Source organism: Anabrus simplex, chromosome 4 (genome assembly GCF_040414725.1).
Source record: "Anabrus simplex isolate iqAnaSimp1 chromosome 4, ASM4041472v1, whole genome shotgun sequence".
NCBI lineage: Eukaryota > Metazoa > Arthropoda > Insecta > Orthoptera > Tettigoniidae > Anabrus > Anabrus simplex.
Genome location: NC_090268.1, coordinates 408,362,775 through 408,506,953, shown reverse-complemented (window position 1 = coordinate 408,506,953; position 144,179 = coordinate 408,362,775). Strand labels below are relative to the sequence as shown.

The 144,179-nt window shown below is 42.2% G+C and overlaps 1 protein-coding gene across 4 annotated transcripts; it reads right to left on the bottom strand.

Annotated features, from left to right (window-relative positions):
- Positions 1-33,056: 33,056 nt before the first annotated feature.
- Positions 33,057-108,502, bottom strand: LOC136872779 (uncharacterized). Of its 4 annotated transcripts, XM_068227533.1 has the most exons (7): positions 91,956-91,972; positions 91,564-91,686; positions 82,052-82,190; positions 73,243-73,402; positions 61,474-61,554; positions 61,134-61,361; positions 33,057-33,281 (listed from the first exon to the last, which is right to left on the bottom strand). In XM_068227533.1, exons 3-7 carry the CDS (start codon positions 82,181-82,183, stop codon positions 33,127-33,129), a joined length of 756 nt encoding a protein of 251 aa, XP_068083634.1. In that variant the 5' UTR covers positions 82,184-82,190; positions 91,564-91,686; positions 91,956-91,972; the 3' UTR covers positions 33,057-33,126. The 4 variants fall into 4 exon arrangements, with proteins under 4 accessions (XP_068083634.1, XP_068083635.1, XP_067002720.2 ...); XM_068227534.1 differs by lacking the exons at positions 91,564-91,686; positions 91,956-91,972 and adding an exon at positions 108,480-108,502; XM_067146619.2 differs by lacking the exons at positions 91,564-91,686; positions 91,956-91,972 and adding an exon at positions 91,039-91,063.
- Between the last annotated feature and the right edge of the window lie 35,677 nt (positions 108,503-144,179).

Here is a 144,179-nt window from a genome sequence, read left to right as displayed (position 1 = left end):
CTAACAATTTCAACAGGGACACTGACTATCAATTAAGTAATACCTGGTTGTCAGCCATTAAGGATTTACGTAGGTAGGTCCCTTCTCTGTCCCTTCACTATTGTTATTTTGTCCCGGTGTTTTCCAAATTTGTACGTTCCTCATTGCCAGATGTTCCATTCCAGGCTTGTGTCAATGGCATACACCTGTCAATGCCCTATGTTACGTACACAGGTTATTTGACCCTCTTCGACTGATTCTGATGGTTCGGTCAGCTTCCGCTTCGACCGCTAGCGCTGTGCCACGTCCGGGGAGCTATCTGGTGACGAATTATCGTGCCATCTCCACTTCTATTATAACATCTAAATTTCAAAATGTCATCGTTTTACAAGCCTTTCTCGTGGACAGTCGAGATTTTCTTCTAATGATGCAGAGCACAGTTCTCTGCGAAGCGTAAACATTTTACCTTACTTTCTTGAAACGGCGTAAGCGCAAAAGCCTATACAGTATCGATTCTAATAATTTTCACGCCTCTGTAAGATAGCGACACAGTCAATAAATATTTACAACTGCTGGAAGACTCTATATACATTCAACAATCCTAGAATAAAAGGAAAAGCGAGGACTCTACTACCATTTGTAGTAAGGCCGATGACCAATAGTTAGGTACAAAACATATATTTGGATAAATGCCCTTCAATGTCTCTGTGTATCAAAACAAATTGCCGGCTATTACTATCAACACATGGCATATCACTTTTATGCTGTACCACTGTTTTACTGATAACACTTGGTTTTAGAGACACGTTCGTTTTCACAATCACACGGTGTTAGTCTACGCCTTGAAACCAGGCCATAGGTTGAAGAAAGGTGAGATAAGATTTGAATACCGAGATAATTACCTTAGCACAAGAGTTGTATGAGTATTAACAAGCAAGCAGCATTGCTCCTTTCTTCCATAATCAAATGTACATGTTAATTGTCCGCCGTAAATTGTACATTGGACCGCGTCCTTCCGAAGTTTTAGCATACTCCTCCTCCTCACCACTTCTCGATATCCAAGTTCTGCCGACTCGCCAGTTCAATCATGAGCGAGAGATATCCAGTGCCATGGTTACATTGGTAACACGTGTCTACGACTCGACTCCGCCCCAAGTCTGACGTGTGGGTATCCATGTGTCAGGTTGGACTCTCCGCATGACTCATAAAGTTCCCCTTGTTGTTATTCCAAATCTGGAAATAGCTGTGTGTTTCAAACTTCCCTACAAAGCAAATAACTTACCTAATAATGAGACCTTCCAGCTTCAAATGTTCTTGACTTATTACACCAGTATAATAATAATAATAATAATAATAATAATAATAATAATAATAATAATAATAATAATAATAATAATTGTACCGGGAGGTACACCTCAACGCCCCGCATTCGAAATTAGCGCCTAAATGAACTCCTCTATTGGTAAAACAGTGAAACTGGAACTACACCAACTTAGAATTTTACTCAGAAGATGTCACCACAGAAATATGATGTAATTTTGTTACTGTGCAGTTTCCTAAACTGAGTGAATTTCTCCTTGTTTTGTTCGCCCTTCATCAAGACGTTTGCACATTTCTCCACAGATGGCACTACCAAGGAACTATGAAAATGCACCCTGGTGCAAAGTACAAGAACTTATAATTTAAAGAAGTTTTGTATTTCTAGGTTGTTGTATATGATTGATGCTCATTTATTTTTGGGTTGGCAATATTTCCTTTTTATTTCCGCCAGTTTTGAATCTAGCCAATCAATAATTTCTGTAATTAATTTTCCACCTATCATAGGCTTCTTCTTCGATTCCGAGTGTAACTTTGAAATTGACCAATAAAATTTAGAGGGTGTGGCTGGTTTAGTCGTGAAAGATCTCGAACCATCCCTGAGGGTTTATAAACTGCGACTTTTCACGTCTCTTGGCAATTGATTGTCATTTTACTGAGTGTGTCTGTGTCAAAGCGGGAGGCGGGTGGCCTCTTTCATCAGTCAGCAGAACATCTACAAGGTAATGGCCACATAACTTCTTTCTTTCTTGCTACCTCCGCAGTTTAACCCGAGGGAAAGGTCCGAATCTTTAACTATGTAACCTAACTTTCTAAAATGTAACTTTTCCTTTTGCTAATGTAAAATCTTCGAAAATCTTTAACTTTAAATCAATCGGGGATAGAGAGTGAATTACCCTCTCGAGCTCCCCTTCGTCTCGGTTTGAGGTGACTACGTTTCTCCCTCCTCCTCTGCGAACCATGTGACCTTGCCGCGGTGGGGAGGCTTGCGTGTCCCAATGATGCAGATAGCCGAGCCGCAGGTGCAACCATATCGGATGGGTATCTGTTGAGAGACCAGACTAACGAATGGTTCATCGAAAGGGGGGTAGCAGCCTTTCGGTTGTTGCAAGGGCGGCAGTCTAGATGATTGACTGATACGGCCTTGTAATAATACTCAACATGGCTTAGCTGTGTTGATACTGCTACACGGCTGAAAGCAACGGGAAACTACAGCCGTAACCACCTCCCGAGGACATGCAGCTCTCTCTGTATGAAAGATGTACTGATGATGGCTTCCTCCCGGGTAAAATATTCCGGAGGTAAACTAGTCCCCCATTCGGATCTCCGGGTGGGGACTACACGAGAGGGGGCGATCATCAGGAAGATGGATACTGACATTCTGCGAGTCGGAGCGTGGAATGTTAGGAGTTTGAATCGTTGTGGTAGGTTAGAGAATCTGAAAAGGGAGATGGATAGGCTAAAGTTAGATGTAGTTGGTATAAGTGAAGTACGTTGGCAGGAAGAACAGGATTTTTGGTCAGGCGACTACCGAATTATCAACACGAAATCAAACAGGGGTAATGCAGGAGTTGGTTTAATAATGAATAAGAAAATAGGGCAGCGGATAAGCTACTACGACCAGCATAGTGAAAGAATTATTGTCGCCAAGATAGACACCAAACCAATGCCCACCACAATAGTGCAGGTCTATATGCCTACTAGTTCAGCGGATGATGAAGAAATTGAAAGAATATATGAGGAGATAGAAGATTTAATACAATATGTCAAAGGTGACGAGAATCTAATTGTGATGGGAGACTGGAACGCAGTGGTAGGCCAAGGAAGAGAAGGTAGCACAGTAGGAGAATTTGGATTGGGACAAAGGAACGAAAGAGGAAGTCGGCTGGTTGAATTCTGCACTGACCATAATTTAGTCCTCGCCAATACTTGGTTCAAACACCACAAACGACGGCTGTATACGTGGACGAGACCTGGAGACACTGGAAGGTATCAAATAGACTTCATTATGATTAGGCAGAGATTCAGAAACCAGGTGTTGGATTGCAAAACTTTCCCAGGAGCAGACGTGGACTCTGACCACAACTTGTTGGTCATGAAATGCCATCTGAAGTTGAAGAAATTGAAGAAAGGAAAGAATGCAAAAAGATGGGATCTAGACAAGTTGAAAGAAAAGAGTGTGATGGATCGTTTCAAGGAACATGTTGCACAAGGACTAAATGAAAAGGCTGAAAGAAACACAGTAGAGGAAGAGTGGAGAGTCATGAAAAATGAAGTCAGTAGGGCTGCTGAAGAAATGTTAGGAAGGAAGAAAAGATCAACTAAGAATCAGTGGATAACTCAGGAGATACTAGACCTGATTGATGAACGACGAAAATACAAGAATGCTAGAAATGAAGAGGGCAGAAAAGAATACAGGCGATTAAAGAATCAAGTGGATAGAAAGTGCAAGGTAGCTAAGGAAGAATGGCTGAAGGAGAAGTGCAAGGATGTCGAAGGCTGTATGGTCCTGGGAAAGGTAGATGCTGCATACAGGAAAATCAAGGAAACCTTTGGAGAAAGGAAATCTAGGTGCATGAATATTAAGAGCTCAGATGGAAAGCCACTTCTAGGGAAAGAAGACAAAGCAGAAAGATGGCAGGAGCATATCCAACAGTTGTATCAAGGTAACGATGTAGATAATTTCGTTCTGGAACATGAAGAGGCTGTTGATGCTGATGAAATGGGAGACCCAATTTTGAGGTCAGAGTTTGACAGAGCTGTGAGTGACCTAAATAGGAACAAGGCACCTGGAATTGATGATATTCCCTCTGAATTACTGACTGCCTTAGGAGAAACCAGCATGGTAAGGTTATTTCATTTAGTGTGCAAGATGTATGAGACAGGAGAAGTCCCATCCGATTTTCGGCAGAATGTTGTTATACCTATTCCCAAGAAAGCCGGTGCTGACAGGTGTGAAAACTACCGCACTATTAGTTTAGTATCTCATGCCTGCAAAATTTTAACACGTATTATTTACAGAAGAATGGAAAAACAAGTTGAAGCTGAGTTGGGGGAAGATCAATTTGGCTTCAGAAGAAATGTAGGAACACGTGAAGCAATCCTGACTTTACGTCTGATCTTAGAGGATCGAATCAAGAAGGACAAGCCCACGTATATGGCATTCGTAGATCTAGAAAAGGCATTCGATAATGTTGATTGGACCAGGCTATTTATGATTCTGAAGATGATAGGGATCAGATACCGAGAACGAAGAATTATCTACAACCTGTATAAAAATCAGTCTGCAGTGATAAGAATCGAGGGCTTTGAAAAAGAAGCAGCAATCCAGAAAGGAGTGAGGCAAGGCTGCAATTTGTCCCCTCTCCTTTTCAATGTTTACATAGAACAGGCAGTAAAGGAAATCAAAGAGAAATTTGGAAATGGAATCACAGTCCAAGGAGAGGAAATCAAAACCTTGAGATTTGCCGATGATATTGTTATTTTATCTAAGACTGCAGAAGATCTCGAGAAGTTGCTGAATGGTATGGATGAAGTCTTAGGTAAGGAGTACAAGATGAAAATAAATAAGTCCAAAACAAAAGTAATGGAGTGCAGTCGAACGAAGGCAGGTGATATAGGAAATATTAGATTAGGAAACGAAGTCTTAAAGGAAGTAGATGAATATTGTTACTTGGGTAGTAAAATAACCAACGATGGCAGAAGTAAGGAGGACATAAAATGCAGACTAGCACAAGCAAGGAAGAGCTTTCTTAAGAAAAGAAATTTGCTCACTTCAAACATTGATATCGGAATTAGAAAGATGTTTTTGAAGACTTTTGTATGGAGCGTGGCATTGTATGGAAGTGAAACATGGACGATAACTAGCTCAGAAAGAAAGAGAATAGAAGCTTTTGAAATGTGGTGTTATAGAAGAATGCTGAAGGTGAGATGGATAGATCGAATCACGAATGAAGAGATACTGAATCGAATTGGTGAGAGGAGATCGATTTGGCTAAATTTGACGAGAAGAAGAGATAGAATGATAGGACACATCTTAAGACACCCAGGACTTGTTCAGTTGGTTTTTGAAGGAAGTGTAGGTGGCAAGAACGGTAGGGGTAGACCAAGGTATGAATATGACAAACAGATTAGAGCAGATGTAGGATGCAATAGTTACGTAGAAATGAAAAGGTTAGCACAGGATAGGGTGGCATGGAGGGCTGCATCAAACCAGTCTATGGACTGATGACTCAAACACACCACGTTTCTCCCTAACTGTTTTTCCTACTGTAATGTGTGAATGTAATTTCTATACGAGTCACCTCAGTAGTTTGGGAATAGCCCCTGTTCCATCGGTCTAGAGCCCCTTAGGTATTTTGGTGTTCACATCTAAGAGTGCAAGTACACGCCTCCATTCATTTTGTGTTTCGGGCCAGTTACTTAACCTGTTCTTTTCCGCAAAGGCTCTATAGGTTGTGTACAAGATACCCCTGTTTCAAATTGTAAGTTGTACCTTGAAAGGCCAGAGATTGTGAGTTGATTTTGCCTTGAGTAGGCTTAGGAAACTGAGAGCCTGTTAGCTCTTTTTCCAAAATTTTGAACCGGTTACTGCTCTATTAGACTCAGGGCGGGTTTGTTCCATTATTTCGGCTGAATGGTATTCTAAATTAAAGAATGTTTGTAAGTATCCGGACTATTTTTCATCTTTTGTTCAATGCGTTTCGGCTAACTCCTCTCCCTTAGAAATTTTAGATTTCATGCTGTAATGGAGTTTGAATAACTACTCGTCTTGGTACTATGTTGTCTCTATTACATTCATGCTTTCACATCATTTGTCTGCATCTCCGCGTGTTGAATATCATAACTGTATGGGCGTTTCATTAAATTGCTGATGGTGAGCCATCTAGTGGTGGATTTAGTACTAACAATTCGAAGTGAGTAGTTGGTGCTGCTATCTGGCCGCCAAGAAGATAAGCTTGCTTGGCCGTGAACCGTGGCTCTAACAATCAACGTGAACAGTTGTTCCGTTTCTTGGCTTTTTAACTGGAAGACGCGTTGTGCTAATCTCTGCTGGTTGTGCCTTAAAGATACAAATTATCTTACAAGAAGGGGAGATGGTGTGGATATTTGATCCCGGCTGATGGATTCTCCATCTGGCATAAGTGCCGAAGATGCGGTTTGTTTTTTTGAAAAGATTTTATTTCTCGTAAACACCGACCTCGTAAGTAGCTTCATTGGATGTCATGACTGTTTTAACTGAGGAACTAATCCTGTTATTTTATGGTGTTAAGACGCTGAGTACTTAAGTCTACGATATGTGAGAATTTCTAAAGGTGATGTTCGGATCATTTGTGGGCTAAAGAAAAAAATTTTAGAGTAGAAAACAGGTCATTGTCGTTAACTTGTAATGTGAAAATATTTGGGGTTTCAATTTAATTTAAGAAGATAATTATATGTTAATTTTGCTTCTGCATTCAGTTATATTAGGTTTCGTGCACGAAAGGAATAATTATGTTCAAGGAGCTCCGACAAGATGGTGTACGAATTAATTGTATAACCTTAAAAGCCTGGTTTTATTTCATTTCTTGTTTTAAAACATAATCAAATATTTATTATTTAAAATATTTTCAAGCCATTTCGGGCTGTTAAAAAGAAAACTAGTGCTTTAAATGAAAGCTGATCTAATGACTTACTCGGTACATCGTGTTCTCATTTGATTATGGCGGTTGTCCTGTGTAACACAGCTGTGTAATAGAATGCAAACGCAATGGGGGGCGTTGCTGTGTTGAATCTGACATTTGAGAATCTGCTTATTATTGTAGTTTTGACGTTCATCTGTATTGAAAATATTTGCGTACATTGGATCATTTCTGCTGTATTTGACTTACTCCTTCGATTTTAGTTATCGTCTCTGGGGAATATTGGATTATTTTATCCTACTTCTGTATTTTATTTCATGTTCGTGAATTATTTCTTCGATTTTCTGATATTGTGTGTTTGGTTGGTCCTTACTGTTTTCACGCAACCTCCGAAAACCGAGATAGTCTATTAGATACGTTTTCATTCTCCTTTCTGTAATGGTGGATTTAATTATTTAATTTTCAATTGAACCTCGTTCATTTATTATTCTAAAGAGGTCTTATGTTTTCATTCAATAATTATTGATGTAAGGATTTTACTTTCTACTGGGTTATTCTTTTAATTGATCAGAATAGAATTCAGTATTTATCGTATTATTAAATCTTTTTTTAAAAAAATTAATTTTGAGGCAGGTAAATTATAAATGTTTTGGTATTATTAAAGTTGTCTTAAATGGATCAAGGAATTGTTATTTCAGTCAATTAGTTAAGCTTATTTTAAGTTGATTCGCTTGGCCTCTTGTGTCCAGTGCTTCCTCAATCAGCGACGGCCTTTTGGTTGTGATAACTGTAAGTATTTCCTTATTTTGCTTATTTATCCCTGGTCGTGCTAACACTCTTGACCTTAACTTACGTTGTGAGAATCTTTGCCAAAATTCGGATTTATAAATTCACCTGGAAAATGAAATTGTCTGTGGCCAAACAGTTGCCTTGCCCCATAATATTAGGAGCAGACTTCATGTATCACACCGGTCTAGTGCTCGACATTCAGAGCAAGTCGTGCACTTTTAAATTTGCTAATAACTGTAAAATTCCTTTGCTTAAGTGTAATTCTGTGTCATGTTCAGCTGTTTCGCCTACCCAGGATGAGATGTTGTTAGACCTTAGACATCTACCTGACGAGCAGCCTGATAGTATTCGTAAATTGTGTCAATCGTTTCCTGATGTGTTTTCTGATACTCTTGGTGTTACTGACCTATTTGAATACAAGATTGAGGTTACGGATTCGATCCCCGTTAGGTTTCCACCTTATAAGCTATCTCCACCTAAACTGAAGGCTCTTAAAGAGATCATCGACCAGATGTTAAAGGACGGTATTTTTCTACCTTCTAAGTCGGCATATTTATCGCCCATTTTTCTGGTGCCGAAACGCCAAGGCGGCTTCAGGCCTGTGATTGACTATAGGGCGTTAAATCGGAAGGTGGTGTTACAATCTTTGCCTCTTCCTGACCTTCACTCTTGTTTTTCATGGTTTCGGAAAGCTAAGTTCTTCACCATCTTAGACATTAATCAGGCGTACAACCAGATCCCTCTATACGAAGAATCGAAACACGGATTGGAACTTGTATGAGTACAGCGGCGTGCCTTTCGGTCTTCCCACGCGGGCAGCCGTGCTCACTAGACTGCTAGATAGGGTCTTCTCCGACTTCAAGTCTAAATACTTGTAACATTAATTTAATGATGTCGTCGTATTTTCTGAGACCTTTGAAGAACACCTAGATCATCTAAAGGAAGTACTCAATCGCCTTCGTAAGGCTGGGTTGACTGTCAAGTTATCCAAGGTAGCGTTTGCTAAACCTTCCATGTCATTCCTAGGGCATATTGTGTCGCCCGATGGTGTTTCTATAGATCTTTCCAGAACACAGGCCATCCGTGATTTCAAACCTCCTAAGGACGTCAAAGGTATTGCCAGGTTCATAGGCATGGTTAATTTCTTCTGGAAATTTATTCCTAACTTTGCTAACAGAGCGGCGAACTTAAACTTACTTTGTAGGAAAGGCGTCAAATTTGAGTGAGGACCATCTCAATAAGCCGCTTTTGAAGTTCTGAAATTAGCTCTTTGCAACGCCCCCGTCCTCGCTATGCTTGATTTTTCCAAGAAAATCATCGTTCAAACTGACGTCTCGTCATCGGCGGTGGCTGCTGTGCTGCTTTAGGATACTGAGCTCGGAAGGCGACCCACCGTCTGTGCATCTAGGACCCTATCGGCACAAGAGGCCAAATATTCCATCTATGAACTTGAAGGTTTGGCTGTTTTATTTGCATTAGAGAAGTTCCGCCTCTATCTGGAACACGTCAAGTTCGACCTAGAAACTGATAATCAAGTTTTAAGTTGGGTCTTAGCTAGGCCGCGTCGTACAGGTCGTATAGCCCGATTGGCCATCAGGATTTCTGCCTTCCAGTTTGATGTTAGGCACATCAGAGGATCCGAAAATGTTGTTGCGGATGGACTAAGCCGCATATTTTCTCAGGATGTGGAGACCACCGAACAGGAAGATAGATCTTCTCTTCCCGCGCCCATGCCTTCTTGTGTAAATGCCATTCTAACTGATGCCCCCATGTTGTTTCGGGACATCGAAAAATATCAACGTGAAGATTCCGTGCTGGCCCCTATAATTGAAACCTTTCCTCTGGGGAACATGTCGTCCCTTATGTCCTGAGGAACGGGGTTTTGTGTTGCCCGTCGAGACATGACCAAAAGATGAAAATTGTAGTTCCAGCTGTTCTTGTTCCTATTATCATGCGACCCCACTAGGGGAGCATTTAGGCATATTCAAAACTCGAGAAAAGATCCGAGAGATGTTCATTTGGAAAGGTATGGACGGTGAAATTCGAGAATTGGTAAAAGCTTGTAAATGTTGTTTGCATAGTAAACCCACCTTGTCCACTAAGCTTGGCCTATTATCATCTCACCAAGCGTCGCGCCCCATGGAGCGCCTCTATATAGACTAAGTCGGACCCTTCCCCCAATCAAAGGGGAACGCCAACCAATTCATTCTAGTGTGTGTAAATGGTTTCACTAGGTTTTTCTGGATATTTCTGTCTAAGCTGGCTACCGCTCAGTCCACCATTTCTTGTTTAAATAGCAGATTTGCTTCTTTTGTTCCTTGTCAATATATAGTTTCTGATAATTCTAAAGCATTTACATCCAACCTCTTCCGTAAATTCTGTTTTGATCTGTCTATATCACATGTAACTACTTCGGTGTATTATCCTCAACCATCTCTGGCTGAGCGGGTCAATCGTAATCTTAGCTCGGCTCTCATCGCATTTCATCATGAAGATCATTCCAGGTGGGATACTTCCCTGCATTGGTTGGCCTTTGCTTTAAATTCGGCGGTTCATGAGTCTCACGAGTTCACTCCTGCTTCTTCGATGTTTAAATTTGTTCCTAACACGCCACTCTCTAACCTTTGGTCAGCAGAGACAATAGATCCCGATAATATTAGAGATCTATGGAAGAAGGCTAAGGCAAATCTTAAGGTGTCCCTTGAAAAAGTTAGGGAAAGATATTGTAATGGTTATAGCGTCCGCCATGCCAACCGGCAGTGGGCCCGGCCCGGCACCGTATAGGCCCACCCCTTACGCTTCAGCTGCGCCAATCACAAGCAGCGCTAAGTGCTAGGCCAGCCCCACTCGCTTCCGCTCGCGGTCCCGTAGCAGAGGAGTATGGAAATGACTCCACGATTAATCTGGAGTGTTCCATCTCGAGATGTTTCTGGATCCATCCAGCATCCGGACGATTCTAGAAGGGCAGCTCAGGTATATAAGAGAGGAACGACCTGCCTGGAGTTAGTGAGAGTTAGACGGAGTTGTGTGAGGAGTGAGCGCAGTCAGTGATAGCCTGGGCTGAGGTGTCAGCCTGATGGAGTATCTGCCTGTTGGAGCCGAGGACTCGTTCCTGTTTCGTTGACGTCGTGCGTGAGTATCTTTTGGGGCCAGCTGCTGGAGAAGAACCTTGGGTGTTCTGGAGTAGCGCGAAGGGAACACTGGGTGCCGACGTGTGAAGCCTTGTTGAGTTCGACGGATTGAGTGAACAGCGGAAACTATCCCGACCTGCGAGACTGACGTGTAGGCTGTGAACCGTGACAGTGCTAACGAGTGTGACTGAGTGGCTGAGAGAATGTATTGTAAATAATAGATGATTCTGTGCCTGTGTGTGTTTGCAATTGTAGATGGGACATGAGAAACTAAGAGAGAGAGAGAGCGAACCGTGTAAGTGTGTAACCGTGTGCTTGTGTAAGTTGTGGCTCGGCTATCGTCTGTGTGTGTGTAAATCTGTAATTGTAGTGCTTAGTTAATAAATATTAGAATAGGACGCTACCAGGTTCTGTACACATTTATTCATTTATTTACCCAGCCAACACGTCACAATATGTTCGTGGACGGAGGCCCACCAATTTAAAAGTCGGAGATCAAGTCATGGTTAGAAACTTTATCCCGCGGGCAAGCTTGCCCCCATATTTTATGGGCCGTGCATTATATTGGATTTTCTGACTCCCGTTACATTATTAGTGAGCAATCCAGCCACTGAGAGGATCTTTAGAGTGCACCTCTCTCAAGTGAAATCTATACGACTAAGTACTTTTTTCCATTAAAATATTAGCAGGAGTTTGAGGGTTATATTTTTTAAAATTATTATTCGAGGCCATCTGCCCCGATCATGTTATTAACTTTTGTATATGATCTGTATGTACGATATTCCCCTCTGGTTTTCCTGCTGCCAATTCCTTAGTGGCCATTACCAAGCCCCCGTCTCCTGCATCTCCGCACTATTGGCACTAAAGCACTTTCCACGCCGCCCAACCCTCTGCATCACCAATAAGGATCGTACTCTCATATCTCAAGCAACAACACTTCTCTGTCTCCTAGATCTTACTGTTTCAGTGCCCCCCTCAGCCGTTTGCCGCCGTACTGCAACACCTGGGGAGGAAAACAGAGGTGGGGTATGGGCCCACTCCACTCCCGTGAAGACTCCCTGTGAACGGCGCGCCGGAGTCCATCTCCCGGCAAAGGCTGAAGTGCGGTTACCCTACCGCCAACTCTTCTGGGGACTGTACATATACTTCTAATCTGCGGCGACCTTCACCACGACTACCCCTCTCATAGTACCGGAGGAGGTGTATCTCAGAGTACATGGGGGGTCCGCAGCGACCTTTACTGGACATCGGTAGCGGCGGCAGGTCTTGCCGTCAAATCTATCAACATGTATTTCATATTCTACAACAACTAGGACACTCTAAAGCTGGAGTTAAACTAGTTTCTACCTATCAACTTCAAAAAAGAAAGAAAGAAATTTTTTTCTCCCTTCCACTGAAAATGTTTTCTCAAAATTATTCTGTGTCATCCCAAGGAAGGACATTTTTGGGGGGAGGTCTGTACCGGGACGTACACCTCTACGCTGCGCATTAAAATTAGCTCCTAACTGAACTCCTCTATTGGTAAAACAGTGAAACTGAAACTACACCAACTTAGAACTTTACTCAGAAGATGTCACCACAGAAATCTGATGTAATTTTGTTATTGTGCAGATTCCTAAACTGAGTGAATTTCTCCTTGTTTTGTTCGCCCTTCATCAAGACGTTTGCACATTTCTCCACAGATGGCACTACCAAGGAACTATGAAAATGCACCCTGGTGCAAAGTGCAAGAAATAATTTAAAGAAGTTTTATATTTGTAGGTTATTGTAAATGATTGATGCTCATTTATTTTTGGGTTGCAATATTTCCTATTTTCCGCCAGTTTTGAATCTAGCCAATAATATTTTCTGTAATTAATTTTCAACCTATCATAGGCTTCTTCTTCGATCCTGAGTGTAACTGAAATTGACCAATAAAATTGAGAGGGTGTGGCTGGTTTAGTCGTAAAAGATCTTGAACCTTCCCTGAGGTTTATAAACTGAGGCTTTTCACGTCTCTTGGCCAATTGATCGTCATTTTACTGAGTGTGTGTGTCAAAGCGGGAGGCGGGCGGCCTCTTTCATCGGTCAGCAGAACATGTATAAGGTAATGGCCACATAACTTCTTTCTTTCTTGCTACCTCCGCAGTTTAACCCGAGGGAAAGGTCATCTCGGTTTGAGGTGACTACGTTTTTCTCTAACTGTTTTTCCTACCGTAATGTGTGAATGTAATTTCTATACGAGTCACCTCGGTAGATTGGGAATAGCCCCTGTTTCATCGGCCTAGAGCCCCTTAGGTATTTTGGTGTTCACATCTAGGAGTGCAAGTACACGCCTCCATTCATTTTGTGTTTCGGGCCAGTTACTTAACCTGTTCTTTTCCGCAAAGGCCCTATAGGTTGGGTACAAGATACCCCTGTTTCAAATTGTAAGTTGTACCTTGAAAGGCCAGAGATTGTGAGTTGATTTTGCCTTGAGTATGCTTGAGAAACTGAGAGCCTGTTAGCTCTTTTCCAAAATTATGTAATTGTAAAGAGTGCCTCTGGAAGGCTAGATATTCGATTTTGGGAGCAAGTGTTCTATGAATTAGAGGATTTCTGCCCTTAACCAAATAATTCTTCTTCCATTTGTAATATTGTAAAACTAGGTGCTTAAAGCCCAGAGTGTTAAAGTTCTGAATCTTGGATTTTCCTAATCTGGTTTCGAGTTTGGCATTGTACCTGATTGTAATTTTTATCTTGTGGAAATTTATTAAGTTTATGTCTTTATAATGAAAAAATATAATCTTTGTTAAAGTTTTAATTCAATTCTTGACATTGTAGTTAGACCCATTCACCCCGGCACCGTCGTTTCACTTCTGCGTTCAACGCATATACCGGAACAATAATAATTGTACTGGCAGGTACACCTCAACTCCGCTGATTCAAAATAAGCGCCTTAATAAACTCCTCTATCGATCGAAAGGTGAACTGATACTACATGAACTTGGAACTTTAATCAGAAGATGTCACTACTGAAATATTAAGTAGGTAACTGCGTTGTTATGAAGTTTTCTAAACGGATTGAATTTCTCCTTATTTTGTTTTGCTATACATCAAGAAGTTTGGATATTTTCCCACAGATGTCACTACCAAAAAACTATCATCATGCGCTCTGGTGTAAGGTGGAAGAACTTATAACTTAAAGAAGTTTCGTATTTCTGGGTTGTCCATAACTGACTTTATCTTCATTTATTTTTGGGTTGGCAATACTTCTTTTTCTCTCTGCCAGTTTTGAATCTGGCCAATCATAAAATTTTGTAATTAATTTCCAACCAATCCCGCATTTCTTGTTCACTTTGAATTAACCAATAAAAATTGAGAGGGTGTGTTTAATAATATGTATTTTTATTCTTCTTTAATATTGTGTTTTGCAGGTATGTTATAATTGTATTGAACTTGTGTGTCCGATAGACTGGAAAGTTCTTATGTTACATTTGCTGAATAGGGTAGAGATTTCAGCTCATAGCCTGGTCTTATTTACACCTCGATAATGTCATTGATGGATAAGAGAATCAAAATGTGAATAACATAGACACTATTTCAGGTAAGAGTTTTTAGTAAGAGGGTGAATGTGCATAGTTCGTAAAGTATGTTGCAAATTAGCGAATCGTTTGTCCGAGGGAGGAGCTAGAAGTAGAGCGCGATGTTTGTGGGGTAGCTTCTTTGCCCCAAGGTTTATACCATGTGCCATACAAAGCTTCAGGCAGTATACATGCGTTTTACGTACAGTCCAAGCAATTCTAAGCACATAGCTGCACCGCAGCTGTAAACATTACTTTACTGCGGTTTCGGGACGTATTCTGCATCGTATTATGTACAAGCATTTCTCAGCACATCGCTGCACTGTAGCTGTAAACATCACGTTATTGCGATTTCGGAACGAAATATATGAGCTTATTATGTACAAGTACATCTATGTACATCACTGCACTACAACTGTACATATAACTTCATTGCGGTTTCTGGCCGTATTATGTATGCATATTATGTACAAGCACTTCTAAGCACAATATTGCACTGCAGCTGTACACATCTCCTCACTGCTGTTTCGGGCCGTATTATGTACAAGCACTTGTATGCACATCACTGCAATGCAGATGGATACATCACTTTACTGCTGTTACAGTGACAACAATGCCATCCTGGGTTAGAGTCCCGGTGGGATCGGCTTTTTTCCTCTGTGGCAGACATCTGCTGCACATGGAACAGAGGGTGGCGCTGGCTACTTTAACAACATTCTCCACTGTAGATCAAAGTTAATGGTAGGACAAGTTTCCCCCCACGCGTACTGACAGGGAATCGAGGCATGTTTGCAGAGGTGTGAATTCACTTAAGTATCTCGTCTCAAAAAGTTAACTGTTACCAATGTACGGCATATTATGAAACACGATAATAATACATCTCATATTGTCGTTACATCTTAATGTGGAAGGTTTCTGAAATACTCAGCTGCTTGGAAACTGCATTGGTCTTTCAAGCCCTAAAGGTCTTTGTACTTCTCAGAAAACACTGACAAATAGATCTGCAAGTGAGAAAGTAAAGGGTAATAATTTTTCCTAGAGATTTATATAATGAAATGAAATATCGTAAATAACAAAAGTTGTATACAAAAATAGTATCTTACCTGTATACAATGTTTCAGGTTTGACACTTGTAACTGTTCGCTTTCCTCAGCTTCACACTTGAGGAGACGAAAGTTAATACCTGGGGACACATGAATATAAACTATATGTGGCTTGCCAGCAAATTGCCACGCAAATAGAATCAATTATCATTCCATGGTTTCCCATTTCTCTATGTAATGTTTGGGCGCCAGCGTTACAGTCTTAAACAAAACTGTAAAGCAAAATTTATATTTATTAGCATAGAGACTTATACTTGAATCACAGGGGTAGGATTTTAAACAACCATTAAGTATCGCTTGAGAAAGAAAATTAACGCAATATAAAATAAAATGAATTTATTATACAAAAATGAGATGAATCGGAAAAGTTCCTTGTAGCTTGGAGAGATTTAGAATTTACGTTACGGAAATTAACTGTTGCTTGCTTTATCTATTTGAGGCTCACCAATTACAGCTTCCGGTGAGGTCATCTATATTCCGTGGTTACTCGTTCCCCTCTTCTCGTTGTAGAATTGGCTCCATGGACTTCCTTCCTTCCTTCTGTGATGTGGTTTGGGCTATCTGCAATAGCACTCCCTAATTGCCTAGTCTTTAAATTAGACATTGGCCCTATACCTGCGAAAATTGATCATCGTTGATCGTAGAAGGAGAAAATTAAGAGATATGAATGTTTCCATGTTATCAGAAATCTCAATCCAACTTAGCTTATTCTACTGATACAATACAGCCTTGTACCAAATTCCGTAAACTTGAACTAAACATAGTTCTTCGTCCAGAATAATTACTGAATATTTCACAAGCCGTAAGCTTGTTTCGTCTCACCCTGATCCGACAACATCACAGCAGGTAAGTACTGTGTCGAAGCGACAACACACTGTACCAAAAATAACTATGTCTCGAAGCGACCACTCACTGTCTCAAAGATCAATAAAGTAGTTGTGATTCTGGTAGTGTGTGTGAGTCGAGGGTTACTCCGCGCTAGATAATATATCTCTGGGCTCTTCCCGCTCTTGGTAACAACTCAATCCAAATCTCTATTTTGAAGCATCCGATTCGTAGATCGCATTATCATCTCCCTCTCTTCATTCTTCACAAGTAACCAGTAGGCGTGGCGATGATGTAGTCCCCTGGCTAGCCTCGCAAGCGGGTCCCTATGTGATACCTTTGCTCATGAGTTAAACCCGTGAGTCATCCAACTTCCCCGCTTCCAGAATAACATTTCCGTGTACACAAGTATGAGATGGAATGACACAAACTCTGTCTCAACATTAACCATATTTAAAGTACATAATGAATTCCTATCCTACATAATATAATAATTTAAATAATAAATAATGTTATAATACAGTATATACAATATGATTCCAAAAGCCTTATTTACACATGATTGAAGTTAAAGTAATATCTCATTATGAATAATTGCCGATGGCGGATAAACTTCATATAGAGTGATATCGCGTAAAATGATTGTACACTAAATTAAATGTAGCTGGAGAAGCCTGGACGGTTACACCCTCTTCTAGCTCCGGTCTCTGAACCCTCTTACTTTTGGGCTGTAGTACTGCTGCTTCTCGCCATCGACCATTGCAAGTTGTTCTGTAGCGAACCAAAGTACTGTGGTGCTGTAGTACTTCATATTCCTTCACAGGTCTGGTTGGAAATGGCAATTTATTTTTGTACAACCAATTTAAATGACGTATACATCTTTTGATCATTTCTTGAGTTACTTCTTCTACATGAAAAGGAGAAGGTTTCTTGCGAGAATTCCTAAATACATTCATCCAGTCTTCTAGAATTTCTGCTGTAGAGTTCTGATTCGCCAAACCCGTATTAATATCACATACCAAGTATGAGTGACTTCATACTGGAAAGGTAATCTTGATGGACTTGAATCTTTCCTCAGTATGCACCAAGTGGTGGAGAGTTCTAAATATAGTAACAGTTTTGTTTTGTCCTCCATATGAGTCACAAAACACTTCCAGTACTGAAACATTTTGGTCCAAATAAGTATAAATAAAATGATGGTAAAACGAAGACACTTCATCACTCCCCTTTTTACCTATAGTCTCGGAATACAAATACAAAACACTCTCACCAGTGGGCAAAACATGGACATTGAAACCATTTGGTAATATGCATCATTGGATGTTATGTTTGGACAAGAGAATCTCTTACAAAAGTCAATACAGATTGCTTCCTTACTTCCGCTCCGTCGGCTACTTCTCTTGGTGGAACTTTTTCTGTCGTATAATGGCTCTGCTCTTCCAAGATATACTTCATGATCTATATCAATACTGCGAAGGTATTTCTGTAATTGTAGCTTACTTTTTCATCATTTCCCTCTTCTGCAATTTGTATTTCCAGGTTCTTCTTTTGTGCTACATGTTTGTCACATGAGCTGCAGGTATCACTTCTCGGATATCCGAAGGAAATGTTGAAATCGCGTTTGATAATTGTGCGATATGTTTCGTAACTAATATTACGTTCATTTGTGAAGGCTTCCTTAAACATGTGAAATATTTTAGAAATATTTAGCTCATGTGGCAAGTATACTTTTCTGGAATCATTTAGGCTGTAGTGACTACCACGGCCTTTAAAAAAATTTATATGGTTATGAACAGAACTTAGTGTTTCGTCATTTATTTTATGAGGTGGATTATGATGTTTACCTCTTCCATCTTCAGAAGGGAGGCCTGTACTTTTTTGCTAGTTGCTTTACGTCGCACCGACACAGATGGGTCTTATGGCGATGATGGGATTGGAAAGGTCTAGGAGTTGGAAGGAAGCGGCCGTGGCCTTAATTAAGGTACAGCCTGGTGTGAAAATGGGAAAGCACGGAAAACCAACTTTAGGGTTGCCGACAGTGGGATTCGAACCCACTATATCCCGGATGCAAGCTCACAGCCACGGCCCCTAACCGCACGGCCAACTCGCCCGGTGACCTGTACTTTTCATCGCAAATAAAATATAATCGACTTTATCTCTACTTGTGCCATGTATCGATATGAAAGCAGCTTTGCACACTTGCACTTCCATTGGACTTCCATCACGTACAAAATGTATCCGGTAACAATAAGTTGCATCTCTAAACCTTGCTTCATCCTCATTTTTGGCCCTTCTGCGTTTCACTGGCAGTATAGAAATAAAACCTGTCAAATATAATCTAGAGGACCCGTGCTGATCGACAGCAATCGTTTTAAATGGGTCAGATAACTTGTCTTGATGTGCTTGCCCTAGTCATATTGTTTACCCTGCCCCGTACAAGAGTTTTATGAACAATGAATTAGAGGTTCATTATGGTATGCCGCAGTTCGTAGTCAAAATTCATCCAATTTGACGTCCTCATGCCGCCTGTTTGGTAAAAATCTATCCATATATTCACTTATAATCGCTATATAATCGCAGTTCTTCTAAATAGAACTGTTATCTTGTGAGCTCATAGGTCAGTCTCGAAGGAGCGTTTTTTGCCGGGCAGAGAACATGTTTAAGATACATGGGCTTAACTACTTCAAGTGTACTTAAATTATCCTTCGATAGGTGTTCCCAGATAATGTCTAAGGCGTATGTCATGATGGGGTCTGTTTGTACGTAGACCGATTTATCTCAGCAGCTGGAAGCTGGGAAAGGTTAGAGAATCAAAGAGTATCTAGCAGGGAATAGTATTGTTCCGTGATTAGAGGAAGTGTATACTCTCTGGCTTGATAGGTAGTAATCAAACATGGCTGCTGGACATGACATTACTGAGGATGAAAATCACATATATCAGAATACTAATGAAAGGTTAGTCGCCTAGCAACCTTTTAAGTACCAGAATGTATTGCGGTTTAGGGGAAGCCTTCGCCTGTAATTATGGGAGTGTTCACTTAATGATTTGATTTTATGATTACTCAAAGTTGACTGAACTTAGAGATCTATCAATGTCTTATGATTCACCAGCAGGTAATTCCGGAGAGAATGCAACAAAAATGAAGCAAACTGTTTTTAGTATACGGTACTCTTTTAATATATAGATTGAGTTCGTCATTGCTGTTCATTCCATTCATGTTTTTCATGATAATATTACTACCATTTTCAGCAAACGTTCCAAGACACTTCCTTCGGCACTTACACGACACACTTTGCTCTCGACTTTGTAGATTTAACTGCCATGTCTTGATCTCTTCCTTGAAGTAGACACAGTTGGAATGTTATTCATTTCTTCATCGGAAGATTGATCGTTGAACATAGTGACGAAACAACACCAAATAATGTATACCAGGTCACTACAATACTTCTGGTCACTGGAAACACAAGCCCCACAACATAAAAGCATCAGATAACAAAAACAAAATGGCGGGTTACTGACTCAGGCCTGCTGTCAGCGACACTGTCGGGCGTAAAGGAAACATATGAGTGGAGTTAACAAGTTCTTCCCCTGTTCAGGAGGCGTTTAACAGGTTTATTCCCTATATAGGTATCTTTATTTGTTCAATATCTCCGGTCTTATAATGTTGGTTTCTTCGACAGTCTGTCATGTAGAACTGAATGTGAGCAACATTCATGAACTAAATACGAAAAATCAGAAAAATGGAGTTGTCAAGTTATTCCCCTGGGCCCTTCATGCGCAATGTGTAAGATACAATTCGAAGTATCACTCAGCAGCAGTACATTCATTACTTCACTGCGGCTTCAGGACATATTCTGCTTGCGTCATTTGTAAGCATATGCGTAATCTATATATATAAAGTAGCTTGTCCTGACTGACTGACTGATTCACCATCGCCGAGCCAAAACTACTTGACATAAAGAAATTAAATTTTGGAGATATATTCATATTACGATGTAGGTGCTCGCTAAGAGAGGATTTTTGGATATTCCGTCGCTAAGGGGGTGAAAAGGGGGGTGAAATTTTAAAATGAGTGTGTCTATATCTCCAGACTTTAGAAGTTTACAGATGTGCAAATTGGTATTTAGAATCTTCTTTAAAAATAAGGAAACACGTATTTTTTTGTTTTGAGACAATCCCAATAGGAGGGGTGAAAAAGGGTGAAAAAGGGGCTGAATGCCTTTAATCAGGATACCGGTACTTATATCTCAGAAACTGAAGATATTACAGACCTCAAAATTGGTACTTTTGATCGCTTTCAAAAATAAAGAAACACGTATTTTTTGTTTTTGGAAAATCGAATTAATGCGAGGGTGAAAAGGGGGGTGAATTTTTAAAATGAGTGCATCTGTATCTCAAAAGTTTTTAAGTTTAGAGATGTAAAAATTGGTATTTAGAATCTTCATTAAAAATAAAGGAACACGCATTTTTTTGTTTTCGGAAAAACCCAACAGGAGGGGTGAAAAGGGGTGAAAATGGGTGGAATGCCTTTAAAGGGAATACTTATATCTTAGAAACTGAAGATATTACAGACCTGAAAATTGGTGTTTGGGATCTCCTTTAAAAATAAGGAAACGCGTATTTTTTGTTTTTAGAAAATCCAATTAATGGTGGGGGGTAAAAGGGGGTGATTTTTTAATATGAGTGTATCTATACCTCAAAACTTTTAAAGTTTATAGATGTAAAAATTGGTATTTAGAATGTCCTTTAAAAATAAAGAAACACGTATTTTTTTGTTTTCGGAAAATCCTAATACGAAGGGTGGAAAAGGGTGAAAAACAGGTTGAATGCCTCTAATGTCGCTACTTATATTTCAGAACCTGAAAATATTACAGACCTGAAAACTGGTATTTGGGATCTACTTTAAAAATAAAGAAACAGGTATTTTTTCGTTTTGGGAAAATCCAAATAATGGGGGTGAAAAGGGGGACGAAGTTTTAAAAATGAGTGTATCTATATCTCAAAACTTTTAAAGTTTATAGATGTAAAATTTGGTATTTAGAATCTCCTTTAAAAATAATAAAACACGTATTTTTTGTTTTCGAAAAATCCTAATAGGAAGGGTGGAAAAGGGTGAAAAAGAGGTTGAATGCCTTTAATGAGGCTACTTATATTTCAGAACCTGAAGATATTACAGACCTGAAAATTGGTATTTGGGATCTACATTAAAAATAAAGAAACAGGTATTTTTTCGTTTTTGGAAAATCCAAATTATGGGGGGTGAAAAGGGGGGTGAATATTTAAAATGAGTGTGTCTACATCTTAAAACTTTAAACGTTTACAAATTGATGTTTAGAATCTCCCTTAAAAATCAAGGAACACGTATTTCTTTGTTTTCTCTAAATCCCAACAGGAGGGGTGTAAAAGGGTGAATAATGGGTTGAATGGTGGTGGTGGTGATTTTTGTTTTAAGAGGAAGTACAACGAGGTAATCATCCTCTCTGAACATATTAGTGGAAAATAAATTTAAAATATAAAACAAAATTATTTATTCAACAAAGGATTTTGGCAACGCAGTACAAATTAAAACAAAACATAATTATAAAACTAGGCCTAAAGGATTACTAACGTATCAAAAGGGAACGTACGTTCCCTGAGTAACAGTACACTTGTAATTTGCATACCTTTGATAAGTCCACTGTCGCACATAAAGCGGATGACGAGATCAGCAGTAGTCGCGTCATCGGCTAGTATGCGTTCGAGTGTTTCCTGCAGGCCGAGGCTCCGTCTTAGGCCAGAGAGATCGGCGCACTCTGTGAGGATGTGGGCCACGGTGAATTCGGCACCACAAGAACACACTGGGGGGTCTTCCCTCTTTAGGAGATAAGAGTGCGTGGATCGTAAATGACCTATCCTCAGCCTGCACAGTACTATGGCCTCTCTCCGTGAAGGTCGGAAAGAGGACCGCCACACGGTAGTTGTCTTCTTAATTGCTCTCAGCTTGTTGGGAGTTCGGATATCTAGCCACTCCGATTCCCAGAACGCCAAGATGGTTCGACGTAGCTGAGAACAAATATCCTTAGCAGGTACATAGAGGGGTCTTGGAGGTAAAAGTGCAGCTTCCTTTGCTGCTTCATCCGCAAGTTCGTTTCCCGCAATCCCAACGTGGCTTGGAAGCCACGCGAAAGTAATTCTGGTGCTAGCATCGCTTAACCTGGCTAGAAGGTCATGTATCTGCTGCACCAGTGGGTGTTGCGAGAAACAGGTTTCAATAGACTGCAGAGAGCTTAACGAATCGGTACACAACAGAAAGTGGCTTCCTTCGTCACGCAGTGCAAACTGCAGAGCCTCTAAGATGGCGTAAAGCTCTGCAGTATACACGCTACATACTTTAGGGAGCGAGATCTTCGTACTCATATCATCAATGACAAAAGAGCAACCAACATTATCTCCGATTTTAGAACCATCCGTGAAGATAAATCTCGCGGCCGGATATTGGTGAACAAAGTCCTGGAAATACCTCCGATGAACGGAGGAATCCGTGTTCACCTTGGGTCCACGGAGCAGATCTAGACGTATATCCGGTCGCGGAACCAACCACGGAGGTACCTCGCTAAGAGTTCGTTCAAGACAACCACCGATATCAATATTCAAATCATGACACAAGCTATCAATCCGACACCCAACCGGCCGTGTGTCATTCGGCCGGTCTTGGCACCGCTGGTGGTATTGGGTGCGATAGATGCATTGATAGCTTGGATGTAGCGGCATTTCACGAATTTTGGCAGCGTACGTTAGGAGTAACTGCTGCCTCCTTATCCGTAAAGGTGGAACTCCCGCTTCAGCGAGCAGGCTGGGAATGGGGCCAGTACGGAAAGCACCCGTTGCCAGCCTTACTCCACTATGGTGAATACTGTCTAAAAGGCTCAGCGTAGATTTTGATGCTGAGCCATAAGCCGCACTTCCATAGTCAATCCGGGAGAGGAGCGTAGCCGTGTAAAATCGTAGCAGTACCGCACGGTCAGCCCCCCACGAAGTGCCGCTGAGAAACTTAAGCATGTTAAGTCTCTTCATGCAGGCAACCTTTAACTGACGGATGTGGGGCTGCCACGTAAGTCTCCTATCAAAATGGAGACCCAGGAATTTGCAGCTGTCAACCACTGGTAAGACACTGTTTCGCAAGCGGAGCTCTGGTTCGGGATGCACAGGCCGACGTCGACAGAAGTGTACAACTGAGGTTTTCGCTGCTGAAAATCGAAAACCATGTCGCAGGGCCCATCTGTCGACTCTGTTAATAGCTTGCTGTAGCTGTCTCTCTGCAAACGCCACCCTTCCGGAGCTGTAATGTAGAGCTAAGTCGTCTACATACAGCGATGGAACGACTGCGGGCCCAGCAGCGGCAACTATGCCGTTGATGGCGATTGCGAACAGCGTGACACTCAGTACCGATCCCTGAGGTACTCCATTTTCCTGAACGTAATATTGAGAAAATGCATTCCCTACTCGGACTCGAAAGAGACGGAGGGACATGAAGTTCTCAATAAACGTTGGCAAATTTCCCCGAAATCCCCACTGGTGTAGAGTGGAGAGAATCCCATATCGCCAGGTAGTATCGTAAGCTTTTTCCAGGTCAAAAAACACGGCGACTAGGTGTTCCTTCCGGAGAAAGGCCTCCTGAATGGCGCTCTCCAGTCTGACCAGATGATCAGTGGCAGACCGATGAGAGCGAAAACCACACTGGTAGTTAGACAAGAGGCCTTCCCTTTCCATGGCCCACACAAGACGCCGGTTAACCATCCTTTCAAATAGCTTACAGAGGCCATTTGTAAGGCATATTGGCCTATAACTATCCAGAAGTTTTGGATCTTTACCTGGCTTGGGAATTGGTATTACAATTCCCTCACGCCATTGAGATGGAAACACTCCCTCACTCCATATTCTGTTGAATAGGGTGAGGATATCCTTGAGACATCTGTCACTCAAATGCTTAAGCATTTGATTATGGATTTTGTCCGGTCCAGGAGCCGTATCTCTGCATAGCGCAAGTGCACTTCGCAACTCCCACTCCGTGAAGGGCACATTGTAGGGATGCGAAGCACTAGAGGCAAAAGAGAGATGGTGGGCCTCTGCTTCGCGCTTAATTGGAAGAAATGCAGGGTCGTATCTCCTAGAGCTGGACGTATCTACGAAATGTGACGCGATGTGGTCTGCAATGACTGAAGGAATCGTAACTATATCTCCATTAATGGAGATTCCGGGTACTGAGGGCACATTCTGTATTCCGACAATACGGCGGAGTTTTGTCCACACTTGTGATGACGGAGTATGTGCCGTGATGGATGACACATACTTTTCCCACGTAGCTTTCTTACTTTCTCGAATCAAAAAACGGGCCTTCGCGCGCAGACGCTTAAATGCGATATGATTGGCCATTGTAGGATTCCGACGATAATGCTTAAAAGCCCGTCGGCGATCACGTATGGCTGCTGCAATTTCGTCCGTCCACCATGGGACCTGTTTCCGGCGACGAATACCGGACGAGGAAGGAATTGTTTCCTCTGCAGCAGCCAAAATTCCAGTAGTAATGGAAGAGACGTGGTCGTCAACAGACTCCAGCATATCATCAGCCATCACTGCGCGTTTTGTAAATTCTGGCCAATTTGCCCGCCGAAGTAACCAGCGCTTGGGTACTTCGGACTGTCTTTGATTCAAGAGAGACAGAATTATCGGGAAGTGGTCACTATCACAGAGGTCGTCGTGAACTTGCCACCGTAGCAGGGGAACTAGCGCACGGCTACACAAAGTGACATCCAGGTGTGAGAATGTGCCATGCGCGCTACTGAAATGTGTCGGTTCCCCTGTATTGAGCACACAAAGATCAAATAGGTTGATCATTCGCTCGAGCTTCCTCCCCCTAGAACAGGAAGACGGAGAACCCCATAGTGTGTTACGGGCGTTCACATCCCCCAGCATGAGGAAAGGAGGAGGCAACTGAGCGATCAAATCTTGTAGTGCATGCATATCAAGGTTATAATCCGGTGGAAAGTACACGTTGCAAACCGTTGTCATTACTGGCAACGGAGTGCGAACTGCAACTGCATCTAGCTGAGTACGGAGCGGTACTTCTTCGCTGAAGATGTCGGAGCGAACTAGGGTACAAACGCCCCCAGTTGCCGCGCCATCCACAGCTACTCTGTCTTTGGAATAAAGACGATATCCTCTCATAGTCGTGTCGTGTCCAGGTCTCAAACGAGATTCCTGTAGACAGACTATGGAGGCCGCATAGACGGATATCAGTTGACGTAACTCAGCTAGGCGACAGTGGTAACTACTGCAGTTCCACTGCAATAGTGCCATTGTGTGGATTGGTAGTCGAAATTAGGACAATTGCTTGCCCTTCTTTTTGTCAACTACTTGCCATTCTCCGCCGTTGTTGTCAGTATTGTCGTCACCATCCACGACAGTGAGTGGTTCAGTCTCCATTGTCTCCTCAGAAGAAGGAGGCGCGGTGACTGTACCCTCCGCGGACGGTGATCTCATTGATCGGGGACAGTGGGCCTTTTTCTTGGGAGAACTAGGTTCTCTAGAAAGAGATCGAACAAGAGGACGTCGGGGCCTCTCGCTCTTACCCACCGTTTTCGAACACTTCGGAGGAGGACTGGCAGATGACTTGCCAGGCTTTTTTGGAGATCCTGGGATCCCCAGTCTCGTTGGAGAAGGTTTCTTCTCCAAACGTGTAGGGGAGCATTTAGGCTTCCCTTTCTCCTCCTTTTTCGGGCCAGTTGAAGGATGGCTGGAAGGTGATTTTCCAGCCTTTGTTGGGGAAGTCTTTTCCCCCGCCCTTGTGGGGGAGGACTTCCCAGCCGAATGTGTCTGGGAAGAATTTTTCCCGGACGTCTTCGGCAATGACGTACTTGCTGTCTGTTTAACCTGTGGTTTGATGTTTACTTGTTGATTACTGGATGTTTGCAGAGTTGATGGTGGGACAGAGGGTACAAAACTTACGGGATTTATGCGTACACTAGAAGCCTTCTCTGCAAAGGAGACGGAGAATTCCGGAGGAGCCATTGATTTATACTTCTTCCGTGCCTCTGTATAAGAAAGTTTATCCAGAGTCTTAATCTCCTGGATCTTTTTCTCCTTTTTAAATGTAGGGCATTCCTTGGATCGAGGGGCGTGCTCGCCAGTGCAATTAACACACACTGGTGGTGGTGTGCAGTCCGCACCGGCATGCGCCGCTTTTCCACATGCCCCGCATATTGCTGATCCCTGGCAGCGTGGTGAGGTGTGGCCAAAACGCTGGCAGTTGTAGCACCTCATAGGAGAAGGAAAATATGGTCGAACAGTGAGTGTATACATGGATACCTTAATACGTTCGGGCAGTTTCTCGAGATCGAATGTTAAGATGAAAGCCCCCGTGTCGTAGAGGTTATCACCGACACGCCTCTTAAGACGTTTAACGTCGGATACACCTCTACGAGCAAGGCTCCGGATAAGGTCATCATCGGAGGCCTTAATCAAGTCCCTATGAAAGATAACTCCTTTGCAGGAGTTAAGGGACTTGTGGCTCTCAATCTTAACTGGCACTGATCCAAACATTGTGGCTTCCAATAACTTTTTACTCTGTACGGGCGTACTGGTCTTAATGAGTACGCTACCATCCCGCAATTTCCTCATTTCATCTACTTCACCAACAAGACCTTCCACAGCATTGCTTATCAGGAACGGGTTCTCTTAAAGAAAGCTCTGTCCATCGACTCTGGTCGCAACCAGAAATCGTGGCAGACGCTCTTCAGAATCTTCCTTATTACACAGGTCAACACGATTGAAACGTTTACGTTTCCTAACTGAACAATTAAAGGACGCAGTTTTAAGGCCTGCAGCCTTCGAAGAAGAATCACAACCAAACTCAAAAACCATCCATGTCCCACGAGTACCCGGGATATAAAAGGTCGACCTTCGGCAGAGCCCTGACGTACCGAAGGCAAGGCTATATACTCCAGAGGGCGCCCGGTATCTGGAGGTGGGTCGCTAGGAACTACTCTCCCAGTAGCCATGCATCACCTCGCCACGACCCGAAACTTGTGATTGGGGTGGGCCGCTAAGAACTACTCTCCCAGTAGCCATTCATCACCTCGCCACGACCCGAAACTTGCGATTGGGGGAGGATAAAACCTCCATACTAACCTATTTTACCTATTCTAATTTTTCTTATGGTTTATTCTACCCGAGGCAGAGAGGCTGGCTAGAGAGGAAGAGGAATGAAATTTAAGAAGGTGAGGACAGAAGGGTAGAAATAGTTATGAAATTTAAAGAGCACAGACACCTCTCAAGCAACTCGGGGGACACCTTGTTAGTCTGGCCCTACACCGAGGCCTATCCAGCATGGGTAACCCTGAGCTGGCACAGCCCTCGGGATCAACAAGCACACAAGCCCCCACACCGACTTCAAGGTCATGGTGTCCCTAGAGGGGGTAATGGGTTGAATGCCTTTAATGAGGATACATATATCACAGAAACTGAAGAGATTACAGAACTGAAAATTTGTAAATGGGATCTCCTTTAAAAATAAAGAAACACGTATGTTTTTGCTTTTGGAAAGTTCAATGGCGGTTAAACAGGAGTGACAAATTATGGTGAATTTTTTGAAAGACTATATCTACAGAATATCTGATAAATGTAAATGTTACAGACGTAAAAATTGGGTATTTGGAATCTCCTGTAAGTGTAAAGAAACATAGGTGATTTGTTTTTGGAAACTCCACTTAAGGGGAACTAAAAAGGGGTGAAATTTTAAAATGAGAATTTCTATAGTATATCTAGTATATAGTATATAGTATATAGTATATCTATACTTAACATCTTACAGAAGTGATGAATGGTATTTTTATCTCTATTAAAAATAAAGAAACGTGTATTTTTAGTTTTCGGAAACACCACTTGGGTGGGGGTGTGGGTTAAAAGTGACTGAAAATGGTGATGAATTCTTTTAATTAGGCTACTGATATCTCAACAATGAAGATGTTACACACGTGAAATTTGATTTTTGGAATCTTCTTTAAAAGTAAACAAACACGTATTCTCGGAAAATCCAATAAATGGGGTTTGGGGGTTAAAGGATTGAAAAAATTAATTGACTTAATTGTATGAGAATACATACATCTAATAAAAACTAAAGTTGTTACACACGTGAAAATTGGTATTTTGATCTTTTTTAAAAACAAAGAAAAGCGCGTTTTGGGAGGGAAACAATTTTGGGCGGGGGGGGGGGGGCGGGAGTGAAATGGAGTTGAATTCCTTTCATGAGGACACATAAATCAAAAACTGAAGAGGTTAGAGTGGTGATAATTGGTATTTAGAAGATCCTTTACGATTAAAGGAACAAGTCTTTTTTGCCTTAATATCACTTTATGAGGGGGGGGCGAGTGTGAAAGGAAGTTTAAAAAAAGTTAATTATTTTAAAGGGGATACTTATATCTCAAAACTGAAGGTAATAGACGTGAACATTGGTGTTTGGAATCTCCTTTAAACATAAAGAAACACACCTTTTAATATTTTGGAGGGTGGGGGTAAATAAACTTAACGGCGGTGGGGTGTAAAAGATGGTGAGACCAATTGATTTTACTTATCATAATGTACTTATAAGTAGCCTCCTTTGCTCAGGCGGCAGCGCGCCGGCCTCTCACAGCTGGGTTCCGTGTTTCAAATCACTCCATGTGACATTCGTGCTGGACAAAACGCAGGCGGGACAGGTTTTTCTCCGGATACTCCGGCTTTCCCTGTCATCATTCATTCCAGCAACACTGTCCAATATTTCATTTCATTTGTCACTCATCGATCATTGCCCCAGAGGAGTGCTTCGGCAGCCGGCACAATTCCCATTGTCGCCGCTAGATGGGGCTTTATTCATTCCATTCCTGACCCTGTCGAATGACTAGAAACAGGCTGTAGATTGTCGATGTACTTATTCTGATCATAAACCGATCATTTTTAATCCTTCCTGGGTTCGTTTTCAACAGCCATATTTTCCTTCGGAGTACGTTCTTAGATTATAGTAGATTCTCCTGGCATATAAATAAAAATGTAAACACATTTGAAATAAACGATAGGAATGAGATTGCCCGTCATATTTTTTACCTCTATAATAAGGTCAATAATGCACGGAAGTATGTCATTCGTATCGCCAGAAATCCCGCACACTTACCTACGCGCGACAATGGCGCTGGTCACATTGTCAACAATGATAATGGCAGCAGATGTAATTTACAGCCAAGTAGCGGTCTTGCATCCTGCTGTGGGGTTCCAGAACTTCTATTATAAAATAATAATAATAATAATAATAATAATAATAATAATAATAATAATAATCTGGAGCGTCGTCAAATATGCGGACGGCACTGGAAACGGTGTCTGGACGGGTAATGACTAAGAATGCAGTCCGGCCGCGGGTTCAGTACCGCCAAGGCACCCAAGACGACACCACGCCTAATCTCCTGAGGGATTTGATCCATATTAAAAATGCTTATAGGGAAAGGTGGCGAAGATTTAGGGACCCAACTGACCGGGTGGAATACCTGGACCTAGCCCGGGAAGTACGAAATCGATTGCTGGAAAGAAAGATTGAAAAATGGGAGGAAACTTGCCGTAATCTATTAGAAAACGAGTCAGATCGCGAATATTGGCGGATTCTCGCAGTAAACAAGTGAGATCGCGAATTTCGGCGGATTATATATCTAAAACAATAAGCATTTAATTATAAATTTCAGTATAATACCGTAGCGAAGCACGGGCATCTTGCTAGTATCTAATACACAATTATAAGCATGTCACTACACTGCAGCTGTACACACCACTTCACTGAAACTTCTGGTAGAATGCATGCGTAAGTTGTTGGAAATCGTTCTACGTACGAGAAGTGAACGTTTTCAGTCGGGAATATATTGTGATTTATGACAACAAAGCCCTAAGTAGCAGATCATTAAATACCACCTGAGCTACAAACATCTCATTTTTTAAGTTCATGTTTTAAATAGGACATTATTTCGACGTCATATATATTCAGGGGCCCTACGAATAACCAGCAGGAAACATATTTGTAGTGTCTAGTCCTGTTTACTTCCCTGGGAATAAAACTATTAATTTAAAGGACAGGATTTCGGAATTTGAGCGACTGAAAGACGTTTACACTGAGAATGGAAAAACTGTTTTCTTTATTGACCAATAATACGTTTTGGAAAGGCTAACACTGCAACATAGAAAAAAAATAAATAAAAATGTAAACAGACTCTGGGATGGCTTTAAAGAAATTGTTGAGGAATGGTACAGCAGGTTTGTACCTTTAAGGGTGGTAAGGAATAATAGGGAAATAAAGAGACTAAGAAGGAGGTGCAGACTGGAAAGAAATAGATTTAGAAATGGCTGTGGAAGTAAGGAGAAATTGGAGGAACTTACTAGAAAATTGAATCTAGCAAAGAAGGCAGCTAAGGATAACATGATGGCAAGCATAATTGGCAGTCATACAAATTTTAGTGAAAAATGGGCGGGTATGTATAGGTATTTTAAGGCAGAAACATGTTCAAAGAAGGACATTCCAGGAATAATTAATGAACAGGAGAAGTGTGTATGTGAGGATCTTCAAAAGGCAGAAGTATTTCAGTCAGCAGTATGTAAATATTGTTGGTTACAAGGATAATGTCGAGATAGAGGAGGAGACTAAGGCCAAAGAAGTAATAACATTTACATACGATAAAAATGACATTTACAATAAAATACAAAATTTGAAAACTAGAAAAGCGGCTGGAATTGATCAGATTTCTGGGGATATACTAAATACAATGGGTTGGGGTATAGTACCATATCTGAAGTACTTATTTGATTATTGTTTGGTCGGAGGAGCTATACCAGATGAATGGAGAGTTGCTATTGTAGCCCCTGTGTATAAAGGAAAGGGTGATAGACATAAAGCTGAAAATTACAGCCCAGTAAGTTTGACATGCATTGTATGTAAGCTTTGGGAAGGCATTCTTTCTGATTATATTAGACATGTTTGTGAAATTAATAACTGGTTCGATAGAAGGCAGTTCGGTTTTAGGAAAGGTTATTCCACTGAAGCTCAACTTGTAGGATTCCAGCAAGATATAGCAGATATCTTGGATTCTGGAGGTCAAATGGACTGTATCGCGATTGACCTGTCTAAGGCATTTGATAGGGTGGATCATGGGAGACTACTGGCATAAATGAGTGCAATTGGACTAGACAAAATAGTGACCGAATTGGTTGCTATATTTCTAGAAAATAGATCTCAGAGAATTAGAGTAGGTGAAGCTTTATCTGACCCTGTAATAATTAAGAGGGGAATTCCTCAAGGCAGTATTATCGGACGTTTATGTATTCTTATATATATAAATGATATATGTAAAGGATTATTGTTTATTGTCTGGGTGATTTCTGGGTGATTTCCGACAAAAGAGTAGCGTTACAAAAATGTTGCAATGTTTGGGTTGGGAAGAATTGAGAGAATGAAGAAGAGCTGCTCGACTAAGTGGTATGTTCCGAGCTGTCAGCGGAGAGATGGCGTGGAATGACATTAGTAGACCAGTAAGTTTGAATGGCGTTTATAAAAGTAGGAAAGATCACAATATGAAGATAAAGTTGGAATTCAAGAGGACAAACTGAGGCAAATATTCATTTATAGGAAGGGGAGTTAGGGACTGGAATAACTTACCAAGGGAAATGTTCAATAAATTTCCAATTTCTTTGAAATCATTTAGGAAAAGGCTAGAAAAGCAACAGATAGGGAATCTGCCACCTGGGCGGATGCCCTAAATGCAGATCAGTATTGATTGATATTGATTGATATTGATTGATTGATAGTGGAATCGGAGGTAAGGCTTTTTGCGGATGATGTTATTCTCTATAGAGTGATAAATAAGTTACAAGACTGTGAGCAACTGCAGCGTGACCTCGAAATGTTGTGAGATGGACAGCAGGCAATGGTATGTTGATAAACGGGGTTAAAAGTCAGGTTGTGAGTTTCTCAAATAGGAAAAGTCCTCTCAGTTTTAATTACTGCGTTCATGGGGTGAAAGTTCCTTTTGGGGATCATTGTAAGTGTCTAGGTGTTAATATAAGGAAAGATCTTCATTGGGGTAATCACATAAATGGGATTGTAAATAAAGGGTATAGATCTCTGCACATGGTCATGAGGGTGTTTAGGGGTTGTAGTAAGGATGTAAAGTAGAGGGCATATGAGTCTCTGGTATGACCCCAACTAGAATATGGTTCCAGTGTATGGGACCCTTACCAGAATTACCTGATAAAAGTACTGGTAAAAATCCAAAGAAAAGCAGCTCGATTTGTTCTGGGTGATTTCCGACAAAAGAGTAGCGTTATAAAAATGTTGCGAAGTTTGTGTTGGGAAGAATTGAGAGAAAGAAGAAGAGCTGCTCGACTAAGTGGTATGTTCCGAGCTGTCAGCGGAAAGATGGCTTGGAATGACATTAGTAGACGAATAAGTTTGAGTGGCGTTTATAAAAGTAGGAAAGATCACAATATGAAGATAAAGTTGGAATTCAAGAGGACAAACTGGGGCAAATATTCATTTATAGGAAGGGGAGTTAGGGCTTGGAATAACTTACCAAGGGAGACGTTCAATAAATTTCCAATTTCCTTGAAATCATTTAGGAAAAGGCTAGGAAAGCAACAGATAGGGAATCTGCCACCTGGGCGACTGCCCTAAATGCAGATCAGCATTCATTCATTGTTGTAAAATTTATTGAGTATAGTTTCTTCATTATAAGTTTTACGTTGCAGTAATGTCATTGGTTGATGAGTGCCGTATTATATCGCCTGTTCACAGATGATCTTATCCTCATCGGAACACATGTAGTTAGAGGTCCCTCTGCGGGAAGATGAATTCAGCAATACACAATCACCTTCGTCCGTTGGATAGGCGGGGATCCAGCCGAAAAAGTCAGACGTGTTCATCAGCTGACCTGTGAATGAAATTACATTCTCATATCAACTCTGTTAGGCTATCAATTCCATAATTAGGGGTGGTTTACTTTCTTACTTTCTTTCTTAATCTGTTTACCCTCCAAGGTTGGTTTTTGCCTGGGACTCAGCAGGGAATCCAACCTCTACCGCCTTAAGGGCAGTGTCCTGGAGCGTGAGACTTTGGGTCGGGGAGACAAAATGGGGAGGAGGACCAGTATCTCGCCCAGGTGCTCTCACCTGCTATGCTGAACAGGTGTCTTGCGGAGGGGTGGGGGTAGATTGGAAGGGATAGGCGAGGAAGAGGAAAGGAAGCGGCCGTGGCCTTAAGTTAGGTGCCATCCCGGAATTTGCCCAGAGAAGAGGGAAACCACGGAAAACCACTTCGAGGATGGCTGAGGTGGGAATCGAACCCACCTCTACTCAGTTGACCTCCCGAAGCTGAGTGGACCCCGTTCCAGCCCTCGCACCATTTTTCAAATTTCGTAGGGGTGGTGTACATTGGAGAAATGGAAGGTGTGTGTGAAAAACTTAATACAACACCTCCGCAAATCTAACAGCAAAAGCCATTCTAAATTATTATTATTGTACCGGGAGGTACACCTCTACGCCGCACATTTAAATCTTGCGCCTAATAGAACTCCTCTACCGGAGGAACAGTGAAATTGAAACTGGACCAACCTATAAATTTACTCAGAAGATGTCACTACAAAAATGTCCGACTCGTTGGCTGAACGGTCAGCGTACTGGCCTTCGGTTCAGTGGGTCCCGGGTTCGATTCCCGGCCTGGTCGGGGATTTTAACCTTAATTGGCTAATTCCAATGGCACGGGGGTTGGGTGTATGTGGTGTTTTCATCATCATTTCATCCTCATCATGAAGCGCAGGTCGCCTACGGGAGTCAAATAGAAAGACCTGCATCTGGCGAGCCGAAACCGTCCTGGGATACCCCGGCACTAAAAGCCATACGACATTTCATTACTACAGAAATAATGAAATTTTGTTATTTTGAAGATTCATGTACTGTATGAAATCCTACGTGTTTTGTTTACCATTTATCAAGAAGTTGGGACTTCCTTCAACAGAGGTTACTGCTAAAAAAATATGATCATGCACCCTGGTGCGAAATTAAAGAACTTTGATTTGAAGAAGTTTTGAATTCCTAAGTTCCTTTTTTTACTAAATTATGGTCATTCATTCTTGGGTTGGCAATATTGATATTTTCTTTCCGCCTGTTTTGAATTTAGCCAATCATGAATGTCTGTAATTAATTTTCCTCCTATCACATGCTTCTTCCTCGATTCGGAGTGTCACTTTTGATGTTAACTTATCAAGTGAGAGGGTATGGATGGTTTATTCATGAAAGGTCTCGAACTTTCGTCGAAGATGTGTAAACTGCGGATTTTCACGTCTCTTGGCCATTTTAATCGTCATCTAACTTAGTGTGTGTATCAAGCGGGAGGCGGGAGGCGCCTCTTTCATCAGGTAGCAGTTCTTCAGCAAGGTAATGGCCAATTAACATCTTTATTTCTTGTTAGCTCGGCAGTTTAACCCGAGGGAGAGGTCCGAAACCTTAACTATGTAACCTACTTTTCTGTAAATGTAACTTCTGCCGGCTTTTGTAATAACTTCACGAAACTTTAACTGTAAATCGGGGATAGAGAGTGATGTACCCTCTCGAGCTCCCCTTCATATTGGTTTGAGGTGACTACGTTTTGTAACTGGTTTTCTTCCCTTCCGTAATGTCTTAAATTTTCTTTCGTATACGAGTCACCTCCATAGTTTGGGAATAGCCCCTGTTTCATCGGTCTAGTGCCCCTTAGGATTTTAGAATGAATATTTGGGAGTGCAAGTACACGCCTCCATTCAATTTGTGTTTCGGGCCATTTACTTAACCTGTTCTTTTCCGCTACGGCCCAATAGGTTGGGTACTAGATACCCCTGTTTCAAATTTGTAAGTTGTGCCTTGATGGCAAGTGATTGTAATTTTCTGATATCACCTTGAACAGACTTGGAAAACGGACACCACGTTAGCTCCTTTTCAAGGGTTTTAAAAGTGCCTCTAGGAGGCTTGATATTGTAAAGTACAGAGCTAGTGCACCATTGTATTAGGGGATTTCTGCCCTTGTAAAATTGTGCTCTTTTGTAAATTTGAGCCGAGTGCTCAAGAATTGTGAAGCGAGGGACTGGAAGCCCTGATTACTAAAGAGTCACTACATTTTGGATTTTCTTGCTTTGTCTAAACTTCGTCATGGTACCTGATATATCATTGTTATCTCACTAAGTGAGAATTTGTTAACTTGTTGCTTTTTGAAAATATAACCTTCCACTTCAGTTTAATTTCTTTCTTGACATAGTAGTTAGAACCATTCACCCCGGCACCTTCTTTCACCTCTGCTGGTCCACGGGTAGCCCCGTAACAAATATTATTATTATTATTATTATTATTATTATTATTATTATTATTATTATTATATCCGGCTCCATGGCTAAGTGGTTAGCGTGCTGGCTTTTGGTCACAGGGATCCCGGGTTCGATTCCTGACAGGTTCGGGATTTTTAACCACAATTGGTTAATTCTCCTGGCACGGGAAGTGGGTGTATGTGCAGTCTTCATTATCAATTCATTCTCGTCACAACGCGCAGGTCGCCTACGGGAGTCAAATCAAAAGACCTACACCAGGCCTCTCCGGAGGCCAAACGTCTTTCATTTCGTTTAATTATTATTATTATTATTATTATTATTATTATTATTATTATTATTATTATTATTATTGTTGTTGTTGTTGTACCGGCAGGTACACCTCATCTCCGTGTATTTAAATGAAGCGCCTTGAAGAACGCTATCTATCATTTAAAGATTAAAACACCTTGTACAAGAAGTTGGGGCGTTGATCAAAAGATGTCACTACTAAATGATAGTGTAATATGTTTTTTTTTTAAGTTTCCTAAACTGACTGGATTTCTTTGTTTTGTTGTGGTGTATCACTGGTTGCAAAAACCATTTGAAGAAATTTGTTCTTTTCTGCATAGATGTCTCTATTAAAGAACTGAGGTCATGCAATCTGGTGCAAAGTGAAATAACCAAAAATTTAAAGAAGTTTTGTGTTTATAGGTTTCTGAACTAAATTGACTTTCTTTATTTTTGAAACTTCAAGGTTTACAACACATCCTTCTCATCCCGCCAGCTTTGGAGTCTGGCCTATCACAAATTTTCTGTTTTTATTTTTCACCCAATCATAGGTTTCTTGTCATTTTTGTCTATCCAATAAAATAAGAGAGTGTGTCCGGATTTAGTCCAGAGCCTTCTCGAAGCTTCCTCTCGGTTACAAAAGCTGTCGCTTTTTCGAGTTAACTTGTCTTACTGATCGTCGCTTTATTGAGCGTGTGTGCTAAGACAGGAGGCGGGGGCCTCACTCGTCGGCAAGCAGAACATCAGCTAAGGTAATGGCCAGCATTTTCTAACTCAGTAGTTATTTCCGCAAGCCAATCCGAGGGGAAGGTTCCCTATATTTAGTAATGTAACCGTAAATTTTCTAAAATGTAACCTTTCTTCCTTCTAATGTAAAAGTTCAAGTAAGTCGAGGACTTAAACTGTAAATCGGGGATAGAAAGTGTGCGTTACCCTCTTGAATACCCCTTCAATTAATCTTGAGATGACTGCGATTTTGTAACTGGTCTTCTCTTGTAAATTAACTTGTCCATCTAGTCACCTCAGTAGTTTGGGATTAGCCTCTGCATCATCAGGCCACAAGCCCAAATAGGGTTTTAAACTTGGTTTTCAAGGAGTGCAAGTGTATGCCTCCATACATGTTTGAGTTTGGGCCAGTAATTTTACCTGTTCTTTTTCACGAAGGCCCAGTAGGATGGGTACGAGATACCCTTGTGTAAACCAAAAGGTAATTAATATGATATTGTGAAATATAGGTTGTGCTTAGAGAAGCCTGAAGGTGTAATTTTATTGAGTAGAGGCGTTCTTTTCCGTCTTGTAATAGTTAATGGTTGCCTTGAGAAGGCCGTAAGAGTTCGGAAGCGCTGTCTCCTTAGTAGACGTTGCAGAGCATGTAAGCCCTTTTCTGGTAATGTAATAGATATTTGTGTAATATCGAGTAGTGCCTTTGGAAGGCCGTACATTGTAACCGTTGGAGCAAAGTGCTCTTGAAAATTGGGTTTTGGGAGATATCTCTCCTTGCCTATCTAACTAAACGCAACATTAGCGATGCTGCGACCTTCGAAAATTACGAGCTTGAAGCTCAAGATTGTGAATTACCAATTCTTTATTTTTCTGTTTTGTACCAAAATTGCTCTGTACCTGAAATCTTGTTCTTTCACCTAAATTTAAGATCTGAAAAGAAATATAACCTTTATTTTAAAATTTTAAAATCATCTTTGTATAATGTAGATAGACCCATTCAAGCCCACACCTTCTTTCACCTCTGTGATCCACGGAAACTCGGTAACAAGAGGTAGCAGAGCGTGGTTGAATGGATCTAGATAAAGCCCCTTTTGTCGGCTAAACATAGAATTCGCTCTGAACTCTAAGAACTCTCTCGGTTGATGGAAAATTTCCTAATTTTTTAATTTTTCTGTCAACTTGTCTGGTCCTCGCGAAGTCCTCGCTCCCGGGTACTTGCGCAAGGAGGAATTGGTTTACGAGCTTTTAATTAGAAAAGTCCGATCCGGACGCACGGTTGTTGCAGATATTGCCAAACTTAAAGAGTCGTTAGAACTTTCTATTTGCATCCCAGTATTTGGGGAGAAAGAAATTGATGAGGCTCTATCCACCATCACTGACAATACCACCGAACTAAGCGTCTGCAGTTAGTGTTTTGAAGTGAGTGATCCATCTGCCAACCGACTTAAAAGAGTCCAGGCTAGGCTGTTTCATTTCTACAATAAGGCTAGGGACCTATTGTCTCTAAAATTAAAGGATAATCATGCTAAAGAGGCTAGCAATTTGGTTGAACATCTGCCTGATATGTCTAATAAATTTAGTCAATTGTTGACCGGGTCCGCTGCTCCTAAGGCCCAAATTCCCTTGGTAAATCTATTTACGGAAGACGATCCTAGTAAATCTATTGAGAGTAGGAAATCCGTTACCACTCAACAAACATCGGCTTCGTAGGAAACTGAGTCTGGTCATCCAAGAAAACTTCCACCTTTCTTTTTGACTAATGCCGTGCTTGAGCCTTCTCAACCTCCTATGCCGTCACCTATTATGACACCCGGTTTCAGTAGTTTGCCTCACACATTGGCTATGTTGCTTAAGGGCATATCCAAGTTTTCAATAAATTCAACCAATGAGGTCATTGCTTTCTTAAGGTTTTTAGTAGAATTTCAAGACCATGCTTTAGTGTTTGCTCTCTCTCATTCCAAAATACTTCAAATTATGTATCCTTATTCTGTAGGCGTACTTTCGGACAAAGTAGTTAAAGCAATAGCCGATCGATTTCTATAGAAGACTTCCACGCCCACCTCCTGGCAAACTTTATTCCGGCTAGAGCCATGTCATCGTTAATCCAAAAATTCTATTTTAGAGTACAGCGGTTGGATGAAAACCTCTCTGACTTTATTCAAGATATTAAGTTTTACACCAGGGTATTCGCTTTTTATTTCTCCGAAGATAAAATTGTGCAAACGAGTGTCGAAGGTGTCTCTCCGCCCTATAGGTCGTACCTACGTTCTGCATCTCGACCTCAAACCTTCTCTGAATTAGAGCCAATGGCGATGCCAGCCAAAGGAGTAAGGTACACCGACACCTTAAGAGTTGCTAAGGAGTCCACTCCGTCTTCTAACAGTTCTCGGCCACCACCTCGCCGAACTTTACCGACTCGCAAGTGTTATGCATGTAGATCAAAGGAACATCTTCGAAACAAATTCCCCGTGATAAAAACGAGCAGAAATAGGAACGGAGCTGGTCCCTCTCAAGGTTGCTTTAAATGTAGCCCCTTTGCTCACCTTGCTAAGAATTGCACTAATCTTAACAGCATACCATCTTGCTCAACTTCTGGTGCTACCTCCGCTAACCCTGATAACAGGAAATGACTAGTATCATCGGCTGAGCCAGAACGTTCTCCTTCCCGAGGCTCAGACCCCGTTCAACCAAGTAAAAGTTATGTTAAGAGTGAAATTTCTTCTGATCTATCATTTGAAGGCCACCGAGAATGCCTCAAAATTGCGGCAGAGACCACTGGATTCGTACCATTTCTGAAAATTGAAGTAAATAACGAACCAGTCACGGCTCTATTAGAATCTGAAAGTGTGAGCCCCATTATTTCTGAGGAATTGTTTTCTAAATTAAAAACCTCTTGTAAATTTTCAGACTATTGTCCATCTTCTGTTAAATATATTTCGAATAACTCATCTCCATTAGCAATTATATGCTTCATTTGGCCTAAATTTCTTATTTCAAAATTTACCTGGAAAGAGAAAGTTGTTTGTCGCTAAACAATTGTCTTGCCCTGTAATACTGCGGGGCCGATTTTATGTCTAATACTGGTTTGTGTTCGACGTTCAGAGCAAGTTGTGCACCTTCAAATTTGCTAGTAACTGTAATTCGCTATCGTGTTCATCTCTTTCGCCTACCCAGGGTGAGATGTTGTTAGATATTAGTCATCTACCTAAGGAACAGGCTGAAAGTATTAGAAGGTTGTGTCAGACCTTTCCTGATGTATTCTCAGATTATTATTTAGCTTATGGCTAGTACATAACTCTACATACAAATATTCAAAAATATAACAAACAATATAACACCTTAAACAATAAACCAATATCTAAAACAGTTCATAAACTTAAATCCAAGCTGCCCAACCATTGTACAACCCCGTCAGAAGCACACACAAACTCCTTCAGCTGACCGGAGTATGACCTCCTAGGACATTCGGTGACAATATGACGGATGTTCTGTTTCTTCTCACCACAGTCGCACTCAGGGGAGGAGCGCAGACCCCACGTATGCAACAATGATCCACATCGTCCATGATTGGTACGGACTCTGTTGAGAAGAACCTAAGTTCTTCTGGGGAGATTAAGACCAGGTGGTGGGTGTTGGCGACTAAAGAGTGTCTGCCATTCATCTGGAGCTGAGTTGGGTCCACTCCAATTGCCATTCATCAGAACCGTTAAAGTTCCTATTGATGACTTCCCTTGCAGTCTGAATGGGCGGAGATCTTGACTTCAGACGTCCATACCTAACAACCATGTCTTCATGAATGGGAAGACTTGGGTTCATTGTTATCTTCCTGAACTCGCGAATTAGGTTATTTTGTCTTCGAATCCTTGGAGGTGTTATGTGACTCAAGAATGGCAACCATAAAAAAGGAGTAGATCTGACTGCGCCGCTGACAATGCGCATCGTCTGATTCAGAACAACATCAATGTTATAATCAATGTTCTTAACATAAGGGCTATTCAGCCAAACAGAAGAACAATACTCAGCTGTAGAGTATACCAGTCCCAGTGCTGACGACCTAAGAGTGGATGCTGATGCTCCCCATGTAGAACCTGCAAGTTTCTGAACGATATTGTTCCTGGTCTTCAGTTTAGCAGCGGTATTCATTAAATGTTTCCTGAAGGATAGTGTCCGATCAAGAGTTACTCCGAGGTACTTGGGGTTAGAATTGTGTGGTAGGGGAGAGTTGTCGAGGGAAACATTCAAAGTAATGTTTGCCTGCCTGTTATTAAGGTGAAGGAGACAGGTTTCCGTTTTGCTGGTGCTAGGTATCAAACACCACTTATCAAAGTACTCGCTCAAAATGACAAGGTCTCTGTTCAGAATTGCTTCTATTTCATTCACATTGGATTGCTGAGTAACTATTGCTAGGTCATCCGCGTAAGCGAATTGGCGTGATGTAGTACGGGGTATACCGGCAATGTACATATTAAACAGCAATGAAGAGAGCACAGATCCTTGAGGGAGACCTTTGTTGAGCTTTTTAACTTTACTATGTTTGTTATCCATAACTATCTGGATCAATCTATCTGATAGCATGTTGTTCATGAGTTGTGACATTACTCGGTATCCAACAAGTTTAAAAAACGTATACACAACTCCCTCTCTCCAAACCGTATCATAAGCGGCTGTAAGGTCTATGAACACTGCACCACTCTTCAGTCGTTTTTCAAAACCTGCTTCAATGTGGGTTGTTAACGCAAGAACTTGGTCTTCACAACTACGGTTAGGTATAAAACCGGCTTGTTCTGGGAGCGATCGTAAAATTAGAGGGCTTATTCTATTGTAATTCTCAGAGAACTTGGCGTTACTGACCTTATTGAATATAAGATTGAGTTGACTGATTCTATTCCATTTATGTTTCCGCCTTATAGGCTGTCCCCACCTAAAACGAAGGCTCTTAAGGAAACCATCGATCAGATGTTAAAGGATGGTATCATTCGACCTTCTAAGTCGGCGTATTCATCGCCCATTTTTCTTGTGCCGAAACCTCAAGGTGGCTTCAGGCCTGTGATTGATTACAGGGCTTTGAACCGTAAGGTGGTGTTACAATCTGTGTCCCTTCTTGATCTTCACTCTTCTTTTTCATGGTTTCGAAAGGGCAAGTTCTTTACATCCTTGATCTTAATCAGCCATATAATCGGATACCTCTAGCAGAAAAATCGAAACATCTAACAGCTTTCGTCACGGATTGGAACTTGTACGAATACAACCGTCAGCCTTTCGTGGTCTCCACGGGTACAGCTGTTCTTACTAGACTGCTAGATAGGGTCTTCTCGGACATCATATTCGAATATCTGTATCACTACATCGATGATGTCGTCGGAAGTCCCCAATCGCCTTCGGAAGGCTGGGTTGACTGTCATTATCTGAGGTGGCTCCTGCTAAGCCTTCTATGTCGTTCTTAGGGCATATTGTTTCCCCAGATGGTATTTCCATTGACCATTCCAGAACACAGACTATCCGTGATTTCAAACCTCCTGAGGACATCAAAGGCATTTCCAGGTTCATAGGCATGGTGAACTTCATCAGAAAGTTTATTCCTAACTTCGCTAATAGGGCGGCGCCCCTGAACTTACAGCGTAGGAAAGGCTTCAAATTTGAATGAGTGCCGTCGCAGCAAGCCACTTTTGAAGACGTGAAAATAGCTCTTTGTAACGCCCTGGTAATAGCCATGCCAAATTTCTTTAAGGAGTTCATAGACCAAACAGATACCTCTTCATCTGCTGTCACCGCTGTCCTTCTTCAGAAAACCGAATTCGGAAGACGGTCCAATGCCTATGCTTCTAGGACCTTATCGGCTCAAGAAGCCAAATATTCTATCTATGAACTTAAGGTTTGGCAGTATTGTTTGCCCTAAAGAAGTTCCTCCTTTATCTGGAACATGTCAAATTTGAACTAGAGACCGACAACCAAGCCTTAAGTTGTGTCTTAGCTTGGCCTCGTCGTACTAGACGGATCGCCCGCTGGGCTATCAGGATCATGGCGTTCCAGTTTGATGTGCGAAACATTAGAGGATCAGAAAATGTAACTGCTGATGGACTAAGCAGCATGTTTTCAAATGAGGTTGAAACCAGCGAACAGGAATGTAGTTCTTCTCTTCTCATGCCCATACCTTCGGGTATCAATGCTATTCTGACTGATTCCCCTATGTTATTTCGTGATTTGAGAAATATCACTGTGAAGATCCAGTGCTGGCTCCCATTATGAAAAAACCCTCTCTTCTGGGGAACACGTTGTCCCTTATGTATTGAGGAACGGGGTTTTGTGTTGCCCTTCGAGGCACGATCAGAAGATGAAAATAGTGGTCCCAGCTGTGCTTGTGCCCATGATCTTCAAATAGTATCATGAGACACCATTAGGCGGCATTTATGCATTTTCAAAACTCGAGAAAGATCAGGGAAATGTTTATTTGGAAGGGTATGGACGGTGAAATTGGAGAAATGGTAAAAGCTTGTAAACCTTGCTTGCTTAGTAAGCCCACCATTTCCACTAAGCTAGGGCTATTGTCATCACATTAAGCATCTCACCCCATGGAGCGTCTATATATTGTACCGGTTACGACCTGTACAAAAGTATTTTTTGAGCATAAGTTACGTTTATTTACCACGCGTAATGTTGCGAGCGCGCCTGGTTTGTTTACCAGCAGCGAGGACCAGCTAGCGAGTGTATGACGACTGTGAGCTGTGACGTAGCCACAGGGGCTAGCTAGACCGCCCGCTCGTCTCAACAAGTGTTACCAGCCTTGACTGGTATTTTATGGATTCCACGTCACTTGTTCTAGAGAGTTCGATGGAGAAAATTTTGAAATTTCTATAATAATGAAGCTAGCGAATCGAGCGATATGTCATCTTGTTTGGGATCACCTAAACGTCCCAATGCTCGAGTTTCAAGCAAATCCATCTAGGGATTCGGGAGGTATTCAATCAAACCGTATTATGACGTAGACATCCCGAATTGAATAAAAGGAGGACCTACTGTAGCCTATTCACACAGTCTCAGCTGAGTAGTCAGCGGGGACACTCTTGCTGCTACTATCATCGTGGAACTCTGTCATTATACAAGTGTGGGAAGACGATTCTTCCAAGTACTATAAAGTGGACTCATAAGACTTCGAGTGTTGTAGAAAATTTTCTAAGTCTTCGTAATTGAACTTAGAATATTTACAAGTGTTAACTAAATGGACTTGTATTATTTACGTGTCTTCGAAGCGGGAATTTTTCTAAGTGTTTGTGAAATGGGCTTGTATTATTTACATGGGTTCGAGACCAGAATTCTTCTAAGTGTTCATTGAATGGACTTGTATTATTTACGTGCCTTCGAGACTGAAACTTTTCTAAGTGTTCACTAAATGGACTTGTATTATTTACGCGTTTTCGAAGCTGGAATTTTTCTAAGTGTTCACTGAATGGACTTGTATTATTTTCATGTGTTCGAGACCAGAACTTTTCTACGTGATCATTGAATGGACTTGTATTATTTACGAGTATTCGAGATTGGAATTTTTCTAAGTGTTCGTGAAATGGACTTGTATTATTTACGTGGAATATTTGCGACTGTTGAGGAACTCATCCTTCTAATAGACAGTGATTGATTAACATTGCTAGTGATGAACTTTAACTTTCCAACGGCTTTAAACAAAGTTAGGATTTCACTTACATTTACTCAAAGACTTGTACATTTGCCAGTGTTGGTTTAAAAGACTTATAAATTTCGTCAGTGAATTTATTTATGTGGAAGGACTTGTGCTTTCGTCAGTGGTCACTCAAAGACTTTAGGAATTTCACCAGTGATTAACTTTAAATATATTCAAACTTCCAAGTGAATGGACTTGTGTTTTCATTCGAGTTTAGGCAAAGACTTGCACCTTCGCCAGTAATGAACTTTGAGTTTAACTTCACAAGAAGGGACTTGTATTTTTCTTTGCCAAAAGTTATTCAGGGACGAGGATTTTCCTAGTGATGAACTCTAAATTATTAATACCACTCATATCGTTTTAGGAGTGCTGGAAGTCTTGATGTACAATTATCAAGAACTCTGCCTATAAGTTGATCATCCAAGGTTTTCATGGACTCAGTACTACTAGTGACCTTGGGAACAGCAATCCTCTCAGTCTCATTGGGCTGAGGTTGTATATGACTATCTACAAGATCGCCTGGATCACCGGGGTTCAACCCGGGCCTCAGAGTTTGAGACATCCCTACTTGCCGTCAATCCAGACAGTCCAGCTGCCTCTGTCTGGAGTATCTGGAGTCCCTGGAATCCCTGGAGTCTTCTGGAACGTGCTTCAACCAGCTTGGCTTGGTGAGCTGGAGAACCCGAGCCATACTATTGGAATACGAGGAAGACAATCCATTTCTACTTAGAGGTGATGTGCAAATTCATGACTTATTTGAATAAACTCTCGTGCAATCAGAGTCAAAGTTTTTCTGTAGATAGGACCCTACCTCCTGTACCGAGCCCTAGCTACAATTAATCCAGTTTTTCGCCCTGAGAACTATAGTCATGCTACTTTATAATTTAATCTGAGAGTCGGGCTCTTTTACTGGTACAATATAGACTACGTCGGCCCTTTCCCCCAATCAAAGGGGAACGGAAATAAATTCATTCTGGTGTGTGTAGATGGCTTCACTAGATTTTCATGGCTGTTTCCGATCAAGCTGGCAACGGCTCAGTCAACTATGTCTTGTCTTAATATTATCTTTGCTTCTTTTGGTCCCTGTTAATATATTTTTTCCGATAATGCTAAGGCTTTCAGATCCAACTTATTCCGAATATTCTGTTTCGACCTGTCCATTTCACGTGCAACATCTTCGGCTTATTACCCTCAACCATCTCTGGCTGAGCGGGTAAATCGTAATCTTCGGTCGGCGTTGATCGCTTTTCATCATGAAGATCATTCCAGGTGGGATACTTCGTTGCATTGGTTACCTTTTGCCTTGTCTCACAAGTTCATTTCGGCATCTCTCATGTTCAAGTTTGTTCCCAACAAGCCGCTCTCTAATCTTTGGTCATTTAACGACTTGTCGCCAGAGACAAAAGATTTCGATAATATTAGAGATCTATGGAAGAAGGCTAAGAATAACCTTAAAGCTTCTCATGTAAAGGTTAGGGAAAGATATGATCGTGGACGAAGACCCACGAATTTAAAATTCGGAGATCAGGTCATGGTTAGAAATTTTGTACCTGCGGGCAAGCTTGCCCCCAGAATTTATGGGCCGTGTATAATTTTGGATTTCTTAATCCCGGTCCCCTTATTAGTCAGCATGTTGTGGTGGTGGATTTTGTTTTAAGAGGAAGTACAACGAGATAATCATCCTCTCTGAACATATTAGTGGAAAATAAATTTTAAATAAAAACAAAATTATTTATTCAACAAACGAATTTGGAAACGCAGTACAAAATAAAACAAAAACTTAATTAATTAGGCCGAAAAATTACTAACGAATCAAAAGGGAACGTGTGTTTCCTGAGTAGCAGTACACTTGTAATTTATATACCCTTTATTAGTCCACTGTCGCACATAAAGTGGATGACGAGATCAGCAGTAGCCGCGTCATCGGCTAGTGCGCGTTAAAGTGTTTCCTGCAGTCCGAGGCTACGTCTTAGGCCGGAGAGATCGGCGCACTCTGTGAAGATGTGAGCCACAGTGAAGTCGGCACCACAAGAACACGTTGGGGGGGAGGATCTTCCCTCTTTAGGAGATAAGAGTGCGTAGATCGTAAATGACCAATCTTCAGCCTACACAATACTATGACCTCTCTCCATGAAGGCCGGAAAGACGACCGCGACACTGTAGTTGTCTTCTTAATTGATCTCAGCTTGTTAGGAGTTCGGATAGCTAGCCACTCCGATTCCCAGGATGCCAAGATGGTTCGACGTAGGTGAGAACTAATATATTTAGCAGGTACATGGGCAGGTCTTGGAGGTAAATGTACCGCTTCCTGTGCAGCTTCATCCGCAAGTTCGTTTCCAGCAATTCCAACGTGGCTTGGAAGCCACGCGAAAGTTATTCTGGTGCCAACAACACTTAACATGACTAGAATGTCATGAAACTGCTGCACAGGCGCGTGTTGCGAGAAACAAGCTTCAATAGACTGCAGAGATCTTAACGAGTCGGTACAAATAAGGAAGTGGCTTCTTTCATCACCCAGTGCAAACTGCAGAGCCTCTATGATGGCGTAAAGCTCCGCAGTATACACTTCACATACACTAGGAAGCAAGATCTTCGTGCTCATCATCGGTGACGAAAGAGCAACCAACATTATCTCCGATTTTAAAACCATCCGTGAAGATATGCTTCCCGGCCGGTTATTGGTGAACGAAGTCTTGGAAATACCTCCGATAAACGGACGATTCCGTGTTCACCTTGGGTCCACGGAGTAGATCTAGACGTATATCCGGTCGCGGAACTAACCAAGGAGTTACCTCGCTGATAGTTTGTTCAAGACAACCACCGATATCGATATTCAAGCTACCAATTCGAAACCCAACCGGCCGTGTGGCATTCGGCCGGTTTTGGTTCCTCTGGTGGTATTGGGTACTAAAGATGCATTGATAGCCTGGATGTATCGGTATTTCACGAATTTTGGCAGCGTACGTGAGTAGTAACTGCTGCCTCCTTATCCGTAAAGGTGGAACTCCCGCTTCAGCGAGTCGGCTGGGAATGGGGCTAGTATGGAAGCCTCCCGTTCCCAGCCTAGCTCCATTATGGTGAATACTAAAAGGCTCAGCATAGTTTTGATGCTGTGCCATAAGCCGCACTTCCATAGTGTGACCGTTCACAACGTCACCTATAATATGTCATAATATCCGGGAGATGAAATATGCCGTTTTCCGCGTCATTCTACGGTGAAAACTGTCCAAGTTACGACTTTCCTACCCGCTCCGGGATACGATTGACAGTATGCTGACTCGCGCGACCCAACTCTAGTTGCTGGTAATTAGCAGTGAGGCATTGCAGGAGCGCTTGTACTCGAAGTTTCCTCACTCCAACCACGAGCGAGATGGAAAGAGACCCGTTATCACGTGACAGAGAATCTAGGTTACTAGTAGAGCTCGTGGAGTACATCCAACGTGAGAACTAACATTAGACCGTATTTCCCTCATTCATTCATTCATCACTGCCAGCTCGTCGAATTCAATTGTTTTTCGCCAGATAATTAATATAAAATGCTAAATACTCGATGGAGAGACACGTGCAAACATTCATTTGAATCACATAATTTTTCACATACTTATGAGGCCGAGAAGTGCTCTACATAATTGAAAGAACGGTAGCTACGCCGTAACAAGTGCGCGTCTTAATGGTTACCAGATGTTGGGTCCCAACCGTGGCAACCAGCTCAAGGATTCCCCTAGCGCTCGTCATCATTCACCGACAGAGATAAAAGCAAGAACTGTTTATTAATTAATCCTAAAAAGACACAAGCTAATATAATAGGGCAACAAAGGCAGTTAAATATCCTTAATAAGAAGTTATTGCCTTCACTTTTGCTATGTGGTGTAGCTATACCATTTCAAAAGTAGGTAAAAAATCTTGGGATTGTCATAAGTGATACACTAGATTGGAGTGAGCACATAACAAGCATCTGTAGGAAAATTCACTTGTCACTTCACCCTCTCAAAACTCGCCAATCACTTCTTCCACTAAGCATGAAAATTAAACTTATCCAGACCCTCATATTTCCCATACTTAATTATTGTGATATTGTAATGATAGATGCCACCATGGAACAAACATTAAAATTACAGAGGGAAATGTACGCATGCATTAGGTTTATATTTTCAATTAAATTTTCAACTCATATCTCCCCCTATTATGAAATTCTCTCCTGGTTAAAAATCGATAAACTACGACATCTTCATATTGCAACTCTCGTTTCTCGTCTGTTGAATGAATCTAAACCCCAGTATTTATCCTCAAAGTTTAATTTACTCTCCTCCTCTCATTAACATAACACACGATCGACTGCTACACTCTCAATTCCTGTGCATCGCTCATCTTCATTTAACCGCTCCTTTCATGTGTCTGGTGCAAGGCTATGGAATTCCCTTCCAGTCAGTGTTAGAAATTGCACTTCTTTAGCTTCTTTCAAGCGGTCTTGCCGATGTTACCTATTAAATGTATAACCAGCTTGTATGAATGGCAGTATGAATGGAAGAATGAATGAGGTTAGGATTTATATTTTGTTATATTATTTCATTATTCTGTTTTATGAAGTTTATTATAGATAATATGTGGTTAAGTGTAAGAGAGGGCCGTGAGCCTTAACTTCGCCACAAATTAAGGCATGGAATAAATAAATAAATAAATAAATAAATAAATAAATAAATAAATAAATAAATAAATAAATAAATAAATAAATAAATAAATAAATAATAATAACCGTATCGCCTCTGCTACCGTGTGCAGACATTTCAATTTGACGCCATCTTGATGTCTGCTCGTCAATTTTGACGTTCCGTTTTACTCTAGGCCCACTGGATGGCAAATAGGAGCTAATCAGATTTAAAATAGAATTCATTTGATGAATTCCAAACTCAATATCAAGAGCTTTACAGTGATAATATATTTGTAGATCATCTGCATATAAATGATACTTACAGTTACTGAACTGAGAATATATATCATTGATATACAGAGTAAACAGAAGGGGTCCAAGCACAGATCACTGTGCGACACCTGTTTGCTTCGTCTTCCAGTCCGTGGTCATGCCGTTTATGACAACACGTTGTCGCCGATTGGTGAGGTATGAAGCAAAGAGCTGAATAGCAGAGGGACTCAGATTAAATCTTTGTAGTTTCGCTAATAATATTTCAATATTCACTGTGTCAAACGCACTACTGAAGTCAAATAAAATAAGTATAGTCACTTTCCGCTCATCTATAACGCGTCTAAGGTCGTCTGTAATTCTTAGTAGTGCCGTCCCTGTGCCATGTCCTTTCTTGAAACCAGATTGGAAGGGGTCACGCAGAGAATATTTTTCCCAGGTATTGTACAAGTTGGCTATATATCCATTTTTCTAAAACTTTAGATAGTGCTGAAAGAATGCATACAGGACGAAAATCAGATGCTACATTAGCTGGCGACCTTTTTGGAACTGGGACAACTTGTGCATCTTTCCACTTTGTCGGAAAATAACCACGGGAGAGGCACGCAATATTATATGCATAATGTTAGTAATAAAGAAAAAAGGGATTTCATCAGGCCCCGTTGCATGTGATTTAATAGAAATCAGTTCTCGTCTCACTTCAGACTCTGAAACAGTTCGAAATTCGAAACATGGGCGATCAGATGATTGTTGTCGTATTATAGACTTGGTGGTGGCTTGCACTATATTATTATTATTATTATTATTATAAACTGAAGTGTTTGTAGATTGTTTTTTTCATGTTCTAATGTTACTAGCACTTCTATCTCCTCCATCTTCACGAAATTATTAGCCGATCAGGAAATTTGATTATTATTCGTTTAGTCAATCAAAATTGAGGGTGTGTTCAGGCCTTCGACCTAGAGAGCTCTGGAAACTTACTCCCACCCCCGCTTTAAAAACTGGGAGCTTTCGAGCCTTAAATTACAACCGTTCGAGAAACGTGCTCTTGAAAATTATGTTTTGGGAGATATATCTCCTTGCCTATCTAACTAAATGTAACGTTAGCGACGTTGGAACCTTTGTAATTATGAGCTTGAAGCTCAAGATTGTAAATTACCAATTCTTGGCCATGTTGTCTTCTTCATCGCTCGGTCTAGAGTGCATACGTAGTAGAGGCAGGGGAAAGCTTTGCCCGCCGTCGGAAGGCCCACCAGCTCAAGATAATTGTAGATATCTCTTAAATATGTGATAGTTTCAGATAGCTGACTTGAGAGGAAGATTTCAAAATTCATTCTTAATGCAAATTTCTAAAGCCTAACACCATCTTTTAACGTAAAGTTCCAAGCAAGTCTAAGGACTTAATTCAAATCCCTGCTGGGGATAAAGAGTATTCATCCTCTTTTAATTCCAATTTAACTTGTTATTGGGGGGACTATGATTTTTTACTATTTTTTGCTATTTTGCTTAACGACACAGATATGTCTTATGGCGACGATGGGATAGGAAAGGTCTAGGAAGTGGAAGGAAGGCCTTAATTATGGTACAGCCCCGGCATTTGCCTGGTGTGAAAATGGGAAACCACGGAAAACCATCTTCAGGGCTGCCGACGGTGGGGCTCGAACCCACTATCTCCCGATTAATGGATACTGGTCGCAGGACTATGATTTTGTAAAACTTTAAATTTGATCTCTGCTTTTTGAACATAATATTTTACTTCATCTAGTCACCATTGGTAGTGTAGGCTTTGCCTCTATAACTTAGGGCCATAAGCCCAGACAGGATCCGAAGAGTTTCAAAGTGTGTTTCCAAAGGAGTGCAAGTGTTCGCCTCCTAGCGTTCTGTTTACGGCCGATGTCTTAAATATTTCCTTTTGATCACTAAGGCCATTTAGTATGAGCACTTATTGCCCTTGTTTAATTTCTAAATATTCGTAATCAAGTGTGTATCAGACTGTCGAGTGGGTAAGACAGTAACGACTATTTTCGTAATGATCTAATGTAAAATTTGGATTGGAAACTTGTGCTTTTGAAAAGCTGTAATATTGTAAATTTTGGAAATCAGCCTCCTAGAGTGTAATTAAGTGGAGCAAAAGTGCTCTTTGTAATAGTGTAAAGTTTGAGTGACAAAACTCATCACTGTGTAAACAATTTTCTCTACAGTACCTGATTGTTTTAGGTTTTCAAATCATTATTGTTGCGATAACTGACGAGCTCACAGTTATTCTATCCGACTGTTAATTGTGTATCAAGTTTAAAGTGAGAAAAATAAAGGAAAGGAATAAAATTTCAAATTTTAGTTTTTTAAATTCTACATTGAATCCCAGGGACTTCTTACACCTGTGCAACCCACAATGTCACCGTAACAAATGGTAGCAGAGCGTGGTTGAATGGGTTTGGACAAAGCCCCTTTTGAAGGCTTTTCATAGAATTTGAAATCGAACTCTAAACGTTTTTCAGTTTCGCGATTTTTCCTAATTTGGTCAAAGTTTCTTTCGTTATGACTGGACCTAGAGAAGACCTTGCACCGTAGTATCTTCACAAGGAAGAACTAATTTACCAACTCTTAATCAGAAAGGTCCAGTCTGGTGTCAAGGTTGCACAGACGCAGTTAGACTTAAGGATTCTTTAGAGTTTCCCATCAGTATGGGAAGGTAATGCGAACGACAGGAAGCATGACCAACAAATGGCAAATAAGTTACTATGGGAAGGGCACTTGATTCAGAAAGTGATGGAACCAACTAGAGGGAAAAATATTCTGAATGTGGTGCTGGTAAAACCAGATGAACTCTACAGAGAAACCGAAGTAATAGATGGCATTAATGATCGCGAAGCTGTTTTTGTGGTAATTAAAAATAAATGTGAAATAAAGGAAGATATTAAAATTAGGACTACTAGGCAGTACCATATGGCTGATAAAACAGGCATGACGGAGTTTTTAATACGTAACTGTGATCGGTGGAAAATGGTAAAAAAATGTAAACAGACTCAGGGATCGGTTTAAAGCAATTTTTGAGGAATGTGAAAACAGGTTTGTACCTTTAAAGGTGGTAAAGAATGGTAAAGATCCACCATATTATAGCAGGGAAGTAAAGAGACTAAGAAGGAGGTGCAGGCTGGAAAGAAATAGAGTTAGAAATGGCTGTGGAAGTAAGGAGAAATTGAAGAAACTTACTAGAAAATTGAATCTAGCAAAGAAGTCAGCTAAGGATAACATGATGGCAAGCATAATTGGCGGCCATACAAATTTTAGTGAAAATGGAAGGGTATGTATAGGTACTTTAAAGCAGAAACAGGTTTCAAGAAGGACATTCCAGGAATCATTAATGAACAAGGGGAATGTGTATGCAAGGATCTTCAAAAGGCAGAAGTATTCAGTCAGCAGTATGCAAAGATTGTTGGTTACAAGGATTAGGTCCAGATAGAGGAGATGACTAATACTAAAGAAGTATTAAAATTTACCTATGACAGCAACGACGTTTACAGTAAGATACAAAAGTCGAAAACTAGAAGAGCAGCTGGAATTGATAAAGTTTTGGGGGATGTACCATATAGTACCATATCTGAAGTACTTGTTTGATTATTGTTTGAATGAAGGAACTTTACCAAATTAATGTAGAGTTGCTATAGTAGCCCCTGTATATAAGGGAAAGAGTGATAGACATAAGGCTGAAAATTACAGGCCAGTCAGTTTGACATGCATTGTATGTAAGCTTTGGGAAAGCATTCTTTCTGATTATATAACTGGTTAATAGAAGGCAGTTTGGGTTTAGGAGAGGTCATTCCACTGAAGCCCAACTTGTAGGGTTCCAGCAAGATATAGCAGATATCCTGGATTCAGGAGGTCAATTGGACTGTATCGCGATTGATATGTCTAAGGTATTTGTTAGGGTAGATCATGAGAGATTACTGGCAAAAGTGAGTGCGATTTGACTTGACAAAATAGTGACTGAATGGGTGGCTCTCTTTCTAGAAAATAGAACTCAGAGAATTAGAGTAGGTGAAACTTTATCTGTCCCTGTAATAATTAAGAGGGAAATTCCTCAAGGCAGTATTATTGGACCTTTGTGTTTTCTTATAGATATCAATGATATGTGTAAAGAAGTGGAATGAGAGATAAGGCTTTTCGCAGATGATGTTTTACTCTACAGATTAATAAATAAGTTACAAGATTGTGAGCAACCGCAGAATGACCTCCATAATGTTGTGAGATGGACAGTAGGCAATGGTATGATGATAAACGGGGATAAAAGGCAGGTTGTGAGTTTCACAAATAGGGAAAGTCCTCTCAGACTTAATTACTGCATTAATGGGATTAATGTTCCCTTCGTAGATCATTGTAAATACCTAGGTCTCAAAATAAGGAAATGTCTTTATTGGAGTTATCACATAAGTATGATTGTAAATAAAGAGTACAGATCTCTGCATGTAGTTATGAGGGTATTTAGGGGTTGTAGCAAGGATGTACTGTAAAGGAGAGAGCATATTTGTCTCTGGTGAGACCCCAACTAGAGTATGGTTCAAGTGTATGGGACCCTCACCAGGATTACTTGATTCAGGAACTGGAAATATGCAAAGAATAGCAGCTCGATTTGTTCTGGGCGATTTCTGACAAAAGAGTAGCGTTACAAAAATGTTGCAAAGTTTGGGCTGGGAAGACTTGGGAGAAAGGAGACTAGCTGCTCCACTAAGTGGTTTGTTCCGAGCTGTCAGTGGAGGGATGGTGTGGGAGGACATCAGTAGACGAATAAGTTTGACTGGTGTCTTCAAAAGTAGGAAAGATCACAATATGAAGATAAAGTTGGAATTCAAGAGGACAAATTGGGGCAAATATTCGTTTATAGAAAGGGGAGTTATGGATTGGAATAATTTACCAAGGGTGATGTTCAATAAATTTCCAATTTATTTGCAATCATTTAAGAAAAGGCTAGGGAAACAACAGATAGGGAATCTGCCACCTGGGCGACTGCCCTAAATGCAGATTAGTAGTGATTGTTTGATATTGATTGTATTCCGGTGTAAATGGAGAAATAAATTGGTGATGCTGTATCCATCATCACTGCCAATATTACTAATCTTGCCCCTTGTTCTCAGTTTTTTAAGGAGGTGAACCCTCACAAAATCAACTTTGGCGTGTTCAATCTAGGTTATTCCCTTTCTGTAACAGAGCGAGGGTCCTATTGCCGCTGATACTTAATGAGAATCATTCTAGTTTGGCTAACACTCTAGTCGAATACATTTCTGAGTTGTCAAATAAGGTTAATCAATCGTTGTCCGAAGCCGCTAGTGCAAAGTGTGACTATCTTACCACATTAGATGTACCAACCGAAGAGGACCCTAATAAGTCTTCGGAAAGTAGGGATTCTGTTGTCCCACAACAAGCTTCTGTCCCATCTGAACAAGTTGTTAGTCATCAACAACAACTTCCACACTCCACTACTCTGAACGTCAAATTGTACAGACCATCGTCGAAGGGATCTCTCCACATTACAGGTCATAATTCTAGTTTGCTTCCCGGCAGCAAACTTTTTCAGAACTCGAGGCTATGGCAGTGTCCGTGGAGGGAGTTAGATACGCGGATATGCTACGAGGCGCTAGGGAGCCTCCACCATCTTCTAACAGTTCTCGGCCACCAACTCGCCGAACCTTCTCTCCCCGCAAATGTTATGCGTGTGGATCGGCGGGCCATCTCCGAAATAAGTGTCCTCTCGTAAAATGGAATGTGCCTAAGAATAGAGTAGGCCAGTTCCAAGGATGTTTTAAGTGCGGAACATTCTCACATCTTGCTCAAAAGCTGTACTTCACCTGCACACCGCCTTGTTCTACTTCTGGTGCTGCCTCCACTAATCGAGGCGACAGGAAGTGACTAGCGTGCCCGTATGTGTCACCAACTTCAGCTTCTCGAGGCTCAGCCCAGGTCAGGTCGGGCACCGAACTTTCTGAGGAGCGAAGACCCTCTAATACATCATTTGAATGTCCGATAGAATGTCTTAAAATCGCCTCTGAAGCCCAAAAATTTGTGACCTTCCTCAAAATTGATATAAATAATGAACCGGTCACAGCACTGTTAAACTCAGAAAGTCTTAGCTCTATTATTTGTGAAGATTGGTATTCCAAACTGAAAGTTTGTTGTAAATTTCCATATTATAATCTTCCCTCCGTTAAATGTGTTTCGTCGAATTTTTCCCCGTTAGAAATTTTAGGATCTATTCGTGCTAAAATTCGCATTTCTAAATTTACTTGGAAGTTTAAGCTGTTTGTTGCCAAACTTTTGTCATGCATTGTGATATTAGGGGCAGATTTTATGTCACATTCTGGTCTTGTGCTCGATCTTCAAAGTAAATCGTGCACATTCATTTTGAGAGAAATTTCCGTATTCCCCTCTTAAAATGTAATTCTGCATCATCTTCTGTGATTTCGCCTACTCAGATTGAGATGTCGTTAGACTTTAGATATTGGGGACGATGACCTTCGATATTTGGCCCCTTAAAACACGAGCATCATCATCAGACTTTAGACATCTAACTGAAGATCAGGCTAATCGTATTGGTAAGTAATGTGAGTCATTTCCCGATGTATGTTCGGAAACTTTTGGGTCAATGATTTAATAAAATATAAGATCGGGGTAACGGATTCGATACCTGTAAGGTTTCCTCCAGATAGGTTATCTCCTCCTAAAATGAAATCCCTCAAAAAAATTACTGACCAAATGTTGAAGGATGATATTATTCGGCCTTCAAAGTCGGCATATTCATCGCCCATCTTCCTTGTACCGAAACCTCAAGGCGACTGCAGACCAGTTATCGATTACAGGGCGTCAAACCGTATGTTTGTATTGCAATCAGTTCCCCTTCCTGACTAGCATTCATATTTGTCTTGGTTTCGTATGGCTAAGTTCTTCACCATCCTAGATCTTGACCAAGCATATAACCAGATACTTCTGGCGGAAGAATTGAAATAACTGACTGCTTTCGCTACCGAATGGAACCTGTACGTATACAACCGCGTGCCTTTTGTGCTCCACACAGGCGCGGCTGTTCTTACTAGACTGCTAGATAGGGTCTTCTCCGACATCAAATTCGGATATCTGTACCATTATCTAGATTATGTCGTTATTTTCTCTGAAACCTTCGAATAACACTTAGCTCATCTGGATGAAGTCTTAAATCGCCTTCGAAAGGCTGGATTGACAGTCAAGTTATCTAAGGTAGCTTTTGCTAAGGCATCTTTAAGGGCATATTGTGTCACCTGACGGAGTTTCAAGCGATCATTCAAGAACTCAGAGGAAATTCGTGACTTTAAGCTTCCTAAAGATGTTAAAGGGATTGCTAAATTCATCGGCGTGGTGAATTTCTTCAGGAAATTCATTACCATTCTTCGGTAATAGGACGGCGCCCCTAAATCGCTTCCGTAGGAAAGGTGTCAAGTCTGAATGGGGGCCGTCCAGCAATCTGCGTTCGAAGACTTGAAGTTAGCTCTCTGTAACCCCCCAGTCTTAGCAATGCCAGATTTCTCTAAGTTCATCGTTCAGTCAGACGCCTCATCATCTGCGGTCGCTACTGTTTTTCTTCTGGAATCTGAACTCGGAAGGTGGCCAATTGTCTATGCGTCTAGGACTTTATCGGCTCAAGAAGCCACGTACTCCATATACGAGTTAGAAGGACTGGCTGTCCTGTTTGCCTCGGAAAAAATCCGCCTATATCTTGAAAATGTTAAGTTCGAATTAGAGACCTACAATCAGACTCTGAGCTGGGTTTTGGATAGGTCCCGTCGTACAGGGCAAATGGCCCGTTGGGCTGTTAAAATCTCGGCGTTTCAGTTTGACGTGTAGCACATTCGGGGATCAGAGAATGTGGTCGCAGATGGGTTAAGCCGTATGTATTCTGGCAAGGTCGATTCTATTGACCGGAGGAAAGTTATTCTCTTTCTTTTCCCATACCTCCTAGTGTTAATGTCTGTTTTACTGATGCCCCTATGTTGTTTCATGATACAGCAAAATATCAACGCGAAGATGCAGTGCTGGCTCCTATTATGGAAACCCTTTCCTCTGGGGAACATGTTGTCCCTTATATTCTGAGGAATAGAGTTTTGTGTTGCCCTTCGAGGCACGATCAACAGATGAAAGTTGCAGTCCCAACTGTTCTTGTGCCTATGATCTTTAAGTATTCCCATGAGACCCCATTGGGGGACATCTAGGTATCTTTAAAACTACAGAAAAAATTAGAGAAATGTTCATCTGGAGGAGTATGGACGGCGAAATCAGGGAAAAGGTTAAAGCTTGTAAATCTTGTTTAGTTAGCAAGCCACGTTGTCTACGAAGGTAGGGCTATTGTCATCTCATCGAGGATCTCGCCTTATGGAACATTTAGATTAAGTCGGGCCTTTCCCTCAATCTTTTGGGCAACGGGAACAAATCCTTCCTTGTGTGCGCAGATAGTTTCACTCGGTAATCATGGCTATTTGCAATTAGTCTGGCAACCCTTCAGTCCAACATTTCTTGCCTTAATACTATTTTTGCTTCTTTCGGTCTTTGTCAATATATAGTCTCTGATAATGCCAAGGCATCCACCTCTAATTTATTCCGCTAATTCTGTTTTGATCTATCCGCCTCACATGCAACAACGTCAGCCTATTACCCGCAAACATATCTAACTGAGCGGGTTCACCGTAATCTTCGATCTGCTTTGATCGCTTTTCATCATGAAGACTATTCTCGGTGGGACACTTCACTGCATTGGTTACCTTTTTCATTCAACTCGGCTGTTCACGAGTCATACTAGTTTTCACCCGCATCTCTGATGTTCGCGTTCGTTCCTAACATCCCGTCGTACAATTTGTGGTCAATCAATGAGATTTTGCCAGAGACAAGACCCCGATAATATCATCGATCTGTGGAGAAGGGCTAAAAATAACCTTAAAGCCTCTCATGAGAATTTAAAACAGAGATATGATCGTGGACGGAGACTTACCAATTTAAAGGTTGGATATCAAGTCATGGTAAAGAATTTCGTTCCTGCAGGCAAGCTTTCCCCCAGGTTTCATGGACCGTGCATAATTCTTGATTTTTTAGCGCCAGTCACCCTCTTGGTGACCAATCTAGACACAGAAAAGATTTTTAGGGTTCACCTGTCCTATGTAAAACAGGCTTAAAATCTGTGCTTTTCAGTGTAGGCCACGTCCGGGTCCATGGCTAAATGATTGGCGTGCTGGCCTTTGGTCACAGGGGTCCCGGGTTCGATTCCCGGCAGGGTCGGGAATTTTTCCCTTAATTGGTTAATTTCGCTGGCACGAGGGCTGGGTGTATGTGTCGTCTTCATCATCATTTCATCCTCATCATGAAGCGCAGGTCGCCTACGGGAGTCAAATCAAAAGACCTGCTTCTGGCGAGCCGAACTTGTCCTCAGACACTCCCAGCACTAAAAGCCATACGCCATTTCATTTCAGTGTAGGCCACCAAGTGATGGCATTGACAGTTATATTTCTTTCCTTAGCAACTTAGCATCTTAAGTTTTTCATAAGCAAGTTTAAAAGAGGAGACCTTCTGCCCCTCTTAATGAGGTAAAATTGTAAATATTTAGGTTTGTTTCAAACTGTAATTTTTGCCTCTTTCAAAAACTTCCCTTCACTAATTTATTTTCCTGTCTGTCATTATCTTTTCCATACCTCCAGCCTGAGCCTGAATTCCGTGTACTCGTCCTACATGCCGCCAATCGTATCTGCACCTCCAACAAAAGAAACACTCTCCATAAAATCAATTACTGTTGCCCTTGAATTAAGTGTTGCAGAACCCTGATTTCATCTGAGGCCGTGTCGTTACTACGGGCGAGAGGTGCCGGCGCGGGGTAAGGATCCGCCTCGTTCCGGCCCAGTCTCCTTCTCACCGGCCAACTAAGGCACCGTCATCATGAATAATGGCTGAGATACTGTACCACAACCGCACACTCCATTATTGGGCTATTATACGTGGTTCGTGGCGATCATCACCATGGCTACCCCTCTCAAGGTAGCGGAAGAGAATTAACTTAGGGTACTTTGAGGTCCGGGGGCCCCATCCCGGCATCGGCATTGGCGGTCGCTCTTGCCGTCAAACTTGGGCATAACTGACAGGACTTCTACGACTTTATAAACACTGCAAGAATTATTTTACTAAAATATCTGGTGAATAAACTATCCATCAAGAAATATTCTAACCTTTATCTCAAATTACAAATTTTCTAAAATGCTAAATTTCAAAACGGTACCGACCGTGGAAGAAATTTAAGGGGTGGAGGTCAGTACCGGAGGTACAAACTTCTCCGTTCATTTAAACTGAAAGCCTTTCAGAAGGCCATCTCTGATGTGAACCTTGAACTGTGTATTGGAAGAAATTTTGAACTTTAATTTTCGGATGTCGACTTATGTGCCCCCTCTGGTGGGAGGACGGACAATTAATTTTCAAAAGAATGTTGGTATTTCTAAGTTTTCTAAACTGAAGTGTTTGTAGATTGTTTCTTCGTGTTATAACGTTACTAGCACTTCTATCGCATCCTTCTTCATGAAAAGATTAGCCAATTAGTTAATTTGATACTTATTCGGTTAGGCAATCAAAATTGAGGGTGTGTACAGGCCATCGGCCTAGAGAGTTCTAGAATCTTCCCCTCCGCTATAAAAGTTGGGACCTAATGGGCCACGTTGTCCTCTTCATCGCTCCGGTCTAGAGTGCATAAATAGTAGAGGCAGGAGAAAACTTTGCCCGCCGTCGGAAGGCCCACCAGCTCAAGGTAATGGTAGACATCTCTTAAATATGTGATAGTTTCAGATAGCTGCTGCTGGTGGTGGTGGTGATCATTGTTTTAAGAGGAAGTACAACTAGGCAACCATCCTCTATATAACACTAATCAAAGGAAAAAATGGAAGGGATCCGACACTTCGAAAAATGAAGATATCGGCCTAAGAATGGCAAGGGCCATGAAGGGCATACAAATGAAAGACTCCCTAGACCTCGCAAACCTAATAGCGTCGAGGTCGGAAAAGAACAAGAGTTGACCAAGAGAGGTCAGATAGGATAGATGAAAGTGAAGAGCCTGGCACAAGTAAGTGGAAGCAATGCCAGGACTGAGCTAAGGAATGGAGTGGAGTGGAGATTATTGTTTTAAGAGGCAACCATCCTCTATATAACACTAATCAGAGGGAAAAAATGGAAGGGATCCGACACTTCGAAAAATGAAGATATCGGCCAAAGGCAGACAAGGGCCACGAAGGGCGTGAAAAAGAAAGACTCCCTAGCCCTCGCAAACCTAATAGCTTCGGGGTCGGAAAAAAACAAGAGTTGACCAAGGGAGGTCGGACAGGATAGATTAAAGTGAGGAGCCTGGCACAAGTAAGTGGAAGCAATGCCAGGACTCAGCTGAAGGCCCCGTGGTCGCCAACCCACGCTCCAAAGTTCAGAGCCCCTGGGGCCCCTTTTAGTCGCCTCTTACGACAGGCAGGGGATACCGTGGGTGTTATTCTACCGCCCCCACCCACAGGGGGAACTGAGCTAAGGGCCCCGTGGTCGCCAACCCACGCTCCAAATTTCAGAGCCCCTGAGGCCCCTTTTAGTCGCCTCTTACGACAGGCAGGGGATACCGTGGGTGTTATTCTTCCGCCCCCACCTACAGGGGGTCAGTGTGTGGATTGATGATTAAACTATCAACACATTAAAAATAGATTGTTAACGATACGTGAATAAAAGTAAAATAATTAATTAAATAAATAAAAACTGAGAATCATGCATACATTGATCCAAGTGCAGGAAATGGTTATTATGTAAAATTGGCAGGTGTTAGTCTCACCTAAGATGTTAATCCAAGGTCCAGAAGAACTCTCACGGTATACTCCAACCCATGGACAACATCCAGTCCACGCCCATAGAGTGTCAATCTCTTCCTGGGACTCCACGAGCAACATACGTGTGCCTTCCTTCTTGCAAGCTTCAACTCCATCTCCCCAGTTCATCCTTTGAGGAAGAAGTTTGTAATATCCAAGACCAGGGAAATGACGGTAGCCCGGTAGCGGTACAACTGTTTATTTTAAAAGAAAATGAATAATGAATACTTTTGGATGAAACATGACAATTGAAGAGTTTATTATACGAACATGTTAAGTGAAAATTTTGGAAATATTTGATTTTACCTGTTGGAGAACGTGTTGCGCCCTCTCCTACACCTGGTCTGATCCCTGCTTTTTCTAAGATTTCTGAGATCGTCATACTCTCTGTAAGAAAATAGAAAGTGAATGACGTGGTGTTATTTTGTTAAAAGAAGAACAAGTCAAGGGCATGTGACAGGTGTTGATGGTATTGGTGATTATTGCTTTAAGGGGAAGTACAACAAGGCAACCATCCTCTGTATAACACTAATCAGAGAGAAAAAATGGAAGGGATCCGACACATCAAAAAATGAAGGTATCGGCCAAAGAAAGACAAGGACCACGAAGAGCGTGAAAATTAAAGACTCCCTAGGATTCGCAAACCTAATACCACCGGGGTCGAAATGGGCAAGAGTTGACCAAGTGAGGTCGGATAGGATAGATGAAAGTGAGGAGCCTAGCACAAGTAAGTAGAAGCAATGTCAGGACTCAGTTAAGGGCCCCGTGGTCACCAATCCACGCTCCCCCAATTCATAGCCCTTGGGGCCCCTTTCGGTAGCCTGTTACGACCGGCAGGGAATACCGTGGGGGTTATTCTAACATCGCCACCCACAGACGGAGGTAAATTACATCTTCATCCACTTGAACTGTGTTCACCGTGACTAGCATGACGTGTTCTTCCACAAGAGTGCCTGGGATTGAGGAGTGTGGGAGACTTGGTTGGTACAGAGGTTTCTGTTATATTAAAGACCGCATAAGAAGCTTCCAGAGAATCACACTATTCACGGGGGAAAATGAAATAGCGTTTGGCTTTTAGTGCCGGGATGTGTCCGAGGACTTCGGCTAGCCAGGTGAAGGTATTTTTGATGTGACTTCCGTAGGCGACCTGCGCGTCGTGATGAGGATGAAATGATGATGATGACGACACATACACCCAGCCCTCGTGCGAGCGGAATTAACCAATGATGGTGAAAATTACTGGTCCTGCCGAGAATCGAACCCGGAAACCCTGAGACCAAGGGCCAGCCATTTAGCCATGGATCCGGACATTATTTACGGGAAAAGATCATAAACCAGAAACATTTGTCAACCCTTGATTACGGTGTAGAAATTGTATCAACTTCACTTAGCCGATATCAGTCAAGATGGTTGGTCTGAAATATTCAAAGTTGCCAAGTGCACTTACCCATCGCCCTCTTCTATGAATGCGTTAATACACCTACCCAATACAGCGATATTGGCGATATGGGCCTAGTCTCCATTTTTACCGTCGAGCGCTGCATCGCTGGCATTGAAACATGATTGTTCGTTACAGCACACGTTAAGTATTTTGTATATTTCTGTTTAAGTAAACAGCCAAGCACTCGATAAACATACACTGACTGACAGAGCAAATGCAACACCAAGAAGGAGTGGTCAGAACTTTATGCCAATTGCAGGGTAGACTGACGTCACTGAGGTATGCTCATGATGTGAAATGAGCCGCTGTGCTGCCCACGTAGCGAACGACAAATGAGACACGGCGTTGGCGAATGGCCCACTTCGTACCGTGATTTCTCAGCCGACAGTCATTGTAGAACGTGTTGTCGTGTGCCACAGGACACGTGTATAGCTAAGAATGCCAGGCCGCCGTCAACGGAGGCATTTCCAGCAGACAGACGACTTTACGAGGGGTATTGTGATCGGGCTGAGAAGGGCAGGTTGGTCGCTTCGTCAAATCGCAGCCGATACCCATAGGGATGTGTCCACGGTGCAGCGCCTGTGGCGAAGATGGTTAGCGCAGGGACATGTGGCACGTGCGAGGGGTCCAGGCGCAGCCCGAGTGACGTCAGCACGCGAGGATCGTCGCATCCGCCGCCAAGCGGTGGCAGCCCCGCACGCCACGTCAACCGCCATTCTTCAGCATGTGCAAGACACCCTGGCTGTTCCAATATCGACCAGAACAATTTCCCGTCGATTGGTTGAAGGAGGCCTGCACTCCCGGCGTCCGCTCAGAAGACTACCATTGATACCACAGCATAGACGTGCACGCCTGGCATGGTGCCGGGCTAGAGCGACTTGGATGAGGGAATGGCGGAACGTCGTGTTCTCCGATGAGTCACGCTTCTGTTCTGTCAGTGATAGTCACCGCAGACGAGTGTGGCGTCGGCGTGGAGAAAGGTCAAATCCGGCAGTAACTGTGGAGCGCCCTACCGCTAGACAACGCGGCATCATGGTTTGGGGCGCTATTGCGTATGATTTCACGTCACCTCTAGTGCGTATTCAAGGCACGTTAAATGCCCACTGCTACGTGCAGCATGTGCTGCGGCCGGTGGCACTCCCGTACCTTCAGGGGCTGCCCAATGCTCTGTTTCAGCAGGATAATGCCCGCCCACACACTGCTCGCATCTCCCAACAGGCTCTACGAGGTGTACAGATGCTTCAGTGGCCAGCGTACTCTCCGGATCTCTCACCAATCGAACACGTGTGGGATCTCATTGGACGCCGTTTGCAAACTCTGCCCCAGCCTCGTACGGACGACCAACTGTGGCAAATGGTTGACAGAGAATGGAGAACCATCCCTCAGGACACCATCCGCACTCTTATTGACTCTGTACCTCGACGTGTTTCTGCGTGCATCGCCGCTCGCGGTGGTCCTACATCCTACTGAGTCGATGCCGTGCGCATTGTGTAACCTGCATATCGGTTTGAAATAAACATCAATTATTCGTCCGTGCCGTCTCTGTTTTTTCCCCAACTTTCATCCCTTTCGAACCACTCCTTCTTGGTGTTGCATTTGCTCTGTCAGTCAGTGTATTTAAAACACACCTTACACCTTAATAAAGAAATTCAATGAAGATCGTGTCCCTGCATAGCGGAAAAATCAGTACAAAATAATGTTAACGGTATAGGAAAGAAATAATTTCACGTACTTCCCTACATACGCAATACCTTCTGTATAAGGGTTTCGCGTTCTCGCGTTCAAGTATTTCGGTCTTTCAAAGATCTATGCTGTTGATGTGGATATGTTCTTTAAGAATACAGAAATAGCACACTAGCAAATAACTTCACTTAATAACTGTGAATGTCCGATTTTAGGACAACTGAAGTGAAGAGAATTCCGAAAAATGGGCACTAATTAGTCACACATAGACGGACTAAAATTTGTATGCACACATGGTTGTGTTTTCAATACAAAATCACGAATGTTTCAAAACCCACACGAGCAAATCAGATGAGTACCGCAGCCTCCCATTTTCATCCCATTTATTAATTATGACCACGGAGTAAATCATACACTGTACATAAACAATGAAACTATTCACGACCAAAGAAACAAACGAAATAAGGTAAACACAGGCTCAATGATATCAGCACCCTTAGCAATGGTCACTGATCTAGTCTTGTCAAGCAGACTAATGCCAGCTTATCAGTGCTCCAAGCGCCTGGACTTGTAACTATGCCGTGTTCGCTCGTTTACATGTGTGACCGGGCGAATGAGAAGGCGTATTAGCGCAGGCATAGTAGAGGGTGATGACTTACCACCATGTATTTAATGTATCATTTGGTCGCCCACGAAGGGACATATGCAGGCCTCTAGGAAGGAGTAAGCGAAACACATGTGGTGGACCACGACCGACTGGATCCCTCGCTGCGCTCCGCTAGAGCGACACATCAAGTCGGCCGTGGGTGAACTATTGTAGGCAACCGTTTGATGTACAGAGATTCGACCGGGAGTTTCAATAGGGAGCAAGGCGGTTGCTTTCCTGACGGTTGACGTACAGTAAACCGTGCCACTACCAAAACTTAGTGTGAGTTATATATGCAAAAGTATAAAAATGAAACTAGACATGAATATATTAGTGAGACACTTGCAGGCATCTTACGAACACAAGACTTGGTACGTACATTGCCAGGCTGAGTGGCTCGGACGGTTGAGGCGCTGGCCTTCAGACCCAAACTGGGCAGGTTCGATCCTGTCTCAGTCCGATGGTATTTGAAAGTGTTCAAATACGTACGTCAGCCTCCTGTCGGTAGATTACCGGCACATAAGAGAACTCCCGCGGAAGTAAATTCCGGCACATCGGCGTCTCCGAAAACCATAAAAGTAGTTAGTGTGACGTAAAGAAAATAACATTATTATTATTATTATTATTATTATTATTATTATTATTATTATTATTATTATTATTATTATTATTATTATGTACATTATACATACATTGAGTAAGGTGGTTGGTGGTGGTGGTGATTATTGTTTTAAGAGGAAGTACAACTGGGCAACCATACTCTATATAACACTAATCAGAGAGATAAAATGGAAGGTGTTCGACTCTTCGAAAAATGAAGGTATCGGCCAAAGGAAGACAAGGGCCACGAAGGGCGAGAAAATGAAAGACTCCCTAGGCCTCCATGAGTAATACCGTCGGGGTCGGAAAAGAACAAGAGTTGACCAAGAGAGGTCGGATAGGATGGATGATAGTGAGGAGCCTGGCACAAGTAAGTGGAAGCAATGCCAGGAGTGAGCTAAGGGCGCCATGGTCGCCAACCCACGCTCCAAAGTTCAGAGCCCATGCGGCCCCTTTTAGTCGCCTCTTACGACAGGCAGGGGATACCGTGGGTGTTATTCTACCTCCCCCACCCACAGGGGGTACATTGAGTAAATTATGTGGGCAAAAGAACAGTGTTGACGCATTAAATGATTTTTTAAAATAATTCATTGTTTTTCACAGTCTTGATACAAGCCTATATTAACCCCTCTTCACACATTAGAATTGTACAGACTCTGAAAGATAACACATGTTTTTTAAAGAAGACTTGTACTGTGTCAACAAGGCCCCAGGGGCTCTGAACTTTGGAGAGTGGGCTGGCGACCACGGGGCCCTTTGCTGAGTCCTGGCATTGCTTCCACTTACTTGTGCCATGCTCCTCACTTTAATCTATCCTATCCGACCTCTCTTGGTCAACTCTTGTTCTTTTACGACCCCGACGCTATTAGGTTTTGCAAGGGCTAGGGAGTCTTTCATTTTCACGCCCTTCGTGGCCCTTATCTTACTTTGGTCGATAACTTCATTTTTCGAAGTGTCGGATCCCTTCCATATTTTCCCTCTGATTAGTGTTATATAGAGGATGGTTGCCTAGTTGTACTTCCTCTTAAAACAATAATCACCACCACCACCACCACCTGTGTCAACAACAAACCCCTCCATTAATCACGTTTCTTTTTCCACATATTTTACTTCGGCAATTTTAAAATGTCGTCACTTTTGTATGTATACTAGCTGAAGATGACCCAAGAAAGGCTTGAAACATGTCCTACGTTATGAGTACCTACTATTCGGCCTTTATGAGCATTTTATTTAACAGGTGGACCACCGCAAATACATTATTCTAAAGAATTTGATAAAAAAAGTCGTTAAGTTAATACGGAAACAATTAAAGATTCATCACTTGTTATAAATACTTATTAATGTTAATTTCTTCCAATTCATTAGATATGTTACATATAAAGTGCTGAATTGATACAGTTACGAATCAATTTTAAACTTCACAATAACTATGGGAGGTTTATAAATTAGTGTTAATGCAAAATAGCAGAATCCAAAAATTAAATTTGTCCACAAATTTTGTGTGATTAAATTTCAAGATAGGAGTGAAGATTTAGCTTTTTCTATAACATCTGAGGTATATATTCCATTCTAGCATTTACAGATATTATTAACTAAAATGCGCACAATGTGCGAAATACAAAAACTATATTACATTACGGTACTGTTTCGATATTTGTCTTTTGCTGTAGATATTTGCATTATATCTTTCACGGTATTCATTGAGCCAACGGCCATAGCCGTGTTGAAACACCGGATCCCGTGAGATCTTCAAATTTAAGTAACAATGGGCGTGGTCAAGGTTTGGATGGGTTGCCACGCACTCTTGGTGGGAGGTAAGGCAATGAGGAGCGGAAAAGAACTGGCCACCCTACCGTACGTAAACTCCGGCTCAGGCACACCTCTGCGGAGGTTCGGACCTGCCTTCGGGCAGAATACACCCTTACCTTTAGTATTCATTGCACAATCCACACACGCAATTTTCATTCGAGTGATGAAATTTATTACTTTAGCAAAACTTGTGATGAAAACCATGTGTTGCCTATCGCTTTATTGCGTGTTTAAACTCGTAATTTGCTTGTTTCCAATCGTCCATCATTATGGCGTCTGTTGAATAAAATTCGTTCCAGATATAGCTGCGTTTTTCAATGAGAACTTGGAATGTGTTCTTGTAGGTCTTAGTGTTTTGCAGGCGTATCTTCACTCTGATGTCTCCTATGAAGAAAGTTTATTTTAGTAAGACATAGGTCAGTCTTGGTGGTGCTGACTTTCCAATACCCAGGATTCGTTTCATATAACGAACTTCAACTTTCAATTGCGTTATCAGGTCACGATGGACAAATGGGAGCATCATTTCACGCGGAACTTGAATTCCGGACAAACGCGTACTCACCCTATACAAGACAATCATTCGATAAAGATAACATCTCCTTATTCACAGCAAACGAAATAGAATCGGCAATAAAGAAGACATAAGACAATAAAGCTGCAGACCCAGATATGATTTATAATGAGGTGCTAAAATATTCGCCAGATGTAACTTACTAGTCGAAATTTGGACAGAAATATTCAACAAATGTTTAACCGCAAGTGAGATTCCAGAAGAATGGAGAAAAACAATAATAAAAGTACTTCATATGGGAAAAGGTGATGCAAAGGGCCCGAATTCGTAACGTGGAATAGCTTCGGAAAACAATATTTTTAAAATCTACTCAAAATTACTCGCTGAGAGACTCACAAAGGTATTAGAGCCACTAATTCCTGACCAACAGTTTGGTTTCAGGGAAGGAGGATCAACATTACAAGCCATAGGCCAACTTCTAAATGACCCTGATGGTCTAAGACATCCGAAAGGAAAGTTTCACACCAAAGCTAATCAAAAGAATGAAACTTTTAGAAAACTAGATGCTATGACAAAAGGAGGAAATGAAATCACATAAGCTGTTAAAAAACATTTTGACTTTCAACAATTTGGAAATAAGGGATGGAGTAACTAGATCACGAGAGATTACCCAGGCAAATGGGGTTTTTCAAGGGAGACCCAATGATGTCCTTTATTGTTCAATATCGCAACTGCAGATATTACAAAGATTTTACAGTCAACAAAATCAGTACCCTTATATACTAGCTGATGTACCCGTGCTTCACTACCGAATTCTACGTTGTATACAGAATTCTAGATTAGGTAGGCTAGTGTACACGTTGTGAGGAAGATTGTATTAAATTGCGTAGCTCTTAACTTTACCCTATAAACGCGACGGAGAAGTCACCAAACGCCTCTTCTCATAAGAACACTGGGTTATGGAATATTCACTGTAACGGTAGGCCCGCTTGTCTACCATCAGTCACAATCAGGTTGAGGAGCATTATAATGGCGGATACTCACTCTCCACCTGCCTTTTTACATCCTCAGAAAGACTGTCTTCGTAATTTTACCAATTGAAATAACATAGGTCATTAAATGACGTCGGTAGGAATGACAGGATTAAAAGAAATGTTTTCATATGTAATACTCGATCAAATGAAAAACCACGCATTTTCTCACTTTTAACGAACAGTACTAGGCTTCCGATCTAACAGTCCAAATTTTCAGAGCTGGAATGACCAAGCCGCAGACACCCGTGATCCGTGAACACACTTCGTCTTTCTTTCGGTCCCGGGGGCGGGGGTCGAATAGTGGATATTACCAGGGCAAAAACTATGCCCTTTCACTAATCTGTTTCCTAGGAATACCCGATGAATAGGAAAATCTCAATTCAATACACTGGCGGCGGAAAGAACTATCTAACTTGGAGGGACATTCTTCCTCCAAGTCAGAGGAGAATACCCCTCTTCAATACTAATTTGGAATAAAATTAATGTATATTTAATCAAAGTAAAGCGGAAGAACCTTTTCTTAAGAAACGGCTCATTTCATGGTTGAATTTTGAATTATTTAGTGAATTGTGGTGCTATAATTTGGAATAGGCCTAAATTATAATTCTAGACCAGATCATACTACTACTACTACTATTTAGTGAGCCTCCGCCTTAAATGTGCACACTGCTCATTCAAAACAGCCCATCAGGGTAGGAATCGAATAGCACCGACATAGATATGATTTATGGCGACGATGAGACAGGAAAGGGGTACGCGTGGAAGGGAAGCGACCGTGGCCTTACATAAGGTACAGCCCCAGAACTTACATGGTATGAAAATGGAAAACCACGGAAAACCATCTTCAGGGCTACTGACAGTGGGACTCGAAACTACTATCTCCCGAGTGCAAGCTCAGAGCTGTACGCCCGTAACCTCACGGACACCTCGCCCGGTATAATTAAAGGGAAGTACGGCATGATTATGCAATTAAAAATAATTTAGTATTTGAATACTCACTAAGAAACTAAGAGACACTAAAGAGACCGCCAGACTGAAGAATGCGCGCGGCAAGTGGGTGAATTATACACTGAAGAAAATGGAAATTGCAACATCCAGAAGGAGTAGTGCTACATTGCTGCAATTGAACATGCAGGACGAGTATTCGGTTGTGATTCGATGATTACACTTTCAGGTCCCTCTGACCACAAGTTTGGACAACAATCAATACAGGATGTGCCCACCACGAGCTGCAATGCATTGATGAATTCGTCGAGGCATGGAGTCAATAAGGCCCTGGATCGCTTCCTTAGGAATTGTAGCCCATGCTTGCTGCACTGCACGGGTTGGTTGTTCCAGAGTTGTGGGTGGCGGAGGACGGTTGGCCAGTTGTCGACCCATCATGTCCCACACATGCTCAATTGGACTGAGGTCCGGGGATCTGGCGGGCCATCCTAAGGTTGTGATGTCGTGGAGAGCTTCTCTGGAGATGCGTGCAGTGTGAACTCGGGCATTGTCCTGCTGAAACATCCCATTAGCAATGTTCGCCATCATAGGGACAACCACTGGATTGAGTACCCTATAAACGTACTATTGAGCAATCTTAGTGCCCTCATCAAGCACTAATTGTGATTTCACATTAAAGCCAATAGCTCCCCAGACCGTAATGCTTGGTGTTGGCCCTGTGTGCCTCTCGATAATAAGATTTGGGCAGCCCCTCTCCCCGGTACGTCGGCGCACACGATTCCGGCGATCACTGCGGGAATGACAGAAGCGCGATTCATCACTAAAGACGACCTTATGCCATTCGTCGACCCACTTCGATCTTTTTCGACACCAGGCCAGTCTTACACGTCGCTGTTGCGGGGTCAATGGAACACCTTCTGCAGGGACACGGGCTCGTAAGCCAGCTGCACGCAGGTGATTACCAACTGTTCGTTGTGTAACGTGGGGTGCCACAGCTCCTTGAATTTGTGCTGCTGTTGCATGGGGTTCCATCCGGGCCATCTGAATTATGCAGCGATCCTCTCTTACAGTTGTCCTTCGCGCTGGGCCTGTGCCAGGTCTACGAGTGTGGGTACCTTCATTTGACCACTGCTGCCATACACGTTGTACCGTAGATGCCTGTCGGCCAACATGTGCAGCGACAGTCCTTAGCGATAATCCAGCCTCACACAGCCCAATTATCAGAGCCCTCTCAAACGGCGACAGTTGTTGATAGCGTGCTCTTCTCTGTCGTCGAGGCATGTTTGACGGGAAACACTTCACTGCACAGACTGCAAGTCAACTACGCTACACCGGAGTCCGTATACTGGAGTTGATTCCTCCGCGACGAATCACGTGGGGAGACCTGTAGCAACAATCCAATGGGTCTGAAACTTTGATCGTTTACATACCTACATGGCATCGTTCCATATCTTGAAAATCGAAACAAACGACCAATGCTTTCGTGGTGTTGCAATTTCCATTGTCTTAAGTGTAACTCAGTGGCCACGACCTCGGCAAACAGATATGTACCCCTACAACCCTTCCTCACAGCACATGCAAAGTCCCCACTATTGCCGTACTGCTATACAAATTGGTTAGCCGCGACGAACAGCATTTTGTGCGTATTTCCATCAATAATTATGTTAATATATAATTAAAGAAAATAAACGAAGGAATTAGCAGATAAGATAACAAGGTTCGTACAAACAGCTTTTTAAAAATAATGGCTAGTTCCAGCTGGCTAAAGTGGATTAAAAATTTAATGTGTACTCCACAAAATGGGGGGGGGGCTATTGTCCCTCCTCGCCCCACCCCCTAAACGCCGCTACTGTTTGTATACACGCCAAAGATGCAGAAAAGGAAATCTAATAACTTATTATTTATACACGTGTAGACATTCCACTCGATGGAAGAGTTGCTTGTCTAAAACAAAAACTAATACTGTTCGGTGAAGTACGTGTGTAGAAGGCATACGTCTGTTTGGAGCTTCTGTTGCATTCTGACCAGATTGTCCAGATTAAAATAATGTATGTGTATTCGTCGCTGCTGATCACACTAGCCACTGCCGACATGCAGACAACAAATATAGTGCGGCTGTACCATACACCACCCTCGAACTATGCGGTCGAAAACGATGTTTACTAATGCAAGGGGTGCATAAGACCGGTAGCATGCTGCGAGCGACACTCCGTTTCTTATTTCTTCATATTCTGACATAACCTGCCCGCTGGCAGTAGTTCCCCTGTAAAAGTCAGTTGGTAGACATCCCATTCATCATTTGTGCATGCGGGGCGCTTGTAAGTAGAAAGTACGGCGTTCGAGAGCCACCTGGTATATGCATAGATGCAGATGATATGATTCTGGGCTCATCAAACAGATTTGAACTACAAAAAACATTAAACGCTTTATATCTCTGGGCTGATGAAAATGACTTCACCATTAATTTCACCAAAATATTGCACATGATCTTCCGAAAAGGGGGAAAGGCCTCAGCAGAAGATAAAGTGACACTAGGGAAAAAAGATATTGAGACTGTAAATTCGTACATGTATCTTAGCATTACCCTAAAGACTTCATGGAATTCATTCCGGCTCCACATAAAGAGAGAGCTACAGCTGCTATTAGAGGGATATACATTATTAACCACTTTACCAGATTGTCTTTACAAATAAACCTTAACGCTATTCCACGTAAAATTCTTCCCAATACCAACATACGGTGTAGAATTCATTTGGGAAAATCTATCTTTAACTCTTTTAACTACACTGGAAATAACAAAAGCAGCATATCTAGAAAGAATGTTGGGAGTCTCAAGAACAGCATCTTCTCGTCTAGTTTATAAACTGGCAAGAGAACAATTCTATTTAGAAGATCTACGGCTGAATCTACCACTACCTGCTACTAATCTTGCAACTAAAGTAATCCAGAGAAGAAAAGAAAAACGTGCAGAAATACCTCAAGACTTCTACGCTACTGACGTTATGATTGACAGAAGATGGACGAACGAAAATCAAGCATTAAAATCTGTTTTGACAAAACTCTCAGTTCATGGCTTTGATCATAAATTATGTACTAGCAAGAAATTTCTATTATATGGAAAATACCATGGCAAGTATCATATAACTGTTTGCAACAAGAGAGTCAGATTGTTAGTCGATTACAGTAAAGACTGAATTCCATAATTTGTACTTGCACATTTGTGCGCGGTTCCAAATATATACTTTTAAGTTTATCCCAGATTATATGGATCTCATAAGTTGCTATTGCTGTTTTAAATAGTACCATTGTTTTTGTTGAAATTTTTTGTGGTTGAGCATTCATAGATATGTCTGGACGTAATACACCGCAGTGAAGGTAAAGTAATAGGAGGTAGCTACGATACTACCTGTTGGCGCTGCAGAGATGCTGTCCGGCGTTTGCTGCTTGCTCCTGCTGCTGCTCTGAGTTTTGAGGATGACAGATTCGTCGTCACCACACTTCTCGTTGAACAGTTCAACAGTCAGAGAAACACCATCGTCATTCGATTCATCAGATTGCAAATCAGCCTGGAACAGTCAAAATCAGTAATATATTGTTACTTTGTAACACAAGACAAGGAAGAGAAAACTATAAGAAGTGATGAGTAATAATTATTAATATTAGTAGTAGTAGTATTAGTATTGGTATAAAAATGAGCCTTTCCAAGACTAAAGTGATGCCAGTAGGAAATAAACCTAAGAGAATTCAGATAGGGAATACAAAGCTGAAACAGGTGGACAATTTCAAGTATTAGGATGTGTGTTCTCCCAGGATGGTAGGACAGTAAGTGAGATTGAATGAAGGTGCAGTGAGCTTGCAGTTACGATCAAAAGTATTCTGTGAGAAGGAAGACAGCTCTCGGACAAAACTATCTTTACACCGGTCTGCTTCTAGACCAACTTTGCTTTACGATACTGAAACCTTGACTCAGGATATCTTATGTATAAGTTAAAAATAACAGACCTGAAAGTGTAGAGAATGATTGTTGGTACAAAAATTTGGAACAATGGCAAGAGGGTACTCGGACTAAGGAGATTTGTTAGGGATGAGCTTGATGGAGGATAAACTAACTAGGAGTATAATGGACTTAATTAGGGAGAGTAAGAAAAGTAGAGGGAGACCAAGACGACGATGATAAGACTCAGTTTCTAAACATGAGTTATAGAACTAAACGACGCGACAGAACTAGTTACAAATAGCGGATTATGGCAGCGGTTAGTAAATTAACAGAGGCTAGCAAACTAAATGCTGAAAGGCATACCAGCTAAAATAAGGATGCATTATTATTTTATTATTTTATTACAGTAGAACCCCGTTTAACCGAACTTCGCTTAACCGAAACCCGGCTTAACCGAAATGCTCTTACAAAATTGTATTTTAATATTTTGCTATTACCCTCCCATTCTTAGCCGTCGATATTACTAATTCTCTTGCTATATGTGCTGAGAGATACTAGGCAAACCCTATTTTATTATTATTATTACTTATGCCAGAATGCACGTGTAGCATAAAACAAAACAGTTTCTTACCGTCTAGCTCGTTCCATGATACATTTTTCTTGAACAAGCAGGAATTATTATTACTGTATTATTCATCATGAAGATTATGCAGACGACTCCGACCTTGACAATAGCAGTTCTGAGAGTTCAGTTACAGCAGATGACGGGTTTCATGCACTGGAGGTATGATTAACGCGCTTTAATTACAGTACTGTAATAAAATTACTGTATACAGTATTCAGTTCAGTAGTAACAAAAAATTGTTTCATTATTTCAGATTGCTCTGCGCTTTGTTGAACAAAGCAATGAATCTACACCAGCTGATGTATGGTTGATTAAACGGTGGCGCGACATAGCTACACGACAGCGCTGCACCAAGAAAATTCAGAAGAAAATCACTGAGTTAAGGTGGTGGTGATGATTATTATTTTAAGAGGAAGTACAACTAGGCAACCATCCTCTATATAACACTAATCAGAGGGAAAAATTGAAGGAATCCGACACTTCGAAAAATGAAGATATCGGTCAAAGAAAGACAAGGGCCACGAAGGGCGTGAAAATGAAAGATTCCCTAGCCCTCGCAAACCTAATAGCGTCGGGGTCTGAAAAGAACAAGAGTTGACCAAGAGAGGTCGGATAGGATAGATGAAAGTGAGGAGTCTGACACAAGTAAGTGGAAGCAATGCCAGGACTCAGCTGAGGGCCACATGGTCGCCAACCCACGCTCCAAAGTTCAGAACCCTTGAGGCCCCTTTTAGTCGCCTCTTACGACAGGCAGGGGATACCGTGGGTATTATTCTACCGCCCCCACCCACCCACTGATTTAATACAATGAGTGATATTGTGTAAATATTTTAATGTTAATATACAGTATGCACCTTTGCTTAACAGAGTTTTTGCATGTTTATTTCGACATTTAACTTCCGAAAATATTTACCATGTGTCATCCGAAAAAAACGCGTCAACCGAAGTGGTCTGCCCCCTTTATTTCGGATAAACGGGGTTCTACTGTATATGTAATTCACAGTTTTACAATTAGGTTTATGTGCTTCTTCGGTATAATTTATATGGAGGAACTACTATTTAGTAGATACACACATATGCTCCATACATACATACTTACATATAATGTCGAAAAATAAATTTGACACATAGGATATTAACAATACGTAAGCAGTCATTAGTCCTCTGGATATGGTGGATAGCTCATGCCATCCTTACTGTATGGCAAGTGCCCAGGATTGCTGCGTTTTGTAATTCTCTGTAAGTTAGGTGGTGGTGGTGATTATTATTTTAAGAACAAGTACAACTAGGCAACCGTCCTCCATATAACACTAATCAGGGAGAGAAAAAAGGAAGGGATCCGACTTTTCGAAAAATGAAGATATCAGCCAAAAAGTGCCACGAAGGGCTTGAAATTGAAGCACTCCCTAGGCCTCGGAAACCTCATACCGTAAGGTTCGGGAAAGAACAAGAGTTGACCAAGGAATGTCAGATAGGTTAGACGAAAGTGAGGAGCCTGGCACAAGTAAGTGGAAACAATGCCATGATTCAGTTAAGGGCCGCGTAGTCGCCAACCCACGCTCCCAAGTTCAGACCACTGGGGAACGTTTTAGTCGCCTCTTACGACAGGCAGGGGATACCGTGGGTGTTATTCTATACACACAACCTCAGTGCGTTAGGCACGTTTAGTGCCTCGAGATTATTCCAGAAGGTGGATACATCTGGAACACACTCAGTTCAGCCAAGTGAGTGGTGGGACAGAAGTTTGGCTCGCGAACGGGGACAAACTGACACGCCCCTCTGTTTCAGAATCAAAATGGTGGACATCCCGCGACAGTAATAAGATTTGATACCTATTTCGAAGAGTCCTAATGAGATAAAAAGCCTAAGCTATCTGCCTGCTGTGTACTTTAACACTACTTTTCACGAACATACGAAAACAGAACCACAATTTTAAGAGTAGCAATAAAACATGAGGAGCTGTATGACATATTTTAAATTTCGTTCCAAAAGACAAAAATGTCGTAAATTACAAGTGTTTAAAATGTACTAACATAAGTAACGTCCAGTAGTTACTCAGATTTGGATAACAACGTTGGAAAATTTGTAACTACTTTAATTGCTGTATTGTAAATAAGCATATTTTGTGTTTGGTGGTGGTGGTGGTGATTATTTTTAAGAGGAAGTAGAACTAGGCAATGAAACTAATCAGAGAAAAAAATGGAAGGTATCCGACACTTCCAAAAATGAAATTATGACCAAAGAAAGACAAGGGCCACCAAGGACGTGAAAATGAAAGTCTCCCTAGGTCTGGATACCTAATACCGTCGGGTTGGAAAAGTACAAGAGTTGACCAAGGGAGGTCGGATAGTTGAGATGAGAGTGAGGAGTCTGGCACAAGTAAGTGGAAACAATGTCAGGACTCAGGTAAGGACCACGTGGGCACCAATTTACGCTCCCAATTAAGAGCCCCTGGCCGCTTTTAGTCGCCTCTTACGACAGGCAGGGAATACCGTGTGTGGCATACTACCACCCGCAGCCACAGGGGGGTATATTGTATTTCCTTAATAAACTAATAGGGTGGAGGTGGTGGTGGTGGTGGTGGTTGTGTTGGTCGTGGTGATTATCGTTTTAAAGGTATACGGAAAGCAATTTTGGGGAGGGGGGAAATCAAAAAAAGGTTTTTTGATTGTTATTAAACTTTGGAATTTCCTCTTTAAAATGACATATAAATCTTGAAAAAGTAATGTCTAGAAGCATATTAATTACTTTTTTAAAAATTATTGTCTTACGCACAGTGAGTATTCTGCCATGGCGTGGCGGATGACTTGTTGTCAACATTTTGAAGTTTAATTATTTTTGTTCATATCACGCTGATCTAGGAATTATTTTTTTTTTTTTGAAAGAAATGTTGTCTTAGATTATTGTCCGAAGGCCATATTGTAACAGTTTACATTGTTGAAAGTCCTTTGTTTGTTGTTTAGCAACAAGTTGGCCCTCGTTTTTTCGCAAGTTCTTTCTGTGAGTTTATGTGAAGTTTGTGGAAGTTAGCCGCGATGTTCGAACAAAGTGTTCAGGAAACGTGTAGCAAAGGAAGAAATGTACTTCAACTCTGCCAAAAACCCTTGTTTAGAGCCTTCACGGTGTGAAGCAGAGCCGAGTACACCTACCCTAAAAAACGTGAGTGAAAATATTCGTGAAACCCCGTCTGATAAGACGGCTGCTGGGACTGATAGCTCATCTAATAGAAAACTGAATGGTGTCGAAAAGAAATACAATAAATTTTGTACTCGACGTGAATTTAATGAACTGATAGATATATCAATTTTATCTGATATATTAAAACATAATGTATGTTGCAAAGAGTGTGGTAAGTGTGGAATTTCCTTGAAAACAAACAGACATATTGGCCTTGCTGCTGAATTAGAACTTTTCTGTGCATGTTTTTAATACATTGTCAAGTTTTTCTATTCCTCAGTTGTAAATAGTTCACAGCAAGACAAGAGCCTGTACACTGTAAATATTAGATTAGTTTATGGCCTTCGGTCATTAGGGAAGGGCAGAGCAGCAGGTGAGCTCTCGAACAGTAAACGCTATGTATTCTATAGACAGGGAGAGACTAAGATTATCAGAAAATGCTACCTAGTACATCATGAACTGTGGAAAAAACAGGAGAGCCACCAAGAAGAAGCTTCTTGATGAATTGCAAGAGGATGCTGATAATCCCAGCTATGCACCAGGCATGCATTGATTTTGAAACTTTGGAAGTGATTTCCCACAAATTCACTATTTTCCTGCAAAAGGAACATTATCTCAAAAACTATTATAGATATCACTATGAAATTTTCAGTACTTCTTTGTAAGAGTATGCCATACATTCTGAAGCAATAAAAACAAACACATTGCAAAATTTCTGAGGTGGGTTGGAAAAATTCATGAGAATATTAGCAAACAATTTTTCATTATTAAAAAATTTATATTTTTTCCAAAGAGTGACCTTTATTTTAAAGATCTTAGCATCAGTACAAAGCTAATATACCTGTTTATAATATATAAAAATTTCAAGTGTCTGTGTCAAACAGTTACTGAGAAAATGTTCCTTGAAAGTGATTTATTTTAACATTGTGAAGATAGGGCTTTCCGTATACCCTTAAGATGAAATACAGGTGGACAACCATCCTCTAAATAACACTAAACAGAGAGAAAAATGGCAGGGATCCAACACTTCAAAAAATGAAGATATCGGTCAAAGAATGACAAGGGCCACAAAGGGCGTGAAAACTAAAGACTCCCTAGGATTCGTAACTTAATACCATTGGGGTGGACCCGCTTTTGCACCACGGACGGGGGAAATATGTATATTACCAATTACTACTTTGAAAGATCTGATTAATTGTGACCTGCCCATAAATCGTCACACTATGGAACATATATTCTGATACTTCAAAATATTACTTTTATTTAAAATAGTCCCATAGTTACCCATCCAAAATTAACATTAGTTCTCTCTTGTAAGGTCATAGGGCGCCAGACCAGACCTTAAGGCACTAGGTCAAAATTTATATTTAAACGGAGAGACACAGGAACAACGATAATTAATGTAATCTGAATTAATTAAAAAGCAAAGAAAACTATTTAGGTGAAAGTGAAATACTGGTAATGTACCAAGAACTGAAAGATTACTGATTGAAATGTGACTGATTAACTTTTATTGGCCCCGCGAGTGCTTGCTGCAATGTAATGAAACGCTCGCCGATTGTGCCGTAGACTCGTTCATTTGGACATCCTTCTGATATGGGCTGGTTCCGTCGTTGTTCCCTTCCTTCATGTAGGCTGCTCATCTCATCATCTTATTACTGGCCTGTCTGTTGCGTGCGTCGATCAAGAGTTGAAAGACGTCTTATCTAGCAACCACTCCCTATTACATCAATATCTATAATGCAGATATCAGTCGTACTGAAACAGACCGCCATGGGTACTTTAGAGTGGAGAAAATTCCAAGATCGGAATTTTTCCAAATGATGATGCTTCCCCTAGATATAAAATCTATGTCTGGTTGAGACAAAGTTAGTCTCTTGTCAGCTCCCGACTGGAAAATATGACTACAAGTAGTCGAATGAAGTAACTCGCCATGAGTGAATTTACAAAATACCAGTTATCAAAGTATAATAGCTTTGCCGCTGTACTGCAATAAGACATTGCTACCGATTTAGAAGTAAGTCTCTCCACTGATCAAATGTGGCTCTGCATAAGTTACAATACCAGGTGAGACAATCGAAATGCTAATGCCAACTGAGACCCGGCTGAGACCGAGGGGCCTAAGTCTCTCGCATTTATCAACTTACTGGACTCCTCCGTTGATATATGCCTGGTTTCAATCGTATTGAAGTTAACTCTCCCTCTTCTACATCAATGAATCCCTCCATCTTGTGACCACTCTTCTAATTTGTTTATGGCTTCTTGCAGGGGCTCTCTTCCTTCTGAGAGCAGGATCATGTCATCGACGTACAACCACATCCTCACTTCTTCTGTTTGTATCCTTTGTATCACATCATGGGTAAGTACGTTAAACATGGGGCTTATAGGATCCCCCTGGAGTACTCCGTTTGTTTGCTGGATTCCTTTGGATTGCATTAGGCCATCATGGATTCTGATTGTATTTTCTCGGAGGATGCTTGCTATGAACTTAAAGATCTGACTTTCTTCGTCTAACACAGGCTTTAGTTTTTCCAGTATTCTATCCCTGTTTACCCCGTCAAAAGCTTGCTTGTAATCAACGAATGCTGCATATGCATGGCCTTTGGGTTTAGCCAGGGCTTCGCTTATGAATTGGAGTACGTGTCCCGCCGCAAAAGAATAATGAAATTCAAAAAAGGAGGAAACCTGGCAAACACTGATAGATTCACTTGCGGGAAAGAAGTACTAGAAATAGTTAATAGCTACAAATACCTATGACTCACACTGCAAGTGACAGGACATGCCTTTTCCCAGCACATTGAAGACAGAGCTGTAAGAGCAACAAAGGCGACTTTCGAGGTAAAGAAACTCAATCTACTATCCATCAAGACAGCCCTGAGACTATTCGACATAAAAATTGCTTCCATTGCCTCATACGGCATACAGCTTATTTGGAACTACCTCACATACTCCAATCTGAAGCGCTTAGAGGGAATTAAAACAGCCTACCTGAAAAGAATGCTCTGCGTCTCAAAATACACGCAAAACAGAATAACGTATATCTTGGCAGACACAACCTTCTTTATAGAAGACCTGATGGAAGCTCATAATCTGATACCAACACCACAAAGCACCAGATTCCTAGAAGACAGGCGACAGAAAGCGAGGGGCATCAATCCCGGACTCCTCACCACCCCAGCGATGACAAGTAACGAAGGGAAAAAGGCCAACTACCAACTGCGCCATTTATATACGAGAGTGGCAGCCCATGGACTACATCACCGAACGTGTTCAACCAAGGGATACCACAGCCCCACGGACAGATGTCAGTGCACCATATGTGGAGGACCATGCAACACGTATCATATCATTGAGTGCAAAGACAGGACATTGACTTTGTCACACTATGCAAATGATGCTAATTTCGTTTAAATAATTAATACCTTGTACACAATGTGTTAAATAAATTATATTATTATAATTCCCTCCATCAAATCCATTCCAGTAGGTAGCTTCTTCTTAATATGTCGAGCTTCCCCGCTTTGTGCATAGCGTCCCACTCTAACAGACTCAAGGGGTGTTGCCGTATTCAAATTGAAGCGAACAACGAAAACCGTTGGCCTTGACTGGCTACTGTCTTGAAATTCCCGGAATTAGCTAGCCTCGGTTTAGGGAGAGTAAATACCACTTGCAGTTGTCGTGATCGCTCATGTAAATCGTTAAGTTAATTTTAGCATGTTGTATGTTGCAATATACTACTTGTATGAAGCCATTCTTTTCAGCTCTCGTTAACAGTTACCGTACAATATAATAGAATGAAATGACAATATGAAATGATATAATAACCCTATAAATATATCTATTTATGTAGATATATACACATATAACATGATATTAAATTATATAAAACACCAATTTAAATTTTATACGCTATAAAATATTTCAGAGGTCTGCAACGCCCTCTATGTTACACCGTCGGGTCGGAAAAGAACAAGATTAGACCTAGGGAGGTCAGATAAGGTAGATGAAAGTAAGGAGTCTGGCACAAGTAAGTGGAAGCAAAGTCAAGGCTCAGCTAAGAGCCCTGTAGTCACCAACTTACGTGTCAAATTTCAGAGCCCCTTGGGCCCTTTTTAGTCGACTCTTCCGATAGGTGGGGGATACCGTAGGTGTTATTCTACCACCCCCACCCACAGGGGGCGTTGCCAAGTGAGGTCGCATAGGTGAAAGTGGGGAGCCTGGCACAAGTAAGTGGAAACAATGCAGGACTTAGCTAAAGGCCGCGTCGTCGCCAAGTCAACCTCTCAAGTTAAGAGCCCCTTGGGCCCCTTTTAGTCACCTCTTATGAAAGGCAGGAGATACCGTAGGTGTTATTTTACCGTCCCCACCCACCCACATGGCTCTGGGTATGTAACAAATGCAGTAATTGAGTTAATATGAAGATAATATATACGCGTTACTCTTAATCATGTACCATCCAAACCAGAGTGTACTCACCGCCACAAGCCGATGTCCTGACTCATTCCTCCAGGTGGACACGGAGAATTTCATATTTGGAGATCGGTTGCACTGTTCGGAGACAGTCCAAGACTCCAGAATCAGCGCACACACAACTAGTAAGAACAGCATGGTGATGCTGGAAGACAAAAAACATTCTTTTCACTTAACAATGTTCAGCAAGTAAATAAATCGTACAAGGCAACAGAGTAGAAGCAATGTTTTGAATGAACAATTGTCGTAGAGCTGACTGGAAATCAGACCAGGATCAATTCGAACATTTCGCAAACCTCCAAGGATGACTTAAAAAAAGGAAAATTAATTCGAATCACAATACAAAACTTACGCTACATCTGTTCGCTTTTTAGCACCGACCCATTTTGAGCGTCCTTTGGCGGATGATTTTTTACTTACAAGTTGCTTTACTTCGCACCGACGCAAATATGTCTTATGGAGACGATGATACAGGAAAAGGCTAGGAGTGAGAAGGAAGCGACCGTGACCTTAATTAACGTACAGCCCTAACCGCATGGCCAACTCGCTGGGTTTTGGAGGATGATATTGATACATCGTTATTGGAAATCTCCTTGATAATACCCCAACTGGTTGAGGAGCAAACTGTGCTTTCAACCTGTAACCAATAATAATAAAAATAACCTTACCTTCCGCTAACTACTTCTCGGTTTTCGGAGACGTCGAGGTGCCGGAATTTTGTCCAGCAGCAATTCTTGTACGTGCTAATAAATATACTGAGACGAGGCTCGCGTATTTGAGCCCCTTCAAATACCACCGGACTGAGCCAAGATCGAACCTGCCAAGTTGGGGTCAGAAGACGAGTGTCTCAGCCGTCTGAGCCACTCATTCCGGGCAGCGTGTAACCTCTTCCATGTTTGAGGTTTCTCAATATTACTAAATATCCGGAACACTGTAATTCTATTCACTGAAACACGACTTAAACACTTCATTGAGTTTGATACTCTGTGAATTGTTTGGCATTTCGATGATGAGTGAGCATCTCCTAGTGTACAAGTCAACCCTGGTATTTAGTACACCTATAAACAGGCCACAGTGTTATTTCATCCCATCTCTGAAACTAATTGTATATGGCAGGAATGACATTGTAGTCATCCGCAAGACAGATATTTGGTTATGACACGTATTGGAGTATTCGACAACTAGCCGGAGGGGTACAGTATATCATAAGTGAAAAAAATGAAAAGGCTTCAAAATGGTACATTTTTGGTGCTCTCTCAGCGAATTTCCACAGAGAGGTAAAGGTTGACAGTAATAATAGAGTTTTTCTTAAATTTTGATTCAATACTGTACAATAAACAGCCTCAGTGGCTTCGGTGGCAGCGCGTTGACCTCTCACCGCTGGGTTCCGTGGTTCAAATCCCAGACACTCCATGTGAGATTTGTGCTGGACAAAGCGGAGGCAGGCCAGGTTTTCTCCGGGTACTGGGGATTTCCCTATCATCTTTTCCAGCAACACTCTCCAGGTGGTGGTGGTGGTGATTATTGTTTTAAGAGGAAGTACAACTAGGCAACCATCCTCTATATAACACTAATCAGAGAGAAAAAAATGGAAGGGATCCGACACTTCGAAAAATGAAGCTATCGGCCTAAGGAAGATACGGGCGACGAAGGGCGTGAAAATGAAAGACTCCCTAGCCCTCGCAAACCTAATAGCGTCGGGGTCGGAAAAGAACAAGAGTTGACCAAGAGAGGCCGAATAGGATAGATGAAAGTGAGGAGCCTGGCACAAGTAAGTGGAAGCAATGCCAGGACTCAGCTGAGGGCCCCGTGGACGCCAGCCCACGCTCCACAGTTCAGAGCCCCTGGGGCCCCTTTTAGCCGCCTCTTACGACAGGCAGGGGATACCGTGGGTGTTATTCTACCGCCCCCACCCACAGGGGGACAAGACTCTCCACTATCATTTCATTTCATCTGTCAGTCATTAATCATTGCCCCAGAGGAGTGCGACAAGCTTCTGCGGCCAGCACAATTCCTATCCTCGCCGCATGATGGGGGCTTCATTCATTCCATCCCTGACCCGGTCACTGACTGGAAAACAGGTTGTAGGTTTTCATTTTCACTGTGCAACAAAACTTTTACAAAACGAACAATAATACACATGTATTACAATTAAATAAAAGTACGGTGTGATTATACATTTAAAAATAATTTTTTATTTGACTACACACTAAGAAACTAACAGACACTGAAGAGACTGACAGAATGATGAATGCGCGCTGCCAGCGAGTGCTTCTTACCTCAATGTCCATGACCTTAGCAAAAATATACCCCTGCTACCCTTCCTCACAGCACCGGCAAAGTGTCCACTATTTGTTGTGGCGCTGTACGAAACGGTTAGGCACGACGACGACATTTTGTGCGTATTTTCGATAATAATGTTGTCAATAATTAAAGAAAATAAAGGAAAGGATTAGCTGATAAGACACCAGGGCTTGTACAAATTGCTTTTTTTTTTAAATATAATTCCTACAATTCCTTATTTCTTCTTCTTCTCCTTCTTTATCAATTTACCTCCTGGATCGGTTTTTCCCTCCGACTCAGCGAGGGATCCCACCTCTATAGCCCCAAGGGCAGTGTCCTGGAGTTTCAGACTCTGGGTCGGGATACAATGGGGAGGATGACCAGTACCTCGCCCAGGTGGTGGTGGTGGTGATTATTGTTTTAAGAGGAAGTACAACTAGGCAACCATCCTCTATATAACACTAATCAGAGGGAAAATATGGAAGGGGTCCGACACCTCGAAAAATGAAGATATCGGCCAAAGGAAGACAAGGGCCACGAAGGCGGCCTCATCTGCTATGCTGAACAGGGGCCTTGCGGGGGGTTGGGAAGAGTGGAAGGGCTAGACAAGGAAGAGGGAAGGAAGCGGCCGTGGCCTTAAGTAAGGTACCATCCTGGCATTTGCCTGGAGGAGAGGTGGGAAAGCACGTAAAACCACTTCCAGGATGGCTGACGTGGGAATCGAACCCACCTCTACTCAGTTGACCTCCTGAAGCGGAGTGGACCCCGTTCCAGCCCTCGTACCACTTTTCGAATTTCGTGGTAGAGCCGGGAATCGAACCCCGGGCCTCCGGCGGTGACAGCTAATTACACTAACCACTACACCACGGAGGCGGACCAATCCCTAATTTCAGCCGCTAAAATGGAATAAACATGTAATATTTTCTCCCCACTAATCGCCTAACGTGGTGTTACTGAGGAATGCTTAAGGTCAGATGGATAGATCGAATCACTAATGAAGAGTTCATGAATCGAATTAGTAAGAGGAGATCGATATGACGAGGTGTTACCAGGAGAAGAGATAGAATAATGGGACACATTTTAAGACACCCAGGATTTGTGCATTTGGTTTTTGAGGAAAGTGTAGGCGGTAAGAACGGTAGGGGTACACCAAGAAATGAATATGGCAAGCAGATTAGGCAGATGTAGGATGCAGCAGTTACGTAGTAATGAAAAAGTTAGCACACGATAGGGTGCAGCATGAAACCAGTTCTTGGACTGGTGACTCAAACAACAATAATCGCCACTACTGAACACATTTACCTGTAAAAGTACACACAACCATCCAGCGGGATGGACAATTATTAGTTCCATGGCGTCACACGTGGTTGTTTCAATCTAAGTAATACTATTGCGATTACCATCATCCTTCTAAGCTCGACGATCCATAGCTGTCATTAAACGATGCTTACCATCCTTTGTTACTAGGAGAGGTGGTGGTTGTGTCTATTGTTTTAGGAGGAAGTACATCTAGGAAACCATCCTCTACATAACACTAATCAGAGAGAAAAAATGGAAGGGATCCGACACTTCGAAAAATTAAGGTGTCGGCCAAAGAAAGACAAGGGCGACGAAGGGAGTGAAAATGAAAGAAACCATAGGCCTCGAGTGCTCTAATACCGTCGGGGTAGGAAAAGAACAAGAGTTGACCAAGGGAGGTCGGATAGGGTAGATGAAAGTAAGGAGCCTGGTACAAGTAGGAGGAAGTAGTTGAGGAATGCGAAAACAGGTTTGTACCTTTAAGGGTGGTAATGGTAAAGACCCAACTTATTATAATAGAGAAATAAAGAGACTAATGGGGTGCAGACTGGAAAGAAACAGAGTTAGAAATGGCTGTGGAAGTAAGGAGAAATTGAAGGAACTTACTAGAAAATTGAATCTAGCAAAGAAGGCAGCTAAGGATAACATGATGGCAAGCATAATTGGCAGTCATACAAATTTTAGTGAAAAATGGAAGGGTATATATAGGTATTTTAAGGCAGAAACAGGTTCCAAGAAGGACATTCCAGGAATCATTAATGAACAAGGGGAGTGTGTATGTGAGGTTCTTCAAAAGGCAGAAGTATTCAGTCAGCAGTATGTAAATATTGTTGGTTACAAGGATAATGTCCAGATAGAGGAGGAGACTAAGGCCAAAGAAGTATTAAAATTTACATATGATAACAATGACATTTACAATAAAATACAAAATTTGTAAACTAGAAAAGCGGCTGGAATTGATCAGATTTCTGGGGATATACTAAAGATAATGGGTTGGGATATAGTACCATATCTGAAGTACTTATTATTATTTGGTCGGAGGAGCTATACCAGATGAATTGAGAGTTGCTATAGTAGCCCCTGTGTATAAAGGAAAGGGTGATAGACATAAAGCTGAAAATTACAGGCCAGTAAGTTTGACATGCGTTGTATGTAAGCTTTGGGAAGACATTCTTTCTGATTATATTAGACGTGTTTGTGAAATTAATAACTGATTCGATAGAAGGTAGTTCGGTTTTAGAAAAGGTTATTCCACTGAAGCTCAACTTGTAGGATTCCAGCAAAATATAGCAGATATCTTGGATTCAGGAGGTCAAATGGACTGTTCCGCGATTGACCTGTCTAAAGTATTTGATAGGGTGTGTACCGGGCGGTACACCTCCACGCTGCTTATTTAAACTTTGCGCCAGTTGAAACTCCCCTACTGGAAGAAGTCTGAACTTTGTCTTATGTGTTAATTTTCAAGTTACCCTGAAGATGCCACTACTTGGAAATTTTGAAGTTTCTGAACTGTGTTGTTTTCGATGTATTTTTGTTTTGCTTGTAGTAAGAAGTGTGAACATTCTCTTCTAGAGGACACTACTGAAGAACTACAACGGTGCACCCTAGTGCGAAGTGAAAGAACTGTTTTTTTGGAGAAAATTTAATTTCAAAAGTTTGTTCTTTGCTAAATTTCTTTCAGTCATTGTTTAAGTTGGAAATATTAACCCTTTCTTTCCCCTTGTTTTGAATTTAGCCAATCCCGAATTTCTCGAATTAATTTTCCACCAATAATATGTTTCTTCTTCGTATTGTGTAGGGGGTTTCTTGGTGAACGAATAAAATCCTTGTGGGAGGGTGTTCTCATTCCAAAAACGCCTCGAACTTTCCGCGAGAGTATATAAACTGCTGATTTTCGGGTCTCGGGGCCACTTCAGTACCATCTTTCAGTGTGTAAAGTACATAGCAGGGGGCGGGAAGCGCCTCTTTCTTCGGGGAGCAGTTCAACACCAAGGTAATGGCCTTTTAATAACTTCTTTTCTTGCTAGCTCAGCAGTTTAACTCTCGGGGCGGGTCCGAAGCTTTTTCACCATGTAACCTTTCCCTAAAATGTAAAGACACTTAGTTTAATTCTATCTTTTTAAACTAAAAATTTGGGATAGAGAGTGCTTAACCCTCTCGAGTTCCCACTCATATTGTTTTGAGGTGAACTTATTTTCCAACCGTTTCTTCCTTAACGTAATGTAAATTGTTCTTTTCTAAAGTCACCTCCGTAGTATGGGATTAGCCCTTGCATTAGCGGCCTAGAGCCAGATTAGGTTTTAAACAAAATGTATTAGGAGTGCAGTTCGCCTCCTCTCAAATTGTTATTTTAGAGGTCATGTACTTAACCTTTTTCTCACTTAATAGACCTCAGTAGGTTGGGTATGTTACCCCTGTGTCCATGTCTTTAGAGGACAACTTGAAGGTGGAGTTTGGTGTGGCCTTTGATAGGCTTAAAGTTGAGAGCGAGTGGCTCTTTTTCGAAAATTGAGTGTTGTATGCCTCGAGGAGGCTTTACTGTGTAATTTGGAGCAAGTGCTCCTGGGCTTGATTGGGGTCTTCTGCCCCTTTGTAGAATTCTGTATATCGTAAAGTTGGGCTAATTGCTCAAGAATTGTGTGTCTGGCTCTCGGAGCCCAAATCCTGTAATTGTACATTCTCGATTAGTGGTTTTGCTACTCTGTACCTGCCATTATTGTTATTTCTTGTTTTTTGCTAAGAAAATATAACCTTGTTAAATTTTAAATTCACTTTAATTTCGTAGCCTGAGACCTGTTCACCCCCCGCACCTTCTTTCACCTCTCACTACCACGGAAAACTCCGTAACAGGGTGGATCATGGGAGACTACTGGCAAAAATGAGTGCAATTGGACTAGACAAAAGAGTGACTGAATGGGTTGCTGTATTTCTAGAAAATAGATCTCAGATAATTAGAGTAGGTGAAGCTTTATCTGACCCTGTAATAATTAAGAGGGTAGTTCCTCAAGGCAGTATTATCGGACCTTTATGTTTTCTTATATATATAAATGATATGAGTAAAGGAGTGGAATCGGAGGTAAGGCTTTTTACGGATGATGTTATTCTCTATAGAGTGATAAATAAGTTACAAGATTGTGAGCAACTGCAGCGTGACCTCGATAATGTTGTGAGATGGACAGCAGGCAATGGTATGTTGATAAACGGGGTTAAAAGTCAGGTTGTGAGATTCACAAATAGGAAAAGTCCTCTCAGTTTTAATTACTGCGTTGATGGGGTGAAAGTTCCTTTTGGGGATCATTGTAAGTATCTAGGTGTTAATATAAGGAAAGATCTTCATTGGGTTAATCACATAAATGGGATTGTAAATAAAGGTTACAGATCTCTGCACATGATTATGAGGGTATTTAGGGGTTGTAGTAAGGATGTAAAGGAGAGGGCATATAAGTCTCTAGTAAGACCCCAACTAGAGTATGGTTCCAGTGTATGGGACCCTCACCAGGATTTTCCGATTCAAGAACTGGAAAAAATCCAAAGAAAAGCAGCTCTCGATTTGTTCTGGGTGATTTCCGACAAAAGAGTAGCGTTACAAAAATGTTGCAAAGTTTGGGCTGGGAAGAATTGAGAGATAGAAGGAGAGCTGCTAGTCTAAGTGGTATGTTCCGAGCTGTCAGTGGAGAGAGGTGGTGGTGGTGGTGATTATTGTTTTAAGAGGAAGTACAACTAGGCAACCATCCTCTATATAACACTAATCAGAGGGAAAAATAGAAGGGATCCGACACTTCGAAAAATGAAGATATCGGTCAAAGAAAGACAAGGGCCACGAAGGGCGTGATAATGAAAGACTCCCTAGCCCTCGCAAACCTAATAGCGTCGGGGTCGGAAAAGAACAAGAGTTGACCAAGGGAGGTCGGATAGGATAGATGAAATTGAGGAGCCTGGCACAAGTAAGTGGAAGCAATGCCAGGACTCAGCTAAGGGCCCCGTGGTCGCCAACCCACGCTCCAAAGTTCAGAGCCCTTGGGGCCCCTTTCAGTCGCCTCTTACGACAGGCAGGGGATACCGTGGGTGTTATTCTACCGCCCCCACCCACAGGGGGATCAGCGGAGAGATGGCGTGGAATGACATTAGTAGACGAATAAGTTTGAGTGGCGTTTATAAAAGTAGGAAAGATCACAATATGAAGATAAAGTTGGAATTCAAGAGGACAAACTGGGGCAAATATTCATTTATAGGAGCGGGAGTTAGGGATTGGAATAACTTACCAAGGGAGATGTTCAATAAATTTCCAATTTCTTTGAAATCATTTAAGAAAAGGCTAAGAAAACAACAGATAGGGCATCTGCCACCTGGGAGACTGCCCTAAATGCAGATCAGGATGATTGATTGATTGATTGATTGATTGATTGATTGATTGATTGATTGATTGATTGATTGATTGATTGATTGATTGATTGATTGATTGATTGATTGATTGATTGATTGATTGATTGATTGATCGATTGATTGATTGATCGATTGATTGATTGATCGATTGATTGATTGATTGATTGATTGATTGATTGATTGATTGATTGATTGATTGATTTGATTGATTGATTGATTGATTGATTGATTGATTGATTGATTGATTGATTGATTGATTGATTGATTGATTGATTGATTGATTGATTGATTGATTGATTGATTGATTGATTGATTGATTGATTGATTGATTGATTGATTGATTGATTGATTGATTGATTGATTGATTGATTGATTGAAGTAGAAGCAATGCCAGGAGCCAGCTAAGGGCTCCGTGGTCGCCAACCCACGCTCCAAAGTTCAGAGCCCCTGAGTCCCCTTTTAGTCGCCTCTTACGATAGGCAGGGGATACCATGGGGTGTTATTCTACCGCCCTCACCCACAGAGGGAAATGTTATCGAGAGACTATGAATTAAAATGTTTCAGTTCACCAGTACATCCACAATGGACTTGAGCATCTTAAAGAGTACAGAAATAACTCTGACGGGTATAATAATCAATAATCCACGTTCCAGTCCAGTAAGAACCTCTGACGTTATCCCGATGGTAGTATTCATCTCCGAACATCACAGCACTCTTTTATATATATATATTACGTGCCTTTGCTGGCAGGACCTAGTGTTTACAGTGCACTATGTCTTCTGGTATGGGCTAGAGCAATTTTGTTACTTTCATTGATCTGTCTTAGCTTTATCCTTGGCTTGGACAAAATGAAAGTGACTGAGGTATGAGTGATGCTAGTAATGCCATTCCTTTTGCAGCCAGTCCCTGCTATGAATGGTGTGAAAATATTGCTCATAGGGTCAGTTAGTGCATGCATTTCAGTGGGCTTGGCAGACTGATATGTAATAGCAATTTCTGGCTCGCCGAGGAAAGCAACGGGAAACTACCTCACTCCTCATTTCCCTAGTACGCCTCTTCAGTGACAGCTGATGGCGGAACTGTTGAGGATCCAACCATCCTTCGGGCTGAGGACTAAACATACATACATACATACATACATACATACATACATACATACATACATACATACATACATACATACATATATTTTACAATTTGCCTTACGTCGCTCCGGCACAGATAGGTCTTATGGCGACTATGGGATAGTAAAGGCGAACGAGTACGAAGGAAGCGGCCGTAGCCTTAATTAAGGTACAGCCCCGGCATTTGCCTGGTGTGAAAATGGGAAACCACGGAAAACCATCTTCAGGGCTGCCGACAGTGGGGTTCGAACCCACTATCTCCCGAATGCAAGCTGACAGCTGCGCTGCCTACTCGCCCGGTCAGCACTCTTCTTACCTGTAAGTGGTATCATAGTAACATCTAGATTACAACTGCACTGTCCGGTTACGTTTGTACTTGTAGAGCGAGTGGCTGCGTGGTTTGGGTCACGTAGCCGTGGGTTTCCGTACCTTCCCACGTCACACGAGGCAAATGTTGGGGCTGCATCTTAATTAAGGCCATGGTCGCTTCCTTCCCACTCCTAGCCCTTCTCTATCCCATCGTCACCATAAGACGGTGCGGCGTAAAGCAAACTGTAAAAATAAATAAAAAAATAGAATGTTTGTACTCCTTGAGTACAGTTTCAAGTGCGGTAATAAACAACTCACTTTCTGTTCTGTGAACATTTCTGTTCGCTATACGGGAGCAGTACACCATGTATGTACCGAGAAACCTGGCCTATTCACTTTGCGACAAGTGCTGATTATATTATACTTATCAAATAGCTAATAACAATGGAATTGCATTAATTTAGATTCTAATCAGTCAGAGTTAATTCCAAATAATTTCCAGAAATACTCACTAGGAAGTTCAGCGGTGATAAAATTGTAACTTGAAAAGGGTCCGTAATTTCTTAGCTTATATATTGAAAGAAATGAGTATAAGACATTCCCCGGAGTACGCGGAAGAGAACATTGTAAGATGAACTGCTTATCATGGCCACTCGATAGTGAGGTCACGGGGTTTTAACCTGCTGATCTTTTAATTTCAAGATTATGTTAACTTCTTTTGACGTGGTGTAGGTCGAATAAAGTAACGGAAATTTCATTCAGGTTATGAAGACCGGGCGAGTTGGCCGTGCGATTAGGAGGGCGCAGCTGTGAGCTTGCATCCGGGAGAAGTGGGTTCGAACCCCACTGTCGGCAGCCCTGAAGATGGTTTTGCGAGTTTCCCATTTTCACACTAGGCAAATGCTGGGACTGTACCTTAATTAAGGCCACGGCCGCTTCCTTCCCATTCCTAGGCCTTTCCTGTCTTATCGTCGCCATAAGACCTATCAGTGTCGGTGCGACGTAAAGCAACTTGCAGGTTATGAAGACCTTCGAAGATGTGAAATATAAAGGTTGCCGCTAGTTATCAACTCTATGTTCTGTCATCCTTGAAGGTGTGCAACGTAAAGACTGCCACTGGCCAATAGATCTATGTCCGTCCAACTTTGTCCTCGAAATCAAACTTGAATTTATTTCTGCTGTAGGTAGGGTGATCATCTAACCTGAATTAAATCCGGCCTTTTGGCACGCAATCTAGTCAGTATAAATGGTATACCATCTCCTTACTCTGATGACCAATAGGTGATGGTGACTATTGTTTTATGAGGAAGTACAACCAGGCAACCACCCACTATATAACACTAATTAGAGAGCAAAGTGGTGGGTATCCGACACTTCGAAAAATGAAGGTATCGACCGAAGGAAGGGCGTGAAAACGAAAGACTCACTAGGCCTCGAGTGTTCTAATATCTTCGGAGTCGTAAAAGAACAAGAGTTGACAAAGGGAGGTAGGATAGGATAGATGAAGGAGGGAACTTGGCACATGTAAATGGAAGTAATGTCAGGATTAGGTAAGGGCCCTATGGTCGCCAAACCACGCTCCCAATTTGATATCCCGTAGAGCCCCTTTTAGTCTCCTATTAGTATAAGCAGGGGATACCCTGCGTGTTATTCTACCGCCCCCACGCACGGGGTTATCTGTCAAGCAATGTCTCTTATTATCAAATCATCTTTATCATTAACGACATTTGATCCCAAAATCAAATTCACCCAAATATTAGTCACTAAAACAAATCAGACACTAATGTCTTCGTTTGAAGAATCGAAAGTATTTTGCTCCACGTCGTTCTCCTCTTCCAACATTATGTTCATTTCTCCAACATTAAATTGATTTTATTTTCACTCATGTTGACTGGTGGTGGCGAAGGCGATTATTGATTTATGACGAAGTACAAGTAGGCAGTCCGGCTCCGTGGCTAAATGGTTAGCGTGCTGGCCTTTGGTCACAGGGGTCCCGGATTCGATTCCCGGCATGCTCGGGAATTTTATCCATCATTGGTTAATTTCTCTGGCACGGGGGCTGGGTGTATGTGTCGTCTTCATCATCATTTCATCCTCATGACGCGCAGGTCACCTACGGACGTCAAATCACAAGACTTGCATCTGGCGAGCCGTACTTGTCATTTGACACTCCCGGCACTAAAATCCATACGCCATTTCATTTCATTCCACTAAACAGAAAGAACAAATAGAAGGGATCTAAGACTTACAAAATGAAGATATCAGCCAAAGAAAGACAAGGGCCACGAAGGCCGTGAAAATGGAAACGACTCCCTAGGCCTCGAGCGCTCTAATACTGCCGAGGTCGGAAAAGAACAAGAGTTGATCAAGGCAGGTCGGATAGAATAGATGAAAGTGAGGAGCCTGGCACAAGTAAGTGAAATCAATGTCGGGACTAGGCTGAGGGCGCCGTGGCCGCCAACCCACGCTCCCAATTTGAGAGCCCCTGGAGTCCATTTTAGTCGCCTCTTACGACAGGCAGGTCATGTTGACTCGCAGCTTATTCACAATCTAAGGAACAATACGTAAACAGACTATTTTACCTGTAACATTACAAGCACGCACTAAGTACCACTCAGTATCTGAATGGTCAGCATTGAGGCCTTCGGTTCAGAGAGTCCCGGGTTCGATTCCTGGCCGGGTAGGGGATTTTAATCGCGTCTAATTAATTCTTTTGTCTCGAGGACTGGGTGTTTGTCCAACATTTTCCTGTTCATATTCAGACAACGCACTGCACTACCAACCACCACAGAAACATGCAATAGGGATTATCCCTCCATAGAATGTTGGCGTCAGGAAGGGCATCGGTCTGTAAAACAGGGACAAATCCATCTGTGCTGCACACTTCGCACCCACGACCCCACAGATGTGGGAAAAGCGGTAGAAGAAGAAGATTACGAGCACACACTAAGGGTGGTATTCATGAACGAGACTTAGACTTAGAAGGCGCTAAGTCGCCATTTCCATTTTAAAATCGCTACTTGAAGGTAAGTAAATTTAAATGGAGACTTTACTTCCAAGTCGCCGATGTTCCGTACTTAAGTAGACTCTGAGATCAGAAAAATAATAAAACGGCAGATATTGCTGGTGTAGTTAATTTTGTAGGCGAAGTTGAAGAGATCCAGGAAATGATTCAGTACGTTGCGCCTAATCTTCGGCGTGTTATAAGAGATGCACAGAACCCAGTTGAATTTTATACAGAAAATGAGTTCAGAAAACGATATAGATTCGACAAACGTACAATATTAGATGTACTAACGATGTTTGAAGACGAATTACAGAAATATAATAATCGAGGATCACCCATACCTCCAATAATACAGTTGCTAATTTCGTTAAGATATTATGCTACAGGTAAGAGTAAAATTGTTGTTACTATAGTGCAAAGTTTTTGCACTTTCTACTCATTGTGTTATCTAGTTGCGTTAAGGGATGATCGGTACAGATTAATGCATTCTAATGGTAAATACAATAGCGTTTCACACTTCCACGGTTTTCAGGTAACTACCAAATTGACTCCGCTGATTTACGAGGAGTAAGCCAGCCCTCAGTATGTAGAATAATCAGAAGAATATCAATCCTGATTGCCCGATAGAGACCACAGTTTGTTTCGTTCCCAAATGAAGCTGAATGTCGAAATAATGCGCGTCGTGTGTATGAAAGATCCCGATTGCCTGGAGTGGTTGGAGCTATTGATTGCATCCATGTACCAATAATAAGTCCAGGTGGCAACCATGCTGAGGTTTTCCATAATAGGAAAGGAATTTTTAGTTTCAATTGTCAGGGCATAGTCAACCACGAGATGAAGTTTATTGATTTCGTGACGGGTTGGCCGGGTTCTACACATGATAATAGAATTTTCAACAACAGCAGGATTTGTTTGCAATTTGAAACGGGACAGCGACGTGGATTACTCGTTGGAGATACTGGTTACGCTTGCAGGCCATTCTTGATGACGTCCCTTATTAATCCTCAAACACCACCTGAAGAAGCAAACAATGCCTCTCACATTCTTGCTAGAAACGTAGTAGAGAGAACATTCGGATACTGGAAGAAAAAATTTCAGTGTTTATCAAGGAAGTTTACTTTTAAATTAAACAAAGTACCTCCGGTCACTGTGGCTACCGTTGTACTTCATCAAGAACTATTGGCTGATAAACTTCCGAATGAATACCCAGAAGATATTGAACAGCACTGGTCGTTATTAAAATCAGCTATTATAGCAGCTGGCAAAGAAGCAGTTGGTGTTAATAAGAGGAAACATCAGGTTTGATTTGACGAGAACGACAAAGAAATATGTGACCTAATTGATGAAAAGCGGAAAGTCTACAACGCGTGGCAAAATGATCCAAATTCATTTCCCAAGAAACATAGATATCAACAACTCAAAACGGAAGTGCAGAAGAGATGCAGGATGATCAAGAATGAATGGTGGATAGGTAAATCAAAGGAAATGGAGAATTTAATCACCTCCAACAACACTAGTGCCTTCTTCAGTGCTATCAAAGCAATTTATGGTCCCTCTACCAAAGGTCTTAATTGTCTAAAATCCAAAGACTGTACTGAAGTTCTTAAAGATCCTGACTTGATAGCTTCCCGTTGGAAACAACGTTTTCAAGACCTCCTGAACAGAAACTCACATGTCGAGGAAGATGTGTTTGCTGATATTCCACAACAGCCAATTCAAGATCACTTAGGTGAAGTTCCTTCTATTCAAGAAATTGAGAAGGCCATTCATCAGCTGAAGAATAAAAAGGCACCCGGACAAGATGGAATTCCAGCCGAGCTCTTCAAGGAGGGTGGTCCTTTGCTAATTCAGCATACACACATGTTGATTGTGAAAATATGGAACATGGGAACAATCCCTGCTAATCTACGGGATGCTTCCATCATCACTATCTTCAAGATAGGGGATAAGACTCTGTGTAACAATTATAGAGGAATATCATTACTCTCTGTTGCAGGAAAAATTCTTGCTAGAGTATTGTCTAATCGTCTACTGCCATTGACTGAAATGTGCCTACCAGAAACTCAGTGCGGTTTCAGGCCAAACAGAAGTACAATTGATATGATTTTCAGTGCAAGGCAAGTGCAGGAAAAGTCTAGAGAGCAAAACCAACTCTTGTACATGGCTTTTATCGATCTTGTCAAGGCGTTTGATTCTGTTAATCGAGAAGCTCTATGGAGAATTCTAGCTCTGATCGGATGTCCAAACAAATACATACAGATACTCAGACTGCTACACGACGGCATGTTTGCTACTGTTCTTTCTAATACAAAACCAGGATACCCTTTCCGTATTTCTACTGGGATCAAGCAAGGCTGTGTAATTGCTCCAAAATTGTTCTCACTATTTGTTGGCACTATACTTGTGGATGATAAACTGCCATCAGGAGTAGAACTTCTGTATAGAACTGATGGAAATCTGTTTAATATTAAGAGACTGCGAGCTAAGACCAAGGTGTCCTCAGTGTCATTTATAGAGCTTCAGTACACAGATGACAATGTTATCTTAGCCAACACAGAGGAAGATCTGCAATCAATCCTCAATGCTTGTAATCAAGCATATGAAAGTATCGGACTGGAAATTAATATTGATAAGACTAAGATCCTTTACCAGCCGGCACCTAATTCCAATAAGAGAACTCCGACTATTAATTTCAAGGGCCAGTCTCTACAAAACATAAATCATTTTCCTTACCTTGGAAGCCATCTTTCGACATGTGAAAACATTGATGCAGAAATCCAATACCGTTTAAGATGCGCTAGTGCGGCTTTCGGTCGTCTCCTAAGAAGAGTGTTTCACTCATCATATCAGTGTGAGAACCAAACTGTACCTTTACAATGCTGTTGTAATTCCTACTCTTATCTATGGTTGCGAGACCTGGACAACCTACAGGAGAAACCTAAAATGCCTGGAAAAATACAATCAATGATGCTTGCGGAGAATACTGGAAGTTAAATGGCAAGATCGTCGAACGAACATTAGCATCCTCGAGGAAGCCAACACTACAAGCACAGAGGCAAAGATAGTCAGGCATCAACTACGCTGGGCTGGTCATATCGTCCGCATGCCAGATACACGCCTCTCAAAGAAAATCTTCTACTCCCAAATAAAGAATGGCCAGCGTAACTATGGAGGGCAGCTTAAAGGATATAAGGATGTTCTAAAGTAAAAGCTTAAAAGATGTCATATTGATACGATCAACTGGGAAACTACAGCCGAGGATAGGCCCAAATGGCGTAGCATTGTATACAATGGAGTTGAACATCTAGAAAAAGATAGGAGAAGATTAGAAGCTGAGAGGAGGAACCGCAGGAAAGAACAAGCGAATGCGAGGGATGGCATTCTTGCACAACCATCTGCTGCAACTACTAGTGTGTGCTGTCACTGCAATAAAATCTGTGCATCCAGAATCGGACTGTTCAGCCATCTGAGACGACACAATTAATATGTCCAAATGACATTGTATTTATATACTACATATTCGTTGACGAAATGCCTATGATGATCATAACATTGCTGCAGACCGTGGTCTCCTGGAAGAACCTGTTGAAGGGAATGACGGTGGTGAACATCATGACCAACCTACTCCCCAAATGATGGGAGCTGTAGCCCGAAGAAGCATCATAGAACGATATTTTAACTTTCTGTGGCTATCTAAAATAACAACATTACCCTTTCAAAATGCAGTACCACAATTATGTAATACAATTTGCTTCATAAAATTGTTTTATTAATGGCCTAAATTCTATTTCGTAATAATTGTGCCCATTTATATAATAATAATAGTGTGTCCATTAACGTCAGTCATTTGAGGTTGGCTAATATATATATTCTCATTCATTCAACTTCGCTAATCGGCCAACTAGGGACCACGATAAGCCTCACTTTACATTCTGGCATTTGTTCATTTTTCACTTGATCCACATCGTCTTCACTAGCTCACTGTGTTTAGCACGACGTTCTTCTGTCCATTTAGCACCAGTTGCCGGTTTTTCGTCCCGGGAAGTCCCAAAAGTCTTGATGGCTGCTCTGAAAAGATTTCGGTCTTGTGCATCTTCTGCTTGTAGGCCCAGTTCTTTAAGATCTTTCTTGACATTAACCTACCATGGCATTGCCGTTTTTGGTTTTGAGTCAAATATACTGAAGATACGTGTCGTCCATCCAGAGTCGATCTTCCGTCGTATATGACCGTAGAAGCGAACACTGCCTTTACGCATTGTGTCCGTGATCTTCTCTGTCCTAGAGTATACTTCTTGCCTGGATTTTCTAATGCAGATGCCATTTTTGTAGTTTGGACCAAGTATGGTGTGTAGGATCTTTCTTTCTTTCCTCTCTAAATCCGCAAGCAAACATTTCTCGGACAGGATAAGGCATTCAGATGCATACAGCGATACTGGTTTGATGATAGTGTTGTAGTGACGGATTTTTGTGTTCAGGGAAAAGCAGTTTTTGTTGTATATGTTGCGGGTGGTTTGGAAAGTGACTTCTATTTTCTTTATTCTTGCTGCCATTTTGCTGAATCCATTCCCCAAGGTATTTAAATTTACTAACACGGTTTATCGTTCCATATTTGGTGTTTAGTTGTGCCGTATCATCTTTGATATTGGCATAACTTCTGTATTTTGCTTTTTTTTTTAATTCATGGAGTTCACTCATCTGCATGATAGTCAACTTATGCACCTCCTCTTGGAATTTCATTCTCGCTGCATGGAACTCCTTTCCCTGCTGAATCTTGAGTTTGTGAAGCTCTTTCATCTGCTAAGTTCCCTCCTGGCTTGCAGATATGGCACTGCCGCAGCTCGTGGTCTACTCACACATTTGGACATACCGGTACTCCTTCTTTCCGTGACTTTCTTTTCGGCTGATGATTCTGCCAGTAATGTAGGCCCACTCTCAGCTCCCGATGTTTCCAGTACTTCAGTGACTTCATCATACAACACCTCCTCTTCCGTCTCCTCTTCACCCATGAATCCATCGCTGTCAAACTCACTCGGAATCCTCAGATCAAGGTGAGGTACTACACTTTCCACCATTGCCAGAAAACTGTCATCCTTGTCACCTTTTGCACTAGGCCCTCCACAAGTTGCAATACTTTCCTTTCTTTGCTCCATTTTGCGTTGTCTGGATCTAAATTTAATATTGTTCCAACACTTTTTCAACTGCACTCCACTTCTCTTGATTGTGTTAGCTGTACTACAAAATTTTACACTAATGTCCTCCCACGCTTTTAATTTTTCCCTCATAGTAACACCGTCTTTCTTTTTGTTTTCAACTATATCTTTCTTCTCTTTCACTAGTTCTAATAACACCTCCCTTTCATAGCTGTTAAAGGCTGGGAATTTTTTCTTTCCATCCATCGTCGAGAAAAAGAAATTTAACGGTATTAAACTGAATTAGATTGAGTCCAATGCGATCTATAACACAGGAAAAGCTGACTTTCTTGTTCTTCTCCTTCTTAATCTTCGGTTTTCCCCTCGAACTCAGCGAGGGATCCCACCTCTACCGCCTCAAGGGCAATGTCCTGGAGCATCAGACATTGGGTCGTGGGATACAACTAGGGAGAATGACCAGTACCTCGCCCAGGCGGCCTCACCTGCTATGCTGAACAGGGGCCTTGTGCAGGGATGGGAACATTGGATGGGATAGGCAAGGAAGAGGGAAGGAAGCGGCCGTGGCCATAAGTTAGGTACCATCCCGGCATTTGCCTGGAGGAGAAATGGGAAACCACGGAAAACTACTTCCAGGATGGCTGAGGAGAGAATCGAACCATCCTCTACTCAGTTGACCTCCCGAGGCTGAGTAGACCCCGTTCCAGCCCTCGTACCACTTTTCAAATTTCGTGGCAGAGCCGGGAATCGAACCCGGATCTCCGGGGGTTGCAGCTAATCACGCTAACCACTACACCACAGAGGCGGACACTTTCTTCTTCTTCTACTGCTTTATTAAGAAAACAAAATTGAGTGACGGGAGACGCTGCGCTGCTCTTCCATTGTTTTCATAGCCAACTTCATATCTAATTCTTCACAACGTAACTTATCAAAGTCTACTTAACCAGCGTCTACTTTGTAAAAGCTGCGTCTATGAAACAGACTTCCACGAAACTCATCTCAACAAACTTACGTTAAGGCGAAGTCAACCGAGCGAGTTGGCTGTGCGGTTAGGAGCGCGCAGCTGTGAGCTCGCATCCGAGAGTTAGTGGGTTCGAACCCCAATGTCGGCAGCCCTGAAGATAGTTTTCCATGGTTTACCATTTTCACACCAGGCAAATGCTGGGGCTGTACTTTAATTAAGGCCACGGCCGCTTCCTTCCCATTCCTAGGCCTTTCCCGTCCCATCGTCGCCATAAGACCTATCTATGTCGGTGAGATGTAAAGCAAAATAGCAAAAAAACGTCGAAGTCAAAGTCTCGTTTATGAATACGACCCTAAATGCTAATCTAAAAATAACCAGTCTTGTTGTTTCAATAAACTGTTTCTGTCATTCATGAACATTGTTATCAATTTTTGTGCATTATTGGAACCTACATGGGCAAGGCTGCAGTGAATTCCATGGCATTTATAAGTAGACTTGGACCAAGGAAGGGCCTCGCAGGCACTCCATCACCTCCCCTTAGTCCTTACAGTGTTAAGTACAGTGACAGACAATAGAGGAGATAAACGAAGGCATAGTGAGAGTTCGAAGTAAAGCTTCTTGGTGGTGGTGGTGGTGGTGATTATTGTTTTAAGAGGAAGTACAACTAGGCAACCATCCTCTATATAACACTAAACAGAGAGAAAAATGGAAGGGGTCCGACACTTCGAAAAATGAAGGTATCGGCCAAAGGAAGACAAGGGCAACGAACGGCGTGAAAATGAAAGACTCCCTAGCCCTCGCAAACCTAATAGCGTCGGGGTCGAAAAAGAACAAGAGTTGACCAAGGGGGGTCGGATAGGATAGATAAAAGTGAGGAGCCTGGCACAAGTAAGTGGAAGAAATGCCAGGACTCAGCTGAGTGCCTCGTGGTCGCCAACCCACGCTCCAAAGTTCAGAGCCCCTGAGGCCCCTTTTAGTCGCCTCTTAAGACAGGCAGGGGATACCATGGGTGTTATTCTACCGCCCCCACCCACAGGGCGATAAAGCTTCTTGTGTACAACTTATCTTTAATATCTAAAAATGAGGCTGTATCGAGGTTACGGCTGCAAATTTTGACGTTGAAAGTGAGTTTCTTTTGATGGTTTTAGTGATTATTGCTTTTTTTTCTTCCTGGTGGCTTTGCTTCGCACCGACACAGATAGATCTTATGGCGACAATGAGATAGGAAAGGCCTAGGAGTTGGAAGGAAGCGGTCGTGGCCTTAATTAAGGTACAGCCCCAGCATTGCCTGGTGTGAAAATAGCTAAACACTGAAAATCATCTTCAGGGCTGCCGACAGTGGGATTCGAACCCACTATCTCCCGGATGCAAGCTCACAGCCGCGCGCCTCTAACCGCGCGGCCAACTCACCCGGTGATTATTGTTTTAGAGGAAGTACAACTAGGCAACCACCTATAGATAACACTAATCAGATAGAAAAATGGAAGGGATCCAATACTACGAAACAAAAGGTATCGGTGAAGGAAAGGCTGGGGTCACGAAGGGCGTGAAAATTAGATGTTGTTTAAAGGGCCCTAACATCTAAGTCACTGGATCCACGTGAAAATTAAAGACTCACTAGGCCTCAATACCTAATACCGCCGGGGTCCGAAAAGAACAATAGTTGACCAAAGGAGGTCGGATAGCATTTATGAAAGTGAGGAGCCTGGCACGAGTAATTGGGAGCAATGTGAGGACTCAGCTGTGAGCCCCGTGGTCGCCAACCCACGCTCCCAAGTTAAGAGTCCCTTGGGGCCCTTTTAGTCGCCTCTTACGACAAGCAGAGGATACCATGGGTGTTATTCTACCGCTTCCACCCGCAGGGGGATCTCTTTGAGGTTATCTTGTAATAATTTATTGTATACCTTCATATATTCTAGGAGAGAACCAGCCAATGCAGCCCATTATAATAATATAACTAAAATTATTTCATTTTATTCACCTGCCTTGGGATGCTTTCTTGTGCTGTTGTCAGGGTATGACCGATTCATCTCCATTTCCTTCTCATTATCTGTTGCTGAACGGGTGAAAGGTTTCTGTTTGAGATGGTCTTCGGGCACCATATTCTCATAAAGTACCACAAGAAGTGATTTATCTGATGTGGTAATCTCTCTGGTCACTTTCTAGGTCTCAATTCAATACAGTAATATAGATTTAGCCTACTTTCTTTGCTATGCCTTAATTTTTCTCTTGCAAGGGGACTTCGAAAAATTCAGGTATCGGCCAAGGAAAGACAAGGGCGACGAAGGGCGTGAAAATGAAAGACTCGCTAGACCTCGATACCTAATGCCGTCGGGGTCGGAAAAGAACAAATGTTGATCAAGGGAGGTCGGATAGGATAGATGAAAGAGAGGAGTGTGGCACAAGTAAGTGGGAGGAACCTCAGGACTCAGCTAAGGACCCCGTGTCGGTGGTGGTTGTGGTGGTGGTGATTAAGGTTTTAAGAGGAAGTACAACTTGGCAACCATCCTCTATATAACACTAATCAGAGAGAAAAAATGGAAGATATCGGCCAAAGGAAGACAAGGGCCACGAAGGGCGTGAAAATGAAAGACTCCCTAGCCCTCGCAAACCTAATAACGTCGTGGTCGGAAAAGAACAAGAATTGACCAAGAGAGGTCGGATAGGATAGATGAAAGTGAGGAACCTGGCACAAGTAAGTGGAAGTAATGCCAGGACTCAGCTAAGGGCCCCGTGTCGCCAACCCACGCTCCCAAGTTGAGAGGTGATGGTGGTGGTGATTATTGTTTTAAGAGGAAGTACAACTTGGCAACCATCCTCTATGTAACGCTAATCAGAGGGAAAATATGGAAGGCGTCCGACACTTCGAAAAATGAAGAGATCGGCCAAAGGAAGACAAGGGCCACGAAGGGCGTGAAAATGAAAGACTCCCTAGCCCTCGCAAACCTAATAGCGTCGAGGTGGGAAAAGAACAAGAGTTGACCAAGAGAGGTCGGATAGGATAGATGAAAGTGAGGAGCCTAGCACAAGTAAGTGGAAGCAATGCCAGGACTCAGCTGAAGGCCCCGTGGTCGCCAACCCACGCTCCAAAGTTCAGAGCCCCTGAGGCCCCTTTTAGTCGCCTCTTACGACAGGCAGGGGATACCATGGGTGTTATTCTACCGCCCCCACCCACAGGGGGTGGTGGTGGTGATGATGATTATTGTTCTAAGAGGAAATACAACTAGGCAACCATCCTTTATATAATACTGATCAGAGAGAACAAATTACGGGGTCCGACACTTCGAAAAATGAAGATATCGGCCAAAGATAGGCTGGGGCCGCGAAGGGTGTGAAAATGAAATACTCCTGGGCCTCGAGTGCTGTAATACCCTCGGGGTCGGGAAAGAACAAGAGTTGACCAAGGGAGGTCGGATAGGATACATAAAAGTGAGGAGCCCGGCACAAGTAAGTGGAAGCAATACCAGTACTTAGCTACGCGCCCCTTGGTCACCAACCCACGCTCCCAAGTTGAGAGCTCCTGGAGCCTCTTTTAGTGGCCTCTTACGACAAACAGGGAATATCGTGGGTGTTATTCTACGGCCTCCACCCACAGGGAGAACCCAACACTTTCCTCTTCATATTCGGAAAACACACCACATTACCAATCGCCATAGTCCGGTTCCATGGCTAAATGGTTAGTGTGCTTGACGTTGGTCACAGGGGTTCCGGGTTCTATTCCCGGCAGGGTTGGGAATTTTAACTATAATTGGTTAATTCCGCTGGCACGGGGTCTGGGTGTATATGTCGTCTTCATCATCATGTTCATCCTCATCACGACGCGCAGGTCGCCTACGAGCGTCAAATCTAAAGACCTGCATCTGGTGAGCCGAACATGTCCTAGGACACTCCTGGCACTAAAAGCCATACGCCATTTCATTTAATTTTGCCAATCACCATACGAACATGCAATAGCGTTTACATCCCTCCACATAGTATTGGCGTCATTAGGGGCATTCGGCCGTAAAACAGGGCCAAATCCACTTGTGAGGTGGTGGTGGTGGTGATTATTGTTTTAAGAGGAAGTACAACTAGGCAACCATCCTCTGTATAACACTAATCAGAGAGAAAAAATGGAAGGGGTCCGACACTTCAAAAAATTAAGGTATCGGCCAAAGGAAGACAAGGGCCACGAAAGGAGTGAAAATGAAAGACTCTCTAGGCCTCCATACTTAATACTGTTGGGGTCGAAAAGAACAAGAGGTGACCAAGGGAGGTCGGATAGGATAGATGAAAGTAAGGAGTCTGGCACAAGTAAGTGGAAGCAATGCCAGGACTCAGATGAGGGCCCCGTGGTCGCCAACCCACGCTCCAAAGTTCAGAGCCCCTGAGGCCCCTTTTAGTCGCCTCCTACGACAGGCAGGGGATACCGTGGGTGTTATTCTACCACCCCCACCCAGAGGGAGAATCCACTTGTGAGACACTGTTCGCACCCGTGCCTCCACATATATGGGAAGAACCGTAGAAGAATAAGAATAAGAAAAGTCCCTGGTATGTCAAGGCATAATAATAGAGTTGGGATAGTACATCGATTTGTTTTGAAAACTATTTATCTGTATGAGAGTGAACGCTGTGCTATTTCACGGTACCTGAATTCATATGTTGGAGTAAAATGAAACTGATATTATCACAATTAATTTATTATAAAGAATTCAATTCGACATTCAATGGTAATACCGTATATTTACTGCACTCTAGAAGTTACGCAAGGGCGATTGATTAAAGATTGCGCACAAAGCTGAAATTCAAGTCCGTCACTGCTTGCCTGTTTACTGTAACTTCATTCTTATGTTGAAAAAAGTACCAGGAAAATGGAAATGATAAAAAGTTGGACGGTCTCCGAGGAAATCAGTAGTCGCAGGAGATGTGGAGGCTTATATCTTTCAGGAAATAATTAGAGTTTGGAAGTAATATTGTGTAAAAGTAATTGACTTACATGTAACGAATACTTTTTGAGTAATATTTACTTGTAATCGTTACTTCTTACAAAATGTAATATTTATTCGTAAATTAGATCTTAAAACAGAATTATAATCGTTATATTATAGTAATAAATACAGCGTGTCCGAAAAACATCGACAACGCTTAGTACGCTGTGCGGTAAGGCAAACTGATCCGTTTTCAAGAAGGAACACATACCTAAAAACGCACAGCTTGTACGCTTTAGTGCATCGAAATGTGAGATAGGTGCGTGTTCCGCATGTGTCAATAAACCCAACATGAGTAACACATCGCACTAATTACAAACGGGGTTCGAAATGTGTACCTCCTACGTCATTGCAGAGCCCACATCGGCGGTGCTTAGCCTCACGCACATGACCCAATATGTGCGGTTGTCTTTGAAGAATTTCAATCGCTCCGTGGACTCGAGCAATAAGGTCCTCCGCTGACGTTACAAGACTGTCATACACCATCCTCTTCATACTATCTACGTGGAACTGTCCGACTTCTCTTAGTTGTCTCTCGATGGCCACAAACGTGGAATGATGTGGGGTCCGTCTGTTTGCAAAACGTTCCGCATACAATATTGCAGCAGCTCTACCACTGCAATATTCTTTGCCGTATGCAAGCACCATGTTGGTCATTTCCGCAACTGTGTGCTGGTACATGTCGCATTGCTGTTGACAACGTTATACTGCGCCCTCCGCTCCTTCCGCGTGGCATTGCCCCGTAGATTAGCATTGGGAGCACTCTACACCCAGGGTCTTGACGGGTTCTTTTATTGTTGTGGGGCTATTTCATAGGGTCACAGGACTTTGTATGTGCTTCAGCTAGCTAATATGTTCCGGCGAATAAAAATCGCATCAACGGTGGAAAATTGGATTCGGAATCCTATCGGGCGGCTTATTATCAAATTTCTATATTAAGGTTTTTAAGCCAATCGCTGTTATGTTTGCATCACCTATTTTCAAAATGTATGACATGCTTGTAACAATCGAGACCTTGTCTTGAATTAAAATTGATTATACCAAATATGATCTTGGAATGTGAATTCATTTCATAAGTAAGGCCATGAATATCTATTTTATAATGAAAAGATGGAGATATTCTGGATCGGATTATATTTATTAATTTAAATGATCCTACTAGTTAAGACGAAACCAAAGTATAACCCAGATTTTAAATATTACTGAAAAAACAAATTGGTAATGACATAAAACGGCTGTCGTAATTTAATTAATTTATAACCGATTCAACATAATGCAATGATTTCAAATTGATCACTCCTCATTTTATAAAAGCTATTTGAAATTCCGAACCTAAATCTATATTTATTCATTAACGTGCCTAAACCTGGAAAATTACCATTATGACCGTGTTCTTTCTTTTATTCCACAAGTTTTAGGTATTCTTATTCCTTCAGTTATGATTTGATGTCTGATTTTCAATAGGAGAATCTCGTTCATGTCAAATTCAGCCTAATGTCTTTTTATATGTGATGCCTAACCTAATTGAAATAAATAGTCATCACCACCTTAACTAACTCATACGTCCTGATGAGGTTCGCCTTAATACAACAATAATTACACGTCCATCCTCGCGCATACCTTCGAGGACCATGTTACTTTAATGCTACTGCATAAAATAAATAATCAAAGATAATATACATAAGGACAAGAATATATACACTCAAATGTTAATGAAACCACATACGACATCTCTACTACATCTACTAAACTACCATGTCCATGAAGTAAACATATAACTTATTAATATCATGCCATATATGCTCGAAGCTGTACGCGTGGTAAGCCTTATGCACGCCTTAAACACGTCGCCGTCATACCGACTAAAAACCCTAATGATTGACATAAATTTTGAATATGACATCCGAAACGTAACGATAATCGATAGGACAATTGGGGCCGACATCTCATCGCAATTAATAATTGTCTGCCTTACCATCTTAGCCTACACTTACATATCAACATTACGATCCCAGCATTCAATCATGTAAGAGTATTATAACCTTAACATCATCTTATACTTGGGCATTACAATTTCTACATTAGCTTATATACGAGTGTTACACCTCCTTTTGCTTTATCTAACTTCACACTGGCTTAACGCAATTAAATAATATGTTCTATGTAGCGACATCAAGATAAATCTTCATTGTCACCTCCCATCTTATTAAATGATCCACACAGCACAGCACTCTTCATTATTTCAACCACTAAATTTTATGTAAGCTAACCCACACATCAGTGGCATATCACGATATCATCCCCATGTTTTATTATTCATCATCACAATAACTATTACCATCACAAGCACTTAATACACTTGAATTATTCATCAACACAATGACCACCATCATCGCAGGTACTTAATATATTTGACACTCACACCATCATCATTGTCATTATTATTATTATCTCACATTGATTCACACGTGTCATTACTCACAACATTACTACATTTGTATCACTTACCTGCATTATCAAGGTTAGCTTCGCGATAAATATGCTGATTCTATGTTAATGTTGTTACATATGTATACATAGGCGCGTGTCTTCCAGTAATTACGGCACTACAACATAATATAAGCGATGTCGAAGTCATCCACTAACATAACCATTCATTCACTCGCATGTTATCGTAGCATTTCGAATGCCGAGTCGCCAAAGGCATATGTGAATTCCTATATACCAAATAACATAATGTCACGCCGCTCGATGTGTAATTACTATCACGTTTTGGCGAACTACTTCAGGACATGTACTACATATACATTACTACCTACATTAAGGAAACGAGTAACTAAAATAAAATACAGATGTATGTTGCATCAAATAAAGTACTCACAATAAAAAGACATCATTATAATGGAAAGCAGTTACTGACTTGAATGGCCAGGGTTATGGGAATCACCAACCTAGGTTATCCATTCCAGTAACCACTCCATCATCTCAGCTGGACCTGCTCGTACATGATTTAGCACTCCATATTCTCCTGTGAATTAGTGCTTCTTGAATACATTTCTGACAACATCATTTTAGACTCATGCAGATCACACCTGGAAAAGGTTAATATTAGTTCATTGATAACACACAGAGCCACTAGTAAATCAATTACGCATACACCTCTGATTATATGAAGTTATTTACGATACGGACAATCTCTATTATATATCGTGCTGCTCCTTCTATAATGGCTTGGTCTTTATACAAACATAAGCATATCACCGTTATTTAGGCTATTCGCATTCGCTTAACTGCATATACATATCCCCTAATAACTTCCTTTTTGCATACAATTTCTAATTTTTACTTATCATTTCCATACTACCATCACATTCACAATAACAATGAACAAGAATACTTTTAACGTTTTACACAAGTCATAGAATAACAAAATTAGATACTAGATGTGGAATTCTATCTTAGGTGTTTACTTAAATCTACTGACACCTAGATGTCGCTACCGGTCTTATTAACAAATATCGATATTTTATACTCCGTAACATTACCCTATGTGTTCAATCTTTGGTTTCGTCTTGTTTCCATACATTCTACATTTTACATTTGATTGAATTCTAACAATATTTACACATATATACACGTTTTCTCCGCTTAGAGATGAAAGTAAAGTCCTTTCTTCACAATCACTTCATTGCGTATTCGACATTTATAAACCAGTCCTCGCCTTCTGAAATTTTTCAACTTCTCAAACTACTTTCTGATCCCTCCCTCAAAAGTATAATTAACCTTATCAAGAAGACCCTATCCCGCATAATTGCTGCCCCCACGCCTTCTGCTAAAAAACAAGCCCTTTTGGAAGCAGTCTTTGAGTGGTTCCAAGATGAGTAATACAAACAACCACAGGGCATCCCCCAGAGAGCTGAGGGTCCTTTTCTGGAACGCTGAAGGTCTTCAGCGCCAGCACGTTGAATTGTGTGAGCTACTCAAGGTTCTGAAGGTAGACATCGCCCTCCTTTGTGAAACCTGGCTGAAACCCCGTCACTCCTGCCATATACCAAACTTCAAATCATACCGCAACGACCGTCCCAACCGTGAACATGGAGGTACCGCTGTATTCATCAGAAATACCCTCTCCCACCAGCGTATTCCCACCCCCCCCCCGACCTCACCGCTCTTGAAGCCACCACCGTAGAAGTAGCCACACACAAAGGTTCCCTCAGCCTCTCTGCCTGCTACATATCGCCCAAAGCCACATTTGACCCGGCTGATCTGGACAAAATTATACGCCATCGACAACAACATGTACTTGCGGGTGATTTTAACGCCAAGAAACCCCGCTGGAACAGCCGCACTTCAAACACAAGAGGTAATCAACTCTCACGCCACTGCGACGACAAACTCCTCCTCACCCATGGTCCGGATCGACATACCTACTACTCCCACAATCCTAACATTGCTCCTGACACCCTCGACATTGCTATATCCTCCAATATCCGTCACTACATCAAATTAACCACCATTGAAGCTCTAAATTCCGATCACCTCCCTGTGCTCATGACAATAACCTCCAGCCCTATTCACTCACCTATACCCATTCCCATTCACCTCCGCAAAATTAACTGGCAATCCTTTCGAGATCATATCCAATCCAACATCACCGGCAACCCCAGCATCAAAGGCCCCCAAGATATTGATACACTGACTACAACAATCACCTCCGCCATCATCGAGGCTGCTGAATCTTCCGCCGTGGGACCCTCTTTCGCCAAGTCAAGAGTTGAAACTCTTCCCACCGAAGTACTAGATCAAATTAAAATCAAGAACCGAACCCGCAAATTATGGCACCGGTTCAGAGCCCCGTACTTGAAGTCCCTCTGGAACCGGCAAACCAGAAACCTAGCCATACTTATTAGAAACCACAAAATCAGAGCCTGGAGATCCAGATTAGCCGAGTTAAGTGTGGCCGACAACTCACTGCACAGGATGGCTAGGAGATTCACTAGGAAGCGTACTGGCATACCCACCCTTCACGGTATTCGAGGATTGGCCCATTCAGATGTCGACAAAGCCAACGCTCTTGCCGACACCTTCGAAACCACTTGCACTCCTAACATCGATCCCTCAGACGACAACTTCATCGATCTCGTTGAGGAGGAAATCGAAAACCTAGGCGAACACAGTGTACCTATTGACTTCAAATTTGTCACTCCCTCTGAAGTCACGGCCACCATCCGTAAACTGAAAAACAGAAAATCTCCTGGTATTGACAACATTTCGGCCACCTTTCTCAAAAACCTCCCCAGAAAGGCGTTAACATTTATCACTAAACTGTTCAATGCCATATTTAGGTTCGCTCATTTCCCCTCACCCTGGAAATTAGCTAAGGTCATCATGATACCCAAAGCTCTAGCCGACCCCACCTTTCCACAAAATTATAGACCAATCTCTCTCCTTTCCATCCTCTCAAAACTATTCGAAGCAATTCTTCTCACCCGCTTACAGAAAATCATCGATGATAACCACCTCCTTAATGATGAACAATTTGGTTTCCGTAGTGATCACTCCACTACCCACCAGCTAATCAGACTCACTGAGGAGATAACTAAGAACTTTAATCACAGGAGGCATACAGGAGTCTGTTTCTTAGACATTTCACGCGCGTTCGATCGGGTATGGCACCAAGGGCTTATCTACAAACTCAAGCTTTTTGGAATCCCTGGCTACTTGGTCCAACTCCTTCATAGCTATCTTTCTGATAGGAAATTTCAGGTTCAGGTGGGTCACTCCCTGTCGGACCCCCGCCCTATTGAGGCTGGGGTCCCCCAGGGTGGTGTCATCTCCCCAGTGCTCTTCAACTTATATATGGCTGACATACCCCGCCCACCGCGCGTGAATGTCTACATGTATGCAGACGACACTGCAATCTCTGCTGTTTCTTGGCAACCACCCAGAGTTCAAAATTACCTACAAGATGCTCTCTCCACCATCGAACCATGGCTTCGACAGTGGAGAATCAAAATCAACGTCAATAAGAGTTGTGCTACTCTTTTTTCAAAACGAACAAGAACTGACCCAGAACCACTGAATTTTTTCGGCGAAGTAATTCGGTGGTCTGATGTTACTAAGTACCTGGGTGTTTCCCTTGACAGAGCACTAACATTTAAACATCATGTTGCCAAAATTTCGGCCCAGGCATATCGCCGCCTCCATGAAATTGTTCCACTCATGAAAGCCGACAATGGGCTCAATTTGGAAAACAGACTCCTGTTATACAAATCCTCCATTCGGCCAATCCTCGAGTATGCCAGTCCCGTCTGGGGGATCGCAGCCAAAACGCACCTGCAACAAGTCCAGAGATTCCAAAATCGTGCCCTTCGCATGATTGCAGGTGCCCAATGGTTTGAACGGAATCGTGACATCCACACAGACCTCAATATTCAGGAAATTTATCCCAGGATCCAAAAGTCCGCAAAGAAATTTTATTCTGGTCTCAGCACAAACAAAAAACCCCTTATCTCCACTCTTGGAAACTATGAAACCGAGGGTCTCCGTCATAAGAGACCCAAGGCCATCCTAATGTAAACCACCCCTTCGGGTGCAGGTCATATCCTGACCAGTCCGATTCCGTTCAAGGTACCACCACCATCCACATCAATGCAGTCCAGTTAACATCAGTCGAAAGCAGCACTCAAGACCGGAAGGTCGAAGGGCTAAAATGGCTCAAAGGATCCGGGCTCCAGCCCGCATATCCATTGAGACGCGTGGTCTGTGTGCTCCGGTGCCATGTTTCCGGACCTCGTGCTAGTTGGTTTTGTTGGCGCTGTATGTCACATATGAAAACGGCACAATACGTTACTGCACTGGCAGACTACAATACACAACTAACGCAGTAGGATGCTCGCCAAGGACTGTGTGAAGTAATATGGCGCATGCGCAGGAATGTTATTAGGCTGAGGTCGTCCACGCGCAGTACACAGACGGCTAAAGGGTTGCACACCTTGCGTATTAAGACACTAAATCGGAACAAAGAGTCACATCCGTTTTCAGACTTCGACGCTCTCCAGCGCCCAAACCGTGTATTTCAGGACAGGGGCTCCTGCTTGAAAAGCGATCAGTCCGCCATCCCGCACAACGTACTAAGCCTTGTCGGTATTTTTTGGGGACACTCTGTATACATCACATGGAAGCAGAAACTGAAAGAAATAAGTGATGATGAAGATAACTTTTTCAGTTCTACTTCACCAGTGCTGGATGAGGTACATTTTTACCTCTCCAGCACTTCCAAACACTTATCCTACGATATCCCCTGCTGCTGGTGATATTCCTAAAATTAAACCACGTATTCTTTCAAGTGCCCCTTTAGAGCGTCTTTTCAGCAAATGCACTTAGGTTTAGCGATGAGAGTCCGACTCGTTGGCAGAATGGTCAGCGTACTGGCGTTTGGTTCAGAGAGTCCCGGGTTCGATTCCTGGCCAGGTCGGGGATTTTAACCTTAATTGTTTAATTCCAGTGGCTCGGGGGCTGGGTGTTTGTGCTGTCCCCAACATCCCTGCAACTCACACACAAAACATAATACTATCCACCACTACAATAACACGTAGTTACCTACACATGGCAGATGCCGCCCACTCTCATCGGAGGGTCTGCCTTACAAGGGCTGCACTCGGCTAGAAATAGCCACACGAAATTATTATAGCAATGAGAATTTAGAACCAATTAATTTATAAAGTAAATTATACATTATTTGAAATGCTAGAAGTCAGAAACTAACATAATAGTTATGGAAAGAATCATTTAAGAATTTCCGAAGTGTACAGTTTGCTGTTTCCGATCTAAGTTACCTTCATAAAATAATCAATGCAATACACTTCCAACGTACTTCCTTATAAATGTTCCCCTCCCCGTAACACGCAACCGACTTATTCATTATGTGTCCCGTCCACACCTAACGTTACAACAACATTCTATCTTCCACCGTCTTCCAATCTCGGTAACTCACGACCCAATATTGACATATTCACACCCTTTGCGGTGGTGGTGGTGATTATTGTTTTAAGAGGAAGTACAACTAGGCAACCATCATCTTAATAACACTAATCAGAGAGAAAGTATGGAAGGGATCCGACACTTCGAAAATGAAGGTATCGGCTAAAGAAAGACAAAGGCCACGAAGAGCGTGAAAATGAACGACACCCTACGACTTGAGTGCTCTAATACCGTCGGCTCGGAAAAGAACAAGAGCTGACCAAGGGTGGTGGTGGTGGTGGTGGTGGTGGTGGTGGTGGGGCGGCGATTATTGTTTTAAGAGGGAAGTACAACTAGGCAACCATTCTCTATATAACACTAATCAGAGAGAAAAATGGAAGGGATCAGACACTTCGAAAAGTGACGATATCGGCCAAAGGGCGTGAAAATGAAAGACTCCCTACGTCTCGAATGATCTAATGCCGTCGGGGTCGGAAAAGAACAAGAGTCGATCAAGGAAGATTGGATAGGATAGATGAAAGTGAGGAGCCTGGCAAAAGTAAGCGTAAGCAATGCCAGGACTTAGCTGAGAGCTCCGCGGTTGCCAACCCTCGCTCCCAAGTTAAGAGGCCCTGGGGCCCCTTTTAATCGCCTCTTACGACAGGTAGGGGATACCGTGGGGGTGGGTGTTATTCAACCGCCCCCACCCACAGGGGGATAATTTGCCATGTGAATACTCACCTTCTTCTCTCCTTATTTTCTTCAGATCCGATCTCTTGCGCTGAATACCACTTTGCCTGCCAGATAAGTTCAGAGAAAGGACCGCTTTGTTCTTCAACCTAATACCATGAATTAATACCACATTGTGGTGGTGCTTATTGTTTTAGGAGGAAGTACAACTAGACAACCATACTCTATATAACACTAATCAGAAAGAAAAAATGAGAGGAGTGCTACACTTCGAAAATTGGTGGGGATGGTGGTGGTGATTATTGTTTTAAGAGGAAGTTCAACTAGGTAACCATCCTTTGTTAGCACTAATCGGAGATAAAAAAATGAAAGGGGTTCGACACTTCGAAAAATGAAGATATCGGCCAAAAAAGCAAAGGGCCACGAAGGGCGTGCAAGTGAAAGACTACCAAGGCCTCGTCCGGCTCCATCTGTAAGTAGTTAGTGTGCTGGCCTTTGGTCATAGGGGTCTCGGGTTCGGTTTTCGGCAGGGTCGTAAATTTTAACCATAATTGGTTAATTTCGCTGGCACGGGGGCTGGGTGTATGTGTCGTCTTCATCATTATTTCATCCTCTTCACGACGCGTAGGTCGCCTACGGGAGTCAAATCAAAAGACCTGCATCTGGCGAGCCGAACTTGTTCTCGGACACTCCCGACACTAAAAGCCATATGCCACTTCATTTAATTTCCCGATGCCTCGAGTACTCTAATACCGTCGGGGTGGGAGGTGGTGGTGGTGATTATTGTTTTAAGAGGAAGTACAAGTAGGCAACCATCCTCTATATAACACTAATCAGAGTGAAAATATGGAAGGGGTCCGACACTTCGAAAAATGAAGATATCGGCCAAAGGAAGACAAGGGCCACGAAGGGCATGAAAATGAAAGACTCCCTAGCCCTCGCAAACCTAATAGCGTCGGGGTCGGAAAAGAACAAGAGTTGACCAAGAGAGGTCGGATAGGATAGATGAAAGTAAGGAGCCTGGCACAAGTAAGTGGAAGCAATGCCAGGACTCAGCTAAGGGCCCCGTGGTCGCCAACCCACGCTCCTAAGTTCAGAGCCCCTGGGTCCCCTTTTAGTCGCCTCTTACGACAGGCAGGGGATACCGTGGGTGAATTCTACCACCCCCACCCACAGGGGGAAGTCGGGGTGGGAAAGGAACAAGAATTGGCGAACGGAGGTGGAGTAGTATACTGTGACCGTTCACGACGTCACCTATGGTATGTCATGATATCCAGGAGATGAAATATGCCGTTTTCCGCGTCATTATGGGATAAAAACTGCCCAAGTTAGAATTTTTCTGCCCGCTCCAGGACTCGATTTGCAGTATCCAGAGTCGCGCGACCCAGCTCTAGTTGCTGGTAATTAGCAGCAAGGCGGTGCAAGAGCGCTTGTACTCGAAGTGTTCTCACTCCAACCGTGAGCGAGAGGAAAAGAGGCGCGTTATCACGTGACAGAGAATCTAGGTCACTAGCTGAGCCCAGAGAGTATATCCAACGTGAAAACTAACATTATACCCTGTTTTCCTTGCTCATTCACCACTGCCAACTTATCGCATTCAGCTGTTTTCTTTCTGTTAATTTTTATAAATCGCAAAATACTCAATGGATAATTAAGCGCAAACATTCATTTGAATCAGGGAATTTTACGCATAATTATGAGACCGAGAAGTGCTCTACTTAACTGACAAAGCGGTAACTACGCTGTAAACAAGGGCGCGTCTTAATGACTAACAGATGTTGGACCCTAACCGTGCCAGCGAACGCAAGGAATCCCCAGCGCTCGTTATCATTCACCGCCAGAGACAAACGGACGCTTTTAAGATTGCTTGAGAATCTACGAAGCTATTTCAAAAACATTCACTCAGTGGAAATGAGAATGCAAGAGTTACAATTTGATATCCTGTTCGTCACTATACGTTGCGTATTAACGGACCAACGTGTGAGAAAGGGTTGCATTTTTCCCCCGCCCTCAGCACCTGAGTCTCTCGCGTAGCTCGCCTATATATTCAAGAGCTGAGAGGCAGACACTACCCAGTTCATTTCAGTACAACGCCAGTTCGGTAGTGGTTCGTCGTGATTAGTGCGTGAGAGTCGTCTGTGGATAAATAATTTTTATAAAGTGAGCAGTGAAACGCAGTGATTTATTAAAGTCTGTGAATATATGTGGAAATAATCACCATCTGAGTGAGATGTTAGCGTGTACAGTGTGCCGCTAATTAATAAAATAGGAACGGTACGAAACCGCAATAACCGATGTCCGTGTGTAGAAGAGGTCTACATCGAGCCTCCTATGTGTCTAAGCTAATACGGCTCAGTTAACATATATAGGGACGTACTTAGCGAAGTGTGACGAACGAGCGTGCTCGATATAAATGTGAATTACCAAGAAAGTCAGTGAACGGCTCATTGTCGACCCCATTGAGGACATTGCCACGTCAAAGTAATCCGTAGTGCAGTTGAGAGCTCGACTTACGGCTAAGTGCAATAGAACAGGCCTGAACTGGTATCATGAAATACGAGAATGTTAATACATTAGTGGCCTAACCACTGTCGTTTCTAGGGAAACTAGTGAAATTTCTGGGCCTATAATAGCAGCCTACAAAAAGAATAGATAAATGAGAAGGGATTAATGTCGGGCTTCTGGGACATTAACGGCATTGGATTGGAATGCTCGTGCTATTGAGCAGATCCAACCATATATTCAAATTGTGATGTGTAATAAACTAACGCATTCACATGAGATAACTTCCCCTCATTTACATGTCTATGAGAACGTCGACATCCAGCTGAATGCCAGAGTTTTGCCTGTGTACCGGAGAGAACGAGACATCTAGCTGTTTGCCGGAATTTCGCCTGGTAGCAGAGAACGTCTGGAACGTCTCTGTCATGTGCGTGACCTGCCAGGAAGTCATCACAGGTCTTCGCATCGCTGATGACGTGATGGAAGCCGAGTAAACCATGGTTACCTCCCTGTAAAGCTGTGTTCGCGGTATCCAGAAAGGCTGAGTACACTTCCAAAATTTTAAGTAGCTTTGAAAGTCGTTTTCCTATTGTAAATTTTAAAAGTAAAGTTGCATGCAGATATAATGCAGATCACCAATATCCTACTTCAGATGGATAATAATAATCTCATTTCTTTTTGGTTTTTATTAAATACAGTCGTCATGGTTTGGGAATAACCATATTTTACTTCCATTTTTTGTATATAAGGGTTAGTAATGCATGACGTAATTATAAGGACCTTAGCTTAATTAAGTGTGAAGCGCTGTCAAGTAGGGAGGGCTTAAATATTCTGTAAAAATGACTCCAGTTACCATCTTTCCATAGCATATACGAGTCATCAAGATTTTTCAGGAATTCATCTTTTTTTTTTTGGTGCGCTTCACCTGGTAGAGATCCCTCCTAATTAGTAACTAAGGCACCTGGAACAAGGCATCGAGACAGTGGGTATCTTACATCGTTAATTATTTAGTTCGCGAGTGCGTGAGGTAATTTGGACCCTGGTGGCAAGAGATCATCATTACATTTGCATCGTAGTCGATGTACCGAGAGGAGAAATGAGATGGCTGAACAGGCTGTAGCCATAATATATAGTGTGAAATGAAAATGTGAAGTTCCCTTGGAATCTGTTATTAAGATACGCGATATGGATATCGCGATATGAATGTGCCGATTACGGCTGAATATAAAGCCGGGATTTGTTGTGATGCCATTGTGGGCAGTATTGAAAGAAGTGAATAGATTATTTGCCGTGAAATAACTGTCCGGGAAGTGCTGGAGGTGGTGATTATTGTTTTAAGAGGAAGTACAACTAGGCAACCATCCTCTATATAACACTAATCAGAGGGAAAAAATGGAAGGGATCCGATACTTCGAAAAATGAAGATATCGACTAAAGTAAGAGAAGGGCCACGAAGGGCGTGAAAATGAAAGACTCCCTAGCCCTCGCAAACCTAATAGCGTCGGGGTCGGAAAAGAGCAAGAGTTGACCAAGAGAGGTCGGATAGGGTAGATGAAAGTGAGGAGCCTGGCACAAGTAAGTGGAAGAAATGCCAAGACTCAGCTGAGAGCCCCGTGGTCGCCAAACCACGCTCCAAAGTTCAGAGCCCCTGGGGCCCCTTTTTGTCGCCTCTTACGACAGGCAGGGGATACCGTGGGTGTTATTCTACCGCCCCCACCCACAGGGGGAGGAAGTGCTGGAAGGCCGCCCCTTGGAAGTGTGTCACGGGGAGGGAACAGCTGAGATTTATGGCTCCCTTTTAAGGGAGTAAATGTGTCTCCTTCATTGAAAGGAAACAACCAAAGTGGCGAGTTTCTTTCCTTTAGATACAATGATTACGTGCATCTATTTAAATATTGCCAACGTCGCACAGATTCTAACATGCATTAAAAGAAGGGTCCCTCCAATTTCTTTTCTTAATTATTTACAGCGTGCAGGGAATTCCATGTTAGATATACCCCGTCTCAGAAGGCCCTGGGTTCGTCCAGGAGACAGTGAAGTTTATGTTCACTGTTACCAACAGCGGGTGGCTTGTACCATCTGTGATTCATTGTGTGTGTGTGAAATGTATATATTCTTGTCCATTTATTTACTTTGTTTATGATGTCTGGTATTGAAGTCGCTATGTGCTGGTCCATAGGTAAAAAAGGTTGTGTAAATAATGCCCTGATATATGTATTGATAAAAATCCTAATGAAATGAGCGTGTTTATTATACTGCATATTTGGCAACGTTTAACTTAAGGAAGTGTTGTAACGCGATTTTCAAAGGATTGGGAGTGTAAATTGCCTATTTCAGTTCATCCGATTCTAGCAGACTTATATCATAATTTGATACAATTTGAATATATAAATTCTCGGCAGGTAAACAGATTTACAGCGGGGTGTGTCCATACTGATTAAATATGTGTGTGATTTAATGTAAGTGTAGAGTGAAATAATTCGAGAGGAAGCGCCCCTCTAAATCTGAGATAGTGTAAATAATCCAAGAGGGAACGCCTTCTTAAGTTTGAATATTTGAACGTATAATGAAGTGTAGAAAAAAGACTACCGAACATTTAAACGTCAAGATCACCCAAATTACTGTATGTAAGATGTTTGTATGGCATATCCGTGTAAATAATATGTGTTTCACTAGTATAAGTAAAATTTGTTATACAAGATATAGTTTCTTCTCATTAGTAATGAAATAGTATTCCTCTCATAATTAACTTTTCCCCCTACTATAGAGACTATTACTAAAGAACTTACCGCCCCATCGGACGATCTACAGACCCGAAAATGCGATACCGACTCGGCTAGCGAATTATTCTAGTAGGGGAGGGTGAGGCTTCGACAACCGGGCTGAGTTCGAGGCTCAAAGATGGTGCTCCATTCTAACGTCATATTTATGAACAATGGTAACTGGTTCATGTACTGATGCCTTGAAAAGGTACAATACAATAGATGAAAGTGAGGTGCCTGGCACAAGTAAGTGGAATAAATTCCGGGCTGAGCTGAGGGCGCCGTGGTCGCCAACCCACTTCCCATGTTAAGAGCCCCTGGAGCCTCTTTTAGTAACCTCTGACGACAGGCAGAGTATGACGTGGGTGTTATTCTACCATTTAAGGGTAATATATTTAGTGCACTCTTGAAGTTAATGTAAGGACGATTGATTGAAGAATGCCTGCAAAGCTGATATTTAAGGCCGTTACTGCTTGTCTGTTTACAGTAACTTTATTCCTATAAAAGAACTAGCAAATTGGAACTGATAAAAAGTTGGACGGTCTCCGAGGAAATCAGTAGTCGCAGGAAATGTAGAGGATTGCCTGTATCTTTCAGAACTAATAGGAAATAATCACAGTTTGGAAGTAACTGAGTGAAAGTACAGTATTTGACTTACTTGTAACGAATACTTTCTGAGTAATATTTACTTGTAACCGTTACTTTTACAAAATGTACTGTATATTCGTAAAGTAGATCTTGAAACAGAATTATAATCGTTACATTCTAGTAATAAATATACATCACATGGAAGCAGAAACTGGAAGAAATAAGTGAAGATGAAGGTAACATTTCCAGTTCTATTACAGCAAAACCACATTGAATAGAATACCTAGTGTGATCACTCCGCTCTCTCAACATTGTTGTCGGTGGCCTCGCCGGAGTGTGGCGCTGCAGTCGCGACGAACCAGCCACAACTCGTGCGCCAAGTCGTCGTCGAAGGTAATTGCTTGCGTGCGTGCATTCATGGTAATAATTTTAACGACTGTCGAGGGAATTTGTTTGTTTTGATATTTTCCGAAAGCCTGTATTAATATCTGTGTGTTTCGTTCGTGATTATAAAATGATTACGGAAGAAAGCCTGATGGTAGGTGATTTTTACACCACCAAAAGGAAATAACTTGATTCCGAAGTAGACGAGAGTTATTCCGCGTAAAGATAAGCAATTGTCGGCCGAAAACAGAATATGTGATCTGCATTTTTCGGCAGATTTATTAAAAAGGCGGACTGTATCGTTGTGAACGGTGAAAACGCTGAACTTTCTCGTGTGAAGTGAAAATTAAAACCAAGAGCGGTGTCTCATATTTTTGGAAATTTATCGAAAACCGATCTACTGCAGAGGTAAAATTGCGAAAGACACCCACTAGGGAAAGAAATGAACACAGTATCAAAATAATAGGTAACAAGAACCACGATGTGGCAACAGTAAGCGGTGAAGTACAAGTTCAAGGTCAGCTTAGTTGTAGTCAAATTCACGGCCAGTCTAGTTCTCTTACCGATGCCCAAAAGCCAAAAGTATCTCTCAAAAGACGACCAAACAACGCAACTCGTAATTTAATGTGAGCTAAATGTCTCTTTCCCTAGCAAAACCTAGGATTAATTTCTTACAGGCGCAGTTTAAGAACACGGAATGTTTAATGTTTCATGTGCTCTGTTTAAAAAGTCATTTTTTACTATGTAAAGCACAATAGTACTTTCGCTTTTTCGTAATGTCCCATTTTATGTCGTGTGTTCTCTTATTCGTGGGAACTTAGAATATTATTGATAACTCTCTCACAGTTTTATTCATGTAAGTCTAAATAATCGGGTGTTGTATTTGGTTATTTGCGTGTCAGTATAACCTCTACTAAAACAGCTGACCGTGTAGCGTTGGTGATTGGCTCCACTACCGCCGCTCTGCGGGAGTGCGCTTCAACTCGGTGAGTGTTCTCACTAGGTATTCTGTTGGTCATGGCAGGAAACAAAACCTCACCAATCCTCGATAAGGTACTTTTTTACCTCTCCAGCACTTCCAAAGACTTATCCTACGATATCCTTCTCTGCTGGTGATATTCTTAAAATTAAACACAAGTATTCTTTCACGTTCTCCTGTACAGCATCTTTCCAGCAAATGTACTTAGGTTTAACGACGAGAATTTTAAGAACCAAATATCATGTAAAGTAAATGATAAATTATTAGAAATGCTAGAAGTCACCAACTAACATAATACTTATGGAAAAAAATCATTTAGGAAGTTGCAAGTATCATGCTCACAAGTCTTACTTAGTGACAGATGTTATAACTGCTTATTAACTGTATGTTCAAAAATATCACATAAAATGAAGTAATTTTTTGTTTGTAAACTATGGTATCATTAGACTGGTGGGGCTTTTTCTAGATGGTGGTGGTGGTGATTATTGTTTTGAGAGGAAGTACAACTGGGCAACCATCCTCTATATAACACTAATCAGAGAGAAAAAATGGAAGGGGTCCGACACTTCGAAAAATGAAGGTATCGGCCAAAGAAAGACAAGGGCCACGAAGGGCGTGAAAATGAAAGACTCCCTAGCCCTCGCAAACCTAATAGCGTCGGGGTCGGAAAAGAACAAGAGTTGACCAAGAGAGGTCGGATAGGATAGATGAAAGTGAGGAGCCTGGTACAAGTTAGTGGAAGCAATGCCAGGACTCAGCTGAGGGCCCCGTGGTCGCCAACCCACGCTCCAAAGTTCAGAGCCCCTGAGGCCCCTTTTATTCGCCTCTTACGACAGGCAGGGGATACCGTGGGTGTTATTCTACCGCCCCCACCCACAGGGGTGGCTTTTTCTAGAGTAACTGAAGAGCTGACACTGTTATAACTTAATTGTTGTTCGGTTTTTCCTTCTTTTCTTCTGTTGAGGTGGTGGTGATTATTGTTTTAAGAGGAAGTACAACTAGGCAACCATCCTCTATATAACACTAATCAGAGGGAAAAAATGAAAGGGATCCGACACTTCGAGAAATGAAGATATCGACCAAAGTAAGAGAAGGGCCACGAAGGGCGTGAAAATGAAAGACTCCCTAGCCCTCGCAAACCTAATAGCGTCGGGGTCGGAAAAGAACAAGAGTTGACCAAGGGAGGTCGGATAGGATAGATGAAAGTGAGGAGCCTGGCACAAGTAAGTGGAAGCAATGTCAGGACTCAGCTAGGGTCGCCAACCCACGCTCCAAAGTTCAGAGCCCCTGAGGTCTCTTTTAGACGCCTCTTACGACAGGCAGGGGATACTGTTGGTGTTATTCTACCGCCCCCACCCAGAGGGGAGTCTTCTGTAGAGGATAATGTTAGGTCTATAGCCTATGTCTGCAGTGGCGGTGGTGGCGTTGGTGACGGTGATTATTATTAAGAGGAAACTCAACTAGACAACTTTCCTCTATATATCACTAATCAAAGAAAAAATGGAAGGGACGCGACACTTCGAAAACTGAAGATATCAGCCAAAGAAGGACAAGGGCCATGAAGGTGGTGGTGATCACTGTTTTAAGAGGAAGTACTACTGGACAACCCCACTCAGTATAACATAAATCAGAGAGAACAAATGAAGGGAATCCTGTGACATGAATCTTCTTCTTCTTCTTCTTTTCCTGCCGCTTTTTCCCACACCTGTGGGGTTGCGGGTGCGAACTGCGTCGCACATGTGGATTTTGCCCTGTTTTTACGGCCGGATGCCCTTCCTGACGCCAACCCTCTATGGAGGGATGTAAGCACTATTGCGTGTTTCTGTGGTGGTTGGTAGTGTAGTGTGTTGTCTGAATATGATGAGGAGAGTGTTGGGACGGACATATACACCCAGTCCCCGAGCCAGAAGAATTAATCAGAAGCGATTAAAATCCCCGACCCGGCCGGGAATCGAACCCGGGACCCTCTGAACCGAAGGCCAGTACGCTGACCATTCAGCCAACGAGACGGACAATCCTGTGACATGAATAACAATTGTTAATTAATTAATTTATCATTTTGGATGAAACTTGGAATTCAGTGTCAATTTGGTTCATTAACCATTGTATTTCAATATTGTTTTCCGAACTATGTTATTTCCGTATGCTTGCTTACGTATTCCATGTTAACAATCACTAATTGTTGAATGTGGAATCCTACTACTTAAAAAAAATGCGCTGAAGTGAATGCGTTTCGGCTGAAATGCTCGAGAGACGAGCAAGTTATGCGGCTGGTTGCAGTATCGTGCCATGTGCGGAAGTGACGGGAAGATGGCCTATCTTGTGCTACTATCAGACTACTTCATGGACTTGGGATGATTCAAATGACCTGAAAACAAAGCGTGAAGTGGTGGTGTTGATTATTGTTTTAAGAGGAAGTACAACTTGGCAACCATCCTCTATATAACACTAATCAGAGGGAAAAATGAAAGGGATCCGACACTTCGAAAAATGAAGATATCGGCCAAAGGAAGACAAGGGCCACGAAGGGCGTGAAAATGAAAAATGAAAGACTCCCTAGCCATCGCAAACCTAATAGCGTCGGGGTCGGAAAAGAACAAGAGTTGCCCAAGAGAGGTCGGATAGGATAGATGAAAGTGAGGAGCCTGGTACAAGTAAGTGGTGGTGGTGGTGGTGATTATTGTTTTAAGAGGAAGTACAACTAGGCAACCATCCTCTTTATAACACTAATCAGAGGGAAAATATGGAAGGGGTCCGACACTTCGAAAAATGAAGATATTGGCCAAAGAAAGACAAGGGCCACGAAAGGCGTGAAAATGAAAGACTCCCTAGCCCTCGCAAACCTAATAGCATCGGGGTCGGAAAAGAACAAGAGTTGACCAAGAGAGGTCGGATAGGATAGATGAAAGTGAGGAGCCTGGCACAAGTAAGTGGAAGCAATGCCAGGACTCAGCTTAGGGCCTCGTGGTCGCCAATCCACGCTCCAAAGTTCAGAGCCCCTGAGGCCTACAAGTAAGTGGAAGCAATGCCAGGACTCATCTATGCGCCCCGTGGTTGCCAACCCACGCTCCAAAGTTTGGAGCCCCTGGGGCGGTGGTGGTGGTGATTATTGTTTTAAGAGGAAGTACAACTGGGCAACCATCCTCTATATAACACTAATCAGAGAGAAAAAATGGAAGGGATCCGACACTTCGAAGAATGAAGATATCGGCCAAAGGAAGACAAGGGCCACGAAGGGCGTGAAAATTAAAGACTCCCTAGCCCTCGCAAACCTAATAGCGTCGGGGTCGGAAAAGAACAAGAGTTGACCAAGGGAGGTCGGATAGGAAGGATGATACCGAGGAGCCTGGCACAAGTAAGTGGAAGCAATGCCAGGACCCAGCTGAGGGCCCCGTGGTCGCCAACCCACGCTCCAAAGTTCAGAGCCCCTGAGGCCCCTTTTAGTCGCCTCCTACGACAGGCAGGGGTTACCGTGGGTGTTATTCTACCGCCCCCACCCACAGGGGTGCCCCTGGGGCCCCTTTTAGTCGCCTCTTACGTCAGGCAGGGGATACCGTGCGTGTTATTCTACCGCCCCCACCCACAGGGGGATATTCTGCTGTGGAACATAAACAGGTGGTGGTGGTGATTATTGTTTTAAGAGGAAGTACAACTAGGCAACCATCCTCTATATAACACTAATCAGACGGAAAATATAGAAGGGGTCCGACACTTCGAAAAATGAAGATATCGGCCAAAGGAGAACAAGGGCCACGAAGGGCGTGAAAATGAAAGACTCCCTAGCCTTCGCAAACCTAATAGCGTCGGGGTCGGAAAAGAACAAGAGTTGACCAAGGGAGGTCGGATAGGATAGAAAAAATTGAGGAGCCTGGCACAAGTAAGTGGAAGCAATGCCAGGACTCAGGTGGTGGTGGTGGTGGTGATTATTGTTTTAAGAGGAAGTACAACTGGGCAACCATCCTCTATATAACACTAATCAGAGAAAAACAATGGAAGGGGTCCGACACTTCGAAAAATGAAGGTATCGGCCAAAGGAAGACAAGGGCCACGAAGGGCGTGAAAATGAAAGACTACCTAGCCCTCGCAAACCTAATAGCGTCGGGGTCGGAAAAGAACAAGAGTTGACCAAGAGAGGTCGGATAGGATAGATGAAAGTGAGGAGCCTGACATAAGTAAGTGGAAGCAATGCCAAGATTCGGCTAAGGGCCCCGTGGTCGCCAACCTACACTCCAAAGTTCAGAGCCCCTGGGGCCCTTTTAGTCGCCTCTTACGACAGGCAGGGGATACCGTGGGTGTTATTCTACCGCCCCCACCCACAGGGCGATGCCAGGACTCTGCTGAGGGCCCCGTGGTCGCCAACCCACGCTCCAAAGTTCAGAGCCTCTGGGGCGGAAAATAAACATTATCAAGTTACCTTGTAATGGCGGTACATGATCATTGGTGTCATCTCCATTTTCAAGATACTAAAGGAAAGATAATCTTTTTACACCGGGACCTTTCAACTACCAAATAAATATTTTGTTATCGAAAGAAATTCCAAATCATGAAGTGAAATACTGTGATATTTTAATTTCATCCTGATTTCTTTATCTTGTTGTTGTTGTTGAGTCATCAGTCCATAGACTGGTTTGATGCAGCCCTCCATGCCACCCTATCCTGTGCTAACCTTTTCATTTCTACGTAACTATTGCATCCTACATCTGCTCTAATCTGTTTGTCATATTCATACCTTGGTCTACCCCTACCGTTCTTGCCACCTACACTTCCTTCAAAAACCAACTGAACAAGTCCTGGGTGTCTTAAGATGTGTCCTATCATTCTATCTCTTCTTCTCGTCAAATGTAGCCAAATCGATCTCCTCTCACAAATTCGATTCAGTATCTCTTCATTCGTGATTCGATCTATCCATCTCACCTTCAGCATTCTTCTGTAACACCACATTTCAAAAGCTTCTATTCTCTTTCTTTCTGAGCTAGTTATCGTCCATGTTTCACTTCCATACAATGCCACGCTCCACACAAAAGTCTTCAAAAACATCTTTCTAATTCCGATATCAATGTTTGAAGTGAGCAAATTTCTTTTCTTAAGAAAGCTCTTCCTTGCTTGTGCTAGTCTGCATTTTATGTCCTCCTTACTTCTGCCATCGTTAGTTATTTTACTACCCAAGTAACAATATTCATCTACTTCCTTTAAGACTTCGTTTCCTAATCTAATATTTCCTACATCACCTGCCTTCGTTCGACTGCACTCCATTACTTTTGTTTTGGACTTATTTATTTTCATCTTGTACTCCTTACCTAAGACTTCATCTATACCATTCAGCAACTTCTCGAGATCTTCTGCAGTCTCAGATAAAATAACAATATCATCGGCAAATCTCAAGGTTTTGATTTCCTCTCCTTGGACTGTGATTCCCTTTCCAAATTTCTCTTTGATTTCCTTTACTGCCTGTTCTATGTAAACATTGAAAAGGAGAGGGGACAAACTGCAGCCTTGCCTCACTCCTTTCTGGATTGCTGCTTCTTTTTCAAAGCCCTCGATTCTTATCACTGCAGACTGATTTTTATACAGGTTGTAGATAATTCTTCGTTCTCGGTATCTGATCCCTATCATCTTCAGAATCATAAATAGCTTGGTCCAATCAACATTATCGAATGCCTTTTCTAGATCTACGAATGCCATGTACGTGGGCTTGTCCTTCTTGATTCGATCCTCTAAGATCAGACGTAAAGTCAGGATTGCTTCACGTGTTCCTACATTTCTTCTGAAGCCAAATTGATCTTCCCCCAACTCAGCTTCAACTTGTTTTTCCATTCTTCTGTAAATAATACGTGTTAAAATTTTGCAGGCATGAGATACTAAACTAATAGTGCGGTAGTTTTCACACCTGTCAGCACCGGCTTTCTTGGGAATAGGTATAACAACATTCTGCCGAAAATCGGATGGGACTTCTCCTGTCTCATACATCTTGCACACTAAATGAAATAACCTTACCATGCTGGTTTCTCCTAAGGCAGTCAGTAATTCAGAGGGAATATCATCAATTCCAGGTGCCTTGTTCCTATTTAGGTCACTCACAGCTCTGTCAAACTCTGACCTCAAAATTGGGTCTCCCATTTCATCCGCATCAACAGCCTCTTCATGTTCCAGAACGAAATTATCTACATCGTTACCTTGATACAACTCTTGGATATGCTCCTGCCATCTTTCTGCTTTGTCTTCTTTCCCTAGAAGTGGCTTTCCATCTGAGCTCTTAATATTCATGCACCTAGATTTCCTTTCTCCAAAGGTTTCCTTGATTTTCCTGTATGCAGCATCTACCTTTCCCAGGACCATACAGCCTTCGACATCCTTGCACTTCTCCTTCAGCCATTCTTCCTTAGCTACCTTGCGCTTTCTATCCACTTCATTCTTTAATCGCCTGTATTCTTTTCTGCCCTCTTCATTTCTAGCATTCTTGTATTTTCGTCGTTCATCAATCAGGTCTAGTATCTCCTGAGTTATCCACTGATCCTTAGTTGATTTTTTCTTCCTTCCTAACATTTCTTCAGCAGCCCTACTGACTTCATTTTTCATGACTCTCCACTCTTCCTCTACTGTGTTTCCTTCGGCCTTTTCATTTAGTCCTTGTGCAACATGTTCCTTGAAACAATCCATCACACTCTTTTCTTTCAACTTGTCTAGATCCCATCTTTTTGCATTCTTTCCTTTCTTCAATTTCTTCAACTTCAGATGGCATTTCATGACCAACAAGTTGTGGTCAGAGTCCACGTCTGCTCCTGGGAAAGTTTTGCAATCCAACACCTGGTTTCTGAATCTCTGCTTAATCATAATGAAGTCTATTTGATACCTTCCAGTGTCTCCAGGTCTCGTCCACGTATACAGCCGTCGCTTGTGGTGTTTGAACCAAGTATTGGCGAGGACTAAATTATGGTCAGTGCAGAATTCAACCAGCCGACTTCCTCTTTCGTTCCTTTGTCCCAATCCAAATTCTTTTACTGTGCTACCTTCTCTTCCTTGGCCTACCACTGCGTTCCAGTCTCCCATCACAATTAGATTCTCGTCACCTTTGACATATTGTATTAAATCTTCTATCTCCTCATATATTCTTTCAATTTCTTCATCTTCCGCTGAACTAGTAGGCATATAGACCTGCACTATTGTGGTGGGCATTGGTTTGGTGTCTATCTTGGCGACAATAATTCTTTCACTATGCTGGTCGTAGTAGCTTATCCGCTGCCCTATTTTCTTATTCATTATTAAACCAACTCCTGCATTACCCCCGTTTGATTTCGTGTTGATAATTCGGTAGTCGCCTGACCAAAAATCCTCTTCTTCCTGCCAACGTACTTCACTTATACCAACTACATCTAACTTTAGCCTAACCATCTCCCTTTTCAGATTCTCTAACCTACCACAATGATTCAAACTTCTAACATTCCACGCTCCGACTCGCAGAATGTCAGTATCCATCTTCCTGATGATCGCCCTCTCTCGTGTAGTCCCCACCCGGAGATCCGAATGGGGGACTAGTTTACCTCCGGAATATTTTACCCGGGAGGAAGCCATCATCAGTACATCATTCATACAGAGAGAGCTGCATGTCCTCGGGAGGTGGTTACGGCTGTAGTTTCCCGTTGCTTTCAGCCGTGTAGCAGTATCAACACAGCTAAGCCATGTTGAGTATTAATACAAGGCCGTATCAGTCAATCATCTAGACGGCCGCCCTTGCAACTACCGAAAGGCTGCTACCCCCCTTTCGATGAACCATTCGTTAGTCTGGTCTCTCAACAGATACCCATCCGATATGGTTGCACCTGCGGCTCGGCTATCTGCATCATTGGGACACGCAAGCCTCCCCACCGCGGCAAGGTCACATGGTTCTGATGTATATGCAAGTTCAATAATAATGCCTGCAAAATATTGAGGTCTACCTACTTGAAATTGGTCTTCCGCAAAATGTCATATTTTGGAATTACCTTTCGTAGATTCCGTATTTCGTGCTTAATTTATTACGCTACATTTAATGATCTTGAATGATCTTGTAATTTCATTTTAATCTCCTCACTTCATCTTAATCTGCTATGTAGCAGTGGGTTTTTTTTTTTTTTTTTTTTTTGCTTTACGTCGCACCAACACAGACAGGTCTTATGGCGACGATGGGACAGGGAAGGGCTAGGAGTGGGAAGGAAGCGGCTGTGGCCTTAAATAAGGTACAGCCCCAGCATTTGCCTGGTGTGGAAATGGGAAACCACGGAAAACCATTTTTAGGGCTGCCGACAGTGGGGTTCGAACCCACTATCTCCCGAATACTGGATACTGACCGCACTTAAGCGACTGCAGCTATCGAGCTCGGTAGGTAGCAGTGTAAGCTGGTATCACCTTCCTTTCATAGCCTCCGTGGCTCAGATGGCAGCGCGCCGACCACTCACCGCTAGGTTCCGTGGTTCAAATCCCGATCACTCCATGTGAGACTTGTGTTGGACAAACCTGATTTGTTACAGGTTTTTCTCCGAGTACTCCGGTTTTTCCTGTCATCCTTCATTCCAGCAAAATTCTCCGGCATCATTTCATCTGTCAGTCATCAATCATTGCCCCAGAGGAGTGCGACAGGCTTCGGCAGCCGGCACAATTCCTATCCTCATACCATCGCTGGCCCGGTCATTGACTGAAAAACAGGTTGTAGGGATTTTTCTCCTTCTTTTCCTTTAGTACAAATGTATTAACTTTTTAACACTGAAAGTTAAAATATTGGGTAAAGAATTTTCAAATAATATTGCAGTCGTGATCTTGAAGAATACTTGGTCGCTCCGTGAAGACTAGTAGAAGTCTTAATGATTATTTAACCTGCGATATTCTTTTCCGGTACTTAATTTTATTTCTTCTGGTGTGTTCTTCTTTCTCTTATGTGGGTCGTCTTATTACGGGTTTTGCTACCCTGTTATATTTGATTCGTATTTTATTTGTTTGTTGTCTTTAACCGTTTTTTTTATGAGTTCGTTTCTTGACCAGTACTCTTATACGCTATTTTCTCCTTCGGGTTGGTCTACCTTTATTGTGTGTTTATTTCTGGACATAATTTTTGGTTCGCTACAGTATTACCTTCCATATCACGATTCTACTAAAATATTCTGTAAGACATGACTCACATTACTATTAGTATTATCATAAATAAAGTAATGGATTTTAAGCAGACATTTGAAATGTCAAAAATAGGCATTAACGTGAAAATTGAAATCCATAGATTAATTTCTTTGGTTCGTCTTTAACTTTTTCATACTTTGTTAATTATTTGCTTCATTTTTGTTTTTTCTTTTACCCTGTATTTGAGGGGGGTTGTGTTTTCATTATTATTGAGAGCGTCTTGCTTAAAAATTTGAACTTGATTGATTGCTGCTCTGCAATTAATTATATTTTTCTGATTTAAAGAAGTGTTAACGTGGAATTATCCATGAAATACGTTGATATTAACGATAACTGTGTTAAGGATTGGTACGTAATCTGGTAATGATTTTATCGCAAAGATTTTTGTGAGAATTAGGTTTCAGTTCTCACCTATTGCCTAACTTAATCATTCAATCACCAGTGATTTCAATCAGTACCATATTGGAAAAGGTCATGATCTTAATATTACATTATGCAACAAGCCCATAATGGCAATAAGAATAATAATAATAATTTATATTTCAATTTGACGCCATCTGGCTGTCTGCTCGTCAATTTCGACGTTCCATTTTACTCAGGGCCCACTAGATGGCAGGCCGAATAAACCAAATCTCTCTTGGGCGTCTATGGCTGAGATTTAATTAATTTTGTCGGGTAAACACCAAATGTGTCACCAGAAATCTTTCACATGTCGACATCGTACGGCATGGAATGTCGAATGGACTTTATTCCGCCCTTCAAATACCTCTGCTGGGTTTGAACCCGCTATCTTGGAATCCGGAGGCCGACACTGAGGTAATAATTAAGACACGAGTATATTATTAGACTATAAAACGAGCGAAGCGGGTTTTATAATTTCCACACGAGTGTCTTAATTACCTTTATAAGCCAGTTACATACGGCTTGGCGATAATTATAACTCTATTTTTTTTTTAATATTCATAAATTTCTGTCGATATGTTGCTTGACTGTTGAGTTTACTGAACAGAGCGCATGCGCTGGGTTATTGATTTTCCATGAGTGGATCGGAGACCTTTATAGTACGCGCACCTTTTCTTGAGCCCGAATCTCCATAGTAACAAATGGGAACCAGGGCTCAAGAAAAGGTGCGCGTACTATACAATGTCATAATGTTTCCAAAGCTGTTATGGAAGGTTATCATAACCTAGCTCTTTATTTCAACAAATTGTTTATTGAACAGTTGGTGAAGTGAATTTGCGGTAATGTGCCGTGTAGTTGTGGAATATTGGACGTAGAAGGTGCATTGTTGTTAATATATGTGTCCAACATGTTTGATTTTGGAAACAAGTGCAAAGCTAGTGCGTTGAGCGCAGGTCCGATGTTATCCTTAGTGGTGGTGGTGATTATTGTTTTAAGAGGAAGTACAACTGGGCAACCATCCTCTATATAACACTAATCAGAAAGAAAAATGGAAGGGATCCGACACTTCGAAAAATGAAGATATCGACCAAAGGAAGACAAGGGCCACGAAGGGCGTGAAAATGAAAGACTCCCTAGCCCTCGCAAACCTAATAGCGTCGGGGTCGGAAAAGAACAAGAGGTGACCAAGGAAGGTCGGATAGGATAGATGAAAGTGAGGAGCCTGGCACAAGTAAGTGGAAGCAATGCCAGGACTCAGCTAAGGGCCCGTGGTCGCCAACCCACGCTCCTAAGTTCAGAGCCCCTGGTGGTGGTGGTGGTGGTGATTATTGTTTTAAGAGGAAGTACAACTAGGCAACCATCCTCTATATAACACTAATCAGAGGGAAAATATGGAAGGGGTCCGACACTTCGAAAAATGAAGATGTCGGCCAAAGAAAGACAAGGGCCACGAAGGGCGTGAAAATGAAAGAGGTGGTGGTGGTGATTATTGTTTTAAGAGGAAGTACAACTAGGCAACCATCCTCTATATAACACTAATCAGAGAGAAAAAATGGAAGGGGTCCGACACTTCGAAAAATGAAGATATCGGCCAAAGGAAGAAAAGGGCCACGAAGGGCATGAAAATGAAAGACTCCCTAGCCCTCGCAAACCTAATAGCGTCGGGGTCGGAAAAGAACAAGAGTTGACCAAGGGAGGTCGGATAGGATAGATGACAGTGAGGAGCCTGGCACAAGTAAGTGGAAGCAATGCCAGCACTCAGCTGAGGGCCCCGTGGTCGCCAACCCACGCTCCAAAGTTCAGAGCCCCTGGGGCCTGTTATCCTTACCTAATTGGTCAAACAGTTGTATCATAATGAAAATCTGAACTCTGATTGGTGGAGAATCTGTATCAGAATGAAAATCTGAACTCTGATTGGTGGAGAATCTGTATTACAATGAAACTTGAACTATAATGAGCCTCATTAAGATTCATTTTTCTGGCAGATAATATTTACAGTATATTTCGGAATCATCGAGCATTAAATATTTTATCTTAATTCAATTTATTGTTTATTTATTTATCACCTAGTAATTTCATAATTTCAGTAGAAAGGATTTAAATTATTTCTCCATCATTTAATTGATTCTAATTTTAATAAATCCATTTCTATATCATGAATGGTCTTATTTATTTGATAGTGTGTTTCAACTAACGCAACGCTTTCAGTAATGAGGCTATAGCGTATCCACTCCCCTTCATTTATTTATTTATGAGCACTAGCACTTCCGATAAGTGACTCTTGTGGATTGCTTAGACGAAGGTAAGTTTCCCATTTAATTGTCATTTATTAAATTCTGCGGAGTACTTTCTTGATATTTTTCATTATTGTTATTGTGCTGGTTACCCCCTTTTAATTTTGAGTACCCTTAAATTTCTTGATCTTCTGCGTCTGAGATCCGACAGTGGTGGTTGTTCCGGGGTTTTTGTGGAACCCAGAGATGGTGAAAAAAGGTGCGGGCTTGAATGGGCCTACCTACAATATCAAAAATTGAATCAAAACTTTAAAAGGTTATATTTCTTTTCCGAAACCAAACTTAACAATCTTTTTCACTGAGTGAACATAACAACATGACAGGTACAAGTAGCAATCTTTAAACAAGACTAGGAAAATCCAAGATTAGTGATTTGTATAGATTCTGGGCTTCAAGCCCCTAGTTTTACAATTTTACAAATGGAAGTGGTATTATTTAGTTAAGGACAGATATCCCCTAATTCAAGAGCACTTGCTCCCTAAATTACAACACACACATATATATAGCCTCTCAAAGGCACACTTACTGTTACAAAACATTGAAAAGAGCTTACAGGCTCTCAGTTTATTCCAGCCTACTCAAGGCAACATCAAAACTTGCAATCTGCGGCCTCTCAAGGCACCACTTACAAATATAAAATAATTTTATACAGGGGTATCTAGTACCCAACCTACAGGGCCTTTGCGACAAAGAACAGGTTAAATAAACGGCCCGAACACAAACTGAATGGAGGCGTACACTGCACTCCAGATAATGAAATATTAAAAACCTACCGGACTCTAGGCCAATGAAACAAGGGCTAATCCCAAGCTACTTGAGGTGGCTTGCATGGAAAAAAACGGTAACACATTAGGAGAAAAAAGGTTGCTAAATCGCAGACACCTCAAACCAAGATGAAGGGGAGCGCGAGAGGGTAACTCACTCTCTATCTCCAATTTTTAATTAAAGATTTTATGAAATTTTTACATTAGCCAAAAGAAAAGTTACATTTTAGAAAAGTGGGTTACATAGTAAAGATTCGGACCTTCCCCTCGGAATAATTTGCGGAGGTAGCAAGGAAGAATGATGTGGCCAATACTTTGTAGATGTTCTGGTGCCGACGAAAGAGGCCGCCCACCTCCTGCTTAAACACACACATTTAGAAAGACGCGATATCAGTTGGCCAGGGAACAAGAGAAACCGCAGTTTATAAACCCTCAGGGAAGGTTCGAGATCATTCAAGACAAATCAGGACACACCACTCTTAATTTTTATTGGTTAACACAAGGTGAACAAGAAGCCTGTGATAGGTTGAAAATTAATTACAAAAATTTTTGATTGGCCAGATTCAAAACTGGCGGAAAGGAAAATGAGGGTTGCCACCCAAAAATAAAGGTCAGTTATGGAAAACCTAGAAATACAAAACTTCTTTAAGTTATAAGTTTTTACATTGCACCAGAGTGCATGATCATAGTTTTTAATAGTGTCATCTGTAGAAAAACATCCAAACTTCTTGATGCATAGCAAAACAAAACAAGGAGAAATTCAGTCAGTTTAGGAAACTTCACAACAAAACAATTACTTATTATTTCAGTGGTGACATCTTCTGATTAAAGTTCCAAGGTCGTGTAGTTCAGTTTCACCTTTTGACTGATAGAGGAGCTCATTCAGGCGCTTATTTTGAATGCGTGGCGTTGAGGTGTACCTCCCGGTACCGACCTCCCCGCCCAAATGTCCTTCCTTGGGGTGACGCAGAAGAATTTGAGAAAACATTACCAATTGAGAAAACATTTTATAATTTTTTTTAAGTGGATCAGTCGAAACAAATTTGTAGATTCTAATTTAGAGTGTCCTTGAGGTCGTATAAGTTCATTACATGCTGATTAGATTAGACGGCAAGACCTGCCGCCGCTGCCGATACGCGGCAGAGGTCGCCCGAACCCTCAGATACACCTATCCCTACTCCAGCGCGCCGTTCACGATGAGTCTTCACAGGAGCGAAGTGGGCCCTTTCTTCTCTCTTGTGTTCCCCACAAATGTTACAGTACGGCGACAGACAGCTGGGGTGGTGGTGATTATTGTTTTAAGAGGAAGTACAACTAGGCAACCATCCTCTATATAACACTAATCAGAGGGAAAAATGGAAGGGATCCGACACTTCGAAAAATGAAGATATCGGCCAAAGGAAGACAAGGGCCACGAAGGGCGTGAAAATGAAAGACTCCCTAGCCCTCGCAAACCTAATAGCGTCGGGGTCGGAAAAGAACAAGAGTTGCCCAAGGAAGGTCGGATAGGACAGATGAAAGTGAGGAGCCTCGCACAAGTAAGTGGAAGCAATGCCAGGACTCAGCTAAGGGCCCCGTGGTCGCCAACCCACGCTCCAAAGTTCAGAGCCTCTGAGGCCAAAGGATGCAGGAGACGGGGGCTTGGTAATGGCCACCTGGGATAGACAGCAGGCAAAACCGAGGGGAAGATAAATAAATGAAATAATTTGGGGTAGAAGGCTTCCAAATAAAAAAGAATAACCTTCAAACCCCTGCTAAATTTAGTGGCCAAAAAGGTACTGCTATTATACAGGCTTCACCTGGGAGAGGTGCACTCTAAAGATCCCCTCTGTGGCTGGATTGCTTACCAATAGTGTAACTGGAGTCAAAAATCTAATGCACAGCCCATGAAATCTGGGGGCAAGCTTGCCCGCGGGAACAAAGTTTCTAACCATGACTTCATCTCCGATTTTTAAATTGGTGGGCCTCCATCCACAATCATACCTTTCCTTAACCTCTTCATGAGAAACCTTCAGGTTGTGCTTAGCCTTCTTCCATAGATCGCTAATATTATCGGGATCTATTGTCTCTGGTAAAATATTAAGTGACCAAAGGTTAGAGAGCGGCGTGTTAGCAACAAATTTAAACATAAGCTGGAGTAAACTTATGGGACCATGAACCGCCGAATTTAAAGCAAAGGCCAACCAATGCAAGGACGTATCCCACCTAGAATGATCTTCATGATGAAATGCGATGAGTGCCGATCTAAGATTACGATTGACCCGCTCAGCCAGAGATGGTTGAGGAAAATACGCCGATGTAGTTACATGTGATACAGACAGATCAAAACAGAATTTACGGAAGAGGTTGGATGTAAAGGCTTTAGCAATATCAGAAACTATATACTGACAGGGACCAAAAGAAGCAAATATGGTATTTAAACAAGAAATGGTGGACTGAGCGGTTGCCAGCTTAGTCGGAAATAGCCAGGAAAATCTCGAGAAAATATCTACGCACACTAGAATGAATTTATTGGCGTTCCCCTTTGATTTGAGGGAAGGGTCTGACGTAGTCTATATACGGGCGTTCCACGGGGCGCGACGCATGATGAGATGATAATAGGCCTAGCTTAGTAGACAAGGTGGGTTTACTAAGCAAACAAGATTCACAAGCTTTTACCAATTCTCGAATTTCGCCGTCCATACCTTTCCAAATGAACATCTCCCGGATCTTTTCCCGAGTTTTGAAAATACCTAAATGCCCTCCTAATGCGGTCTCATGATAGTACTTGAAGATCATAGGTACAAGCACGGCTGGAACCACTACTTTCATCTTTTGGTCATGCCTCCCCGGGTGGTGGTGGTGGTGGTGATTATTGTTTTAAGAGGAAGTACAACTAGGCAACCATCCTCTATATAACACTAATCAGAGGGAAAAATGTAAGGGATCCGACACTTCGAAAAATGAAGATATCGGTCAAAGAAAGACAAGGGCCGCGAAGGGCGTGAAAATGAAAGACTCCCTAGCCCTCGCAAACCTAATAGCGTCGGGGTCGGAAAAGAACAAGAGTTGACCAAGGGAGGTCGGACAGGATAGATGAAAGTGAGGAGCCTGGCACAAGTAAGTGGAAGCAATGCCAGGACTCAGCTAAGGGCCCCGTGGTCGCCAACCCACGCTCCAAATTTCAGAGACCCTTGGGCCCCTTTTAGTCGCCTCTTACGATGCCTCCCCGGGCAACGCAAAACACCGTTTCTCAACACATAAGGGACGAGATGTTACCCAGAAGAAAGGGTTTCAATAAAAGGGGCCAGCACCGGATCTTCACGCTGATATTTTCAATATCCCTAAACAACATGGAGGCATCTGTTAGAATGGCATTAATACCTGAATAAACGGACGTGGGGAGAGAAGAACTATCTTCTTGTTCAGTGGTCTCCACATCATGAGAAAACATGCAGCCTAGTCCATCCGCAACAACATTTTCAGATCATCCGATATGCCTAACATCAAAGTGGAATGCAGAAATCCTGACGGCCCAACGGGCTATACGACCAGTACGACGCGGTCTAGCTAATACCCAACTTAAGGCTTGATTATCAGTTTTCAGGTCGAACTTGACATGTTCCAGATAGAATCGGAATTTCTCTAGCGCAAATAAAACTGCCAAACGCTCAAGATCTTAGATGGAATATTTGGCCTCTTGGGCCGATAACGTCCTAGACGCGTAGGCGATGAGTCTCCTTCCGAGTTCAGTTTCCTGAAGAAGCACAGCAGCCAGCGCCGATGACGAGGCGTCGGTTTGAACGATGAATTTCTTCGAAAAATCAAGCATAGGGGTGTTGCAAAGAGCTAATTTCAGATCTTCAAAAGCGGCTTGTTGAGACGGTCCCCACTCAAATTTGACGCCTTTCCTGCGAAGTAAGTTCAAGGCCGCCGCTCTGTTAACGATGTTAGGAATAAATTTCCTTAAGATATTTACCATGCCTATGAACCTGGCAATGCATTTGATACCCTTAGGAGGTTTGAAATCACGGATGCCCTGTGTTCTGGAATGAGGTGGTGGTGGTGGTGATTATTGTTTTAAAAGGAAGTACAACTAGGCAACCATCCTCTATATAACACTAATCAGAGGGAAGAAATGGTAGGGATCCGACACTTCGAAAAATGAAGATATCGACCAAAGTAAGAGAAGGGCCACGAAGGGCGTGAAAATGAAAGACTCCCTAGCCCTCGCAAACCTAATAGCGTCGGGGTCGGAAAAGAACAAGAGTTGACCAAGAGAGGTCGGATAGGATAGATGAAAGTGAGGAGGCTGGCACAAGTAAGTGGAAGCAATGCCAGGACTCAGCTGAGGGCCCCGTGGTCGCCAACCCACGCTCCAAAGTTCAGAGCCCCTGGGACTGTTCTGGAATGATCGATAGGAACGCCATCGGGAGACACAATATGCCCTAGGAATGACATAGGAGGTTTAGCAAAAGCTAAGTATTCAAACTTGATGTCCTAAAAGACCCTATCTAGCAATCTAGTGAGAACAGCTGCACGCGCGGGGAGCCCAAAAGGCACGCGGTTGTAATCATACAAGTTCCAATCCGTGGCAAAAGCTGTTAGATGTTTCGACTCTTCAGCTAGGGGTATTTGATTGTACACCTGATTGAGATCAAGGATGGTAAAGAACTTAGCTTTCCGAAACCATGGAAAACAAGAGTGAAGGTCGGGAAGAGGCACAGATTGTAACACCACCTTCAGATTTAAAACCCTATAATCGATCACAAGCCTGAAGCCAGCTTGGGGTTTCGGCACCAAAGAAATAGGCGATGAATACGCCGACTTAGAGGGTCGAATAATGCCGTACTTTAACATCTGGTCTATGATCTCGTTAAGAGCCTTCATTTTAGGTGGAGAAAGCTTATAGGGCGGAAACCTAACTGGTATCGAATCCGTAACCTAAATCTTGTACTCGATATGGTCAGTAACACCAAGAGCATCGGAAAATACATCCGAAAGTGCCTGACACAATTTACGAATACTTTCAGCCTGCTCCTCAGGAAGATGTCTAAGGTCTAACAATCCTGGGTAGGCGAAACAGATGAACATGACACAGAATTACATTTTAGCAAAAGAATTTTACAATTATTAGCAAATTTGAAAGTGCACGACTTGCTCTGAATGTCGAGCACCAGACCAGTAGAAGACATGAAATCTGCTCTTAATATTACGGGGCAAGACAAGTGCTTAGCCAAAAATAATTTTATTTTTCCAAGTGAATTTAGAAATACGAATTTTGGCAAGAATGACACCTAACATTTCTAATGGAGAGGAGTTAGCCGAAACGCATTGTACCGAAGATGAACAATATTCAAAAAACTAACAAACAGTCTTTAATTTGGAATACCATTCAGCCGAAATAATAGAATATAGACTCCCAGAGTCTAATAGAGCAGTGGCCGGTTCACTATTCAATTCAATTTTAAGAAACGGTACAAGTGCGGGGTCTCCACCGCAATCCTGAGGCATTCTTTAGGACCTTCAAATGATAGATTAGAAGAACCTTTATCCTTACCGGAGCTTTCGCTGGGTTTAACAGGGGCTGAGCCTTGGGAAGATGGACCTGCCGACTCAGCCGATGACACTAGTCACTTTTTATTATTGGTTTTCGTGGAGGTTGCACCTGAAGTTGAGCAGGAGGGGGTGCTATTGACATTAGGGCAATTCCTGGCGAGGTAAGTAAACGAGCCACATTTGAAACATCCTTGTGATGATCCTGCCCCATTCTTTGTCCCACTCGATTTTATCACTGGGTTCTTACTACGTAGATGTTCCGTCGACCCACAAGCGAAACATTTACCTGTGGTGAAAGGTCGGCGAGGTGAAGACCGAAAATTATTAGAAGACGGAGCGGGTTCCTTCGCAACTCTTAAGGTGTCGGCATACCGCACTCCTTCGGCTGAGACAGTGGTGGTGGTGGTGATTATTGTTTTAAGAGGAAGTACAACTAGGCAACGATCCTCTATATAACACCAATCGGAGGGAAAAATGGAAGGGATCCGACACTTCGAAAAATGAAGGTATCGGCTAAAGGAAGACAAGGGCCACGAAGGGCGTGAAAATGAAAGACTCCCTAGGCCTCCATACGTAATACCGTCGGGGTCGGAAAAGAACAAGAGTTGACCAAGGGAGGTCGGATAGGATAGATGAAAGTGAGGAGTCTGGCACAAATAAGTAGAAACAATGCCAGGGCTCAGCTGAGGGCCCCGTGGTCGCCAGCCCACGCTCCAAAGTTCAGAGCCCCTGGGGCCCCTTTAGTCGCCTCTTACGACAGGCAGGGGATACTGTGGGTGTTATTCTACCGCCCCCACCCATAGGGGGAACGGCTGAGACAGCCATAGCCTCTAATTCTGCCGAGGTTTGGGGACGAATCTCAAAACAAAAATAATATCTATAAGGTGGTGAGATACCTTCAACAATAGTTTGTACTATTTGGTCTTCCTAAAAATGCATTGCGAACACTCGGGTATAATATCTGATATCTTGGATGCAGTCCGCGAGATTTTCGTCTAGACGTTGTACCCTAAAATGGAACGTCTGTACTAAGGAGGACATTGCCCTAGCCGGAATGAAATTAGCCAAAAGGTGGGCGTGGGAGTCTTCTATGGATGACCTATCAGATATAGCCTTGACTATTTTGTGCGAGAGGTCGCCTACTGAACATCGATAAATGATTTGAAGTATTTGAGAATGAGAGAGGGAAAACACTAGTTCGTGATCCTGAAATTCAAATAAAAATCTGATACATGAAATGACATCATTCGTGGAATTTACTGAAAATTTTGAAATTCCCCTAAGCAACATAGCCAATGGATGGGGCACGCTACTGAAACAGGGTGACATAATTGGCGATGGCCTAGGTGGTTGAGAAGCTTCAGACACAGGATTGTTCAAAACGAACGGTGGAATTTGTTTCGGGTGACCAGACTCAGTTTCCAATGGGGCTGAAGTTTGTTGATTGCTACATATTTTCTACTTTCTACACCCTTGGAAGAATCTTCCTCACTTACAATGTTTATCGCAGGGGTTTGGTCGGTTTTGGGAGCAGCTGCCCCAGTCAAAAATTGACTAGCTCTATTTGACATTTTAGAGAGGTTACCAGATTACCAGTTTACTAGCGTCCTTAGCATGATATTCTTTTAACTCTCAATAGATCGCTAACCCTGTTATAAAAATGAATAGTCTAGCCTATACTCTCTTAAGTTGATTAAGAGATGGATCACTTACTTCAACAAACTTACTACCGATGCTAGTTCAGTGGTATTGTCAGTGATAGTGGATACAGTCTCATCAATTTCCTTTTCTCCAAAAATTGGGATACTAATTGGCAATTCTAGGGATTCTGTAAGTTTGGCCTATCTGCCGCAACAGTGCCTCCAGATTGAACATTTCTAATGAGTAATTCATAAATTAATTCCTCCTTGCGCAAGTACCCGGGGTGGAGGACTTCACGAGGGCCAGACATGATGATAGAAAACTTACAAATTTAGAAAAATTCCCAGCGACCGAGAAAATACTTAGAGTTCTGCGCGGATCCTATGATTCGCTATCAAAGAGGCTTAATTTAGACCCATTCAACCACGCTCTACTACCACTTGTTCCGGGGTTAGTGTGGAACGCAGAGGTGGTGAAAGAAGGTGCGGGCTTGCGTGGGTCTATCTACAATATCAAAAATTGAATTAAAACTTTAAAAGGTTATATTCCTTTTCCGAAAACAAACCTAACAATCTTTTTCACTGAGTGAACATAACATGACAGGTACAAATAGCAATCTTTAAACAGGACTAGGAAAATCCAAGATTAGTGAATTGTATAGATTCTGGGCTTCAAGCCCCTAGATTTACAGTTTTACAAATGGGTGTGTTATTATTTAGTTAAGGACAGATATCCCCTAATTCAAGAGCACTTGCTCCCTAAATGACAACACACACATATATATAGCCTCTCAAAGGCACACTTACTGTTACAAAACATTGAAAAGAGCTTACAGGCTCTCAGTTTATTCCAGCCTACTCAAGGCAACATCAAAACTTGCAATCTGTGGTGGTGGTGGTGATTATTGTTTTAAGAGGAAGTACAACTAGGCAACCATCCTCTATATAACACTAATCAGAGAGAAAATATGGAAGGGATCCGACACTTCGAAAAATGAAGGTATTGGCCAAAGGAAGACAAGGGCCACGAAGGGCGTGAAAATGAAAGACTCCCTAGCCCTCGCAAACCTAATAGCGTCGGGGTCGGAAAAGAACAAGAGTTGACCAAGGGAGGTCGGATAGGATAGGTGAAAGTGAGGAGCCTGGCACAAGTAAGTGGAAGCAATGCCAGGACTCAGCTAAGGGCCCCGTGGTCGCCAACCCACGCTCCAAAGTTCAGAGCCCCTGGGGGGTGCAATCTGTGGCCTCTCAAGGCACCACTTACAAATGGAAAAGTATTTTATACAGGGGTATCTAGTAACCAGCCTACAGGGTCGTTGCGACAAAACAGGTTAAATAAACGGCCCGAACACAAACTGAATGGAGGCGTACACTGCACTCCAGATAATGAAATATTAAAAACCTACCGGGCTCTAGGCCAATGAAACAGGGGCTAATCCCAAGCTACATGAGGTGGCTCGCATGGAAATAACGGTAATACATTACAGGAAAAAGGGTTGCTAAATCGCAGACACCTCAAACAAAGATGAAGGGGAGCGCGAGAGGGTAACTCACTCTCTATCTCCAATTTTTAATTAAAGATTTTATGAAATTTTTACATTAGCCAAAAGAAAAGTTACATTTTAGAAAAGTGGGTTACATAGTAAAGATTCGGACCTTCCCCTCGAAATAATTTTCGGAGTTAGCAAGAAAGAATGAAGTTATGTGGCCATTACTTTGTAGATGTTCTGGTGCCGACGAAAGAGGCCGGCCGCCTTCTGCTTAAACACACACACTTAGAAAGACGCGATATCAGTTGGCCAGGAAACAAGAGAAACCGCAGTTTATAAACCCTCAGTAGTAGTGCGAGAGTTCATTCAAGACAAATCGGGACCCACACTCTTAATTTTTATTGGTTAACACAAGTTATGGAAAACCTAGAAATACAAAACTTCTTTAAGTTATAAGTTATAAGAGTGCATGATCATAGTTTTTAGTACCGGGCGAGTTGGCCGTGCGCGTAGAGGCGCGCGGCTGTGAGCTTGCATCCGGGAGATAGTAGGTTCGAATCCCACTATCGGCAGCCCTGAAGATGGTTTTCCGTGGTTTCCCATTTTCACACCAGGCAAATGCTGGGGCTGTACCTTAATTAAGGCCACGGCCGATTCCTTCCAACTCCTAGGCCTTTCCTATCCCATCGTCGCCATAAGACCTATCTGTGTCGGTGCGACGTAAAGCCCCTAGCAAAAAAAAAAAAAATAGTTTTTAGTAGTGTCATCTGTAGGAAAATGTCCAAACTTCTTTGCATGGCAAAACAAAACAAGGAGAAATTCAATCAGTTTAGGAAACTTCACAACAAAACAGTTACGTAATATTTCAGTGGTAACATCTTCTGATTAAGTTCCAAGTTCGTGTAGTTTCAGTTTCACCTTTTGACCGATAGAGGAGCTCATTAAGGCGCTTATTATGAATGCACGGCGTGAAAATGAAAGAGTCGCTAGCCCTCGCAAACCTAATAGCGTCGGGGTCGGAAAAGAACAAGACGAGAGTTCGGATAGGATAGATGAAAGTGAGGAGCCTGGCACAAGTAAGTGAGAACAATGCCAGTAGTCAGCTCAGGATCCCGTGATTGCCTACCTACGCTCCCAAGTGAAAGCACCTGGAACCCCTTTTAGTCGCCTCTTACGACAGGCAGGATATACCATGGATGTTATTCTACTACCCTCACCCACAGGGGGTAGTATATTATGTATATAACATGTTCTACAACTTCAAATACTACACACACGCAATATTTGCTACGCCTCCCACACACATATTTTATATACCACTTCTTTGTGTCACAATAGTGCGTAACTCTTAAATTAAATATATTCACTACAGAAGTAAAGCTTGTATGATTTTAGCATTATTTTCGTCACATTTTAAATACTTAGTTCTAATTTTGTCTGGTCATTTAGATTTCTTCTTTTTTGTGAGTGGCAGATGAATCACTTTTATACTGTTGCTTTGAGTACCTCGCC

Coding starts and splice junctions, on each gene's coding strand:
- LOC136872779 (XM_068227534.1), bottom strand. CDS start 82,183: ATGCTGTTCTTACTAGTTGTGTGTGCGCTGATTCTGGAGTCTTGGACT. Junction 73,403..82,051: donor CAGGACATCGGCTTGTGGCG/GTGAGTACACTC, acceptor TGACTGTTCCAG/GCTGATTTGCAATCTGATGA. Junction 33,282..61,133: donor ACCTTGGATTAACATCTTAG/GTGAGACTAACA, acceptor TTTCATTCACAG/GTCAGCTGATGAACACGTCT.